At 53.5% G+C, this 142,352-nt stretch overlaps 1 protein-coding gene across 2 annotated transcripts; it reads right to left on the reverse strand.

Moving 5' to 3' along the window:
• Window positions 1–2,255: 2,255 nt before the first annotated feature.
• On the reverse strand, window positions 2,256–89,823 carry SHISAL1 (shisa like 1). 2 transcript variants are annotated; one of them, XM_016939362.4, is made up of 5 exons: window positions 89,571–89,823; window positions 59,505–59,603; window positions 55,374–55,587; window positions 44,090–44,407; window positions 2,256–8,307 (listed from the first exon to the last, which is right to left on the reverse strand). In XM_016939362.4, coding segments are annotated over exons 2-5 (600 nt in total). In that variant the 5' UTR covers window positions 59,572–59,603; window positions 89,571–89,823; the 3' UTR covers window positions 2,256–8,306. The 2 variants fall into 2 exon arrangements, with proteins under 2 accessions (XP_016794851.2, XP_024208672.1); XM_024352904.3 differs by lacking the exon at window positions 89,571–89,823 and adding an exon at window positions 70,842–70,921.
• Window positions 89,824–142,352: the final 52,529 nt, after the last annotated feature.

Consider the following 142,352-nt stretch of genomic DNA (forward strand, 5'->3'; position numbering starts at 1 on the left):
TGTCATGGTATCTCATTGTTTTAATTTGCATTTCTGATGGCATATGAGGTGGAGCATCTTTTCAGATGCTTATTTGCTGCCTGTGTATCTTCTTTGGTGAGGTGCCTCTTAAGGTCTTTGGCTTATTTTTTAATCATGTTGTTTGTTTTCTTTTCCTTTTTTTTGAGACAGAGTCTAGCTGTGTCACCCAGGCTGGAGTGCAATGGCGCATTCTCGGCCTACTACAACCTCTGTCTCCTGGGTTCAAGTGATTCTCCTGCCTCAGCATCCCAAGTAGCTGGGATTGCAGGCATGTGCCACCACACCTGGCTAATATATATATATATACATATATATATATGTATATATATACATATATATGTATATATATATACACATATATATATGTATATATATATATACATATATATATATATATATTTTTTTTCATATTTTTAGTAGAGATGGGGTTTCACCATGTTGGTCAGACTGGTCTCGAACTCCTGACCTCAGGTGATCCACGCGCCTCAGCCTCCCAAAGTACTGGGATAACAGGCGTGAGCTACCATGCCCAGCTTGTTTTCTTTTTTGAGACAGGGTCTCACTGTAGCTACCAGGCTGGTCTTAAACTTCTGGGATGAAGTGACCCTCCTGCCTCAGCCTCGCAAATGGCTGGAATGACAGGTGCAAGCCACTGTGCCTGGCTCTGTTTTCTTATGGTTGAGTTTTAAGAATTCTTTGTATATTTTGGCCAATGATCCTTTATCAGATGTGTCTTTTTGCAAATATTTTCTCCCGTTCTTTGGCTTGTCTCTTCATTCTCTTGGTAGTGTTTCACAGAACAGAAATGTTTAATTTTCATGAAGTCCAACTTATCAATTCTTTTTTTCATAGATCGTGTCTTTGGTATTGTATCTAAAAAGTCATTGCCAAACCAAGGTCATCTAGATTTTCTGCTATATTATCTTCTAGGAGTTCTGCAGTTTTTTTTTTTTTTTTCCACTTAGGTCTATGATCCATTTTGAGTTAATTTTGTGGAGTGTAAAGTCTCTGTCCAGATTTGTATTTTTCCACGTGAATGTCCAGTTGTTCCAGCACCATTTTTTGAAAAGACTATTTTTTCCTCCATTCTATTGCTTTTGCTCCTTTGTCAAAGATCAGGTCACTATTTTATGTGGGTCTGTTTCTGGGCTGTCTGTTCTGTTCGTTGGTCTGTCTGTTCCTTTGCCAATACCACGTTGTCTTATATAATCTGCTTTTAAACTCATTTACTGAGACCTTAATTTGGGTTATTATGTACTTTAAAAAAAATTTCTACAGTTTCTAATCGGCTCTTTAAAAAATTTCCTGTATCTTTTTTTTTTTTTTTTTATGGGTTTCAGATGTGATTTTATGTATTTGGAGCACAGTAAGTGTGGCTGTGTGAAGACACGTGTCTGACTGCTCCCGGGCTTGTAGCCTCTCTGCCTGTCTCCTAATCCTTGTGCCTCCCTTGCTTCTTCACATTGCTGCCTTGTGTACCTGGTGATCTCTGATTGTGTGCCAGGAAAGATACATTTGATACATTGTTGGCAGAAATATTCTGAAGCATCGGATGATGAGACCTCTCTGGAGGAAAATAGTATTTGCCACCATCCATTGTCTGGGGGTGCCAGCAGTCTGGTATCCCCACCATCAGATTTCAGGTGTTGGGGGGCCTCTGGGCCCCAGGTGAAGTGGGACTGGGTTGCAAGGCCTGGTGCGGCTTTTCTCCACGGTGCAGCCTGTCCCTTCTCCTGCATCCTCACTCCTCCTGCTGGCAGGTGGGGCCAGAATTGACTCTGTGTCCAGCGGGAAGGACACACGGTCCCAGCGTGAGGGATGGTAGCTTTTCAGGAGCACAGTGCTCATTAAAGGAGCTTACTCTGTCCCCTCACCAATGAGATGACAAAAAAGAGGCACCTGGCATGTCACACCAGGGGCCACGGATGGCATGCCATCTGCAGTGATGCCCGCCCCCCCACCCTCCATGAGCTTTCAGCTCTGTCTTGTTGGGTGCTAGTGCCAGATTCAGGGCTCTGTCACTCCTCTCTGACCTTGCCCCTGCCCCTTTGGAGGTGGCATCCACCTGCCATTGGCATTGAGTGTTCAGGATGGACTTGTGTGCCCAGCTCCCCCTAACACCACGTTGGCTGGGACCCCAGCCCCTGGTCCTCCACCCGCCCCAAAAGAGTGACAAATTATGCGGGCACAGGTTCCCTTGAGCTCATTTTGAAACACTGAAGCAAACGTCAATCTAGGGAACAGTTGACATGACACTCCTTTATTAAAACCTAGGGACATTGTTATAAAAACTACTGTATATAAAGACAAAAGCAGAGCAACAGCGGTCAGTGAAAAACACATGATTATTCTTACATTCTAGTATTATTATTAGGAATATTATTGGTTTTGGTTTTCCCGGTTATCAGCTCTCAGGGAGACCCCATGCCTGCTCACATGAAGTCAGAGTTTACGGGAGAGAAAATATTTCCATCCCCCTACCCCTGTGCTGCATGCCCTTGTCCAGCTGGCCCTGGGGACGACACATCAGCCTTTTGTAGGAGGTTTCCTGCCTTGTTAAGGTGACTGAGCCTCTCACCCTTGCAGCCCCCACCTTGTTACTGCACATTGTCCAGACACTGACCACTTGGTTATTTGACTGTGAGGTATGCCACTAGCTTTAAAACGGGAAATGGGAAAAATAGGAAGAAACTGCGTATGAGAAACTGACATGCAATTCCAAGAGGAGGCTCTCTCTTGGGCCACCAGCTTGGTTCCAGTTGTGGCCAGGGTGGCCATATCATCTATAGTTTTAGATCCTGTGCTCAGGGTTGGCGCTGACCAATGTGGGATCCTGCACATTTTGGAGGCTGGTTTAGGGTCATTCAACAGGGTACCTCATTGTACAAACCCAAGGGTCACCGTTCTCAGTGCAGTCTATGTAAACAGTATCCCTGGGAGCCCATTACCATTTATGGGACAGTGTCGTGAATGGTGCCTCCTGGAGGTGAACCCTGCAGCAGCCCTGGATTTCAGTCTGCCAAAGGCAAATCTGTCAGGGCTTTGATGTAAAGATAGGAGTTTTAGGTACAGAGTAACTAACAGTCAAATCTGCTCATTCATCAAGCATCTATCTAGCACCAGCTGTTGGCTTGGACTAGAAACTGGGGTGGTGGGGGGCAATGACACCTCCAAGGTCACTTTCACGGGTGGGACAGGTAAGTGTTCTGAATTCATTTTGTGAATCTGAGCATGTCTGTTAGGCACAACTAGCCGTTTCACAAGTGGTCCCAGCTATAGCAGGAATGGCTCCCAGATGGGCCCTGGGTACAGGGCCAGGCAAGCGGCAGGCACTCGGCAAGTATCTGAATAGGTGAGGGAAGCGCGTGTCATCGAATGAGTTTTCTAGGAGGCTCCTCACCTCTTCTAGCTTGCCTGACTGCTTAACTTTAACATTTGAGCTTTTCGGGCCACAGCCCCCAAAGTTGTTTGCGTGCATTTAAGCACCAGCGTGGGACGTGTTGGTGCTACAGCAAGGAACTAGGGCACTGTGCATGGCATCTGGCACATAGTAAGTGCGCAGGCTTGTCTTCCAGAGGGCACAGGGCATGGCCCCAGCCCAGTGATGTATTCCTGGGCTGCAAAGGGCAGTGATCAGGGCGTCATCCACTCATGGCCTCTCTGACTGTCCCAGTGCTGTGGGGGCCAAGCAGACACCCTCTGATGCTCACCACGTGAGCAGGATGATTAAGAATTCCTGCAGTTTGCTTCCATGATTCCAACCCTAGATTTTCACAGCAGACGAAAACAACCCACGTGGATGTCTCCCTGCAGTGATAGGTGGCCCTTCAACATTGATAAGACATGTTCCCAATAACTCCATCCAGGTCTGTTCTTCCTTCCTTCCTTCTTACCTACCTAGACAGAGTCTCACTCTGTTGCCCAGGCTGGAGTGCACTGGTGTGATCTCAGCTCACTGCAAGCTCTGCCTCCTGGGTTCATGTTATGTTAATTTCAAACATGGGAGAAATCTGTAAATTCACTTCTGAAGGCTTTTCCTGTTGATGGGGACCAGTTCAGCCAAGTTGAAAAATTAAAAAATTTTACAAGTCTGCACCCCCGGGGACCCCGTCTCCTTGAATGGCACAGTCTCTAACATACAGACATGGTGATTGTGAAAGCAGCCGAGCCAGCGGAGGGGCCTGCATGGGGATGGCAGCTGGAATACTGAGCCAACCTGGACAGCGGCCTGTAGGGGAGTCAGTGCCAGGCACAGCCACACCCACAGCCCTGGTCTGTTTGCCATGACCTGAAGAGAGCTTTTGGGTTGACGGTGAACTGGAAACCATCTCCTGGCCAAAGAAGCCTGTTAACCCCTATCCCTGTCATGTTTTCCCTGACATTCCCAAGTCCTTCTCTTCAGCTCTGGGCCAAAATTTGACTGAATCTTTCTGATGATGAGGGGAGATGCCACTCACCCTGGGAACACTGTCAGCTGCCTACTTGCTGCTTTCTAGAGCATTGGAGACAGCAAGAGGGACCAGATCTACCTGTGAAATCACCTGTGTGTGTGTGTGCACATGTGCATGCATGCACAGCTGGTTGTGTGTGCACACATGTATTCATGTGCATGTATGTACTTGTGTTTTTTCAATTAAGGCCTGTTGCACATCAGCAATGGTCATGGTCAGGTGGCTGGCCTGGCCGCTGGAGCAGCCAGGCGAGGCGGGTGAGCAGGCTGCTTCTCTAGGTGCAGGGCACGTTCAGAGGCTAACTTGAGGGCAGCGAGCCAGCAGGCATTACCAGCTATTGGTTCTGAATAGAGATTCTGAAACACACAACAATCACACTGTACACAGATGAGAGGGAAAGCATAAAACTGCTCATTAATGACACACAGTTCCCAGTGGGAAACAGTCCTTACAAACGCGGTAGTTCTGCAAACAGCCTCGAATGCAGATTCCTCTGTGGACATCTTGTCCTCTTCTCTCTCTCGTTTTTCTTTTTGTATTATTATTATTACAAATTACATGGTGATGGACAGAAGCTCACAGTAAAAAGTAAAAGTAGGCAGCTTAAAAAATCATGTTGAGTTGCTAAAAAACAGTAACTCTAGCTATGCTTGAACTCGTCACTACCCTGCATCCAGCTTGTTCTCAGGGACACTCTACTCATGGAGGGACCTGCCAGCCACAACCACAGCAGGATGGGGACAGTGTTTATCACAATGACCTGGGGACGCATGGCATTTTGAGGAGCCCTTGACACCATTGGGGGATTGAATACACACACACACCTGCTTTCCACACTGAGTGTTCACACCCACATGCACACTGTTCTCACCTGTCGGCTCCTCTGTGAGACAGCAAGTACCGTGGCTGCCTGGTACCCTACCTCACACACTTGACAGGTGAGAAGCAGAGGCTCTGAGAGGTTAAGTGGCTCGTGGGGGTGACCTGCAGGAAGGAGGATGCCGTGGCACTCTGCACCTGCCTTTGCCGCAGGCTGTCTGTACCAGGTGTGCTGGGTCTTGGTGATCTCTGCTGAGGCCTCCTGCTTGCCACAGAATGTTCCAGTCCTCAGCCCAGCTGCCCAAGAGGGACTTGGCAGAGCAGCAGGACCACAAACCCCATGGGTTTTTCAGTTATTCCTGAAAAGACCTCTTGGGGGGAGGGGGGCAGGCAGGAGGAATGTCCTCCTAGGTGGTTGTAAATCTCAAGGGATGCTGAGGTGAACCCCAGGGGATCTATTTGGCAGTGACCTTTGACCCCAGGTGTCCAGGAGAGGGAGGCAAGGCCACCAGTTCCTTTTTGGCAGAGGAAGCACCTACAGAGCATCGTCCAGGACAGCAGGACACGAGGGTTGCAAACTCCTTAAATACCCATCTGACTCCTTCCTCTTACTGATGGGGAAACTGAGGTAACAGACCTTGCCTGAGGTCACGCTGTTCTCAGTGGCAGAGCTGATGTCAGAATCTGGGTATTGGGCCCCCACCTCAAGGCTTCCTCTGCCTTCTGAGGCACTGCACATGGGACACAGCTGTGGCTTCCGCAGCTGGGCTAGTGGACAGGCTGTGCACCCCCTTACGGCAACATGGCCCTAGGACGGCTCACATCAGGGGAGAGGAAGCCATTCCTTTCTCTAAGCGAGACCCCAAGCAGAGGCTCTCCCACTTTGGCAAGCCATATGCCTGGACACTGGCAGCACTGCCTGGAGGAGACAGCTGGACCCAAAGACTGAAGCCAGGGGCCTGGGTCTTCCACAGCCGACCTGTGTGATCCTGGGCAAGCCACTTGACCCAGCTGAGTCTGTCTTCTTGTCCATAAAATGGGGAGAGCCCCTTCTTCATGGGGCTGTTGAGAGGATGGACAGCCAGGCAGAATGGAGGATGCTTTATGCCCTAGCAAGTTTGTGCTGCTTTTCCAAAGGCAGGACATTGTGTTTGCGCAGCTTGACTCACAGCAGAGCCCGGAGCTGGGCACTATCACCCTCATCTCCTTCTGCCTTCCCTCTGGGGCCCCAGCCACCTGGCTTTCTTGTGCTTCCTTGAAACCACCAAGCCTGTGGCTGCCGCAGGATCTTTGCACTAGCCGTTCCTTCTGCCTGGAATGCTCTTTTCCTATCTTTAACGCCCATTACTGGCTCCTGTGTGTCATTCAAATCTGGGCTTCAATCATCTGCTCAAGGCGGCCTTCCCAGACCACCCCAGGTCCACAAGGGTCTCACTCACGTGTCCCTCGAACTGAGTTCCCAGCAGAGCACTCACTGCCTTTGCCACCTTCCTTCTTCACTGTCTTCCTGCCCCAGCTAGAAAGCTAGCACAGTGAGCAGGGACCTGCCTTGCTCACTGTCGTGTCTGGTGAATGGATGGGTGGTCAGTGTGAGAACACTAGGTCTGATGAAATGAGGAAACTGGATCAGAGGACACACACATTTATCAAGCAGGGCCTCCCGAGCTAAGAGCTGGGGGAGATTTGGTATCACTAACACCCATGGAATGAGTGTGTCTACACTGGCAGCGTGGCCTTTGGAGATGTCTGTGATGATTTAGGTGATGCCATCTCATAGGTGCCCCAGGGCAGCGGGGCAGGAGTGGGGGTGATTAGCTCGGTGGGTGGATGTTACGGGCATGGAAGTCCTACTTGAAAGTGGATGGATTTCTAGAACCCTCCTGCCTGGGTTTCCATGGCCTTGTTACCCTTTCCAGCAAAGATCCACGTGTCTGTGTCTCCCACCAGATGGGAGGCTCCCCGGGGGCAGAGATGAGATCTAACTCATCTTTCGTTCCCATCACTGCCCAGCACGGGGCCTGGCACACAGCAGATGCTTAGCCAGAATGTGCTGAGTGGATCAGCGCTCCAGGCGGTGATGGTGGAGGCATCAAGGAGATGCTCCCAGCATTGTGTAGGGCGTACCCTGGCTGGCGAGCATGTCACGTCCAGGGAGTTGGAGCCTGGACTTTGGGTTCCGGCACCGCTTCCCCACTGTGAGCTTTCTCTGCAGGGGGTTAATCATACCTGCCTCCCAGGTGGTGAGAGAGAGAGTGCATGAAAACACTTAACTTGGCACCTGCCCTGTGGTCAGCCTGAGATGCATCCCTTAGTATTACTATTGTTACAGGAACGAATTCTGTAAGAAACAACCCTGACTGGCATTTTCAAATCCCCAGTGCTCCCCGAGACACAGAGGGGCCGTACCCTGTGCTTAGCAATAAGCTTGCGGCTCGGACATTGACACGGATGAGAACCCCCAGCCAGAGGGTGACTCATGCCCATCAGAGAACTTGAGGGGGGAAGCCCTAATAAAAAACCAACCAACCAAGCAAACAAAAAGAACACCCCAAATCACACACGCGCACACACACGCACATTCAATATTCTGACACAAATAGCCCCAAGGGGCCACTACTGGAGGGAGCAGGGGCAAGGGAAGCTTCGGTTTTCAACCACGGGTATAACTCACAGGCCTCAATCCTCCTGGCTGGAATTAGCCAGAGTTGCTTTGTCTTGGTCATCCTGAGTCCACAATGAGTCACCTCTCAGAAGCCACCAGCCCAAAATAGGACTATTGCTTGCGGACAGGTGGCTCAGAATCCCCTCCCCTGCAGCCCCAGCCCCTACCCCTGAGTTTGCTCCTAATCTTAGAAGTCCACGGAAGGGGGCTTTGGGCACAGGCAGCATTTCCTCCTCTGCCACCGCCGCTACCTCGGCTGTCCCTGGCATCTCTGTAGAAGTTGTTCTTCTCGGAGGCTGCACCGGGTGCTTCAGATCTCATCTCCCCCATCCTGAGGCACAGCAAAAGCGTTTTCTGGAGGAAATACAAGGAGAAAAAGTATCACATGGTGTCTCCTCCATGGGGACATTTCTCTCTGGCCTCAGTGCCGGAAGAAGCCAGGTTTTCTCTGAGCATGTGGGTTTTGTCTTCTGAACATTGCGAACCATGTGACTTTAAGACTGGAAGAAAGAAAAAAAATGTCTGCTATCATTATAGCTCCATATAGTACTAGAGCTCTGGCCCATGCAATAAGACAAGAAAAATAAGCATAGAATAAGACTGGAATAGAAGAACCAAAATTACAGTTAATTGTGGATAACTTACATAGAAAATTTAACAGAATCAACAGGTTAATTAGTAGAATGGAGAGTGCAGACATAGAGGTATAATAGTCAACCTATAAGACATCAGATCAATTTATAAAATGCAGCAGTGTGCATTGACCTCAGCAATTACTAGGGTAATTATATGTCATGGCTTGGGACAGTCTCAGTTAACACTTGTTCTGACATAATTTTTAATGTTGTTCCCCTTTTATCCTCAAAAGTATTCTGATTTGGCTGATAAATTATATGGTCACCATTGCTATAACAAACTAAATATTAAACACAGATACAGATACCATTCATATTGACAAAAACCATTATGTATTTTGGAATGGCACTAATATATGACCATGTCATACAAAGCTATAAAGAAGAGACCAAGGTGCTCCTGGAATAGGGAAAAGCCAGGAGACCAGTGGAACAAGATCTACAGTGTGGAAACAGATCTGCGGGGCACTTACTTATAGCTTTGATTGGCAGAGTCAAGTTGCAAACAAGACAATGAGGAAAAGAAATACAGACTCCATCTGTGGAAAGCAGCATGAACCCCACTGCCCTGTGTCTATTATAAGAGCAATTGCCCAGTCACAAATACTTACCTTCCCAGACTCCCTTGCAAGCAGGAGTGGTCACATGACCCAGTCTGGCTAATGCTGTGTAAGTGGGAGTCTATTGGGAAGGGGACATGAATCCAGGGGGAAATGAATTATCTTGCATGCATGAGAATGAAAGACGCTCACTAACACAGGTGGAGTAGAAAGCAGGCAGAAACTTGGTTCTGGTGGCAGCCCTGGACTGCCCCCTCCATACCATTGCAGTTGAATTTCTTTTACTTGCGTAAATTGCATCTGGTGAGTGTTCTTAACTGATAAACCATCTTCAACCAAATGGAGAAGTCAAGGGAGTGGCTCCGACCAAGCCAGCAAAGCCCACCTCCCCAGAGTGAGTGATACGCCAAGAGGCAGAACCTACTCTCCACCCTTTGCATTAGTGGGAATGTGTATAGGGGCTAAGGGTGAGAGATTCTGTGGGGCCATCTCCTCTGCTTCATAGAACAAAGCCAGGTCCAGGTACTCTCCATCACCCGCTTTGTTTTTCTCCATAGCACACACCTCTATCCAGCATACCACCTATTGTACTTACTTGAATAGTTTATTGTTTGTCTTCCCCAAATAGAAAGTTAGCTAAAAGAGGGTTAAGGTGATTGTGTGTTTTACACATCACTGCATTGCCAGGGCCTAGAACAGTAATTGGCATACTGTAGGGGCTTAATAAATATTTGTCAAATGAATGAATAAACCAAGAATTTAAAGCCCAATGAACCATCTTTCAAGAATAAAGTCAACAGAAAAACATGTTGAACATATTTTTGAATTAAAGTTCCCATGACCCCTTCTTAAAAAAATTATTAAGGATACCCTTAGGCAAATCAAGAATGATTCAGAAAGGTTTACTATAAAAGGATGGGCAGATGATTTTTTTAAAAGTTCTGTGGATGGATGGCAGTGGTGGCTGCTGTATTAGTCCATTTTCATGCTGCTAATAGACATACCCAAGACTGGGCAACTTACAAAAGAAGTTTAATTGGACTTACAGTTCCATATGTCTGGGGAGGCCTCACAATCATGGCAAAAGGCAAGGAGGAGCAAGTCACATCTTATGTGGATGGTGGCAGGCAAAGAGAGCGAGCGAGCTTGTGCAGGAAAATTCCCATTTGTAAAGCCGTCAGATTCGGTGAGATTCATTCACCATGAGAACAGCATGGGAAAGACCTGCCCCCATGATTCAATTACCTCCCACCAGGTTCCTCCCATGACACATGGAAATTGTGGGAGTTACAATTCAAGATGAGATTTGGGTGGGGACACAGCCAAACCATATCAGTTGCCCTACAGTGAGAAGGTACTTATTGCCCCTGAACCGTATACTTAAAAATGGTTAAAATGGTAAATGTTATGTTATGCGCACTTTACCACAATTCATAAAAAGGATGAGCAGAAGCATAACAAATGCAATGAAGAGAAATTATCAATGGAGCCCTGCCAAGAGTGCCAGCAAGGAGCGTAGAATCTGTGTAACTGTAGGACTATTGCAGCCAATCTAAAGATTATGACCATCACAGAGAAGAATGAAGCAAAACAGAGAACTGGCATAAATAATAAAAAGTTGGAGGGGTGGAGATGAGAAGCAGGGAGGTAATATAAGTAAACTATGACATATTCATGTATAGTTGGGGGTCTAAAGAATTGCTTAGAAGTTTAAAATTAGAGGCATCAAGGTAAACAAAAAATATAGTCAACTAAAATAACTTGATAGCAGGGAGACAAGACGAGGGGAAGTAGAAATATTCTAATTTTGATACTTTTCACAGTAGGGAGAAAATAAATGTTGTCTAGAGAAATAAAAGGATTAAAGATATCATGTCATATTATAATTATGAAGATAACCATGGGATCAAAAACACAGCTTTCCAAATTATCTAGAAGACATACACACAGAAAATAAAACAAAGACAACAGAGACCATATGGTAAAAATTGACAAACCCCCACAAAACTATAAAAGCAGAAAGCCTATCAAACAATGATGACAGAACTAAGACCAAATGCATCTGCCATATCAGTAAATGTTAATGAGCCATACACACTTGCTTAAAAAAAAAAAAAAAAAGACTGATCACAAACAAAGGCACTGAAGGTAGAATGATTCAGCAAGGTTTCATAGAAAAGGATGGGCAGGGCCGGGCGTGGTGGCTCACACCTGTAATCTCAGCACTTTGGGAGGCTGAGGCAGGTAGATCACGAGGTCAGGATTTCAAGACCAGCCTGACCAACATGATGAAATCCCGTCTCTACTAAAAATACAAAAAAATTATCCGGGCGTGGTGGTGGGTGCCTGCAGTCCCAGCTACTCAAGAGGCTGAGGCAAGAGAATCGCTTGAACCCCGGGAGGCAGAGGTTGCAGTGAGCCGAGATCACGCCACTGCATTCCAGCCTGGGTGACAGAGTGAGACTCCATCTTAAAAAAAAAAAAAAAAAAAGGGCAGATGATTTCTACAAAGTTCTACAGAGGGATGATGGTGATGGTTGCACTATAGTGAGAAGTACTTAATACCCCTGAACAGTATACTTTAAAAATGGTTAAAATGATAAATGTTATGTGCATTTTACCATAATTTTTAAAAAGGATGAACAGAAGCATAACAAACAAATGCAAATGAAGATAAATCAGGGGTCATAATCTTAATATCAGACAAAGCTGAAGTCAGGGCAAAAAATACTGAATGAGAAAAAAGAAGGGCACTGTGTGAGGGTGAAGGATGAGAGTCACCATGAAGATCTAACAGTAATGAATGTTCATATACCAAATAGCATAGCCTCAATATTCATAGAGCAAGACTGGAAATTTAGGGAGAAAAAGCAGAGTATGCTAGTATTAGTGCATTTTTTTTTTTTTTTTTTGAGACAGTCTCACTCTGTCGCCCAGGCTGGAGTGCAATGGTACGATCTCGGCTCACTGCAACCTCCATCTCTTGGGTTCAAGCGATTCTCCTGCCTCAGCCTCCTGAGTAGCTGGGATAACAGGTGCTCAACCACCATGTCTGGCTAATTTTTTTTTTTTTTTTTTTTGTATTTTTGGTAGAAATGAGATTTCACCATGTTGGCCAGTCTGGTCTCAAACTCCTGACCACATGTGATCTGCCCACCTAGGCCTCCCAAAGTCCTGGGATTACAGGCATGAGCCACCATGCCCGGCCTAGTGCATTTCAATTCACCTTTCTCAACCCATTCCATGTGCAGTTGGCAAAAACTAAAGTAAGGATATACGGAGCCAAATAATCTAACAACTATGTGTGTGTGTGTGTGTGTGTGTGTGTGTAAAACACAGTCTACTACCTTCATTCTATTCAAATGCTCTTGAAAGTGCATACACAAAAAGTGACTATCAGGCCACAAAGAAAGTAAATTCCAAAAAATAGAAATAAGACAACATTCTCTAATCACAATATACTAGAATTTGAAAATACTAATAATGAAACCACAGACCAAACCAAACTTTGCCACCAAGAGGTCTATAAACACTTAGATAACCTTGAGTTAGAGCAAAAAATAAAAACTGCAGAATATCTAGACAATAACAAAATATATATTTAAGGACCTGTGGGATGCAGCCGAGCCAATGCTAAGAGGAACATACTTAGCCTTAAAACACTGATCTTATTAATAAATGAGAAAGAATGAATTGCCCAACTCAAAAAGTTAGAAAAGAAAGACAAAATCAACCTAAGAAAGACATACAGTAGCAATAAATAAATGAAAACAGAAATGGAGTTAACAGCAAAAGAAAGGAACTCATAAATAACTCCATGTTCTTTTTTTAATGTTTAAATTATTATTTTTTTTTAGAGACAGGCTCTTGCTCTGTCACCCTAGCTGGAGTGCAATGGTGCAATCATAGTTCACTGCAACCTCAAACTCCTGGGCTAAAGTGATTCCCCTGCCCCAGCCTCCTGTGTAGCTAAGACTACAGGTGTGCACCACTACACCCAGCTAATTAAAAAAAATTTTTGCAGGGATGGGGTCTTGCTGTGTTGCCCAGGCTGATCTTGATCTCCTGGCCTCAAGCAATCCTCCTGCCTTGGCCTCCCAAAATGCTGGAATTACAGGCATTAGCCACCATAACTGGCCCCAACTACTTGTTCTTTGAAACACAATGAGACATGTTCACTGCTGAGGAATCTAATGAAGCAGGAGATATAATATGTAGAAGGTGGAGGTGACTGCTTGGAATGATTCTCTGCACTTTTGCTCTCCAGCTTCACTTCTCACCATCACTTAGCCCCTCCCAACAGGCTTTTCTTCCAACTTCTCTGCAGAATTTGCCCTTGTCAAGGTCACCAAAGACCTCTATGTTAATAAACCCAGTGGTCAATTCTCAGTCCCCCTTTCACTCATCCTCCCAGCAGCATTGACTTAAGTGATCACTCCACCTGCTTCCAGGACACTGCAGTCCTCTCTCCTGATCCTCCTCCTCCTCCCACTGCTCCTCTCCAGCCCTTTGCTGGTCTGCCCACATCTTCCTGACCTTCTCTTCTCCACTCTTTCTACTCACTCATGGATCTCATCTCCTTCCAAGGATTTAGACACCGTATGTGTGTGTATATATATATACGTATATATATACATATATATATATATACACATATATATATATATACATATATATATACATATATATATACATATATATATACGTATATATATATACATATATATATATATATATACATATATATATATATATATTTTGAGATGGAGTCGGAGTTTCACTCTGTCACCCAGGCTGGAGATATGTTGATGACTTTTGACCCTCAAACTCTCACCTAAACTCCATTCTGATGGCCAACGTGTCTACTCAATGTCACCAAATGGATATTTAATAGATACCTCAAACTTAATATACCCCAAACCAAAATCCCAACCTTCCTCCCCCACGTAGCTTTTCCCACAATTTTCCTGACCTCAGGAAATAAAACTCCATCCTGCCAGTTGCTCTCCTCAGAGGCCTGGAGTCATCTTTGACCCCTCTTCTTCCTTTCATACCCCATATCCAACCCAGGAGCAAATCCCGTTGGACCTTCCTTCAGAATCTCAATAAGCCCTACACTTCTCTGCTGCCTCCACTGCTCCTACTGTGGTCCAGGCTGGCAGGATTCTTGCAGTGGTGTCTGCGCTGGTCAGCCCCTTCCATCTGCTCTCAACACAGCAGCCAGAGGAGCCCTGAGAAAACCTAAGTCCAATTACATCACCCCTTTCCTCAAAACTCTCAGTGGCTCCCAGATTCACTCAGAGCAGAAGCTAAAGCCCTTCCCGCCCCATCACCTCCCTGTCCTATTCCTCACTCTTTTCATTTTCATTCTCTCCACTCCATTGGTAATGGTTTGTTTTGTATCAACCTGACTGGGCCACAGGGTGCCCTGATATTTGGTGAGACATTTTTCTGGGTGTGTCATGAAGGTGTTTCATGATGAGATGAACATGTGACCTAGCAGATGGAGGAAAACTGTGTCCTCCCCTGTGCAGGTGGCTTCATCCAACCCGCTGGAGGCCTAAACAGAACCAACAAGTAAGGGGGAATTCATGCTATCTCTGCCTGCCTTTAAGTGGGGACATCGTTCTTCTCCTGCCTTTAGACTCAGGCTGGGACTGGAATTCACACCATTGGCTCTCCTGGGTCTCAGGCCCTTGACTCATAGTGGAACTCACACCATCAGCTCTCCTGGGTCTCAGGACTGGAACTCACACCATCAGCTCTCCTGGGTCTCAGGCTCTGGACTCAAAGTGGAACTCACACCATCGGCTCTCCTGGGTCTCAGACCCTTGACTCACACTGGAACTCACACCATTGGCTCTCCTGGGTCTCCAGCTTGCTAACCCAGCCCTTTGGAATTCCTCAACCTGCATAGCTGCAGGAGCCAACTCCCTACAGTGTGTGCCTTCATGTGTGTCTATATGCGACTGGTTCTGTTTCTCTGGAACACATTGACTAAAATACACCATCCATAGCAGCATGTTCCTGTCTCTTCTCCCAGATAAACCCAAGGCTGAATCCCTGATCTCCTTTAAGTCACCTTTTTAGTGATCCCTTTGGCCACCTGTTTAAAATTACCCTCTATCTCAAACGCATTATCACCATCTGACAGTCCACATATTTAACATATACATTTTAAAAATTGTCTGCAGTCTCCATAAAAGCAGGCTTTTTGCTGCTTTTGGCCCATGACTGTATCCCCAGGGCCAATAACGATGCCTGGCACAGGGTCTACACTCAATTAAGATGAACTGAACAAACAGAAGAGCAAAGGCGACTGCCTGGCTCAACTCTACAGAAATCAGGAAGCCTCCAAGAAATGGATCAATTTCCAAGAAAAGAGAAATTACCCAAAGGATCTGGGAAGGTAGAATCTAAACAGACCAATTGCCAAGAAGAGAAAGAGAAACTGTCAAATAGCAAATCCAAAGTCTAAAATAAGAGAAATGCAAATTAAAGCCATAATGAGAGGATTTCAGAGCCCAGACAAAAGGGAGCATCTGCATTCCTTCACTTGCCACCCTGACACAGATCAAAAAGGCTGAGCGCCCGACGTGTGTGCTGGTTTGGGTTTCTGCTTCACTGCTAGTTGGGGAGATGCTGGGGTCATTTCTGTGGAAGGCAATTTGACACATGCCTATGGTACAGATGCCCACATCCTCTGACCCAGTGGTCTCACATAACGATTATCCTACAGACATGCTCACAAGGGCAACATAGGTATAAGCACATTAATCACAGAAAGGTGGTTAACAGCAGAAGATTCGGATCACTGAAGTGTCTATCAGCAGGATGCCAGGTCAAAAACAACAGCTCCCACACAATGGAGAGCCACACAGAGACCAATCAGGCTCAGACAGCTGTCCTCAGCCACCTCCCATACCCTGCTTTCCTTCCCTGGGCATTGGTCATCGAGATTCGAGATTCATGATTTGTGGCATTAATGCCACTTACACGCTGAGCCCTCTGCCCTGAACTTTAGTCTTGAATTCCCACCTTCCTCCCCTGGGCAATTTCTGTACTTTCCACTCCATTTTTCTGTAAACCTAAAACTGCTTTAAAACAATAAAATCTATTCATTACCTAGATAACAAAATTTGTAAGACAGTGAGATGTCACTTTAAAGCCATCAAATCAGCCAAACTTAGATCAGATGATTTGAAAGGTAAGTGAACACCTGCGAAAGGGACTGGCCACCGTGCTCAGCAGACGATCCAGCAACCTCTCTCTGCATGCACTTCCCGAAGAAACTCTGGAGCTGGTCTTCAGGGGCAACCCATCACCTTCCTAGGGAACTGCATTAGCGTGAGCTGCTTCTTTTTAAAAAACTTTTAAGGCCAGGCACGGTGGCTCACGCCTGTAATCCCAGCACTTTGGGAGGCCGAGGTGGGCGGATCACCAGGTCAGGAGTTCGAAACCAGCCTGACCAACATGGTGAAATCCCGTCTCTACTAAAAATACAAAAATAAGCTGGGCATGGTGGCGCACACCTGTAATCACGGCTACTCAGGCGGCTGAGGCAGGAGAATTGCTTGAACCCAGGAGGCAGAGGTTGCGGTGAGCTGAGATCATGCCATTGCACTCCAGCCTGGGCAACAAGAATGAAACTCTGTCTCTAAATAAATAAATACAAAAATTAGCCAGGTGTGGTGATGGGCACCTGTAGTCCCAGCTACTTGGGAGGCTGAGGCAGGAGAATCACTCGAATCCAGTGGGGTAGAGATTGCAGTCAGCCAAGATCGCACCACTGCACTCCAGCCTGGGTGGCAGAGCGAGACTCTGTCTCAAAAACAAACTTTTAAGTTCAGGGGTAAATGTGCAGGACGTGCAGGTTTGTGACACAGCTAAATGTGTGTCATGGGGGTTTGTTGTACAGGTTATTTCATCACCTAGACATGAAGCCTAGTACCCATTAGTTATATTTCCTGGTCCTCTCCCTCCTCCCACCTTCCACCCTCCAGTGGTCCCTAGTGTGTGTCGTTCCCCTCGATGTATCCATGTTTTCTCATCATTTAGCCCCCACTTATAAGTGAGAGCATGTGGTATTGGGTTTTCTGTTCCTGTGTTAGTTTGCTAAGGATAATGGCCTCCAGCTCTATCCATGTCCCTGCAAAGAACATGATCTTGTTCTTTTTTATGGCTGCATTGTAGTCCATGGTGTATACATAGGCTTCCATACGGTTCTCAGAAGTGAGGGTGCAAGAGCCCCTATGGCAAATGCAGAGATCTTGCACATATAATGTTGGGTCAAAGGTAAGAAATACTATACATGAAAAGTGAAAACACTTCCATGTTCCCAGCATTGTGCATAATTTGAGCATCACACTCAATTAAGATGTAAGAGTGGGGTGGATGGAGTAGGCGTGGAGGGTTGGGGGGTCAGGGGGCAGGTACAGTAAGGGGCCCATCACAGCCACTGATGTGGGAGCTATGGACCAGAAGGTGTGACCAGCTGAACATTCTGGACCCAAGGGTTGGAAACCAGAATGAAGCCTGGCTGACTCGACCATGAGGCTGAAAACCTGAGAACATCACACAAGGCTCGTGAAAAAGGGAAGTGCATCCTCACCCGCCCTGCTATGTTCTTAGGTGGAAATTTGCAACAGGGTGGCCACATGGTAGAAACGGCCAGAAGTGGGCCAGGTGCGGTGGCTCATGCCTGTAATCCCAGCACTTTGGGAGGCTGAGGCGGGCAGATCACGAGGTCAGGAGTTTGAGACCAGCTCAAACATGGTGAAACCCCGTCTACTAAAAATACAAAAAATTAGCAGGGCATGGTGGCACACACCTGTAATCTCAGCTACTCAGGAGGCTGAGGCAGGAGAATCACTTAAACCTGGGAGGCGGAGGTTGCAGTGAGCCGATATCGCGCCACTGCACTCCAGCTTGGGCAACAGTGCAAGACTCTGTCTAAAAATAGAATAGAATAGAATAGAATAAAATAAAATAAAAATTAAAAAAAAAAAAAAGAAAGAAACAGCCAAAGCCCAGGGGAGCTGGGAAACAGCAGGATGGGGGCTGCTTCCTGGGTGGAGCCCTCGGTTGCACAAATGGGTTCTGAGAAGCACTTCCTGCCCCTGGGCTTGTGCATGGCATGGCTGCATGTGGGGACGGGCAGACATTCTCACATGCCAAGGGGAGCTGAGAAGGAAAAGGACTTTGGGTTGCATTAATAGAAGTAAATGTGCCAAAATAGAGGAGATGACCCAAGGTTCTGCTGATCTTTGTGGTGGCTGGACCACAATGTCAGAATTTCAGCTTAGGGGGGCTTGCAATCGAGCGTCCAATTTTCCTAGAACTTATCTTTACCTTCTTCTTTTTCCCTGTGTGTTCACCTCTTAGCTCTTCAGGAGTGCAATTGTAACATTTACCTCCTCTCCACCAGGCGCTCCCTGCACTGCAAGCATATCTAACTACAGTTCGATTTGTTTAGAAATTCTCAGGACAAAATGTTGAGCCAAACCAGGCACCCTCTGGGATTCTCCCCCACCAGGAGATTACTTCAAGACAACGGTGAGTTTACAGCCTAGCTCTGTCCACCACGGCGTCCTCCAGACTACCCGACTCAGAAGACATACAAGCAAGTCAGGTGGACCCTGCACCTCCTCACTCCCTCCCCTGCATGCCTTTCACACCAAGTTCCCCTTTAAAGACCCCACTTTCCTCCCCGAAAGCTAAAGTGATTCCCTTAGGAGCCTGTACTGTTTCCTCTTAACCAAGCTGTGGAATAAAGTCACTTTCTTTCTACTAGACCTTGCTCTGTTCATTGGATTCTGCAAGAGGCTGGACTTGTGTTCTGTTACGGCCTGATTTGAGAGCCCATCTCCAATCTCCGTGCTGCACAGGAAGGGAAGAATGTGACATGGACTCATTCTCAGCCCAGGACCTGGTGACAATTCAGTCTCTGGCCTTGGAGACCCTGTCTGCAGGTGCGGACAGTGCCATTAGGCTGGTAAAGGTTGGGACAGAGGGAGCCCAGGGGCTGAGGGAAGAGGGACAGAAAGTCAGAGGAGGCTTGGAGAGGAGGTCCAGGTGATGGTCGAGGCCTTTGCTTGGTTTCCCCGGGAACGGTAAGCTCACTCCTTTACAAGCCATTCCCTTTTAAGCTGCTCAGTTCCCTGGAAAACTTAAAATGCAGAGCCAAACGCTTGCCTGTAGGCCACAGTCTGGCCTTCTTGGCCCGTGGTGGCCCTTCAGGGATAAGGGTGGCAGCAGCCATGCCCCTCCTCCTTTTTGCTGCTGCAGGCTGACATGGAAAAGAGGTTGTCCATTCTGGGGTGGGGGCAGCGTCACCCCTGACTTTGGCCGAGGCCTCCCCATGGTTGCCCCTGCATGGCAGTCTTTGCATTCCCCAGAGTGGTTTCCCTGGAGGGCAATGTGGCTTCGGTCACTCCCTGGGGATACATCTCTGTTTGGGGATGACAAGCACAAAATTCAGGCTGGTGGACCCGGGAGGGAAGGGGTGCCACTGGGGCATGCTGAGGGCCTCTATGGCATTGACGCAGCTCTATTTCTTGTGCCAGTGGTGAGAATGTGGTGTTTGCTTCATTACTTTATATATTATATATATATATATATATATATATACACTATATGGATTCTCTTGCAGAAAATGAAATATTTCAAAATCTATGACTTTTTTTGAAAAAACATTCTACTTATAGCTTCTTAGAGGGTAAAGTTTTGACGCCTTAGCTGGGCCTCAGGGCCTCTTACCAATAGAACTGTTACTTTCGGTTTTGTGGTCTCCACTCCAAAGTGCTCTCTTTCCAGAAAGCCCCAGTGTGCTCTTCACACTACTGGGAATACCCTCCCCTATCTCCACCTAGAAAACTCCTATACATCCTTCAAGACCTCACTCACTGGGCGCCCCTTCTGTGCAGCTTGTCTGACTCCCACAGGCCTTTGTAACACCCTGTACCACACAGCACTGCAGAGTCCCATGGTAGAGATGACCATGGCCTCAACGTCAGACAAGCCCGGGTTCAGGTCCCAGCTCTGCCCCTCAGAAGCTGTGTGACCCTGGGTGAGTCATTAACCTCTCTGGGCCTTATACCACTCTAGGCCATCCTCACTGCTGCCCAGTGGGGCTATCACTCCTGTGGACACAGCCCAGCTCATCAGCCCACAGTAGCCCCGGGAATGCTTCCTCATTGCACAGCCTTCTGGAAGGAATCTTTGGCAAATGTCAACTCTTGTTCTGCTCTCACGGCAAACACGCCTTGGTCACATATCTGTGAGTGCAGGAAACTGTTCCTGTGTGGCCACTGACTCCTGCCACGGAGAGCACTCGCCTGCCCTGATGCGGGGGTCATGTGTCCTCCTAGGCAGTCTGCAGGTCATCTTGCCCCTCATGGCCAGTTCTGTGGACCCCAGGCTCAGGCCCACCAGTGCTCCCCTCACTCAGTGGCAACTTGTGGCCCCTCACACTAGGCTTTCCATAAGCTGGAACTATAGCACCTTCGGCCAGGGCCTGGGCTGGGTGCTGGGGGCTCAGAACTGAGACAGGTGTGGGCACTGCCCTTGAGGGCTCGAAGCGGGTGGGGGAGCCACACCAGGACCCTGAAACAAGAGCAGCAGACCCACACTGTGTCAGCGGCGAGTGTCTGGCAGTCTTGGGGCCCTGGCCGGGGTGGGAATTGGGGGAAAAGTTCTTGGGAGCAGCCACAGAGCTGGGCCCTGGACAAGGCTTGTTGGCACGACAGGGAGGGCACTCCAGGCGGATGGAACAGCCTCAGCCAAGGCCATTCAGAGGATCACAAGGAGCATGGCTGTCATGGCACAAGATGCTCCTGGCAGGGGTGAGTCTGGAGAGGCGGCAGCCACAAGGCCTTCATCTGCCAGGAGAAGGTGTCTGCACCTGATCCCAAAGTTGTGGGGAGTCGACATGGAAGATCATGCCTAATTCTCATAGCAGCAAGATTAGGGCTGCAGGGTACTGATTATCTCTTCTGTGCCGGGCACTGTGCCAAGCACCTCCCATGCGTGTGGAGCCTCAGTTCTCTCAGCAGCCTCAGGGGTGGGGACCACTAGTCCCTGCAACTTACTGATGAGGAAAATGAGGCTCAGAGAGACAATGTCACTAGCCCAGAGCTGCATATCTAGCTAGCAGTGGAGCTTGGCCTGTGCTGCTGACCGCAGGGCCACACAGCCAGCCCCTCTCGTCTGGGGCAGTGGCCTGGGCAGGCTGGGGAGCAGCAGGCTGCCCTGCTGGCCCTAGTGGCCCTGGCGAGAGAGGAGCTGAGCCTGGAACCAGGAGCAGGGCCCACGGGGTGAGGAGGGTCTGCAGCTGGCAGGCCTGGTGGGCTGGTGCCTGCAACCTAAGCGGGAAGATAACAGAGCACCTGGTAATTTGAATAACAATGAAAGCTTCCAGAATGTGGAACATCTGTGACAATAACCCTTCCCGCAGACGAAAGCAGAGGAGTCATGAGGCACAACACGCCTCATTCCAGGTGAACTGGAGACAATGTGTTCCCCAGCAACAGCAACAGCTTCTGTTAGTTGGCGCTGACTGTATGCATGTGGTGTGGGGCTGGGAGCCTTCACGTATTTTTTTCTTTCCTTTTTTTTTTTTTTTGAGATGGAGTCTGCGTCGCCCAGGCAATGGCGCAATCTTGGCTCACGGCAACCTCCGCCACCCGGGTTCAAGCCATTCTCCTGCCTCAGCCTCCCGAGTAATTAGGATTACAGGCACCCACCCCCACGCCCAGTTAGTTTTTGTATTTTTAGTAGAGATGGGGTTTTGCCATGTTGGCTAGGCTGGTCTCGAACTCCTGACCTCAGGTGATCTGCCCATCTCGGCCTCCCAAAGTGCCGGGATTACAGGCGTGAGCCACTGCACCCGGCCGCCTTCACATATTTTTCTAAGGGATTCTCACAGGGACCTGAAAGGGGGAGATGCTATTAATCCTACTTTGTAAATGTGTCCCTGCAGACAGTACAGGGACATCAAGGAACCTATTTGGGGCAAGATGGCCATCCCAAGGAACACTGCCTCAACAAGGAGAAAGAGACTCTGCTGACGCGATGGAGTTGAGGGTTTTGGGAGAGAGAGATGAGCCTAGATTAACTGGCTGGGCCTGATGCCATCCCAGGGTCCTAAGTGAGGAAGGCAGCAGGCTCAGAGTCAGTGGAGGGGATGTGGCCACGGGAGCAGAGGTTGGAGAGATGTCCTTGCATCTGGAAGGGGCCACAAGCCGAGGAATGTGGGCACCTCTGGGAACTGGAGCAGACAAGGAAACAGACTCACCCCCGCGGCCTCCAGCAGGGCCCCGTGCTGCTGATGCCTTGACATGAGGTGTTCATGAGTCTCCTTTCCAACTGCTGTCCTCTGGATCTGTACAAGACTAAATCCGTGTTGCTTTAAGCTACTGCATTTGTGATAGTTTATTACAGCAGCTACGGGACACTCACACAATACCCAAGAGAGATGTGTGCATTCACTTCACCAAGAGACGTGGATGTGAAGGTTCATAGCAGCTTTACTGATGACGGCCGCAAGGTGGAAACAACCCAAGTTTCCTCAAAAGGTGATGGAGAAACACAGTGTGGTGCGTCCACACAATGCAATGGGCACAGATCCAGGCTGGGGCCAAGATGGGAACCTTCATCTTTTGCTTCCTGGCCAGAGTGCTCTGCCCCAGCACCTGCCTTGTCAAATCCCTGGTGGACCCGTGGGATTGCCCAGTTCTTGCACCTTCACTGGGAGGAAAGCAGAGTAGATGACTCCATTTTACAGTTGCGTAAAGTGAGGCTCAGGGCCATGCTGCCCAGGGAGGAGCTGAAGAGAGACCTGAGGCCTGCTGGGGACCAGATCTTCTCAATGGTGGTTCCTTTTGGCAGCCTCTCTCCAAGCCCAGTGCAGAGCCTGGCATATGGGAGAGCTTTATGGGAGAGTTTGCTGAATAAATGACAGAGAGCAGGTGTGGTGTGAGCTCTGGTGGCGGACATACCTTCCCATCCCCTGCAAACCTGTCCTCTTTGCAGGGTCCAATGTGCAGGGGTTTGGGGCACAGGTGGGGTGTCCTGACGGATGTAGTCACTCTCAGGGGATGTCAGTCCATGGGGCACCTCGGGCATGGCATGGGAGGGCCTCTCATGTGGCCCAAGATGTTTAACCAGAGTCCTACAGGCCCCAGCCTGAATTGGGCTCAGCAGTTCACAAGCTGTGTGACCTTGGGTGAGGTCCCCAACATACACAGAAGAGCCCCAGCAATTCACAAGCCGTGTGATCTTGGACGAGGTCCCCAACACACACACCACAGCCCCCAGCAATTCACAAGCCATGTGACCTTGGACGAGGTCCCCAACACACACACCAGAGGCCCCAGCAATTCACAAGCCATGTGACCTTCGGCGAGGTCCCCAACACATACACCAGAGGCCCCCAGCAATTCACAAGCCGTGTGACCTTGGGCGAGGTCCCCAACACATACACCAGAGCCCCCAGCAATTCACAAGCCGTGTGACCTGGGACAACGTCCCCAACACACACACCAGAGCCCCCAAAACACAACCAGAGACCTTAACACACACACCAGAGTGTTGACTTTTCCCTTCTGCTCTCAGTCCCCCCATCTGTAAAATGCAGCTGCTCACAGCCCCCTACTCTGATTCTACATTGAGGCCTGTGGTACACAGCCCTAAGATGGCCTCCAAAGAATCTACCTTCAGCTACTCACACCCTCCTCTTTGGTACCAAGGGAGACCAAAGGATGGGGACGGAGCCAAGTGGCTCGCTTGTAACAAATGGGTAGAAGTGACAGGGATGGGATGTCCCTTCCAAGGTTAGGCTCCAAAAAGACTGTGGGTTCCACTGGGCTCTGCACCTTGAACTCTCTCTCCCAGAGCCCTCTTTTTGGGCAGTCAGCTGTCATGCCACAAGCTACCCTGTGGAGGGGCCCACCTGGTGAGCAACTGACACCCCCAGCCAACACCTGAACCCGCTACCAGCCACCTGAGTGAGCTGAGAGGTGTATCCTCTCCAGCACAGCCTTGAGATAACCAGTCTCAGCCAATGCTTTGATTGCAGCCTCCTGAGAGACCCCCCAAGCCAGGAGACCCAGTGAAGCCACACCCTGACTCACACCTTTCTGACTCACAGAAAGGGTTAAATAAATGCTTGTTTTAAGCTGCTGACTTGTGGGGTAACTTGTTACACAGCACCAACTAGCTAATACAAGGCTTCACGGCAGAGCTAGAAATTCTGGGAGAGGGAGGATCTTGCAGATTGTGCATCTGGACATCCCTCTACTCTATCCTCAGGGAATGAGCCTCTGACCTCAGCTTGCACACCCCAGCGATGGGGAGCTCCCTGCTTACTAAGGCCAGCAAATCTGCTGTAGAGCCAGGCTGCCTGGGAAGGTCTTCCCTCTGCCTCCTGCTTCCTCTTCCTACTGGTGCCAGTATGCCTCTGGGGGTTCCCTGGCACCAGTCCCATCCTTCAGGGATGTGTGGGTTCCCCCAGAGTGAGCTGGTGTCTGGATCAGGCTTCTCTGCATCACAGCTTCATCCCCTTCTCTGCTTCAGGGGAGAGTTGCTGGGAGGCAAGTGAGGGCTCAGACCCAGCCTTGCCATTCAGTGTGCACCTGGCAGAGAGGACCCCAGGATGTACCAGTCTTCACTCAGCCTTAGCTCCAAGTCACCATCTCCACCCACCTCAGTTTACTCATCTGCTACATGTGAGGACATGAGACAGTACATGTAACAACGCTTGGCACACAGAAAGCACTCAAGAAATGTATATCCTATTGAGTCGGGAGAAAACATATTCAAAGCAGGGCTGCGGAGATGCTTAAGGGAATTTTTGTCTTCAGCAAAATATCTTGATGGGCCACCTAGATGGATGGGGATGGGGAGTGGACGAGGCAGTGGGGTGTGTTTGTGTGTGTTTGTTGGAGGGCTTGTTTGTTGGCGGGGGGGCTGTGTGTGTGTTGGGGGGTTCTGGTGTGTGTGGGGCTGTGTGTGTGTCTGTTGGGGGCTCTGGAGTATGTGTGTGTTGGAGGGCTCTGGTGTGTATGTGTGTGTTGGGGGCTTTGGGGTTGTGTGTGTGTGTGTGTGTGTGTGTGTGTGTGTTGGAGGCTCTGGTGTGTGTGTTGGGGGACCAGGGCACGTTGTAGGTGCTCTGGGAGAGCCTCTCCCTGGCTGTTTGACTTTGGACACATGCTGTGGCCTCTCTGAACCTGAGTTTCTGACAAAATGGCAAGAAAAATGCCACTGGCGAGGTGGTGCACGGGGGAAATGGCCGTGCTCTGCAAACTCCCTCATACCCCACTCAGCTCCACGCCCATCAGCTCCCCTGGTCTCCAGGAAAAACCAAAATAAAGATCCTGCTTGAGGGCGATGAGAATTATTTTGTGCTTTATAGGGCGCCACATAATCTAAATAATGAAACATGGAACCTTTCTTTGCTTCAGAAAGAAGCTGGCGGGCATCCCAGCTATGTAAAAGGCAGGCAGTGGGGTGGGGATGACAAAGCTATTTGGTGCCAGCTATGCCCAGCGGCTTCTGGCAGACAGGACGGTGCCTGGTATGTTGTTGGAGCCCACGGATTGTACCTGGGATGGGGACGTGGGCACGGCAGGCAGGGGACATCGCAGGAGCGACAGGCAGAGGGCAGGGCACGCAGCCCGCATCCGAGGCCAGGTCCCATGCCCCTCAGCTGTCCTGATCCTCTCACGGCTTCCAGACCCCATTTGCCCTGGAGTTCTTCCTGCCACAGGTGGGAGCGCCTCCTCCCCAGGCCCATTGCAGTGGTCTCTCGGGGCATCTCAAACTCAAAACACTCCATTGCTGCTGAGACCAAAGCCACAGCCGCCCCAAGGTGCCCATCTTGGAAAATCTCCCAGGCTACTCAGCCCAGGTTCCCAGACATCCTCCTTGGACCCCCACCTCCTTCTCAGCCCCCACCCCAGGCCCTGGCCAATCTCATGGACTCCACTCCCTGGTGCTGGCCCCTCCCCACCACCACCCTCAGCCAAGCCACAGACATGGCTGCAGCTCGTGGGAGAGCGGTAGCCTCTCTGGTGGACTCCCAGCTCCCTTCCCAAAGGCAAATGCGTCCTGTTACTCTCCTCGAGGGCACCCCTGTCCCTGGATCGAGAAGCCCACATCTCACCATGGCCCTGCACAGTCAGACCTACTTGCATCTCCCACCTGTCCCCTCCTGTACTTCCTTCCTCCCCAACACTCGTGCCACCTGACTGCTTTTCTGATGGATTGATGTGCAGCTGTCTCTGCCTCCGTGCCTCTGCACGTGCTATTTCCAGTGCCTGGACCACTCCCCACTTCCTCCCCTGGTCTCTTCCAACTCCGACAGACTCATTCTTTTCCATCCTACAGATCCCAGCTGCCCAGAGAGGCAGGGCCAGGCCATGGAAGGCGGTGGATGCCCAGCTGAGGGCCTGTCCTTATCCTGCAGGCCCTCTGGGAGTCTCCAAAGGGCTGGGAGCCTCTACAGAGACAGGGCCGGAGGCTGCCCTGGCTTTGGGAGTGGGGCCAACAGGGAGCTGTGTTGGGGGACCTTTGGGGGCTTCCATTATTCACACCCCGCTTGTAGCCTTCCTTCCTGTCGCTTTACCCTCCTGATGTTCGGTCACTTCTCAGGGAACTTAGGGCCTTTATACATCCCCATGGTAAAGGTTAATTTTTAATGCTGCTTTGGTAAATATTTGATGCCACTGCTTTAATGGGAGGAGGCACTAGACATTAAATGCCACAAAGTGCTCTGAGATGCTGTCCTTTTCATCGACAGCCTCTGTCCATAACTCCTCCTGCCTCCCGCTCTACGAAAATAAAGACTCTTTCTCCTTTGCCTCCTGCTATGAATTTTTCAAAGCGTTTTTCAAATCTCTTCTTGCCCCTGGTCAGCACCTCCATTAGCCAGATAGAAGGTCAAAGAGGTTTTAAGCTGAAAGATGGCTTAGAAGGCTCAGTCCCTTCCCTCATTTTACACAAGGGGAAAGTGAGGCTGAGGAGGGGACATGGCCTGCCTGAGGTTAAACAGCGAGGCTGTGGGTGAGGGAGTGGAACGAGGTGCCGGGACTCCCAGCCCAGGGCTCTGCTCTGCACCAGCACCCCCCAGAAGACTCAGTCCAGTGGAAACAGGCCACGGAGCTCTCTGACTGTGCTGCAAGTGGGCAGCAGGGAGAGGGTCTTTTAGAGGATGGGGAGAGGCCTCGGGAAGGAGCGTGACCTCAGCGACGTTTTGAGGAATGAGGAGGAGCTCGCCAAGGGGCTGGGGTGGGGAAACCTGTGAGGTGAATGGGTGTGGGTAAGCACCTGGGGGCAGGGATGGGGACTGATTCACTCTGTATCCCCAGTCCTGGCCTGGGGCCCAGCCTTGGCCCATGCTTTTTAATCCTTGTGTAATGAATATGTCCTTTGCCTCCAGGGCTGTGTGCACCGTGGCCTTGATCATCGGCTCTCGGTTCCATGGGCCCTGGCACCCTTGCATCTCCGTGCTTCCTTCATCCCGGGCTCCCACCTGACCAGCTTCCATGCATTCTGCACTCCTGGCCTGTCCCTGATGCTGGGGCTGCTTCCCCGACGTCCTTTCTACTGCCCGGGACAGTAAACATCCACAATACACACACGCACAGCATGCCACACAGACACCCACAATACACAAACACACATACCATGCCACACAGATCCACACAATATCACATACATATGCCATACAGACCCTCACAATATATACACACACACCACGCCACACAGACCCTCACAATATATACACACACGCCACACAGACACCCACAACACACATACACACACCCCATGCCACACACCATACTGCACAGACACCCACAATATACACATACACACACCATGTCACACAGATGCAGAGTACATATGCACACACACCATGCCACACAGACACCCACACAATACACACACACACCATGCCACAGACAGAAGACACACACACACCATGCCACACAGACGCCCACAACACGCACACACACACACTCCATGCCACACCATGCTGCAGACCCACACAATATACACACACACCATGCCACAGATACAACACTACACACACTACACCATGCCAGATACCACACCATACACACACACACGCCACACAGACCCACACAATATACACACACATGCCACAAACAACACACACAATGTCACATAGACCCACACAATATACACACACCAAGCCACACACTCACAACACATACACACACCCATGCCACACAGACATCACACAATGCACACACCATGCCACACAGACTCCTGCTCACTTGTTACCTGTCCTAGCCCCTCAGGACCCACCTCTGCCCTCTCTGCCTCTCCCCTGGTGCTGGCGTCCCATGGTGGTAACAATGCACGACCCTGTGCCCAGCTCCGCCCCTCCAGCACTGTCCTTCCTGGTCAGCAGCAACACCACGTGTCTCTTGGGTCAGACCTCTGAGTTGTCCTTGTCCTCAGTGTGCCCCTCCAACATCCAATTCCTTTGTGGGTCCTGCCTGCACTACCTCCAAAATACTGCCTTGTGTCCCCCCACTGCCTCGGGCACAGTGATAGCCTCCCCCTGGGCCTCCCTGCCTCCATTCCTGCTGGTTGGCTGCTGTCAGCTGCGTGGCAGTGGCCTCTCGCCAAAACCCCACCTGACGAAGTCTCCACACTTCGCTGGCTCCATATTTCCCTTAAACGAATGGAACCACTCTCTCCCATCTCGACAACCCTGCAGACTTGAGTCCCGAATCTCCCTCCCTCTTGGATGCCGTCAACATTGAGATGTCCCACAGATTGACTCACGGCTTTGGGGAGGAGGTAAGCGGCACTCCAGTAAGTGTACACATTGATCGGGGGACACATCTGGGCTCAAGGCCCTGTGGGGTGACAAGGACGTGTCCCTTAGAAACATAAGCGACAACAGTATTGGTCAGAGTCCAGGCAGGGACACAGCAGCCATGGCTGTCATGGAATAGGGCATTTATGATAGGGACTTGAGTTTCCACACTTGTGGGAGGAGCTGGGCAGTGAAGGTCCAGAGGGGGACCTTGGAGGCTTACAGAAGGGACACTCAGCAGTGCCGGGCAGGGAGGCATCAGAGCCAGCTGGCATGGAGGCTGAAGCCAGGCCCATCCTGCCTCTGTGAGACCACAGGGAGGGTCACAGGGGTCTGCCAGCCTAGGGTGGATGGTCGGAAAGAAGAGCCGGACACAGACGGAAAACCCAAGGACGCTGGGGGCCCTGGTGCACCCCTGCAGCTGTGCTTCCCTGGCTCTGCCCAGTGAGACCACCAGCACCACTGACGGCTGCTTCCACCTCCCAAGTCTCAGACAGCTCAAGCCAGCTCACCGGGAAGCAGATCCTGGGATACGACGAGCCCAGAGCAGCCAGGCTGGCAACAGAACCACCAAGCACAGTATCTCCTTCTTGTCGGGCTAGAGAAGCTGTGAGGAAGCCCTGAGCAACCTCGAACAAGGGGTAGGTGAAGGAGGCACGCTTGGCAGGGACCTCTTTCCCCACTCAGAGTGGATAGAGACAAGAAAAGAGGATAGATTTTGGGGGTTCTTCCTATGAGCGGGGTACTGAACTAGGCCCTCCCCACATCCCCTTTGATTTCATCCCCATGATCCCCTTGCCAGGTGGAGCTCATTTACTCCCTGTGCCTATATCCACATGACAGCCCAGAGAGGTGATGCACCTTGCCCAAGGACACACAGCTGGGCAGCACAGAGTCCGGTCCAAGCCCAGCCCAGGCAGCTCCAGAGCCCATTGTTCCTGCCTGCCCCCACCTGCAGCACCCAGCTATTCCTGAAGCCATAGGCCCCAGCACACAGGGTGTGACAGGCTCAGTCCCAGAGCTCACAGCTGAAGCAATCAGTTTACAAGACCCCTTCTCCCCCAGCACCCTCTGGGGCACCTTAGAAGCTACAGGAAGTCCAAGCTGGAGGGTGCTTAGGAGGAGCAGGGAGTGAGCACCCTCCAGCCCATGGGTGAGACTCAGTTTCCATCATTCTGATGGGAGCCAAAATGCCCATGTTGGGAGACATTTGCCAACAAGCATCTATTCTTGGAAGGAAATATTTTAGCAGTTAAGACCAGGGTTTTAATAGCAGGGGAAATAAAGTAGAATCCGTGGTCCTCCCTGACCCATGTCGGTGGAGATAAATTCCTTCTCCACTCGCTCTGCCCTGCAAAGCCTAATCTGGGAGCCGGGCCTATTAAGGGCCCCTGAACTAAATTGGTTTTTTGGGAACATTACTGCCACCGGCCCAACCACACTTCTCTCTGTAGGGTGATCTCGCTTCTTCCATATTACTCTTGCTGCAGCTCGGAGGGTGATTATGTGGAATTCCTGTCAAATCAACCTAAAGGAGCATCCTCTGAGTTGGAGGCATATTCACAAGCCCCCAGATTCGCCTGGGCCTTTGTGGAAGTGTCCTTTTGTTAATTACTCACGCAAGCTGGCATCTTTGTTTGCACAGTAGTTGCTGCGTTAGGGCATTTTAATTAAGATTCCAAACTAAAGATTCCAAACTGGCTGGGTGGAGCCGTGCGGGTCTCTCCCGGGGCAGGATTATAGGAGCCACCTCTGAGGAGGGGGCTTCTATAAGATGCCTGCTGCAGGTAGCACGTCCCCAGAAACAGGTGTGTCATGTTGCCAAGCTCCTAATTGGAGCAGTTGCCTTTCTCCCAACAGCTGCACCCTGGGCCCAGAGACACAAAATCTCCATCTGAACTCCAGATAGCTGTGCTAGGTCTAGTTCATTCCAGAAGTGCGTCTTCAAAATGACTTCCAAAAACCTTCCCTAAGGAATATTCACCCTTTGGCGGAAGACATTGATTTTTCCAAGCAAAGCCAGGGCAGGGTCAGAATGGATTTTCTACACATCACTGGACAGAGTTCCTTAAGAGCAGGGGCCCGGCCTTTTTCATCTTTCTGTTCCCAGCACTTAACACGGGGCATGGCCTGCAGCCAGCCCTCAATAAATGCTTGCTGAATAAATGAGTAAATTAATCTTGTCTGGGCTGCATCCATGCAACAAACACGGATTGTTCCAGAGACAGAAAGGGACAGGGCTGGAGGCTTTGAAAGAGGATGCCCAAGACGTTTCCTTGGGGGGACTAAATACCCAGATGTGTGGCACAGACCAGTCTTTCTGCCTCCTCATCTGCCCTGCTTTCTTTGCCTGGGGAAGGGCCAGGAGCTGCAAAGGGCCGATGAATTGGCCTCCCAGGACCACCTTGCCCCTTGTCCTGGCTACCATTGCCCTGCGTGCCTGTCTGTGGGTGTCCCTGGAAACACTAGGTTACTGTTTCATGTGCACATAAGAAACACATTGGCTGTAATCCCAGAACTTTGGGAGGCCGAGGCAGGCGGATTGCCTGGGCTTAGGAGTTCAAGACCAGCCTGGGCAACGTGGCAAAACTCTGTCTCTACTAAAAATACAGAAAGTTAGCTGGGCATAGTGGCACATGCCTGTAGTCCCAGCTACTCAGGAGGCTAATCAGGAGAATCGCTTGAACCCTGGAGGCGGAGGTTGCAGTGAGCTGAGATCGCACCACTGCACTCCAGCCTGGGCAACAGAGCAAGACTCTGTCTCCAAAAAAAAAAACAAAACAAAAAAACACATTGGCTTCCCACAGTAAAGTTCACAGACCAATGGAGCAAGTGAGATTATGTGAGGAGGTAAATATACTAGCATTTGAACCATTATGCACAGGGGCAAGCTGGTAAACATTTAACAACCTGTTCCCCAGGGGGAGAAAACCCTGATTTGTAGCACGTGCTGTCAATTTCCTGAGCGTAAATACTGGTGCTGTCACTGAATCAAAGACAGGAAGAGATACAAGTAGCCACCGATAGATTTCCACCATACAGACACAACAGATGCAAATACCGTCACCAGCACAGATGATGGTAAATGTAGCAAAAGAACTAAGAAGTGATACTTTTGAGGATGTATTATCTCTGTGTTTAATACAATGTATTTAATTGCATGTTTATATAATTTGCAATAGTGGCTGTGTTTAACAACAGGCTCCCAAAATTCCTACACCCTAAACTCTCTTGAGCCAGTGTGATACAGCCCCATCTCATAATGGATATGTTTACTTGTTCGTTTTAATGCAAATTAGGAAAAATACAACTCTTAAACCAGCTATGGTATTGCTTAGAGCAAATCTGAGTTTTCTACAAACATGACTTGATTTCAAGTCAATTAAAAATGTATTAAGTAAACAGAATGAAGGGTGTACACAGACAACACCAAGGAACTGAAACGTGGGGGATAAATGTTGCTTTATGAAAGTGGCTTCAAACCTCAACTGTCTTGGGGGTGCAGTAAAACAAATGGGCAACTCACAAGAGAGGAAATACAATTAACAAATGAAAGGACAGGTGTTTTATCTCAAGAACCATCAAAGAAATGCAAACAGGCTGGGCGCGGTGGCTCACGCCTGTAGTTCTAGCACTTTGGGAGGCTGAGGCAGGTGGATCGCTTGAGGTCAGGAGTTCGAGACCAGCCTGGCTGACATAGTGAACCTCCCGCACCCACCCCCCCGCCCGCCGTCTCCACTAAAAACACAAAAATTAGCCGGACGTGGTGGTGGGTGTCTGTAATCCCAGCTACTCGGGAAGCCAAGGCAGGAGAATCACTTGAACCTGGGAGGCAGAGGGAGGCTGCAGTGAGCCAAGATCACGCCACTGCACTCCAGCCTGGGCGACAGAATGAGACTCCATCTCAAGAAATGCAAACTGTATAGAAATGGGGGCACCCCATGCTGGAGAGGGTGCCCCAAATCCAGTGCCCTCAAAAGCTGCCTCAGTGCACCAGCCCTTTGGGAATGAGGCTGGCGCTGGAATCGAGACCCATAAAACTGTCCACCCCCTGGACTCAGGAATCTCCCTGCCTGGCATCTATCTGGAGGAAATCATTCCAGAAAGGGAAAGGCCACAGATTCACAAAGGTGTCTGCTGTTTTCTGGAGTATGTCTCCTTCTCCTGCCCCCAGGAGAGCTGGGATCGGTGTTATTTGTCATCGTATTAATTTAAAAAAATTATAAGTTGTATAAACGCCCCGCTGCAGGGAACTGACTGCATGAATCCCACACATGGAATCTGGACAACTGGGTGGCCGCTGAAATGGTATTTAGAAAGGTCGGGTAAAATCGCAGGGTCATCGCTGATTCAATAGAAGAATAAAATCAGAAGGCACATCATCATTAGAGATACGCAAAAGCAGGTGTGCATTAGAAGGGAGAAAAATGCAAAGCAGTCGTATCTGTGTGTGAGCGGGATCCCGAGCGGCTTTTCTTTTCCTATTTTTTACTCCTCAAATAATAGTCGCAATAATAATCACAGTTAGCATTTCCTGAGGCATCTGCCATGGGCCGGGCTCTGTTCCAGTCCTAACAATCGTCCCACAACCTAAGGCCACTTGTGGCCATTGTACTGACGGGAACACTGAGGCTCAGGGGAGCTACTGGCTTACCTGCAGTTGCCCACTGGCCCGTAGACAGGATCTGAACTCAGCTCTGATTCGAAGACTATGCAGCTCACCCCTCTGCGGGTTTGCTAGAGTACAGCTAGGTTTTCAAAGTAAACTTGTATTAAAACTAAGCGTGGGTGTTGCGTTTTTACCTTCTGTTCCGCCGGGCCCTCCTCTGGTGGGGAGTGGTTTGCAGAGGAAGGTGGGGAGCTGCCAGGTGGAAGAGATGAGTACACCTGCCGCCTCCGGAAAGATTCCCAGGGCTGGGAAAGACCTTCACAAATGGTGCAGGGGAAAAGACAAACCCCGAAAGCAAACAAAACCAACCACGCACCCCAACCGAGCACACACCAAGCTGGCACCATCACCTCATTTAAACCCCTGCCTGGCAGCCCGCGAAGGGGCCGACGGCGGATCAGAAGCGAGGCTGAGTTTCGGGAGGCTCCTGGGCCCAGACCGGAGAGGACTTGTTTCACTAACATCTGTGGGCCAGATCTCAGGGGCTTTGGGGGACCCCTGAGGTCCTGCCTGGGGGATGGGTGAGGCCTACCTTGCACAGAGAACCCACAACCATAAGGCAGCTATGCAGCCGGCATGGGGTGGCATTATCTCAGGGTTAGCTCTTACAGGGAGCGAAGTAAAGGCGGAGACGTTGCTCTTCCCAGTACAAGGATGTGGGCTTTGGAGTCCACCAGACCTGGGTTCCAATTCTGACTCAGCTGCCGTGCAGTTCCCAGCAATCTCTCTCCGAGCCTTGGTGTCTCCTTCATAAAATGAGGCTCGGGATGGCCAAGCTGCAGTGCAGCTGGGGAGGCTCAATGGCACAATTTGTTGCAGCTGCTTAGCTCAGCAAGTCCTCAATAAATGGGAGCTACTGTTACAGTAATAATGCAGCTCATTGATTGGACACTGTCTAGGTGCCTTCTGTGCACAAGGCACGGGGCAGGAAGATTCATTCATGCAACATGGATGTATTGAGCACCTACTATGTGTCAGGCCCTGTTCTATGTGCTGGGGTCACAGCTGAGCACAAGAAACACCAATCCCAACTCTCCCGCGTTTTCCATCCAGCGGAGGAGACAGGCACAAAGCCACAAAGCAAACGTGATTTCAGGCGGCGGTGCACATGATGAGGCAGCTGAAGGAGGACAAAGGGACAGAGTGACGGGGGGAGGTGGCTGCTTCTATTTTGTAAATGTTGGCCAGGGAAGGCCCCTCTGATCGGGTGACTCTGAACAGGGGCTGTGGAAGGGAGGAGTGAGCCCTGCTGGGATCCAGGAGGAGAGAGGTCTGGGCGGAGGGAGCAGCAGCGGGGCTGGTGTGGCTGCAGCAAGCGGCAGTGTGGGGAGATGAGGACAGAGGGACAGTGGGGTGCGGCGGAGTCAGATCACATTGTTGGCCAAGGAAAGCATTTTGATTCCTAAGTGTGAAGGAGGCCATCGGCGGGTCTTGACTTAATGTTTTTAAAAGATCACGCTGCTGCTGTCGGGGACAAAGGCTGGTGTCAGGGAGACATGCGGAGGCGGCTGCCTCCATCCTGGCCAGAGAAGATGGACAAGGAGGGCTGATCTCAGTGGAGGGGTGGGTATGGGGTGGATTCTGGCTTCATTTTCAAGGTATTGCTGATGGAACACGTGAAGCAGGAAAGAAAGGGAGGAGCCAAGGAGATGGTGGGAGGCAGCGGGGACGTGGATGTGCCGGTCCCCCACGTCTATGGGACATCCAAGAGCTGCCCTTGAGGACTAGGCTCTGCAATGACCAGCAGATCTGGATTCAGGGGAGAGAGACCAGGGAGAAAGAACAGGAGGTGGACAGGATTGGAGCTGTGGATCCGGGTGGGGTCCCCAGGGGGTGGGTGGAAATGAGAGAGAAGTGAAAGGGAGGCGCGCTTGTGTCTAAGATCAGGGAGATGATGAACGAGCTGCAAAGAGGAACAAGAAGGGCAGCGATGAAGGGCCAGGAGCCAGGACCCTGCGGTGCAGAGAACCCAGGGCTCCCCAGTTCCCCTCAGCCCCTCCCTCCTCCGAGGCTCTGCCTAAGCTGCTCTCTCTGCCGGGATGCCCTTTCCCCACGTTGGCGAACTCCTATTCATTCACTGAAACCCTTTCTTTGTGTTAGCTGCTCCTCCCCTGGCTGACCAGTGCTTAGTCTGGTGGACCGTGAATGCTGGGACAGCTGAGCACTGTCTTGGACAGAGCCGTGAACAGTGGGGAAGGCTCACGGACGCAATGCCGGGAGAGGGATCCAAGCATTTGCAGAGCAGCTGCTCCGTGCCAGGGCCTTTCCGCGTTTCCTCTCATTTAAGCAGACAGCACCTGAGAGGCCAGTTCTGTCACCCACTGTCCTGGTGAGGAGGGGTAAGCTGCCTGCTGGAGGCCCTCCAGGTACCTCAAAACAGGGGACCTGGGATTTGAACCCAGTTTTGTTTGCCTCCAAGAGCCTTTGCTCCTAACTCAACTACTCTGCCTCCAAACAAAACAAAACAAAACAAAACAAAACAAAACCAAACAGCCTCATGGCAGGTGGGGCTATTCAAACTGAGGCCAGCTTCCTGGACAGTGAGTGAGTGCTGGATCGCTGGGCCGCACCTCCTAGGCAGGGATGTGGAGGGGATCCCTACAGCAGGTTCCAGGCAGTGCTGGAGAGCTGGAAACCCTCTCTCCCTGGAGGCCGAAGGACCCTGGGCGTGAGACAGACGCGTGCTCACAGAGGCTAAAAGAGAACCATTTCAGGCTAGAAAATTAGGAACCCCCACGGCCTGAGGCGGAAGTGGGTCACTGAGTTATGGGCCACCGCCTGCTCCTTGGACAATTAGCACAGCCATTGCAGGGTGGTTGTGAACACTTTTCCATCACACGAGAGGCTCGACGGGACATAATGTTGAATTAAAAACCCAAGACACACCATTTCACGTGCAGGATGACAACACTGCCCTGATGACCGGCCAGGCTGGAGGGACGCGGAGCCCTGCGGGTGATGGTGAGGTCACTTGGTTCCCACACTGGCAGTGTCCTTGTGATGGTTAATACTGAGTGTCAACTTGGTTGAAGGATGCAAAGTATTGATCCTGGGTGTGTCTGTGAAGGTGTTGCCAAATGGGGTTCACATTTGAGTCAGTGGGCTGGGGAAGGCAGACCCACCTTCATCTGGGTGGGCACCATCTAATCAGCTGCCAGCATGGCCTGAATATAAAGCAGGCAGAAAAATGTGAAAAGGTGAGACTGGCCTAGCCTCCCAGCCTCCATCTTTCTCCTGTGCTGGATGCTTCCTGCCCTTGAACATCAGACTCCAACCAAGTTCTTCAGCTTTAGGACTCAGACTGGCTTCCTTGCTCCTCAGCCTGCAGACAGCCTATTGTGGGACTTTGTGATCGTGTGAGTTACTACTACTTAATAAACTCCCCTTTATATAGCTCCTATTAGTTCTGTCCCTCTAGGGAACCCTGACTAATACAGTCCTCCAGCAAGCAGGGGCACCTTTATGGTGGAAAATGAAGCAGAAAAACAGAGGAAACTGTGACTGTCCCTTGGGGGAGTGCTGAGGAGAAGGAGGTAGGTATTAAGGCAGGGAAAAAGAATAGCAACATCACCACAGCCCCCAGGGGCGGCCTGTGTGCTGGCTCAGGGCGAACGGGCCTCTCCACGCATCTTAATGCCCCCCTGAACCTTTGGGGGTACAGAGAGGGGTTAAGGAGTTGTGTTCCCCAGGAGAAGGGGTGAGGAGAAACTCTGCAGCTGTCACAGGGGTCCCGATGCACCTCAGGGGCCTCCGTGGGTCGTGGTGATGTGGATCCTAGCTGGGCCACAGTCAGCCACATCCAGGACGTGGCAGGAGGAGCAGCATAGGCCTCGGCTTAAGGAGGGTTCCTAGAGGCTGGGACTGTAGCCTGCACTCTGGGGAGTCTGCACAGTTGGGCACCAGGGCGTGGGTAGGAGGAGGAGATTCCCTGCAGTCCCACTGTGTACCCTCGGGACCTCTCATCACCATCATTGTCCAGGGCAGGCTCTCATCACCATCACTGTCCAGGGCAGGCACTGAGACTAGGGAGGGCCAGTAACTTGTCCGAGGACACACAGCAGGTGGAGTCACTGGTTCTGAGCCTTTCTGTCACCACCTGCCTGCCGCCCATGGTACCCACCACCGTGGAGTGACACTGATGAATGGACAGCCTCCGGGGTTTTAGCCAAGCTGTCCAAACAAACAGAAAGCAGCCCAGAGAGCCAGCAAAGGAGGGAACGCGCGCCTTCTTGAGCCCCAGCTGGGAAAAGACAGGAACTGGAGGGGACAGCCCAGTTTCCTGGTCCAGCTGGAACCCCCAAGGAGCTGCAACTCCATCCCCACTCAGGACATCAACTGTCTTCTGAATTCCAATCACAGAAGCCTCCTTGGTATTTGATGTTACGCCAGGGAAAGAAGATATTTGGTCATCTCCCTTTTCAGTCTCCTCATTTTCTGGAATTTCTTGCTGTTGGCTGGCACCCTCCCTGCAGAAACCACACACCAAGGACTCTGGCCACAGAGCCAGGAAGAACACGATGCTTGGGTTTCAGCAGAAGGTTCTGGGGTTCAGTGAACTCTGGGACCTCACAGGGGAGGACGAATGAGTTTTGCAAAGAGCTTGAGGGGTTCTAGGCGCAGGGAGAGTAAGGTGAGAAACGGTGGTACTGGGGCTTTGCTGGTAGGCAGAGGCCAATGGACGGAGAGGAACTCTGGACATCCCCCCGCCCCTGCTGGGCTCCTGTTTCTCCAGGTGGCCTGAAGTCCCCAGGGCCCAGGGTGACGGAGCCAGCACTGTAGAGGTGCCCAGGCTCTAATGGCTGCTCTGCCCTGTCCCTGCATGCCCCACAGGCAGCATCAGCATCTCCCAGGAACTTGCTATAAATGCAGAATCCTAGGCCTACCCCATCATTAGGCATCAGAATTTGCAAACCCAACAAGACCCAGGGGATTTGGATACCCCTTAAGATCTGAGATGTACACATGATCGATTCCCCTGAGCCAAGTTGGGAATTTTTCCCTGAACTCTGACAGCCTGCGAGGGCTTGGGGGCTGGGAGGGCTTGGGCTAGGCAGCCTTCTCTCTTCCAGCCACTCCCCATCCCCCATCCCCACCCAGGCCCCTAGACCTCAGGGCAGGTTTTGAAGGATGAATAGGAGTTCCCCAGGGAGATGTGGGGCAGAGCACATTGGGAAGAGAACTGAGTCAAAAGCAAGGAGGTGTGAATCTGCAAGGGATTTGAGGGGTCAAGGCTGGGTTGGAAGGCATGGGCAGTGAGGTGGGGGGAGGCTCTGAGATAGGTGAGGCCCAGGTGGCAGTCGGCTCAGGATCTGACATAGGCTGGGAAGACCCTGGCTCAAAACCATGGATCTACTGTGTGGCCTTGGGCAAGTCACTGACCCTCCCTGGGCCCAAGTTCACTCATCCGCACAAGGTGATGAGGTGTCCTGCTGAGCCCAGTCCCCAGCGTGGGAGTTACAAGAGTCCATGGAAATACCAAGGGGGGCAGTGTCTAAAGTCAAGCACTAACCGTGGTTCCCAGCACTCTCTGCTGGGCCCTGCAGGTCTTACAGGGTGTTGAACAGCAGCCTGAGGCTTCAGGAGGGGGCCGCTCAGGTAGGGAGGCAGAGTCAGGCCACCAAGGGCTAGGGAGCGGGCTAGGAGGCAGCCGAGGCCCTCTCTCAGAGATGGGAATGTGGATGCATGGGGGAGGGAGGGAGGTGGGGACAATGGGGAGTGGAGCTGGGTGTCCCAGGAGGATGTCAGCCCCTCATCAGGTCCTCACAACTGCACTGAGAGGCCAGGCTTGCCCAGTTTACAGATAGGGACACTGAGGCTCAGGCAGGGGAGGCTCGGGGCAGGCAGGTTGTGCGGCACTGGCGGGGCCAGGTGGGTGTGTCTGACTGGGAGCCACTGCCTGTGCCCCGGATTTGAGACAGCAACAATAATGACCATCACAACCATGACAGCGGCACCTCCCAGGACCCAGGCCACAGCCGCAGTGATGATGACAGCACAGCATGTGGCAGGAACTTGGCAACATCCTCGGGCCTGGCTTAACCCTGGGGGCACAGCAGCTTCCCTCGGTGCCCCCTCCACTGCTTGCTCCTTTAGCCTGAGGTGGGCCCTGGCTGTACAGAGGTGAGACCTGGGCTGTCAGGGTGAGGGGACCAGGGCCCGCCACCTGAGGGGAGAGAAGGCTCAGCCCAGACCCTGTCCCAGACCCCCAGTGCTGATGCTCCTGCTGCATCCCTTACACGGGATTTGCTGAGCAGCTACTATGTGCTGGGGCCCTGAGTCGGGCTGAGGTTCTGGTCGGGGGAGCTGCACACCACTGCACAACTGACAAGGGTGGGGAGTCCAGCAGGAGGACGGAGGTCCAGATAGTGAGGTCAGGTCGGGGATTGGTGGGAGGGCCTGGCCGGGCTGAATACTGGTGGGAGTGTGTATGTGTGAGTGTGTATGTGTGTGTGTTTGTGTCTGTGTGTGTAGGGGGTAGTGCTGCCTCCTGCCGTGCTGTGAACTGAGTGTGCAACTGTGCAAGGAGGGCCAAGGTGCTTAGAGAGGCTCTCTACGCCTGGGAGGAAAACCCAGGACCTCCACAGTGCGAAGGAGACACTGTTAGGTGACGAAGGCACCTTGTCGCAGGTGCGGTGTCCCTGGGGTGCCTGCTGGGTCACACTGGGCTCTGGGCCCTCAGGGGTTGTCCTGACTACTTTCAGGAGGAAATGACGGGTGGAGTCTTGGGGTCACCAGAGAAGACACAGTCCAGAGAATCTGAGCAAGAAACTTCGCAGTCTGAGTTCAGTAGCTACTAAGCGGAGGGAAAGCCCCGCTTCTCCGTGAAATTAAATGAAGGCAGCTGAGCATTGTGACCATTGCACCACTCCTGACGCCCCTGCTGGCTCCTAACTCAGTTATAAATCCCACGGGCGGGGGACGGCACAACGCCCCACCTGCCTGGCCACGCGATTCGGCAGCACTTGGATTTTGCCCAGCCAGCTGGCAGGAAAATCACATTTCTTATGATTGATGGAGTGCGTGTCTGTGGGGACCAAGAGGCGGGGGCTGTGTGGGGCTGAGCCACTGCCGCCAGGGCCTTCAATACTGCTGTTCAGCGGTGGCCTGGGGGCTGCCTCGGGGCCCTCACCCACCAAACCCAAGGGGTTTCTGAGAGGGGAGGCTGTGCCGGCCTCCGCTGGGGAGCCGAAGGCCTTGAGGCTGGGCCCAGCAGTCGCCCAGCTTACTCCTCTGCCCCAGCTCTGGGATCTGCTCCCCGCCCACCGTGGGCCCTCCCGCTGCAGCAGCCAGGGTGGGAGCCAGGGGCAGGGAACTCCTGGGCACTGAGGCAGTCCTGGCCCCCAGCACAGCTGCCCCTTGCCTCCACCTCCCCTGGCATCACCTGACTGCCCTGTCCTGGCAGTGCCTTGGCCTCCTGTCTCTGTCCCCCCTGCGGTGGTCCTTGACCCACTGCTTGGGTCCCACTAAGCCTCCCCAGAAGTGGCTGAGCCTCATTAGGAGACTCCAGGAGCTCAGGGGATGAGGGTGTGTCTGCAGCTGTCTTCCTCCTGCTGCCCCTGCACGGGGAGCCCTGAGGAGCTGGAGAAGCTGGATTCATTCGCAGGAGAAAGAGCTGGGGTGGGCAGGGGAGAAAGACAGAGAAGCCACAGAGGCTGGGCTCCTAGGAGACTTCTGGAGGTGAAAGCAGAAGTGAGGAGAGATTTTGAAGAGCAGCGGCACTCAGCAGGAGGCTCCTGAGAGGGCTGTGAGGGGAACAGAAGCCTTTCCAGGGGCTGATGAGTGTTCAAGAACCTCCCTGGTCCACACTCCTTGCCTGGACATTCTCCAGTGTGCCTGAGGAGGGCCGCAGAGGGCATTTGTAATGGCTGTTTGGGTGCCAAGTGGTGTTTCATAGACTGGGACACCACATGGAGGCTGGGCCACCAGGGGCCAGGGACCTAGTCGGGTTACAGTCAGAGCTATAATGCTGGAGATGTCCTGGGTCACACAGCTGGGAGGACCTTGGAGTGGCAGGAAAGGAGGCTCCTCCCTGATCTCCAGATCAAATCCCCTCTCACGCTGGTTCCTCAACTGGCAAAACGGAAGCCCAAAAAGGAAGCTCCTCACCCAGAGTCACGCTGCGTGTCAAAGAGCACAGCGGGAGTGGGACGGTGCCCGTGAATCCAGCCAGGGACTGGCTATTCCCTTATCCTGCACCACACCCTTGTGGGTTCTGACAACCTTTTTTCATGCTCACATGGTGATGGGAACACCTTCCTGAGCCTGCACTCAGGGCAGTCAGGAAAGATGAGGAGCCTCTGAGCTCCAAAAGGAAAAGTGTCCCACCTGGACCTGGAGCTCAGCCGCCCACTCAGGCTCCGTGCACAATCCCTGCAGGCTTGGCAAGCTCTCTGCATCCTGATGGCATAGCACAGTGCCTGGCACACAGCAGGCGCACAATGTGTGCTTGTTGGGGAAAAGCAATATGGAACAGGGGTAGGGTGGGAACTGCTGCTGAGACAGGCAAAAACGTTCTGGGCAGGATGAGATCGGGGAGCTGTTAGCAGCAAGCACAGTGACGTAGGAAATGGAAGACCTTGAGGCTGGGGCAGGAAAACAGCCCCCAGGTGCTGAGTGCAGGGTGCTCACGACATCCTCCATCCCCTTGGCAAGTGTTCGGCGAGGTGTGAGCTATTTATTCCAAATGTATGTGCATGCAAAAGGTGCGGGAGTGGGGGAGGACCACCGTTTTAAACGGAAGATTCTCAGCTATCAAAAAGCTTGGCTCTTATAGACGTTTTCCAGTGCCTCCTGAGCTGTAGTGCCTATGAGCATCACCCTCAGAGATGCCTGGTCAGTAGGCTCTGGGTCTTTAGTTTGACAAACCCTCTAGGTGTGTCTGTTGCAAGGGATCCACATTTCAGAACACCCCACTATTGGGTCCTGCCAACAGACATTTTATTGTCTGTAGATCTCTGGAGTCCCCACTGCTCAAGGGTGGAGGCTGGCTTCTTCTCTACCCATCACCTCCACATCCCCCAGAGCCTGGCACAAACCCCTGCCCAAGGACCCACTCTGCCAGCATTTGTCAAACCGAGCCACACAGGGCTGTGTCTTTGTCTCCTGTGTGATGGATGGTGTCATTATTCAATCGATAAGCACAAGCTGATTTATGCATATCTTATTAATTATTTAATAATAATTGAAAAGGTCACTACCTGCTAGCTATGTGAACGATCACTAACTCGCGTCATTGCTGCCTCCAAAGAGGAGGCAGCAAGGATTAACTGAGGACCTACTATGTGCCAGGTAGGTGCACAGTTAATCCTTGGGAGGGGGCAGTCTTACCCACTCCTCCTTCACGAGGATCGGAAGGTTAAGAGGGGTGAAATCTCATGCCCGAAGTCAAGGAGCAGGTAAATGGCAGAGCCGGGACTCAGACCCAGGTTTGGTTACCTGCAAAGCTCCTGCACATGAACCCAGGGGTCACTGTGCGGCAAACTCCTGCCCCCCTCCAGCAGGGGGGCTCTGGAATGGATCTTGCAGCCTGGGCTTCGTATCATGATGTCCCTGGATGACGTGCCCTGAGCCCTGTGTGCCCATGGCTGCAGCTCAGCCCCCACAGAGCATCTGAACCTCTCACTCTAGCCCTTGACCTGGGAATCGACCCTCAGTCTGGCTCCTGTCCTTGGTGCTAGCCAGCCTCCCAGGGAGTTCCTGCTCCAAACGCACAGACCCTGCCTCTCCCCTTCCAACTCTAGATGCTGCACTACCCAGGGCCGCCTGGGATTAGGTCAGGCCCATCCCCACCATACTGGAACTGGGCGGAAATGGGAATTGCAGTAGACAAGCTCAGATCTGAACATAACCCTGGGGCAGCCACCCCACAAGGCCAACCCTTGAGATGCCACCTCTCTGGCTTCCTTCCTCCCTCCCTCCCTCCCTTCCTTCCTTCCTTCACAGCCTGCCTGAGTCAGAACTACTACCCCTCATGCCATACAAGGCATGTACATATAAGGAACTAAGTAACATTTGTATTTTCTAACCTCATGCTGAAAAATCTGGCTGGACAGACTGATTTGCTTCCTTTGGCCAGATTTACAACTCAAAAAGCCATCCGGTTTTCCCTTTTGCCTTGGCAGCTAGGAAACCCAAAACTCCACTAAATGTTTAGTGGTTACCTCTCTCACACTGGGATCTAAGCGCAATGAGCTTGCAAGCTTTGCTTCTAAGCTCTGTTTCCACCTCTCATTTTGACTTTCCTGTCCAGGCATGTGTTGTAGGCTACCTATGACAGTTTGAAATTTTTCCTGGCAAACAACAAGATAAGCAAACAATCAGGTGACCAATGAGCCAAACACTATGGCGAGAATGATGGCGTATTCTCCAAGCTCTCCAAAGACAATGACCCAAATCATTCTGGGTCTCAATTGTAGCCACTCACCAGGCAGACGAACTCTGGAAGGTCATCAGCGGTGGGCTGTGAGCATCTCCCCGCAGTGTGTGCACGGCCTGTGGGGCTTGTGGCAGCGGGCCTGGGGGAGGCTGCGGCTGTGGGGTCCGCTGACCCGGCCGAGGGGCCCGAGCGGGGTTCCCCCACCGCCGGGGGTCCTGTTTCATCCATCGTCCTTGGATGCCCCACCGTGCCAGGTAGACCTTGCAGATGTCGTAGTTCATTGCCGAGTAATACAAAAGGTCCAGAACCAGCAGCATCAACACGAAAAATCCATAGATCCACACTCCCAACAAGGCGGTGTAATTGCTGCGAACAAACAGAGAGGGAGTGAGCAAGGAGAGGGGAGCAGCCCAGCTCAGGCCGGCTTCATCAGTGGGGCTGATTAGAGAATGTGTCCTGGGGCTATGTTGGGGTCCCCGGGAGGAGGGTACTGAGCCCCTCTGGAGGGCGGGGCCTTGGCTCCCTCTCCTCTGCCTGCCTGTTCGCCTCCTTCCCTGGAATCCACTGCCCGGGCCTGGTCCCCACCTGGGCATCCTCCAGGACCCTGAGTCCTTGGGCTGGGATCCCTGAGGGTCCCAAAGAGTCAGACACTTTGGGGGGAATTCTGAGCTGGCATCTGGGGCTCCCAGGACATGGCAGCCTCTTCCTTTACCTGGTGCTGTTTTGGTCTGCCCTCTCCCTCCTTCCTGCAGGTGCCCCTGCTCACCACCCCCTGCCCCACCTTTGCCTACATTGTTCCTGGCACCCGGGATGCTCTCACTGCCTCACCCCTGCTGTGAGGACGGAGGTCCTCCCCACCCTGCTGGACCAAGAGCGGAGGCATCAGGTTCTGCCCTCTAGACCCTCTCTCAGCCTCCCCCAGGGGTCCCCTTCACTCAACACGACCAGGCTGTGCATGGCTGGGGCTATCTGGGCCCCATGACCTCACTTCTGTTATTCATTTGCCCAACATTTCCCCACCGAGGGCTGCTCTGCCTTCCTCAGGCAGAGGTGGCCAAAGTTGCGGGAGGGTTTGGAAGCCCGCTGTGAAGCCTGGCTCTCCCGGTGTCAGCCGACTCCACTGCAGACGGGGTCTGCGCTCCAGCACCCGGCCTTTGCACAGGCCGTGCCTTCTTTCCCTGCCCCCTTCCTCCCCTGCCTACCTCCCACCGGCCCTTTGTCGAAGATCACTTCCTCCAGGAAGTCTTCCGGACACCCTGACCCTCCTACGCAGCTGGGTCAAGCCTGTCTTCTGGCCCACAGCCCTGAGTTTCCCTCAATCCCAGCCCCTGTCACCCAGAGCCACGTCTGTCTCCCACACCCTTCCCCAGGGCCAGGGTCCAAGTCTCCCCGACCTGTGCCCAGGGTGGACGGTGTCCAGGGCTTGCCACTGCAGCTGGAGCTGCTGAGCCCTAACAGTGCGTGCCAGGGGCTGTGGCTGCCTGAAGCCACCCATCTATTAATCACTCCGGCGCCGCCTCCGTCTGCTCCCTGCTGCAGGCATGTGTTTGGGTGGGTGTGCGCTTCTGGTGTCGAGGAGGCGTGAATGGAGCCAGTGTCCGGCCTGTACACGCCACCGCTGCACATCCCCAGGGAGAGACTCACCTCGCTCTCGCCCAGACGGAGGTCTCGTGGGCAGCAGATCCTTTAAGACTCTGTTTGAGGCTGGGGGAAGGGGCCAGCCCGGAACCCGGAGACCTGGTTCTAATTCTTCCTCTGCCTGGTTTGCTGTGTGGCCTGGGAAAACCCTTGCCTGTCTCTGGGCCTGGAGGAGATGAGCATGAGGCCTCTCCCAGTCTCGACTTCCAGGCTCCAGATCTTCCCAGGCTTAGGTCAGCCCTGGCGCCAGCAGTGGCCTCTGTAGGAAGATGGGGGCTGCTTCCCTTGGACTCCTCTGGCCCTGACCAGGGCTGAGCCCAGGGCCGGGGAAGCTCGCTTTCGCTCTCTGCCTAGAATGCCTTCCCTCCTCTCACTTGGCCAAGTTCTTGGCCTGAAGATGCTGCTCGGGTGCCTGGGAGCCCCTGGCTGGGAGGTCTCTGCATGTCCTGAGCACATCCCATGAGCAGCTGTAGGCCAGTGCATAGGCTTTGTAGCTGTAATCACACAGCTCCCGGTCACTGTGCGTCCTTGCTGCCTCCTTGCCCCCACCTCCCAGCCCCCACCACCATGAAGCCTGCATCAGACTGATGGGCTCGCTCATGCTAAGGTGTAAATGACTGACAGCCAGGCCCCAGCGGCCTTATGTTAAAAAGAGACTGTTAAAGAGAGGCTAGCTTTTCCTGGAGGCATCTGGATATGGAATTCCTTCCAGGAATTCCAGGAAAAAGAGGCCTGCAGCCCCATCCAGTATGCTGGGGCAGGTGTCCCCAGGGTAGATGTCCATGTAGACCGAGGAGTCAGGCCTGGCTCCAGTTCCCAGGCCCTCCTGCTTTCCCCAGCACCCTCCCTGCTGCAGCCCCCACGGAATTGCTCTAAGTGCCAGGTTTTTCTTCAGTGGTTCCCATGGCAGCAGCCACGGGGGCTGAGGGAGGAGACGGGGAAAGGGGAGGCAGGGCAGCTGTGTGCAGATGCTGTCCGCAGAAGGGGTCCAGGATGCCAGCTGGGGGTGTGGCTGGGCCACAGGCTGGGCCTCGAACCACTGGGCCAAGAAATAATAGTACCAGAAGTGGCAGTGGACGCTCGTTCCCCTACCTGCTTCCCACGTTAGCCCATTTAATGCTCACGCAACCACGGGAGGAAAGAGCTTTTTCATCATTGTCATCCCTGCTTTACGGATGGAAAACTGAGGCTCGGTGGAATTAAGAGACTTGCCTAAGAGCTCACAGCCATTAAGGGGCAGAAGCAGAATTTGAACTCAGCAGCTGAGCTCTAGAGTTGCGCTCCTCACCCACTATAGCACACTGCCTTGGCTGCGGCCACCCGGGTTCTCAGGTAGAAAAGCTGCTCCAGGGGCCAGGCGCGGTGGCTCATGCCTGTAATCCCAGCACTTTGGGAGGCTGAGGCGGGTGGATCACGAGGTCAGGAGATCGAGACCATCCTGGCTAACACGGTGAAACCCCGTCTCTACTAAAAATTAAAAAAAAAAAAAGTTGCTGGGTGTGGTGGCGGGCGCCTGTAATCCCAGCTACTCAGGAGGCTGAGGCAGGAGAATGGCGTGAATGCGGGAGGCGGAGCTTGCAGTAAGCTGAGATTGCGCCACTGCACCCCAGCCTGGGTGACAGAGCGAGACTCCGTCTCAAAAAAAGAAAAACAAAAAAGAAAAGAAATGCTGCTCCAGCCCAACATCTCTCTTGCCTGGAGGCCTTTGTCCATGCTGCACCTCTCTCCAGAACCCCTGCCTACCTCCTGCACACCCAGCTGGCCCTGGCACTGTGTCTTAGCCCAGATATCGCCTCCTCCAGGAAGCCTTCCTTGATGCCCTGTGTCAGTCCAACCCCTATACCCTGCATTCTCAAAGCCACTGGATTTCCCAGAACACACTGTTGTCTTTGTTGTTTTGTAGGACTGTCTGCCCCTGGAGATTGGGAGGGCCCTGAAGGCGGGGTTGGGGTTCAAATTGTCTTTATGAGCCCAGCACTCAGCCTTAGGCTGTAAATACTGACACCAACACATACTGACAGCTGAGAATGGGCTGGTGACAGTGGCTGCTTTGATACTAACTTCCCTGGAGTTTATAGGCTGCATGTCTTGTGTGCCAACAGCTAATAGAAACACTGGCAATTGTTATGCGCCAGTGCCCTGTGCTTCTGAATCCGTGCAATGGCACCATGAGGGAGGAGCTAGTGTTCCCATGTCACACATGAGGAAATGAGACCCAGAGAGGCAAAGTCACTTGCCAAAGGCCACACAGCTGGTGAGTGGCAGCGCTGGGAGCTGGACCCAGGTCCCTCTCTGACTTCAAGTGAGCTGATCTTGGGGGAATTCCATGGTTTAATCTAGGATAGATGTCCAAAGAGGGGTCCCCTGTACCTGCATGGTGTGCCTGCTTGTCCCGGCCCACCCTCTACCAGGAACTGAGGGCGAGTCCCTGTCCTCCCTCCTTGGGGCACCGTGCAGATCAGTGTGTCATTGTAAACGTGTGTGTGTGTGTGTGTGTGTGTGTGTGTGTGTGTGTGTGTACTGCCGGGCTCCTGGCCTCTGCAGCCAGCTTGCTGCAATTGACACATGACATGACCCCCGGCCCTCCCAGCTCATCCTCCCTGTCAGGGAAGGGAGGCGCCTGCCTGCGGGGGGTGTTGCCTTTGCTGATTCGCCCTTCCTTGTGAGGTGACCACCCTGGAGGTGGCAGGCGGGGACGCCCAGGCCATGGGCACTATGCTGAAACCACTCCCCTGGCCTGCCACGGCTGGCCCTCCCTATGGTCAGCCAGCTGGGAAGATTCAGGTCTTTAAAAAACTTTTGTAAATGTAATGAAAAATATGTGACCTGGAAATTAATTCCATCCAGATGCAGGGGTCTTTGTTGTGTGGGTGTGTGTTTTGTAAATGGCAGAAGATAAAAAACCAAAGGCTGTTTTATGGAGCAAGATGTGAAGGCAGCCAAAGCCGCAGATCGCAATTTTTTCAGTGTATTTTGGGATATTTACTGATTCAAATTCTTTTGGTGTTTCCCAAGCAGTAAACAAAACCTCTGATGGAGGAATCTCACTGAACGTCTTCCCGGGGCACAGGAGCAGATCCGTCAGCAGGAAGAGCAGCTGCAGCCAGTGTGGGGATGGAAGTCCCCATCACCACCCCACCAGGCAGTCACATTTGAGGGTGGAGGAGGAGAGTTCCTGAGGCCAGCAAGCCAGAACGAAACATCAGCTCAGCTGGAAGATGGCCGATGGCCCCTCTGCCAACCTCGTCTAAAAAATGGGAGTATGGCCTGCTGGGTGCAGTGGCTCACACCTGTAATCCCAGCACTCTGGGAGGCCGAAGTGGGTGGATCACCTGAGGTCAGGAGTTTGAGACCAGCCTGACTAATACGGAGAAACCCCGTCTCTACTAAAAACACAAAATTAGCTGGGCGTGGTGGCAGGCACCTGTAATCCCAGCTACTTGAGAGGCTGAGGCAGGGGAATTGCTTTAACCCGGGAGGCGGAGGTTGTGGTGAGCTGTGATTGTGCCATTGTACTCCAGCCTGGGCAACAAGAGGGAAACTCAGTCTCAAAAAAACAAAACAAAACAAAACAAAAAACGGGAGTATGGAGCCCATTGGCAGGAGTGGCCTCGGGTCCATGAGACAAGGTGGATGACTCTGGCAACTAAGGTGTGGGCTCAAGAAGTCAAGGCTGTGTGAATCCAAATCCCAGCTTGGCAAAATTCTCTCTGTGATTTTGGGAAACTGAGCTTCAGTTTCCTTGTCTGTGAAATGGGGATACTTACACCTACTTCATGGTGTAAGTGTGAGGCTGTGAGATAACACGAGGGCCTGGAGAGAGACAGAGCCCTCGAATGCTGGCTCGTGTGATTAAGGCACAGAGAGAGTGCTTAATAGGTCTAGACCCAGAGGCAAAGTGCCTTGCCCAAGGTCACACAGCAGGATTGAGGTTGTCTAGGGCAGTGGCAGTGTGTGGGCTTTGGGCCTGGATATACCTGGTGAAGCAGAGTCTATTACTATCAAAATACCACTGCGCCTGGCTGAGGGTGTTCCCAATAGGGTCAATCCCTCCGTCTCTCCTCACCCCACTGGTAACAGGCTTGGACAAGTGACGTGCTTCGGCCAATAAAACATGAGCAAAAATGCTGTGGCCACTTCTGAGCAGAAGCTTAGAGACACGACGTGTGTGGCTTCACCACTGCCTTCTCCTTCTACAGCAGGGCCATCCTACCCGGGATGGGGGCTGCTTCTACGGCCTCGTCACAGAATGCTTTACACATAGAACCAAAGAGCCCAAGAAGGACCCAGAGTATGAGCCAAAAGGAAGCCTTCGCTTCTCAAGCTCCTGGGACCTCTGAGGGTGCTCCTCCCCTTGGCATAACTAAGCCCAGGATGACCGATACGGCTGACTCAAACCCTGCTGTGTCCCCTGTGTGCTGTGTGGCTGCAGGCAGGGCTTCACCCTCTCTGAGCCTCAGCCCTAGTGAACGGGGCTAGTGGAAGGTCCTTCATAGATAACAGATGGAGGGTGTCAGCATGAGTCAGGCCCCTTGTGTTGCAGGAAGTCCTCATAAGTGTTCATTCACTTCCTTCCCCTGGGGAAGGGCAAAGCTTTGGGGGTCAGAGGTTTCACGCGTGGCCAAGGGAGGGACCACAGTCCATGCCTGCACATGCTAGGCCTTTGGGTGCACTGTTCTGTCCTCCTAGAGTCCCTCCCCACCTCCCACCCCCTGCAGCCCATCTGCCTGGTGAAGGAACGCCCATGCATTGTGGGAGATGCCACTCCCAGCCACCTCCTCCAGAGAGACTTTCCCTGTCCCCAGAGAGAACTGACCACATCCCCTGCACGCCCTGGCCCGCCGCGACCCCCACACGGAGGCTTCCACAGATTGCCCAGGGACCTGAGTCTGAGTCGCCATTGCTGGTGTCTGGCAGTGCCCTGGCACGGGAAGGAGGGCAGTACACTTCTCACCACGTCAGGGCCCCTGCCCCACCCCTCTCTCCGCAGTCTCTCTATGGCCCACGTGGCTGGAAGCGGGCATCTCGCCGTGGTGGTGGGCTTGGCGAGGCTGCTTCCTCTCACTCTGCCTTCCTGCCAGGCAGCCAGAACCAAAACAAACCATTCTGTTCCTCCAGAAAAATACAAATAAATAAGTCATCAGAAGCGCTCTCCTTTTCCCTGTCACCAGCCCCGCCTCCTGGCTGTTTCACCAGCAGGGAGGGCTGTGGCGGGGCGGGGGTCGGGGGAAGGGCGATGGGGGAGGACCAGGAGCTCTTGCATCTGCATAAAGCCCCTTCCGGGAGTCACATTGGCCTAGTCCATCTAGACGGGCTGCTGGTGAGTGCTAACCTGTCTAGGATACTGGAACATCCAGCCTCTTAGCTGGGGTCTGGTGCGGTCCCCAGTGGCACACAAGTCCTGGCCTTCTAGATGCACCAAGGGGTGGCAGAACCAGGGTTCCAGAGCCCCTCAGTTCTTGACACCAGTTGTTATCACCCATGTGGTCTGGGACAGGTGACTTCCCCAGCCTGGGGCCCAGCCCCTCCTTCCTCCCATGGTGAGGATTAATGGGCACCATAGGTGTCTTGCCCAGAGGAGCCTGTGATATCGTGTGGCCAGGGCCCCAAATACAGACAGGCACAGAGGTGGACTCTACCTGGGTCCCCGTGCACACAGAGGCCCTCTCCAACCCATCCAATGACCCAGGACTTCAGCCCTGCATCCTGCTCCCCAAGGCTCATCCTCAAGTCATCGTCTGCCGCTGGTCCAGCCCCACCTGGACACCAGGCCCTACGTCGGCTCCCTGGGCTTGGGTCCTCTCCCCAAGGTCCTTGAAACTGGGCAGCTGGGAAGAGGCTTCCATGGCCCCTGACCCGAATTCTTGATCTCCCCTCAGTGGGGTCCAGGTCTGGCCTAGGCCACCCTCATGGCTCCTGCTCCTGCAGACACTCTAGGTCCTCTGGGGTCTTATCCCATGCATGGCCTATGCAGCATCAAGCCATTTAAAGCCCTCCACGGACACTTGATGGCCTCAGAAGAAAGTCTATCCACCCTATCCCCTGGGCTAGACAGGACCCCCGGACCCCCTGCCTCCACCAGCTGTTTATTCCCCGGTTCCCCTTGCTCTTCCACTGGGCTGCAGAGAATTCTGCCCAAAAGTGCTCTTTCCTCTGGGCTGTGGGGCTCCCACCTTCTTAAACGCTGTCAGATCTCGAGAATCAAGCACCACGCCTCCCTCCGCAGGAGCACCTATGACAGGAGAAGCCTGGGGGAGGAGAAGGAGCTGCGTCCTCCTCTGTGTGGGCTCCATACTCACAGCTATGGAGAGGGAAGGTGGTGAGAAGATCGCTGGAGAATGACAAGGGATGGGATCTCCCCAGGGCAGCAGCTTAACTGGAGATGATTCTGTGCCCCCGCATTTGGCACTGTTAGGAGCCATTGCTGGTTGTCACCGGGGTGGTGGGGAGGAGGTGCACCGGGTCAGTGGAGGCCATCGGGATGCGACTAAACATCCCACAATGCACAGAGTGGGCCCCACCATGGAGGGTGACCTGGTCCCAAATGTCAGTGGTGCTGGGGTGGGATCCCCGCTCAGGGGGCCTCTCCTCAGTAGGATGTGCCTCTGTTGGTAGAAGCTCCAGAATGACTAAAGTGATTCCAGCCCATCTGGGTTGGCTGCTGGCTCCACCACTAACCGTTGCCTTCATCAGGCAAGTGACTCAACTGCTGTGTGCCTCCCCTTCCTCATCTGTAAAATGGGCTGAGGATGGGCTGCCAGGTAGCTGCAGTGGCATGATGAGGTTGAGGGCAGAGACTCAGCTATATTATGTGCTCCATAAACACTTTCTAGGGCTAACGATTAAAAATGTAAGTTAAAATTCTGATCCTCGATACTCCCATTCTCCTCAGGGGAAGGCCTTTACTTTGCAGCCCAACTCTTCATCAGCAGCCGCCAGGACCCCCTGTGCTGCTGGAGTGGAGTGTTCCGTGTGAAATCCTGTGCAAATATGCAGATTATAGAAACTTGTGGGCTTCAAAATGAGGATCCTAGACACCAGTCACCAGACCTTGGAGAAGTCTGGTTGTTTTGCCAAGCCTTGTCTGGCGTTCAGCCAGAACTTGCAGCATGACAGGGTCCTCACCCAAGTCCTGGCACTACCCTCGTCTCTCAGGGAATTCGTTCCTTGTCTTATACAAGGCTTGGGTCAAATCCCAGATCTGATTGCAGCCCTGATATGATGGACAGGGCTTGCTGAGTGACTTCACACACAGAATTATTCTAAGGGCTGAGCAGATGGCGAGAGATTCAAGGGAAGCACCCGTGCATTTGAGGAAGGAAGGATGGGGAGCTGGCCTAGGTGGGAGGTGGGGAGACTTGGAACAGGCGGCTTCCCCCTGAGTGAATGCAGCATGGTGGCAAAGCCCTTCAGCCCCAACATCAGACAGAGATCGAGGCTCACACTTGCAACCCACCACCTCCCTTCAACAAACGCCCTTTTCAAAAAGATTTTTCCTTATCATGAAAAAATACATCTGCCCCAAAACTCAGCCTCATGCTTATTGGGAAAATAATTTGAAGGATCACATTAAAATTAGAAGGAGATAAGAAGCCTGACAATTCTAAAGATTGTTTTAGAGGGACTAGCCAACACAATCAGACAAGAAAAAGAAGTGAGGCACGAAAAACAGCAAGGTAGGGTGATAAAATTATCATTGTTTACAAGTGGAATAATTGGAAACCTAAGAGAATCAACTGAAAAAAGAATAAGAAATTTCAGTAAGGTGGCTGAATGCAAAATTCCTATCTCAAAATCATTGCTTTTATCAAAATTCCTATCTCAAAATCATTGCTTTTAACAATACTCAGAGGATATAGTGGAAGGAAAGACCCAACAGCAACATAAAAAGAAATAACTCGAAATAAATGCAAAATATATGTCTAATATCTATATGAAGAAAACTCTAAAATGCTATGAAAGAAAATCTGAACAAATGGAATGACATTTGTATGGAAATGTTTGACATCATAAAAAGTCAATCCTTGGGTTAACCTATGAATTCAATACAATCTCAGTAAAAAATACTAACTGGATTTTTTTGAGGGGAGGTAGGGGTACTACATAGCTAATTCTAAAGTTTGTATGACAAAAGAGCCAGGAGAAGCCCACTAAGATATTAAAACATATTAAAAGTCACAGTGATTAATGCAGTGAGGCACTAGTGTATAGCCAGAGCAAGTGAAGCCAACTGCGTATCACACTCTACCTCAATACTCAGATTTAGTACATTAAGATATTTGGTAAGTTTGCATTTCATCTCGGGGGAAAAGAGATGGCCAATTTAATAAATGGTGTTGGAATAACCAGCTACCCATTTTGAAAAAAGAATAATAAAGTTTAATGCCAACTTTAAAACTTTCATCAAAGTAAATTCCAGAGAGCTCAACTACTTAAAGACAAAATATTAAAACGTAAAATAATTAGGAGAAAACATGGTATTTTTAATGACCTCAGAGCAGGAAATGCCTTTCTTAGTATGATGCAAAAGCCAGAAACCATAAAAGAAAAAAAAAATGATAAAATGTGATTACATAACAAAAATTAAGCATGAGGAAAAAGCAGTATAAAGTCAAAGTCACAGAGGAAACATTTGTATGGAAACATTCAACAAGGAGAAGATGGGAAGATGTTTGCAACTCATCATATTTCCTTCATATATGAAAAGCACCCATAAGTAAATAAGAAAAAAACAAAAACTTCAATAGAAAAATGACAGAAGACATAAACAGCTAGCTCACGGTAAAAGAAATACAAATGTCTCTCAGGCATGTGAAAAGACGGCCAGCTTCACTCATAATAGAGAAATGCATGCTGTTTTGAAACTCCATGACTCTACTTAGCGTGTTCTCATTGCTTTTCTAACAGCAAACTCTCTCTTTCTCCACACCTGCGGTACCCTCCATCAGGCCCCTGATTCCAATGTATTTTAATCACCTTAAGGAAAAGAACTGCATGGGATTAATCTCTGGGTCAATGGTGTCAATCAGTATTTGTTAAATGAATGAAGAATGAATGAAGGAACCCGGTGGATTACAGGCCCAGGCGCCTTCTACGCCTGAAAGCTTTCCACATCCTTAACCTCACTTAGCTTCTATGGTAACCCTGCAAAGTGAGTATTCTGTGTCCCTTCCTCCCTCCCTCTTTTCTTTTCTTTTTTGAGACGGAGTTTCACTCTTGTCACCCAGGCTGGAGTGCAATGGCGCCATCTCTGCTCACTGCAACCTCTGCCTCCTGGGTTCAAGTGATTCTCCTGTCTCAGCCTCCTGAGTAGCTGGGATTACAGGCACCTGCCACCACATCCTGCTAATTTTTGTATTTTTAGTAGAGATGGGGTTTCACCATGTTGGCTAGGCTGGTCATGAACTCCTGACCTCAGGTGATCCACCCACCTCATTCTCCCAAAGTGCTAGGATTACAGGTGTGAGCTACCACGCCTGGCCTCTGTGTCCATTTCTCAGATGAGAAAGCTGAAACTTAGAAGGCACAATGGGCCGAAAACCCTGGTCATCCAAAGACTCTCCCAGACTCCTTCCAGGCCCACCCAACCTTATAGCGGTTACCCAACCGCCTCCCTAGGGGACGCGATTTTGGGAGGCAGGCCCCTTGCCTGGGGCCTGAGGCAGTGGGGTTGCACCCCCAGAGTGGCACTCACTTGTGCATGTAACCCTCGGAGCTGGCCGTGAGGTTCGCCTGCATCACCGCCTGGAACTCCGTCTCGTTGCAGCAGTATTTGAAGACCGTGTTGTTATGGTGACAACAGAGGATGAAGGTCTTGTTGTCCGAGAGCCGGGGGCAGTGGAAGCCGAAGTGGTAGCGGCCTTTGTGGTCTGTGTACGGTTCACAGACCCGGAAATGTGCAGACAAGACTGGAAGACAGAGTCACCAGGCTCAGAGGGGTCCCTCACCAGTCCACGGGTGCCAAGAGGCAGGGGGGCTGGCCGGCCTCTTCTCAGGCCCTGCCTGCTTCTTCCCTCCCCTGGATGCCTTTGTGGTCCACTGTGAGCCTCACCTCTGGGTTCCCATTACCCCGAGCCTCCCAGCCCTGGTTACATTCTCTGTGTCACCCAGACTGGCTGGTCCTGGAGGGCAGGGCTGGCTCTCCTGCTTCGGTGAACATGCTTGACATGCAGCAGTCACTCAATTAGGAAATCAGCCTTAACTGAGCACCTACTGTATGCTTCACTGACCCATCTCATTTAACTCACACAGCCAAGCAAGTCTGAGATCCCACTTTACAGATGTAGAAACTGAGGCTCAGAGACCTAAGGTGACTTGCCCGAGCTGATAAGTGTTGGAGGGACAGGAATGGAACTCAGGCCTGGATTCAAAGTTTGGGGCCCTCTCCAGTCTTGTATCACTAGCTCTTTGTTCCCAGGTGGGCCGTGGTGGACCTGCTGCTCAGCCCAGGCTGGCCCGGGTGGTGGCTGGCATAGGTGCAAGGACCTCTTGGGTACCTCTTGTGTCAAAAACAGCAGACCCTTCGTTCCTTGGTTTCTACTAAACTAGTACCCTAGGCCCCAAGGTCCCCAAGGGCCTGCCTCAGTCACCCCCACCTCACGGTGGTGGCTCTGCCTTGGCCTGGAACCCTCCCACCACTCTGCTCAGGGGCGGAGGCCCCTATTCAGCCACCAATGCTACTGCAAACCCAGGATGGTATTTACGAGTCGTGCCGATGGTGATAAACAGGACTGAAAGTCTGAACAAATAAAACAATGGAAAAAACCTAAAGCCCGCTCTCTCAGGCTTAATTAGTATCTTCATAAAAGAGATCGCTGTATCTAATTTGTATCACTGAAAAGGGGCTTCGCTGGCTGAATACATTCCTTTAACCACAAAGGCAGTGGCTTTGCAGGAGTTCCTCCAGCTCGTTGAAAGCTCTGTGTCTGCTGAGAGGTTATTAGACTGCAGCCCACACAGCTCCCCACCTACCCACCCGGGGCTGCTGCAGGGGAGTCCCAGCTGGGCTGGGCTGGAAGATGGGCAGGCGGCCTTCATGTGCTGGGGTGCTGAGGCTGCCTCCGGCGGGGGGCATGAAATTCCACACCCCTTCCCCCACAGACAGCACCCTCTTCTGTGGGGATGGGCATGACCACTGCGAGAGAAAGGTCTCAGCTTTTGGGGAACCAGGGGAGCTCTCCAGGCCCCCTTCTCTTCCTCAACCTTAAGAAAGAAGAATACCCCCTCTGGGGATGTAGAGGTTATTAGGGAGCCCCAAGTAGACAGCTGTCTCACCCCATCTCATTTATTCCCATCGTACAGGGGAGAAAACTGTGGCTCAGAGCAGCAGTTCCCAAAGTGTGGCCCCTGATCGGCCTCGAGGGCATCCCCGGAGGGCTTGTCAGAAATGCAGATTCTCAGGCCACTGGGCTTCTGAATCAGAAGCTCTGGGGTAGGCCCCGCCGTCTGTCCTGGCAAGCCCTCCAGGGGATGCTGATGGGCTTGGGTTTGGGACCCACTGGCCTAGCGGCAAGGGGCAGAGGCAGCTGGCCAGTTCCGGCCACTGTCTGGGTCACTGCCCAGGTCAGCGAGGAGGCCCTGCTCACGCTCAGTGTGTGGGCAGCTGGGGAGGAACCAGGCACACTCACACTGCTGGGCAGAAAGTCTAGCTTAGGCCCTGGGACCAGCCCGTGAGGCTACCACAGGACTCAGGGAGGGAAGGGACGGAGCGGTAGGGCAGCATGGGGAGGCAGCCTTTGAGCTGGGCCTCAAGGGACTGGGAGGAGCCTGATATGCAGAGATGGGGGGCCGGGGAGGGCAGGCCCGGCGAGGTTAGGGGATGTGGAAGGGTCCTGCCCATTACCAGCACCCAGCTCACCAGGCCACCACTGGGCGGTCAGCGCCATGGGCTTTGGCCATTTGGTAACGATGAGGCCTCCCCGGCTGCCTTCCCGGAGCCAACAGAGCCCTGAGCTGGGAGCCGGGACAACCGGTTGGGAGTCCTGGCATGAGGCTGCCTAGGCCATCGTGACCTCTCTGGCCTCCTCCCCTCACTGATGAAAGACTCATGGTCTCCAAGGCGGGTTGGGGGCTCCCAGGAGCGTTTTGTAAACAGCAAGTCGCAGCCCCCACCTAGAGAAAGAGGCTGTGTGTGCACTAGGGGCCCTACGAGCACTAGGGGCTGTAAAGGGCAGTAAAGGGCAGCATCTGTGGGCTTCTGCTCTGGGGCATGGCGTGACTCCAGGCCGAGGGACACTCTGTTAGGAGGCCCCAGCAGAGCAGGGACGCAAAGGAAAGAGCCGCATTTCGGGCCCCGAAGCCTCAACCATGAACGCACCCCTGTGTGCACAGCTCCACGTAACTCCTGCATCTGGATGGCCCTGATTCACTGGCTGGCCCCTCCCCTGAAGGGGTGACCTCGGGCAGGCCGCTTTCCTTCTGAGTGTCTCACCCTCCTCATTTGTAAAATGGGCTGAGTGGGTCCATCCTCCAGGGATGGTGAGGACCAGGTGAGCCAAAGCATGGGAAGCATCTAGGGTGGGGAGAGCAGCTGGGTAGCCCCCAGACCCCTGGCGTGGGCGTGGCTTTGGCTTTGCTGTCCGGGGAGCCCTGCCAAGCACCCCCAGACATCCTCATAGCCTCCCTCTGAGCTGCCCCCAGCAAAGGGGCAGGGGCTGAAAACCACCAGGCCGGTGTCGGTGACCCTGTTAGAGCATGCGGGCATGAGGAGGTACAGAGAGACACAGAGACAGAGACAGAGAGATGGAGACAGAGACAGAAAGACAGAGTCAGAGAAAGACAGAGACAGAGACAGAAACACAAAGAGACAGAAAAAGACAGAGGCAGACAGAGACAGAGACACAGAGAGACAGACAGAGACAGAGAGACAGAGACAGACACAGAGACACAGAAAGACAGAGACAGAGAGACAGAGACAGAGACAGAAACAGACAGACACAGAGACACAGAGAGACAGACAGAGACAGACACAGAGACATAGACAGAGACAAAGACAGAGAGACAGAGAGACAGAAACAGAGAGACAGAGACAGACACAGAGACACAGAGAGACAGACAGAGACAGCCACAGAGAGACAGACAGAGAGACAGAGACAGAGAGAGACAGAGACAGAGAGAGACAGAGATACAGAGACAGACACAGACACACAGAGAGAGACAGAGACAGACAGAAAGACAGAGAGACAGAGACCCAGAGACACAGAAAGACAGAGGGAGAGGAAGCCAGAGAGCCAGAGGGGGCTCCTTGCTGGGAGCAGGCCCTGGCTGGGGAGCAAGGCTGCCCTTGAACTTAGGCTCTCACCTCTAGCTGGGAGGAGCAGAGGACTTAGTTTGTGCTCATCCTTGTAACTGGGAGAGCAGGAGCCCACCTGCAACCTCAACTGGGATCCCAGGGACAGCCCAGGAGGCTGGTCGGGCTAGAATCCGCTAACTGCCTTGTCTCAGGCAAGTCAGGTCCCTCTCCAAGCCTCAGTTTCCTCATCTATAAAATGGGATGACTAGGACACTGCCTAACCTTGTCTCGCAGGGGCGAAGGAGAGAATGTGAGTCAGGGCTTCTCCCGAGGGTCCTGGCAGCCAGCTGAGCTCCCATGGGAAGTCCCAGGGCTGCGGTGCACAGTAGAGATAGAGACAGAGAGACAGAGACAGACAGAGACCAACCACACAGCAACCAACATCAGCTGCTCACCAGAGGGGTGCCAGTAAGGTGGAGGACAAAAGGCAAGCCTCTGTGTGCCCCCAGAACCCCAGATGGGCCAGCACGAATCTCAGGAAGAGCCCACACCCCCACGTGCCGCCCCCGCCCCCAGCATCCACGGAGGTTTTACCTGCAGAAAACAGCAATGAGAAGAGGACGGCGAGCACGTTCAAGGACTGCTGGCCACAACTGGTCATCGTCTGGCTTGCATTGATCCGTCCAGAGCTGCCTGTTCAATGAGAGCCACGAGAGGCTGGGTGTGGGCTGTCTCGCCTGACACTGGCTTTCCTGCCCACAGCGGGGGACGGGCAGGCGGGCAGCGGGCAGGAGAGCGAGTTTGTCGGGAGCAGGGGCCGGGTGCGGACGATGGAGATGCCGCCATCCAATTTCCTTTCTGGAATGAATGACCTTCCCCCACAAGCCAACTGTCACCTCCTTTTCTTTTCATGGCAAAATGAGACTTAATCAAAGGAGGACGGATGGCTCAGGTGGTGGAAATGACCGGCCGGCAGAGGCTGGTGGCCAAGCACCAGAGCTGCAGGAGGATGCCCGGGCTGGCCCGGCCACCTCGAGGAGCTTACAGGACCCAGGTCCCCTGCTGTGTCGCTAAGGTGTAGGGTTTCATGGTGACTTCCGTGAACCCCTCCACAAGTATGCACGGAGCCAGGCAGCTTCCCAGGCACGAGGCACACAGCAGTGCATGAAATAGAAGCAGTTCCTCCCTGGAGCCCCTGTGTTCTACTCAGGAAGGCTGACAACACGCAAACAAATGAATGTTTAAAATGCTCCGAGCTTCTGAGTACATATCCCAAGGCGCAGAAAACAGGGACTCGAACAGATACGTACACACACCCATGTTCCCAGCAGCATCCTTCACCTTAGTCAAAAGGTAGAGGCAACCCATATGCCCATCGAGGGATGGATGGATCAACAAAAGGTGGCCCGTCACACAATGCACATTACTCTCCCAAAACAGGAGGGAAACTATGATACATGCTACAGCAGGGGGATCCCAGAGGGAATTATGCCTATGAACTATGCAAGCCACAGAACACAGACTGCGAGATTCCACCTACATGGGGTCCCTAGAGGAGTCCCATTCACAGGAGATTTGTCATCGGGTCAAAAGCAGAATGGAAGGTGCCAGGGGCTTGGGGGAGGGGGATGGGGAGTGAATGTTTCATGGGTGCAGAGTTGCAGTTTGGGAAGATGAAAAAGTTCTGGAGGTGCATGGTGCGGAGGGTCGCACAACACTGAATTTACTCAATGCCACTGACTGTCCACTTAAAAAGGGTTAAAGTACAGTGGCCCACACCACCCAGGCGTTGTAATCCCAGCACTTTGGGAGGCCGAGGTGGGCGGATCACCTGAGGTCAGGAGTTCGAGACCAGCCTGACCAACCTGGACAAACGCTGTCTCTACTAAAAATACAAAATTAGCCGGGCATGGTGGTGCATGTCTGTAGTCCCAGCTACTTGGGAGGCCAAGGCAGGAGAACAGCTTGAACCTGGGAGGTGGAGGCTGCAGTGAGCTGAGATCACGCCATTGCACTCCAGCCTGGGCGACAGAGCGAGACTCCGTCTCAAAAAAAAAAAAAAAAAAAGGAGCGGGGAGGAGTTAAAGTAGTAAGTTCTCTGTAATGTATATTTTGCCACAATAAAAAAAAATTTTTTTAATGTTACGAGGGAAAATAAAACAAGGCGTGTCTGGGGAGTGGTGCAGAGAATGGTGATGGGGGAGCTGCTTTAGAAGGGTGGTAAGGAGGGCCTCTCTGAGAAGGTGACATTTGAGCAGACCCTTGAGTGAAGCGGGAGAGGCCATGTGGCTGTCTGGAAGAAGAGTGCTGCAGACGGAGGGATAGCAGGGGCAAAGGCCCTGGGGTGGGTGTGGTGAGGAGGCAGCAGGGGCAAAGGCCCTGGGGTGGGTGCAGTGAGGAGGCAGCAGGGGCAAAGGCCCTGGGGTTGGGGTATCAGGAGGGCCACTAGAGACAGGGCTTTGGGCCCTGAGGGGACAGGATTACTTAGACTATGATCACCCTGTCTCCCATAGGAGTTGGAAACGGAGGCTAGGACAGGCCATCTAAGTGCTCTGTGTAACAGCGTCGTCCTCCCAGAGCCCCTGTTGCCTGCGTGTATCTGGTGGGAGCAGTAGAGATGAGAGATGGGAGTTGATTTGCTGAGCATCTACTATGTGCCCGGCTCTGGGCCAGAAGAGGTACCGTACCCCATCCTCTCCCTGGTGGCACCCTGTTATGGTATGTGAATTGTGTTCCCCCCAAATTCACATGTTGAAGTCCTAACTCCCAGGACTCAGAAGGTTGACGCTGTTTGGAAATAGGGTCATCACAGAGGTCATTAGTTAAGATGAGGTCATCAGGGTGAAGTAGGGTGGCTCCCTAATCCAAGAAGACTGGTGTTTTTTATAAAAAGGGACAATTTGGACACAGAAACACCTGTGCAGGGAAGACACTATGGGAAGATGGAGGCAGAGGTTGGGGTGATGCACATATAAGCCAAGGAATGCCAAAGATTGCCAGCGAACCCCCAGGAACAGATTCGCCCCTACAGCCTCATAAGGACCCAACCCTGCTGACACCCTGACTTGGACTTCCAGCCTCCAGGCTGAGAGAGTAAATTCCTCTTGTTGAAACCTCCTGGTTTGAGGAGCTTTGCTAGGCAGCCCGAGCAAACAGGTACAGCCCCTCACGTGGAGCCTGGTCCGTGGAAGGGCTGGGTTGGGTCCACACGAGGAACCTCACCTGCATACTTGGGGGCAGGGTCTGATGTGAGGATGGTGGGGCCTGGAGAGCCCCGAATCCCACCCGGGTGGGAGACCCTGAGGACCTCCTGGCCTGGCTGAACCACCCTCCCATCCCCCAGCCCCACCTCCACCATCTGCAGAGCAGACTCCCTGCCTGCTCCATCCTGTCCATGCCAGGTGAGGCCCTCCGCCCCCCAGGAGGACGGTTTCAGAGTTGAACATGCAGTGCAGGGATCTGCTGCCAGACCACACGTTTCTGAAAGAAGAGATGGTGGAAGACGATGCGCAGTCCAAAGAAACAAGCCCCTCTGCTTGCCCAGACTGTCCTGGCACCTGCTCTGGGCCCTGGCAGCCACCCAGCAGCTGCCTTGCCCTCCAGAGCTCACAGCCTGGTCAGGGAGAGCAGAGGGGACACCAACCTGGGTCCCAGGGCAGTTCTGAATGCTGCTTTACTGGGGGCAGAGTTAGGGCTCTGGGCAGGCAGAAAGGAAAGCCACTCGGGCCACCCAGAGGTTGGAGACTTCGGAGCGAGGAGATGGGGCAAAACTCAAGGCCAAACGCACAGCGCTCATGGCCTGGCCCTGGCCTGGGCCCTGCTTCTGCAGCCTTGGTCTCCTCCCCTGTAGCATGGGCATCGTGGCGGGAGCTGGAACGTCAGGTGCTGACCTTGTGAAGTCTGGTTTGCCAGAACAAGGGAAGGGACTATCAGGATTGTAAAATGCCACTGAAACGCAGGCCCCTAACACTAAGCTTACTATCTCTTCCTCTGGGGAGGGGCTGCCCCCATCCACCCGCAGGCCTCTCTGCTCCCACCACTGCCCTGCTCGTCCCTGGGAGCTGTAAGCTGCTTAATTGCTCTGAGCCTGGGCCTCCTCCCGGCCTCCTTCTGGCCCTCCTGGGAGGATGAGCCGAGGTCAAGCATCTGGGAGTGCTCAGGAATGGATTTCTCCGGGGGAGTCCTATGGATCAGCCCTGGAAAATGCTCTGTGGGAGTGGAGAGTGACGAGACCTCTGAGATGCCTCCCCCGTGCTCCATTCTACAGATGGGGAAGCTGAGGCCCAATAAGAGTTGAAACAGGTCCCCAGACTCCAGCTCCTCTGGCCCCCGTAGGGTGGGGCTGCCCCACTTCTGTGGCTGGGGCTCAGGTCCAAGACCTGGTAGGTTTGTTGAGTGAATGAGGAGGATCTGCCTTAGCCACAGGCCTGGCCCCTGCTCCTGCTGCTCCAACTCCCTACAAAGCCCTGAGTGTACTGGCTGATGTTGCGGGGCTGATGTTCACCCCTGGGGGGTACTCTTCCTTCACCCCTAGGAGTCCAAATCCTGCATCACTTTAGAAGCTGCTTCAGTACTACCTCCTCCAGGAAGCCTGCCATGATTTTATCAGCTGGAAAAAGTTTGCCCCTCCACTGAGGCCTATAGTATTCTATCTCTTCTTTCATTCATGTGTTAATTCATTTATTCATTCACTTATTCTCTCAACATCCACTTGCTGACCTGCACTCGGGGCCAGGCCCTGGGCTGGGCTCTAGGAACACAGAAGAGGTGAGTCCCTGCCCTCAGGGAGCACAGGCAAGGGTGCCCAGCAGCCTCCCGTTATGCGATTCTTCCCAGGACCTCTTCTACTAGGCCATGAGGGTCCTGGCCAGGGCTGGCCCTCAGCCCCCGATCTGCCGAGCAGACCCCACCTCTGCCTTCGCAGACCCAGGGTCCAGAGCTGGAGAGGCCTTTATGCCTCTGGGGGACAGTTCCAGAGATGAACGCACACTGCAGAGATTTGTTGTGAGACAACGTGGTTCTAGGAAAGGACAGTGTGCAGCCTGAAGGCGGGGGCTGGGGCTTAGGAGTTCCACGGACTGGGTGGGAATCCCAGCCCTGCGGGACACCAGCCTTGGGCCCTGAGGCACACCCCGTGGTCATGAGGATTTGCACACTGCAGGTGTCCCTGCCACAGCACGCTGTGGTTGCACTGGTCCCACGTCCAGCCTGGGCTTTCCTTGGGGGTCTGTTTGGCATCCATGGCCTGGCTGTGCCCCCAACCCCCCGAGTCTGGCCTGAGATAGGTCAATGTGCGATCAAAGCCGCAGCCCTGTATGCTGGACAAAAGCCCCAGGGGCGTGTGGGGAACTCTGGATGAAGGGGTCTGGGGGATTCTGCATGAGGAGGTAGGGGCTGCCCTTACTCCCCAGGCCCCCAAGGCAGCTCAGGGCCAGAGCTGAAAGCTGAATCCTCAGTAGAAAGAATAACCCGCCGTGCGTCACGAGAAGTTACCTAAGTAAAAATTCCATTTCTAATGATCTGAGACAGCAAAGCTTAGAAGCCAACCTCCCCATTCCAAGCTAGGTCAGAAAGCTACTTTGGAAACCTCCCCAGGCCTTGGGGACCAGCCAGCTGCTGTGATCCCAGTCAGGCTTCCATGAGGCGGCCAGCCTCAGGGCCATGAGTTCAATAGCACTGATGTTCACAAGGCCAAAGTCATCACCTTGGGTCCCTCCGCGGGGTGTGCAGAGGGGGGACTGAGCTCAGGGAGCTCTGACGACGATGGCGTGTGTGGAGGAGACCTGGGCTTGGGGAGCTGTGATGATGATGGCGTGTGCGGACGGGAACTGAGCTCGGGGAGCTGTGATGACGATGGCGTGTGCGGAGGGGACCTGGGCTTGTGGACCTGTGATGATGATGGCGTGTGTGGAGGGGACCTGGGCTCGGGGAGCTGTGATGACGATGGCGTGTGTGGAGGGGACCTGAGCTCGGGGAGCTGTGATGATGATGGCGTGTGCGGAGGGGACCTGGGCTCGGGGAGCTGTGATGACGATGGCGTGTGCGGAGGGGACCTGGGATCTGGGAGCTCTGATAATGATGGCGTGTGTGGAGGGGACCTGGGATCTGGGAGCTCTGATAATGATGGCGTGTTACACCACTGGGCAACATCCCCTGAGGGGCCCCACAAATGAGGTCTGTGGGACACCACTCCGGCAGCCCAAGAACAGGCCTGGAAGGGCATCCGCCGTCCTCCATCCTCCTGTGGGCCTTGTGCTGCCTGCCACCTGGGGCTGCTGACCCAGGCTGGCTCACCCTGCCACCTGGGGCTGCTGACCGAGGCTGGCTCACCCTGCCACCTGGGGCTGCTGACCGAGGTTGGCTCACCCTGCCACCTGGGGCTGCTGACCCAGGCTGGCTCACACTCGCAGAGTTCTTGGTGCAGCAGGCTGAACCCTGGTATTCACTGCACTGTCTCAGGTGACCCCCATGTCAGCCTAAGGAGGTGGATCACCAAGCTCCCATCTCAGAAGGGGGAAGCTGAGACTCAGAGAGGTGAAGTGACTTGCCCAAGGTCACACAGCCACTCAGCAGCAAAGCTCACTCTACCTCCTGGCACTGAAAAAGCTTCTGAGGCCTCCTGAGGACCCCAGAAAGCACATTTACCATAGACAGATTAAATTTATCCTCCCGGGTTCTATTTCTCTGAAAATTGGTAAACTTCCTAAGATGGTAGTCCGTGGCCAACAACAAAACTCAAACAACTGGAAGAACATTCTGGCTGAGTGGGACGTTCCTGAACGCTCGTTGTTTGACCATGGCCAGAATCACGAGTCAGGCATGCATCTCTGCGGGCCACCCCTCCGGTCAGCCTGGGATTGCTGCTCCGAGATTTGAAGGTTATTTTTAAACACCAAACTTGGCGAGGCTGGGGAAGGAGAGGAAGGAGGGCACGTGAAGAGAAACAGAGCTGGGAAGATGAATTAAACCCCACCAGGAACAGCAACGGATCTGTTTTTGTGTCAGCCAGGTTCGGCAGGGCAGGATGCAGGATGGCCTGCGGGGAAGGGCTGAGGCCTCAGGCTCCCACAGGCCTGGATGCTGGCCTGATGCCTGGAGACCCCCTACAGCACTGGGGGCTTCCAGCCAGCCCCTCCTCAGCCCACCACGCCCCACTTCTGGGCACGACCAAGCACGACACCTCCAGTCCACTGCGGGACTGGGTCTAGGGCAGCAGGGCTTGGGGGTCGAGCCCTCTGCCTGGGACCAAGTCCTGGCTCCACCTTCTGTAACCACATCTCATGTGACCTGGGGTGACATCTGACCCTCAGTGTCCTCAGCCCTAGAATGGGGACGAACATCGGCATCTAATTCACCAACTAAAGGAAGTGAGGCATGGAAGCCTTGGACAGGCCTGGCCACGTGCTTCTTGCTGCTGCTGTCTCTGACTCTGCATCTTCCATCAACCCAAGCCCTAGGCGGCCCCCAGAGCCAGCTTTCCCAAGTACCCACCTAATCACCTACCTGCCCCCTTGGGTTCAAGGCTGCGCTCGCCCCTGAGGCCCCCTGTGGCCTGGCACTGTGGCCATCTTGCCCTCCCTGTTCCTGGAGCTTCAGCCCTCTGGGTCTGTGGTGCCTCTGGGCCTTTACTCATGCTGTTACCCTGTGCTAGGACCACCCTTCCCCTCTCCAAAGCCGTAGCCTGGAGGCTCATCCTGGGTGGCCACCTCTCAGGGCAGTTCTCCCCCCGTGATTCTCTCACACCCCAGGCGAGCTTCTGACACTCTGACTTCCCCCGTCCCCAGGGTTATCTAGGGCTGTCTGGAGGCCATGCTAGGGCAGGGGCTGGGTGGGGTTCATCTGGGGCCAGCATGGGCAGGAGCACTCTGTGCAGCGTGCCTGGTTTGTGTCCTAACTTGAGAGTGAGCTGGGAGAACAGAGCATGGGCTGCCGAGGATGGCAGAACCACGACCTCTGCCCCAGGGTTGGCCCTCCTTAGACAAGGGCCACGCTCGGGCCTGAACCCCACAGGATGGAGAACAAAGAACAAGTGGCCTGTTCCCCAAACACATCCCACCTACTCTACTGTCATGGGGGGCGGGAGGCTGACCTTGGGGTGAGGATGAGTCTTGCCCAGCATTCTGGGTGTGAAGCGGCTGGTGGCGGAGCTCAGGAGTCTGGGCCTTTGCCCAGCTGGTCCTGCCCGTGGGCATCCCTTTCCCCACCGTGTATGTCCAAATTGAACCTGCCCATGGGGGCTGGCTCAAGTGCCACCTCATCCACAAGCAGCCCCAGTTATCAGCCCTCCTGACCCCACTGTTCAGGGAGCGGTTTCTCTCCTGGTCGCCACTCAGGGATCACCTAACGAGTCTCTACTGTGGACCAGCAGTGCTGGGCATGGGGGATTCCCGCTGCCATGAGCCTTACAGCCTGGGGGGAGGCGGTCACAGACAGTAGATTACGTAATGATGAGTAATTCTATGTGGGCACGATGATTAGCAGTGGTAGCATTAGCACGGATTAGTAATTCAACAGGGCAGGGCTCTCTGGGGCCTCACCAACAGTCCTGCGGGTAGGCAGCAGCCCAGCAGAAGGGCAGGAAGTACAGACGAGGAGACAGGGGCTAGCAGCTGCAGATCACCCGAGCCCAGGGCAGAGCACGATGCCCGATGCTCCCCATTCCTCACCCGTTCCCTTCCCACCCAGCCCTATGCTGCACCCTCAGTCTCTCTGTTACACAGATGGAGAATGTGGGGCTCAGAGAGGGGACTCAAATCCCGGGGTCTGCTCCTGTGCCCCGTCTCCACGACTCATAAGAGTGTTTACCCCTGCAGGCAGCACTTGTGTGCATGCCTGTCTCCACACAGCACGCACATGTACACACGTGTACACATATGTATCATCAGGGATGTTTAACCTCCACAAGTTTCCCAGTCTCCAGGGCCTTTCCTCGGCAGTGCAGACCTAATCCTGAGTTTGTGAACTTTTGTTTTCAGGACATCCACTTAGAGGTTATGAAATCTCACTCTGAAACGTGAAGTCCAGGAATAAACACTTCTCGAGGCTCCATGCCTGCATATGAAGTGAGATCAAAGCATGTCTTTGTGACCCCTTCATGCTTGCAGGAGGAAGCGGCAGGAGAGAACTAGGACATCTTTCCTCGCTGTGCTGGCCAGGACCAAGGCAGCCAGAGTGTATGGCTGGAGAAGGACAGATAGGCAGCCCGTTCACCTGCAGCTGGGGTGCCGGGCTCCACGGCTGACAGTGAGTGAGAAGGGCCAGCACCTCACACCCTAGTAACGGCCAATGTGACCTGAGCCCTGCTGACCTGATGCCTAGCCCTGCAGCGGTCACAGCCCCGAACCCAGCCCTGCTGAGACCATTTCATTTTTGCTCATCTCTATGGGCAGCAGAGGCCTGACACGTAGTAGGCACTTTATAAACATGTGTTAATTGGTTGAATGAACATAAGCAATGATCACCTCCATTGCTGAGATAAACAAACCACAGCTCAGAGAAACTAAGTGATTGCCCAGAGCTGGAGGGTGGCAGGTTTGCAATCTGAACCCAGGTTTGCTCAACTCCAGACAGGGTGCTGGGGACGACCACATAGGCTTTGCAGCGAGTCTCCTAGGCCTTGGATCGGAGCTTTATCACTAATTAGCTGGGTGATCTAAGGCAAGTTACTTCACTGGCTTCAGCTTCCTCATCTGTGAAAGGGGAGCCGTGCCCCACACCTTGCAGGTATACCAAACATAGAAAGGACCAGAAGCTAGCAGGGCACCCAGAACATTAGCAGCTGATCCATAAACCGTTCTTATCCGATGTTGCCTACTCTACTGTTCCCAAAGCTGATGGTTTAGGTACCAGAGAGGGTCCTGTGTGCCCCTTGGCAAATGAAATTGTGTTTGAACTCCATGTCTACGTCTGATTTCCCCAGTTCATCTTTCCATGCTTTGCTTGTTCCTTTAGTTGGCACTGATTTCCCTCTGCCTTACCTGTTGGTTTACTGCTTCCCTGCCTAGTACAAGCTCTCAAGGGTGGGAAATTTTGTGCCTCTGCATCGCCCCACCATGCTTTGCACACAGTAGGTGCTGAATAAATGTCTGCTGGCCATAGAGTAGGAACTCCATTAGCACTCGTTGGCCTGGTTTGTTTTATTGCAAAGAGCAAACTTCCAGATGGGAACAGCAGAGATCCAGGCAGGAGATCTCCTTCAACTGAGACATGGCCTCAACTTTTACAGCCACCACCAGGAGTGACCTTGGGCCATCAGCCCTGGGTGGAAGTCCCTTACTTTAGCCTAGAAACCCAACTCCAGGGCTCTGGTGGGACAGGTCCCCCTAAGTCCAGGGGAGCTGAGGTGGGCCGGCTCACACCCCCTGGGCCCCCACTGTCTCCCTACCAGGCGGGCATACCACTTGCTCCATGGGGCTGCTCTCAGGGTCAGGGCCACGAGGAGAAGCACACTGCCACGAAGGGTGCTGGCCTGGGTGCTGGAATTGGGAAGGCACGCAGGTGACCTCCAACCTGGAAACCTCTCCTATCTCCCCAGATCCCTCCCTCAGTGGATAACCATTCCAGTGTATCCCTAATAAGGCTCTTGTCCCTCACTGACACCTTTCCCTGCTGAATCCACCATGCCCCAGCCAGCTGGGCTCTGAGTCCAAGTTACAAACTCAGCTGTTTCAATGGTTCCCCCTTTTGAGCCCCCGGCCTGGGCCAGTTCTGCACCCATCAAAGTTCTCTGCATGTGCTACTGTCTCGAATGTTGGAAGTAGGCACCACTGTGATCCCATTTTACAGATGAGGAAGCTGAGGCCTGGGGAAAGGGGGACTTGAGCGAGAACACACAGCTGAAAGGGGCTTAGCTGGAAACCCCAACCCTGCTGAAGGCCCTAGATGCCCCACTGTCCTCCAGGGGGCCACACTGGATCACAGGGCGAGGGGCTCAGGCCAGACTCAGTTTCCTCTCCTATTAAAGGGAGAGCTTGGCCGAGACAATCATGGGCCTTCTGCAGCTCAACAACCCTTTGTTTCTCTCTGTCCTCCTGAGTTATTTGGTTGCACCATGGAGATAAAACAACCCCTGGAAATCCCAGAGGCATTTTTTTCCCACTGGAGAAACACAAAAATATCACATGAAGAATGAATCACTTAAAGTGTCAGGGCAGGAAGAGGAAAGACAGGCATGGCGCTCGCCTCGGGGTGGGGGTGGCTCTGGGTTTCTCTTCAGCTCCCTCAGCCTCCCTGGTCCCCAGAACCCCTTCCTCACTGGAGTAAAGAGAAGCCAAAGCCCTAAGCCTCAGGTTCCCAATCTGTAAATGGGGACAACAAACCTGCCTTGAAGGGGTATTCGGAGGGGCCAATGCATTCATTTGTTCATTCATTCATTCATTCATTCATTCATCTATTCACTTATTTCGTACCAGTGTGATGCTGGACTGGGACTGCAGACTCTAAATGGGTTGAACACACCCACCTCACCCTGTGAAGCCAACCAAATGCCCTCCAGGCCATGACTAGGGCATCCTGAGAGCACTCCCTAGGCCTTCTGCAGCTCTCAAGCCATGCCGGACCCTCCCCCGAGCCTTTGGCCTTCTCTCCAACCCCTCTCTATGCAAGGCTCTTGACACAAGGACACTGAGGCACAGAGACGGTCAGCAACTTGCTCAAGGTCACACAGCAGGTACGTAGTAGCACCAGCATCTGTGCACCCCCACAGGGCTCCCACCCCTCTAGATCAGAGCCTGCTCCCCATCTTGCCCCACTGGCATAGCCGTCACCCCGGCCCCTCCCATTCTTCTGTGACTAGGAGTCACTTAGCAGCCTTGCCTGGCTTCTCCCTTAGACCCAGTGCTTAGCCAGGGCAGGGACCCCAGGCTCAGCGTGAAGGAACAGAGGTGCCCCTGCACAGTGAGGACCTGGAAACCTCCACAGGCTGCTCCTTACCTGCCGAGCCCTGTGACTGAGGGACCAGAAGCCCCCTCCGCTGGCTGCGGTCTCCCTGCAGCTGCTGGCCTCTTCCCCGGCTCCTGGTTGCCACCAACCTTAAACCCCAATAAAAGGAGAGCAACTTGGTCGAGCCTTGTATAGGCAAAAGAGTGTTTTCCAGCGCAGGCTGGCCTCTGTGTGCTGACAAGAATTCAGTGTGCTCCTCAGGGCGGGGAGTGGGGCTAGGGCGCTGAGTCAGCCCTGCAGGAGTCCAGCTCCCGCCTGGGCCTAGGGCCGCCACCTCCCAGGCCCAGGATGGCAGCGGCTGCTCCCGCAGTCCCCACGCACTCCAGCCTCTGGTCTTACAGCCTTGTGCATCCTCAGAGCACCAGCAAGAGCCCCATTTTACAGGTGAGCAAACTAGAGACACTCCCCGTGAGATCCCACAGCTAGAAGCAGCAGGGGCTTAGACCCAGGGCACCGGGCTCCAGGTCTGCACCTTGGCAGATGCTTGGCACAATACACGTGGGTTCCCTCCCGTGGCCCTCAGTCTCTGTTGGGCAATGGAGGTCAGTGACACCACTGCACAAGCCCCTCTGGCCAGCCTGGTCCGGGGAGGGGTGTGGGTAAAACAAACTGTCCCCACACCAGCCCGGTGAGGAAGGGTAGCTGGGACCCGAGAGCCCACAGAGGGTGTGTGGCACCTGCCTGACTCCAAGCTGGGCTGATCTTCCTGCTGTTGCCCCCCTACCCCTGGCCTGTCCCCACCCAGCAGCAGAGGGTCCTCCCTGCCAGTAGGAATGGGGTGGGGATGGGGCAGGAACACGGCGGGGGATGCCCACACCTGCCACTGTTCGAAACACATCAGTGGCTTCCATGACTGTCTGGACACAGCCCAGGGGCCTGGCTAGCCTCTGCAGCCACACTTCCTGGCTGCCAGGCACCCCCCCCAGCCCATGGCTGTCTCCCACCCCTGGGCCTTCGTGCATCGTGGTACCTCGGCGGCGCCCTTGGCTGGCTTCTGGGTGGCATTTAAACGCAGCCATAAAGGAGGCCAGCCCTCCTCTGCCTCCCACCCATCCCTGGAAGCCTGCCCATCCTGAGCCAGGCCAGAAATAAACCTCCTTTTTCCATTCCTTTCGGTGGACAGAGAGTGAGTTCAGACTGGTCTGGGTGCCCCTCATCTAGCCACGGTCCCAACAATGGCAGCCCAGAGCGATGGGTGCCACGATGGGAAACCAGGGGGCTATGGGCGCCCAGAGTGCCTGATGCAGCCTGACGGGGTAGGGGCCAGGAGTGGGGGTGGTATTTATTTAATCTTCATGATTAGGAGGGGCTGTGATTATCCCCAATTTACAGATGCGGAAACTGAGGTACAGAGTTTCAGTAACTTGTCCTGGGTCGCCTGGCTGGGGACTCAGACCAGGGGGTCTGGTGTGGACACCTGAAGGATGAGTCGGGCGGTGGGGCGGGGGTGGGGGTGGGGGAGTGTTCCTGGCAGAGGGAACAAGGCACACAAAGTTCCTCCTGCCTCTTGTCTGGGGCTCAGCATAGCAGCAGAGAAACAAAAGGGCTCTGAGCTTGGGGTTTGAACATGGGTTCAAGTCCCTTGCCGCTTCTCAGCTGTGTGATCCTGGGCACGTTTCTCTGTCTCTCTGAGCCTGGACTGCCCTGTGGATTTTGTTATAGTTCAAAGCAGACCTCCTGTGCACCAGATCTGGAACACCTATGACATAGCAAAGTATGGGTCCGCCAATGACATTTACTCCTTGCGATGCACCCTACGAGGCAGGAATTTTAAAAGTTCACCTTTGACAGAGGTTGGAAGCACAACAAAGACCAACCTGCCCGGCAGACCGAGGTGAGGGCCGCCTGGAGGGAAGGTGACCCCACCTCAGGGAGGCCACTGTGACCACATCCTCTTGCACAGTGGGTCTTTGCCTCAGCAACTGTGGGGGAGGAAAAGCACCAACATCTCCTCTCGGCCGAGGGGACCAGGCTCTAGAAAGCTCACAGCGGCGCTATGGAAAAACCTGGAGACAGCCCTGGAGACGGCCCAGTGGATGAATAGGAAAATGCATGGTGTTATGGCCAAACACCGGAACACTCTTCAGCTACCCAAATGCACTGCAGCCGCACAGAACATCACGGGGCATCTCAGCGCTATGAGGCTAGAGAGAAAGTAAAGTCTCCAAAGATGAAGTTCAGCATAGTACGCTTTCTAGAAGGCTAAAAAGAACTGTAAATAAAATGTTCTTTTTGAGAGTGCATCTGCGTATAGCGAGGCATACAGGGGGACGTGGGGTGAAGTGGGCCCTGCTAGGGAGCGCACAGGCTGACGCTCCTGCTCTCAGGCTGAGGGATGGGTCAAGGATGTTTCTTATATTATTAACAAACAAACAAGTAAATAAAGAAGTCTTGGCAAGGACTGCCGAGGGCGAATACCAGGAAGCAGGGAGAGACATGGGCCTGACTCCATGACCTGGAGTCCAGAAAATAGAATAGAAAATCAAGGTTCAAAATATATGTAAAGAAAAATAATGATTACAGTACCCCCCAGCCCCCATCCATTGCACACAGGCCCACCCCTCTGGGCAGCTGAGACCCACACAGGGGCCTGGGTGGGGACTGCAGAAGCTGCTTTGGCCTGGCTGGGGGTCCCTGAGAAAGGAGCGTTTTTTTCCGGTTCACAGTCCCAGGCTGCTGGGTGTGGTGCTGGAACTGTCCAATTCCAGTAGGGAATCGGCATGAATTCCCAGCCTCCTCCTACTGAGCCCGCAGACACCTCGTCCCTTTGAGACCCTCCCAGTTATAAACTCTCTGTGCCTCAGTTTCCCCATCTATAAACTGAGGACACCAGGCCATATAACATCCTCCTATATTTCCATGTTTGGAACTGAGCTGGTGGCCCCACATCACCTGGGCCACAGAATCCCAATGCTGCTTCTTACGCTGTTGTTACCTGCCTGGCGGGTCACCTGCCTCGAGGAGGCTTGGTTTCTTCCTTTGTGGATGGTGCCATGCCTCCATCCTGGCCCCTCCAGGTCAAGGAGAGGATGACTGAGATGAAGAACACGCAGGGCCCTGCCTGAGCCACTGCTGGGGAGTTGCTGCCTCCTTCATAGGCTCACAGGCAGCAGTTCCCCGGCCTCAGGTGATTCCGCAATGGCAGGATGGGTCTCCATCCTGGCCCTCAAAGGATTCACAGTCCGGGGCAGGGAGGGGAGAGGCATTGCACAGTGTAAACCGCCCATATCGATGTGGAGCAGGGCAATGATAACCCCCCAGGGGCCAAGTGCTCTCTGCAGTGCCCGTGACAGACCTGGTCTCCCACACATCATGCTCCTGCAACAGGACATGTCATTCTGTGACTTGCCCAAGGTTACAAACAGCAGGCCCCCATGTGGAATCCAGATTTGGAGCAGACCAAGCCAGGGAACCCAGTTGGGACGTGGTGCACCCTGGGGAGAGGGACCTGGGTCAAGGATGCAGGATGTGGTGGGAATCGGCCACAGCTTACTAGCTTGGGACCTCGGACAAGTGAGTGACCGCTCTGAGCCTCAGTTTCCCCAGCTATCTAATGGGAATGGTACCCAGGGTAGGCCAGGATGAACAGAGAGATCCCCGGAAGTGGCTGCACCAGGGCTGCACAGACCTGTTGGATCAGAACCAGGGTGGGGGGTGGGGGGGCAAAGGATCTGCATCTCTCCCAGCTTTCCAGGGTGTTCTGATGCCCACTCAAGGAAGAGCTGCTGGGCCAGCTTTGCAAGCCACCCAGTCTTTGTCCACTCTGCAGTTATAGACAAAAAAGAGCTGTAGAGAATCCTACATGAATGAGTGATGGTGTGTTCCAATAAAACTTTATTCACACAAACAGGCAGCCCCAGTTTGCAAACTTCTGGGTGAGATCATTGCTACCCCAAGCACAGCCCACAAACCAGCAACCCTGGCATCTCCCGGGAGCTGTTGGAAATGTAGGCTCTCGCGCCACCCTTCCGGCTGAATCAGGCTCCGTGCTAACCCATTCCCCAGCACCTGCAAGTCCGAGAAGACCTGGGCTGGAGCATGTAGCAGGTTCACTGGGCAGCTACCTGGCCCTGCCACTTCCTTCTGAAGCAGATTATGGGGCGGGCAGGAGGGGGAGCTGGGGGTTGCTGCCTAGAGAGTTATAACAAACCAAAGCACCAACGCAGCTAATTGGCAGCAGCTGCTGTTTCAACCAGAGACTTGTCAGCTGTGATTAAGCGAAGTTGCCTTTAGGCCAATCAACTTCAAAATTATGCAAATAGAGCTGCAGTGGAGACCACAGGGATGGTGCTGAGCCAGCTCCCCAACCCCTGACCTGGCACGCTTAACCCCCCATCGTCGGCTGGAGGGCCCCTGTCCATCCTCACCACTCCCTGGACCAGTTCCACTTCTGGGGGTTAATGAGCCTCCCACCCACACTCTGTGTAATTGGCATGGAAGCTGCTGGGCGGGTGCGATCCAGCTCCGAGAGCCGGGCCAGGATGGAAGGACGTGCCTCTCGAATGGATCAGCTGCTGCACCGACAAGCAGGGCCCGGTCAGCCACACCGGCCCGCAGCAAGCCAGGCCTGTCCTTACTCGGGGCGGTCCGCGCCCAGGAGGACTCCCTGGCGGCAATGGCTGGACAGCGAGGGAAACAGGTGCTTTCAAAGGTGGTAGGAAGTGGCTCTCGGCTGCCTTCTTGAGCCCTTGCAAACCCTTGCTGGCCCCATCAGCTTTCCTAGGCCCAGACGTGAACAGACAACAGCCTCCTCCCACCTCATCTGCCTCCATGCCTGTGGCCCCTGACACCCCAAACCTGCTGTGCCGCCAGGTGGACTTCTCAGCTGCCCTGGCACTGTGGTCTCTGGTCTCAGGTTTGCTGCCTTGCTCTGTGGGCTGTTCCCATGGGGGCCGAACCCCCAGGAAGAATAAACCACTGGATGGTGCATTGCTGGGGAAGGCAAGGAGGGCAGACCCCCTGACACCAGACTTAGAACCCAGAACTGTGTCCGCTTCAGACACAGACTCCCCAAGTCCTCTCCGTCCTCCCCCGCAGCGTAGCAAGCACCAGGCTCCACTTTCTGTTGAATCCTTCTCTGCTTAGTCGTCCCCAAACTAGAGATCTGTTCTGATACTGAGTTTGCACTTTGGAAGCAACAGGATGGCTAGTGAACATGTCTGCCCTGTCTGCTGAGCACGGGGCCCTCTGACCTTCCCGAGCTGGGCTCTGCCACTGCAGCCTCCTGACACCAAGGGGCCTGAGAGGGAGCAGGGACCAAGAGGCAGAGAGAAGCCCCTCCAGGGGAAGGCCCCACATTCAGGCTGGCTGCCCCCCGACCCAGTCCAGCCCGTCCAGGAGCCCACCGTGGGGGCGCGGAAGTCCAGGGCAGACAAGCCTCTATCCCGAGAGTCCTCTCTGCAGGCCCGATGCCATGCACCAGGCTTCAAGAGAAGGCCTCCTGCTTTCCAAAAAGGAACATCCCTTATAACGGGGAGAAAACTGCTAAACTGCGTAGCATCGGTCGACATCTGGGTAAATGGTATTATGGAAGTCTAATTAGTGTGCTGTTGCTTTGGGGGAGTGTCGGCTCACAAATTTCTGGGGAATGGAGAGGTAACATCAAAAAGTATTTATGAAAGTGCTTTGTCAGCAGGAAAGCAATCGGGACTGGGATGGCAAGTGCAGAATGCCAGGGGGAAGCGGGTGCTGGGCCCAGGCCTGGCGGAGGGTGGCCACAGCCATAGCTAGAGAGAGAACAGAACGTGCAGGCTGGCCTGGGGGAGGGAAGCCAGCTGGCCCTGTGATCCTGGACATGTGACTTAGCCTCTCTGGACCCTTACCTCTGAAGTAGGCTGCTAACCCCAGTTTTACTTCGGTGGTGTGAGGATTAAATGAGATGATGTATGTGAAACTCAGAGCCCATGCCAGGTGGTTAGGAGGGGTCAGTCACCAGGGCTGCCTTTTTCCCTCCCATCCTCTCCGGAGGCTCGGGGCCTGCTCAGTGCTGTCACACAGGTTCTTTTAGGTGAGTAGCACAGTGACCCTGAGAAGTGAGTAAGGGCTGTTCATGACCCTCGGGTGAGGACACAGAGACCCAGAGAGGCTGTCACTCCCAGAGGGTCACACAGCTCATATGTGGCAGACTTGGGACTGGCACCCAGATCTCTGACTTCCCAGCACGGGGCTCCCTCCAGGATGCGGCGCTGGCCACACCTGGCACCACCCACAAGTCCCCAGTGTGGCTAAGGATGGAGGCTCAGACACTTGGGGCTCAAAGGGTCCCGTTGTACCATGGCTTCGCCTCTCATTGTCAGCCAGGGAACCTGCCCAGGACAGTAGCCCGTGAAGACTCCAGGCCACGGAGGCAGAACCAAAGTAAGAGTGGAACTGTATAAGCCCTGGCCTCGCACGCGGTGGAGACAGGAGGAAAAGGCCATTCCTTGAGCACCTCCGATGTGTTCAGCACTATCCTGGGTGTTTCACAAGTATCATCCCCTCCAATGTTCCCAAAAGGAGGGGCTACTGCCCAAGTCTGCAGATGAGAACACAGCCTCGGAGAGATTGTGTTGCCTGCCGAAGATCACACAGCTGCTGAGCTTCTGGGACTTGGACCCGAGCCGGTTGGGTTTCCAAGTCAAAGTTCTTTCTAGGACTCAGGCTCTTGGCCTTGGCCCTTGGGGATGAAGGGGAAAGAGGAGGGAGCTGCCACTCCCTGAAATGAAACCACTTCCCCATTACTGGGAACAGCTCCCTCTCCCAGTGACAGGGGAAAAACACAAGAGACCATTCTGGGATCCACTGGTCCCATTTCCCACCAGTGCCAGATGTCCCCACACTCACGATGTCCCGGCAGACCCCGCCCCTGGGTGAAATCCTCCAGCCGCAGAAACTCCCCACACCACAGCGGAGAGGGAACTGCTTCCTTCGGGGACAATTCAGACCATGTGGAAGGAAGGCTCTGGCTTTCGGCTCTCCTGCCCTTCCCACCACTCCGGTCTGGCCTCACACTAAACATGCTTATTTTAAAACAATCAGCATTTGGCTCAAGTCGTGAAAGATTAAATGTAGGAGTTGTGTTAGGAGGAGTGGGATGCACTGTGCCGGGGAAAGAAAGGGGTCGTCAGTGTGGGAGGCCCCTAAATGTCTCAGACCTAGCTCCTGGCCCCAGGGATGGGCGGCGGGGTGGGTGGAAATCAGGTCTCGAGGGTGATGGATCTGATTCCAATCCCACCTCCATCTCTAACAGACCATGTGACTGTGAATGGGTCACTTCATTTAAAGCCTCAGTTTCCTTCCTTCCTTCCCCCGTCCCTTTCTTCCTTCCATCATTCAGGCAAGAAACTTTTACTGAGCACCTACTATGTGCCAGCCCTGATTCTATGGCCTGAACCCTGGGGGTATAGGAGTGAACTAGGCAGAGACACCTTAACCTTGGCATGGAGAGGCCTTGTCTGGCAGTGTGGGAGAGAGGGACAGAAGGACCTCCCTCAGGGTGCCTGTTGGAACACAAACGTCCGATCTTAGCCATGTCCATGTCTGAGTTCCTATACACTGTTGGTTCCTGGAACCAACAGGGATGCTGCCCCTCTGAGACCCCCTATTGCCAGCCCAGAACTGGGCATGGAGGAGAAGGCAGCAGGCATTGGGGATAAGTGGGCCAGGCGGTGGATCAGGGGGCAGGGAGGAGGTGCGAGGCCCTGGCCAGGGCCTTGGACAGTCCGCAAATAAACTCCAGCTCATCCCTCTGCCCAAGTGAGCTGAGAGGGAGAGAAAATAGCTTTCACACTATATTTTCTAATTTTTTTCCACTCCACTGCTTCTAAATCGATCCAGAACAGATTGTCCAATTGTTTGAATTTCAGGAGAGATGTCTCCTGATCTTTTCCTAGTCCTGCCTAAGATTCTGCCAGGCTGCCGCCCTCCCCCTGTGACCCCCTCTTTGGCCCAGCTCCAGCTGATGTCCAGGCTGTCCGGGGCTTGACCCCTGGCCTGTGGACCTGCAGGTGATGGAGGAAGGGCTGCACTCCCAGGTGGTGCTCATGCCCAGGGAGGCCCTGGCAGCAGCTCGTCCCTAGAGGGGAAGGCTTTGCTTTTGCAGGAAGAGCTGAACTAGCCAGCACTGTGGGGCAGTGGAGTCTCACCAGAGGCCAGCCACAACCCACCATCTTCTTCCATATGGAAAGTGCTTTGGGTTTTGGGCTGAGTCAAGACACAAGCAACTGGGAAGGGGCATCATCATCCCCATTATTCACAGCAGCAGGGACAAACAGGTGTCATCTCGGGCACTGACATGCCTGGGGCTGCCTGGGGGACTGCAGGCCTCCAGGGTCCTGCCACGATGGTGGATTAGCAATGTCTAATGGTAGCAATGTCTGCCCCGGGCACAGCAGTGAGAGTGGCAGTGCTCCAGCCACACAGTTGCCATCCAGGTCCACAGGGTAATGTCCAAACCCAGTAACTCTCCAGCAATCCAGTAACTAACCCACCTGCGACGAGAGTCCTCCAGCCTTGGCTTCTGCTTAGCCTCAGCTTCTGCTCAGCTTTCCACAAGTGCCACGGAACAGCCATACGGAGCTCCCAGAAGTCTCCCTGACCCATTTCCCAGGCTCTAGATGCATGGTTCCCTCTGCCTCAAATATCCCCGCTCCCCTTGCTTGTCAACCTGGTCATCTCAGACTCCACCTCCTTGGATGCTGCCTCCTCTGGGAAGGTCCCCTTGATGCTCAGCCCCTTTCCTACTGGCAGAATTGCTCCCCATCCTCTGTCATCACCTACACCTGTGCATTATCTTACACAGGGCTAGAGTCTGGAGCCAGAACAGGTGACTGTGTTCACGAGTCCCTGCAGACTGTGAGCCTGTGAGGACGGGCCCTGGGTACTATCTCAGGAGTGAATAAACCCATGACATGCACCGGACAAGTGGCCGGCCCATGCCTGCCTGGCACCCACCCCCTTCTGAGGAAGCAGCAGGCAGCAGAAACCAGCCCCTGGTTGTTAAGATGCAGGGAAGCGGGACCAACCCCAGTGCAGCTCCTCTGTGGCTCCTGCAGGCCCCACACCTTCCCCAGGTGTCTCTCCTCCCCAAAGAGGAGTCAAAGAACAACCAAGGAGTGGAGAGGGCCGGCCCTTCGGAGCACTCTGCATGGTCCCTCCTGGGTTCAGACTCCTGCAGGAGGGCCTGCTGTGAACACATTTTACAGAGAAGGAAACCGAGGCAGACAGGAGGCAGGAGGCTGGGCAAAACCACATGGTGGTGAAGGGTGGACACAGGAGTGTGGTGACCCTGAGGCCCCACACCAGCACCCCTCCTGACCACAAAGTGTATTCAGCCTCCCCAGCAGAAAGAACAGAAGCCACCAGGTCCAAATCCTGGCTTTGCAACATACTGGCTGCGTGCCCTTGGGGAAGTCCCTTTGCCTCTCTGAGCTCCTAGTGAGAATGGCAACCTGTCTCTTCTCACAGAAAGTTATGAGAATTAAACAAGGTGATGTTGGCAAAGTGCCCAGGATAGGGCTATGGTGAGCAGGTGAGGGTCTCCCCATCAGGTTGGGGCTCCAAGGGCCTTGGGCAGAGCACTCCCATCCCTGGGCCTGGTTCTGCCCATGAGTTGGAGGTGCTGCCTCACTGCCCCAGGTGCCCCCTCTACCCCTTCCCTGACCGTGTGCCTCAGGTCTCCTCAGGAGGGGACCAGAGAGTGCCCAGGCTGATGTTTCATGAGCTCCGCCAACTCCAAATCCACCTCTGCTCCCTGTCACCCACTGCATGGAGCCCAAACACCTCCCTTGACTTTCAGTTTGACTTTACAGGTTGCAAACCACCTTCAAATGTGTTATCTTTGCAAGCCGGTCCTCTCCCCACATTATGGAGGGGGAAACAGAGGTTCAGAGTGGCATGGGAACTTGCCTATGCTGAAGCTGAGGAGTCACAGCCTGAACTCAGCTCTGTCCAGCTCCAGAACCAAACTGTGAGGGAACCAAGGAGCCTGGGCCCCCAGACTCGGGCCACCATCCCTAGTCAACAAAGATTCATGCAGCAAAGAGAGAGATCATGTCCAGCTACACAACGCATCCCACCTTGTCGCTCTCGTCCTCAAAGGGAAGCTTCTGCCCCCAAACTTCAGCCTCTTCCTTGGCTGCCCTGATCTTAATTTCATTCATTCACTAATTCATTCATTTGTCCATCCACCCATCCATCTGTCCGTCCACCCATCCATCCATCCATCCACCCACCAACCTCACCCACCCATTCATCCATCCATCCACCCATTCATCCATCCATGCATCCATCCACCATCCATCCATCCATCCATCCATCCATCCATCCATCTATCCATCCACCCACCTCACCCACCCATCCACCCATCCATCCATCCATCCATCCATCCACCCATCCACCCACCTCACCCACCCGTTCATCCATCCATCCATCCAACCATTCATCCATCCATCCATCCATTCATCCATCCATGCATCCATCCACCATCCATCTGTCCACCCATTCATCCACCCATTTATCCATCCATCCATCCATTCATCCATCCACCATCCATCCATCCATCCATCCACCCACCTCACCCACCCATTCATCCATCCATCCATCCACCCATTCATCCATCTATCCACCCATTCATCCATCCATGCATCCATCCATTCATCCATCCATGCATCCATCCACCATCCATCCATCCATCCATCCACCCATTCATCCATCCATCCATTCATCCATCCATGCATCCATCCATCCACCATCCAACCATCCATTCACCCACCTCACCCACCCATTCATCCATCCATCCATCCATCCACCACCCATCCATCCACCCACCTCACCCACCCATTCATCCATCTGTCCACCCATTCATCCATCCATGCATCCATCCACCCACTCACCATCCATCCATCCATCCATCCATCCATCCATCCATCCATCCATCATCCCTTCATTCTCAGCAACCTGTCCAAAGCATGCCAAACCTGGACTTGATACTATCAAGCTAAACTAGGAACAAGGTGGCCTCCACCCTTCCAGGATAGAGAGAGGCTCTCTGACCCTTCACTGCTTCTGTGCCTCCTTGGTGTTTCTGCTTTTAAATGTAGCAGTGGTGATAATAATACCAGTTATATTTACTGAGCACTTACTATATGCCCGTCTGCACCAAACACATTCCTTGGAGCAACTCGTTTAATTCCTGAAGAGGTGGATATCATCCCAATTTTTAGATGAGGAAACAGGCTCAGAGAGGTGCTGTAATTTGTCCAAGGCCACACAGCCAGGAGGAGTGGAGACTGGGATTTGAACTCTTACTGTCTCTCTAGAGCTTAGGGGTAAAACATAACGGTTAGCGAGGTAACTGACCCAGCTGTCCCAAATGTTACAATCCCCGCCTCAAATCCTCACAAGCCACTCAGGTTATTATCATCATTATTAGCCCTATGTTGAAAATGAGGATGCTGAGGCTCGGAGGGAAATATGCAGCCCCCATTGGTCACTAGTAAGAGATGGGGCTAGATCAGAACCCAGGCTCCAAAGCTGGCTCCCCTCTGCCTGGTCTGCAGTTGCCACGGTGCTGGGTAAGAAACACTGCCACTGGTCTAAGTGCTCACCTGATTCATTTCCTCATTCATTTGACAACCACAGGCATGGCGGTCCCTACTCTAGGGGTCTGGGGATGAGCAGATTTGGTTCCTGCCTGGCTGCTTCACGGAAGGGCTGCAACAATGTCAACACAGTAACACAAAGTTGTTAACAGTATCAAAGTGAGAATACAGAGGCGGACAAGGTATTGAATGCACACTGTGCTAACTAAACCCTTTGTATGAATTTATTTTATCTGGTCTCACAATAACCCATTTTGCAGGTAAGGAAACTGAGGCTCCAGGGGTTATATAACTTGCCCAAGGTCACAAAGTGAGGAGCAAGCAGCGGAGACTTGTCTGTGTGGAATCCCAGCATAGCCTCGGGAATTCCAGGCTGCTCTTGGGGAAGGAGGCAGCCTGCCTGAGATCAGCACCCGGAGCCTCCCTCTGGCCCGTTGTCCTGACGATAGGGCTCATCTCAGCTGCATGGCTCATTCTCCAAAGGCCTTTCTGTCCTAGGGCTTCAGATTCCAGGCAGCTGCACCCAGCTGATGCTACACTGCCACACTCCAGCCCAGCTCCCAGAAGCTTGAACAATTTAAATAGCAAAGGCCCTGCTGGAGGGCTGGGTGCAGTGGCTCATGCCTGTAATTCCAGCACTTTGGGAGGCCAAGGTGGGTGGATCGTCTGAGGTCAGGAGTTCGAGATGAGCCTGGCCAACGTGGTGAAACCCTGTCTCTACTAAAAATACAAAAATTAGCTGGGCATGGTGGTGTGTGCCTGTAATCCCAGCTACTAGGGAGGCTGAGGCAAGAGAATCGCTTGAACCCAGGAGGTGGAGGTTGCAGTGAGCTGAGATTGAGCAACTGCACTTCAGCCTGGGTGACAGAGAGAGACTCCGTCTCAAAAGAAAAAAAAAAAAAAGACCCTGCTGGACTCTCACTGAGCTGAAGGCTGAACCTGGACCTTCTGGGACTTGGGATGATGCCAGGCTTCCTGCAAATGGGCAGAGAGAGGCTCCATCAGCACATTTTCTGGACGCAGAGACCGAGGCTCAGAGCTGGCAGCCCCAGCATGGGCATCACCGGGACCCAGGTCCTGAAGCCCAGCCCCTCTTGCAGCCAGGGAGTTCGGCTCCCATGGAGGGAGAAAGGGGCCTTTCTAGACTTTGGAATTCATGTCTGTAGTTCTTTAAGTTTTAGAATTTCTATAGAATAACTTATTCTATTTGCTCTCAACCCGCACAGAGCCCATGAGATCCAGGGCCTTGGGTTTCAGAGTCCCACCTGGCTGCGACTCTGGCCACCTTGCTTCCCGTCTCTGGGCTCAGCTCTCTCCTTTAGGGAAACCTGGCCTGCCTTGGGCTACCCAAGGGCAGTGGAAAATAATGGATATGAAAGGGCTTTGTAAAAAGCCACATGTCCAGCCAGGTTGTCACAAAGGAACCTTCATAACGAGAAGCCACATCCGTGTGAGACCCACACCAAGAATTTCCTCAGGCTGCTCCTCTTCCCGAAATGCCCCTCTGCCTCCTACTTGGCACGCTCCTACACACCTTTCAAGACCCAAGCCGAAAGTCACTTCTACCAGGAAGCCCTCCCTGACCCCTCTCAGGGGCTTTTCTTTAGTTCTCCTTCCCCTCCCCCAACAAATACACTGCAAAACTCACCAGGGAAGGACCCTGTTTCAAATCGCCCCTCCTCGCCCCCTGGGCCTGGCACCCTGTCCAGAACTTGGTAGACGCTCCAGAAATGTGGAATGAATGAACACTAAATGCATTTCTTTTGGTCTGTAAATCCAGCTGCACACGTACAATTCTCCCGACAAAGGAAAGGAACCCAAAGTGAAAGCAAATCACCATCGTTTCCGTGACAAGCTCCGGGAGCCTCAGAGGAAATTCTCGCGCTGGATTATGGAAGGAATTTGCCTTTATTTTTAATTTGTGCCAATATCTAAGAAAACGGCACTTTATTTTGAGCCCATCAGGCGACAACGAGGAGCTTCGGAATCTGGCACGGGAGACAAACTTTCCCAGTCCAATTTCCCAATGCAAATCTCTCCTCCGCGGCAGAGCCGGCCATCCCCTCCCTCTGCTGGGCATCTCTCTGAGGCTTGCCAGGGAGGAATAATCAGATTATGTAGCTGGGTTTTCAAAGATCACGGTTTGTCTCATTTTCCAGGGAAGTGTGAACAAAAAAAATTTTTTTTTCCCTCCCAGGGCTCTGTTAAGAGCTTCCAGAACTTAATTCAGTGTTAAATGGGTGTAATTTGGGAAACTCATGCATTATTTCTTAATTTCTGGAGGGAGCCGTTTGCACACATCTGTTGGGGTAGGTGTGCGTGCAGGCAGATGGGTGGTGACTGGAGTATGTGCCCCAGATGGGAGGGGAAGGAGAGCAGGCTGGGGGATATGGGCTGTTGATGTAAACGCCCCATTCAGGTTGATGTCGAAAAATATAGGACTGGAGGCATTTACATTTCATCTCAGCTTCTGCTTCTGTGGATGGCTAGGCAGGGAGCGATTCTGAAGCCCTTTCCTAAAAGGAGTGCCTCGGTGGGCTTCAGTGTAAATTTCATCATCTAGGAAATGTTTGTACTCCTCCCCACACCCCCGACTCCCCAAAGCTCCTCAAGGCCTCTGGACAATGTCCACCATGTCTGCAACATAGGCTTGAACATCCTTGGCCCTCAAGAATCCCCAGTTCACTGTGTGACCTTGAACACGGTCCCAGCCCTCTCTGGGCCTCAGTGTCCCCATCTGAATATGGGGAAGCAGATCGGTTTCAGCCCCCTCCACCAGCAGCTCCTGGGGCCTCTCCCCATCAGAGCACAGCACACGAGGCTCAGGCCTGCTGCTGGCACTGTCTTTGTCTGCCACCCTGCCCACCCCCTTGAGGGCTGTGGAGAGTGGGGTGCGCGCGCGCGCACACACACACACACACACACACGTGCGCGTACACCAGAGACCCTGCCTGGGCCTGGTCTGGCGCTTTCAGAGGCACTGTGTCCTGAGAGGCTGAACGAGAAAACCTGGGCTTGTGGGAAGTGGGGACGGCCAGTGACTGGGGAAGTCAGGATGAACATTTCTGACCTGGCCACAGCTAAGAGGAAAAGGAGGACGGGGCTCATCATAACTGGGGTGGGGGGACAGAAGGCACATCAGTAGGGCCAGCGGGACATCCACGGCCCCAGCTAGAGAATGATTTATTCATAGAGTCAATCGTTAAACAGGTTGGCTGGAAGCTGCCCGGGGGTGGGTCTCAGTGACCTTGGAGTCTCCTCCACCTCCCTAGGGGGTTCATGCTTAGGGGTCAAGGAATGTGTACCCTGGAGGAAGGCAGGAAGGAGGGAAGGGGTGCAAAAAGGGAGGGAGGAAGAGATGGGGCCACCCCCCTGCCAGGCCCTGTGCAGAGTGAGACCAGCGCCTATGGAATGGGTGTCCCCTGGTGTCCCCAGGAGGGCATAACCAGGGTGGGCAGGGCCTCGGGTCACCCTCCTCACTCATCCTGGCTCAGATGTCCAGAACGCTGCCTGTTTAGTGTTTAGGAAACAAGGCCCCACTATTCTTAGGGGTTGACAATTGTTTCAGTAACTTCTGAAAGAGCAGCTGGGCTGGGAAAAGCCTCTCTTGGGGGCGCTGGGGAAGGGGCTCTCAGTTCGCTCTAAGATCCTGTGAATCTGTTGTACAAGTCAACTGGGGAGAAGCTAAAGCAGCCGAGACTGGGTTAATAGAGGCAAAGCATCCCTAAGAAGGGAGGGGATAGCTTTCATCTAAGCATAAGGCAGGCCAGGCTCTGGGTCAGTAATATTGGAAAGTAAACAGGATAATGACTAGAGAGTGAGACTGCGGGGCCCCTGTCCCCTCATGCTTCCTGGTGCTGTGTCCCAGGAGCTCTATATCGCCACCCCTCACTAGGTGGTATAGTGTAGTGGTTGGGAGCCTGGTCCTGGTGGGGTTATGTATTATTAGCCTCTTTGGGCCAGTTTTCTCATCTATACAACAGAATCCACAGTTGCCACTGACAAGATTGGCATGAGGATTAAGTGGGAAGCTGGGTTCCGAGTGCGCTCAGCATGGTACCTGGCTCGGGGCAGGCCTTCGGGCTGTCACTGCCAAGTGCAACCCTAGTGCTGTGGGGGGTGCAATTGTGAGCCTGTTCGGTGAAGTCCTGTACTGTGGACACAGACAGCTGAAGTGGCCAGACCTGCTGTCTACATGCCACTGCCCCCCCAACCCGCCCCAGAAGCCAAGGGCCTGGGCATGAGGCAACCCTCTTGCAGTGTGGCCTTTGGGGTGGGGCTGGAGAGGGCTTGGCCAATTGTCCTAGGGAACTGGAAATCAGATTCACCTTCTTGGCCCAAACTGCCTCTCCCTCTGCCCACCTCAACCATGCGCAGCCCACCCAGAAGCTGTCTAAGCTCCAAACCTGGCCACCCTCCCCTCCTCCCTGCCCCACCCTGCTATTCAAACCCTCACTCAAGCTGGGGGTAGTGTTGTCTCCTGCCCTGGTCCTGCTCCATCCCCCAGCCCTCCAGGTCTGCAGCCACCTCCCAGCCCCGCACGTCCAGAAGGCTTCAGCTGCCCTGCTGTGTCTGCATCTCTGCCCACAGAGGGTCCCTGCCCAGAACATCTCCCCCTTCCTCTAGCTGATTCACGCCTGTCATTCTGGACCAAGCTCCCCTGGCCCCAACCTCTCCCAGGCTCCAAAGGACAGGTGCCTACCGCACGTGCACTTCCCCACCCCCAGGAGCTCCTCACTGCCTCGTGACCTGACCTAGGGATGCCTCCAGCTCTGCTGGCTTGTCCAGGGTCACTTCCTCCTCTGCTTCCTTGAGAGTGCCAAGGGTGAGCCGAGGCCCTTCAGCACAGGCATGGGGGCTCGGGGAGTTGGCTGAAGAAGGGGAGTGAAGGGATGGATGGATGGATGGATGGATGACTGGTAACTGGGAGTGGCTCTCAGCTGGTCTCACTCTGGGCAGGTCCCACTCGCTTTCTTTGTCACTCACTGACTGACAGGTCTGAGTGAGCAGCACTGGCCCTGCCCCCTACCCCTCTCATCCGGTCCACCTGCCCTGATAAGCTCCAGGCTGGGTGGCTCAGGAGAGCGAGAATGGGACACACACACACACACACACACACGTGGCTCTAAGCCAAACTGCTCCCCTCACCCCTCTTCATCAGTCCATACCTCCCAGATGCCTGAGACAGTGCCAGGAACGCAGCGTGAAGATGACATTAAAGAAAGAAACTGTCAGAAACCCTTGCCTGGGGTTTTCAGCTTCAGCCACAAGAGGGGCCGGGGCTGCCTGGTTGCAGAACTTCCTGGTCATCTCTTGCCAGAACAGGCACAGCAGACAGCCTCTCTGGGGAGACGGGGTGCTTGCAGAGAGGTGTCCCGCACTGAGCAGTCACAGATTCAGGGGATGGGGAGCGACCCCCCAATTCTAGGCAACCGTGACCAGCATGGAGATTGTACTGGTTGACGCCAGGACCTGAAGGTTATTTGAATTCTGCTTTTGAATGACATTTCTCACCGAAGCTGAAGCCTACCAGTAGGTGAAAAGTCCCAATGGTTACCCCTGGACCATCTGATTTCCAGCAAGGTTTGGACAATCAGAACCAGGCGAGGAAACAAAGGGTGATGGAGGGAGGGACTTCTCATCAGTCTGGGTCTGAACAGAGCTGAACTTGATGGTATTTCAGGCACAGCCAGCCAGCAGCGAGATTCACAGGACATTACTGACAGAAAACACCTTAGACAATGCCCAGAGCAGGGCCCTCATTTTATAGTCTAGTAAACTGAGGTCCAGAGACATGTGGACAGCTGCCTGGGGTCACACAGCCACCAATGCTCAGTGGGAACCGACAGGGGTTTCTCAGAGTGAGCTCACAGCAGCCTTTGGTGGTGGGCATGGCTGCCATTCTATCTTCCAGATGAGGAAACGGGCTGGGAAGCCTCAGGAGCCTTGGTCAAGGTCACACAGCCGTGGAGAGGGGGCTGGAGGCCACCCCCAGAGAGTCCCTGTGTGGGGCACTTCGTGTTCTTCCCATCCTAGGCTGGGATGCCTTTAAGTGACAGGTGCAATCACTTAAAACAGGCTCAGGAGGCCCAGAGAGGTAGGGGAGACACAAAGAGGCATCCCCAGAGGTGCTCTCCCGCAGATTACATAACTCCCCTTCCCTGTCGGATGGCCCCAGGGGTGAGGCTGGGGCAGCTAGCAAGAGTGGGGGAGACCCTAGAGGGGCATGGACCCGGCCTTGTTTGCCCACATCCTCTTGACTCTTTCCAAAGAGGTAACAGTTGCAGGCGCCAGGACGCGCTGGCTTTTTCCCCGTTTTTTTTCCTCTGGCTGAGTAACAAATACTAATACTAATAATGATAATAATAATTAGAATAAATATAACCTCGAGACGCTTGGGGTCTCGTTGCCATGGCAACCACGGGCACTAATGAGCTTCTGAGGCTGCCGCCGGGCCACCCCAGCCCCGGGCGCGGGATCAATGTTGATTCGGGCCCCGGAGGCGACAGCGGTTCCGCAGGGGCCGCGCGGCGGACCAGGACCCAGGGGCACGCACTTGGGAGGGGTCCTTCTCCCCGTCCCCTGCGCTGCCCAGCTGGGACCCCCAGGCCCCTCGGGGTCCGCAGCGTGGCCCTCAGTCCCCGTGCAGCCTGCACGGGGCTCCCAGCTCACTGAGCTCCCCGACTCTGTTCTTGGAAGCCAGTCCCCACCTCGGAAGCGGATTCCGGTCCCGGCCGCCGCGTCCCGGCGCGGTGCGCCCCGAACTGCTCTCTTCGGAACCCAGCCCCTTCCTCTCCAAGGTTCAGCGACCCCGACCTTGGTGAGCGCCGGCGCGGACCCCAGTGCCGAACACCGGCCGTCCCGCACGGTTCCTGCCCCCGGACCCTTCCCCGGTCGTCCCCAGCCCCTTTCTAAAGAGCCCCGGACCCCCGTCATATGCCCCTTACCCGCCTCTCCCAAAGCGCCCACCCTTCACCCCTTCTCCGGAGCCCCGCGCCGCAGACCCCGCCCCCCACTCGCCCAGACCCTCCTCCGCCAGGAGCTCCGCCCCGGCCCCTTTCCCCGCCGCTCTCGGACCCCGGCCCAGGCGCGCCCCTCCCCCGCGCGGCCCCCGCCCTGCCCGCCCCGGGGCTCAGCTCACCTCGTGCCCGCCGCCCGCTCGTTCCTCGCTTCGTAGCCGGGAGCCGGCGCCCGCGGGAGCCGCCTGCTGGGGTGCGGGGGCTGCCCACGCCCCCGCGATGCCCCTGCCGCCGCCGCAACAGTTGTCCGGGTTCTGGGGGCTGCGGGGACGCGGGGACTCCGGGCTCCCTGATCGGCGCTCGGAAGGCGCCCGCTCCTAGGCGCGCCGGGCGCGGCGCGGAGCTGGGGCCGGGGCCGGGGCCGGGGCTGGGGCTGGGGCTGGGGCCGGGGCTGCAGCTCCGGCTCGGCGTCCGGCTCGGGGTCCGGCTGGGGGTCCGGCGGCCGGCCGCATGCCCCGTCGCCGCCCGCGGCTACTCGGCGGCCCGCGCCGCCCGGCCGCCCGCCGGCCCCGAGCCCCGCGCCGCGCCCGCCGCCGCCGCCGCCGCCGCCGCCGCGCTCATGCTCGCCGGGCCCCGCGCTCGCCGCCGCCGCCGCTGCCCACTTCACTCTTTGGCGCTCGCTCCGCGCCGCGCCCTCTGCTGCCCCCTCGCCCGGGCTCGCCGAGCTCCCGCCGCCCTGCCCGCCGCGTCCTGCGCTCTCCTCTCCCTCCCTTCCTCTCTCTCTCTCCCTCTCTCTCTCTTGCGTCCTCCTCTCATTTTTTTTTTCTTTCGCGGTCTCTTTTCTCCCCCTCTGGCTCTTTCTCTCTCCCCTCCTGCTGTTTGCGGTGGCTTCTCACTTTCTCTCTTTCTACTTCCTTTCCGTCCGTTCTTTCACGCCTTCCTCCTCATTTTCCTTCCTTCTACTTTTCCCTTCCCTCTTTCCGCTTTCCTGCCCCGTTTCCTTCCTCCCTCCCTTCCTCCTTCCTTCCTCTGCGTTCTTCCTCTCTCCTTTGTTCCTTCCTCCTCCTTCCCTCCTTCCTTCCCACTCCCTTTTCCTCTCCTCTTCCCACCCCAGTCTCCTACTCCCCAGTCCTCCCATCCCCATCGAACATACACCTGCTTTGTCTGGGAGCCACGTTATTCCTGCCAGCCAGACCCTGGCCAGGAGGATCAGGGTCACGGTCAGCTTGGGCCAAGAACCCTTCACATAAGACAAGCTCCTCTGCCAGGGTTTCCTGTGGGAAAGGCCCCACTTCCCGACCCTCCTGGGCCACTGCATGGGGTCCCCTCTTCGGCTTCTTCTCCCCTCTCCACCCGGCAGCCCCCCAGCTCCAGTCTGCCCCCCATTTCACCCCTCACCTGCGGGACAAGGCTGCGCTTGCCCTTCTGTGGCCTCGAAGCCAGTGAGCCCCCGTTTCCCCACCTTCCTCTGTCCCTGGCCGGGAGACCTCTGGTGTAAAGAGATCTCGTGGGGAGAAGGTTGCAGCCTCCTCGAGGGCCCCAAGAGAGAATGGAGATGAGGATCTTTTATCGATTCCTCATTTTAGGAGGGAGAAGGGAGCCCCTGGAGGACTGGCCCCAAGATCCTCCCACCTGGGTCTCCTGAGATGGTGGCCCTCGTTTCATTTCTCTAAGCATTGATGGAACCGCACCAGAAACTGGGCTGAGCCCTTTATACTTGATGTATTCTTTATGCTTTATTTGTTCCTCACCACAGTGCTGGGCAGCGTCCTCCCCACTTCACAGCAGAGGTGCTGGGACTCAGAGAGGTTAGGACATCTGCTCTGAGCCACACAGCCAGCTAGGGGCAGAATCGGGGCTCAAGCCCAGGTCTGCCTGACGTCCAGGCCCAGTCCTCCAGCCTTGGCCCCTCACAGGTACCTTAGTAAACATCAAGAGAAGGCACCGAGGGCAAGTGCTGCACCCTCTCCTTACTGAGGAGGAACCAAGACAGCGGGAGGTGCCTGGCAACAGCTTGTGCGTGACCCGCTGATGGGGCTGGGAATCCAGATGGCATTTCCGATGCCACATCCTGGGCCCCTTTCAAAGATAAGAGGGAGGCTCAGCCTCATGCCCGAGGCACCCAGCTGGACAGTGGGAATGGTGCTGGGGCACCCACCCTAGGAAGCCTGCACTGTTGGAGTGCCTCAGTTTCCCCACCTGTCTCACAGGTGTCCATCCCTTCCTGTCTTCAGTGGACCTGGCTTGAGCAGCTGCCCAAGCAGGACACAATCTCCCTCCAAGGGAGCCGATGTGGGCCTTGCTCATGGGAGGGGCAGAGGGACCCCATGAATGCCCCAGCAGGGCGAGGTCAGGGTCACAGTGAGGGTTCAGGGAGGCAGTGCCTGCTCAGCCACAGGGGCAGGCAGTGTTGCCCAGTGGGAAGGCTCATGGGATTTGTAGCAAGGTGGCACTTTGTCCCTAATTGGCCAGGTGGCCTTGGGCACGGCACAGAAGCTCCCTGAACGTCAGTTCTCTTTCCTAAAGAGGTCACAGCACTGCCTCCCGCATAGAGTGTCTCGAGGACTAAATGAGACTGGGCCCATGAGATACTTCTCCTGGTGCCTGGCAAATATCCCAAGAGGGGGACGGAGGAAACTGAGGCCAAGAGAGGCCATGGAACAGGTAGAAGTGCCCGGTGCTGGTGGTGGCGGGGCTGGAAGGTGCCTGCCAGACTGTCCCGTCTGATTTTGGCTGTTATGCTGGAGAGGTGCCTGTCATCTGTGCCCTAGCAGGGACCGTGTCTCAGGCTCTCAGTGCCAGGGACACTCAGCGTTGAGGGATGCGGGCTGAGCAAGGGGAGGAAGTGTGGGGGTGTCACAGCAGGCTGCCTGTGTTGCTGGGATGGGGTGTGTTGTGTGTGTGGTGTCTGTGTGTGTGGTGTATAGTGTGTGTATGTGTGTGTTGTGTGTTGTGTTTGTTGTATGAGTGGTGTGTGTGTGTTGTATGTGTGATTTGTATGTGGTGTTTGGTGTGTGCGTGTGCTATGTGTGTTCTGTGTATGCATATTAAATGTGTGGGGTGTATGGTACATGTGTGAATATGTATGTGTGTATGACAGAATCTGAATGAGTGGTGTGTGTTTTGTGTGTGTGGTATGTGTGTGAATATGAGAGTGTGTGAGTGCTGTGTTTTTTGTGAGTGTGGTGTGTGTGAATATGAGAGTGTGTGAGTGGTGTGTGTGTCTTGTGTGTGTCATATGTCTGTGTGGTACTGTATATGAGGGGTGTGATGTGTGTTTATGGTGTGTCTGTGTGTTATATATAGTGTGTGGTGGTGTGTGTGGTATGTGTGAGATGTGTATGTTTGTGAGTATACATAGGACTGTTGAAAGTGTGTGCTGTGTATGTGTTGTATGTGTTGTGTGTGTATGTGTGTATGAGTGTGTGTTGTGTGTTGTATGTTATGTGTGTTGTGTGTCATGTGTGGTATATGAGTATAAATGTGTGTGTTGTATGTGTGCATTGTGTGTATGTGGTATGGTTGGTGTGTGGTCTGCGGTGTGTATGGTGTGTTTGTGAATGTGTATGTATGCGTGTGTGTATGAAAGTGTGAGCAGGGTGTGTTGTGTGTATATATGAAGATATGAGTGTGATATGTATATGTGAGTGATGTGTGTCAAAGTGTGTCTCAGGCTGTGTGTGTGAGTGTGAGTGATGTGTGTGAGGGTTTGAGTGGTGTGTGGTGGTTTGTGGGGTGTGTGATGTGTGTGTGTATGTGAGTGTGTGAAGGTGTGAGTGAATGGTGTGTGGTGGTGTTTGGGGGGTGCATGAGGGTGTGAGTGGCGTGTGTGTGTGAGGGTGTGAGTGCTGTGTATGGGGCCTGTGGTGTGTTTGTATGTGAGGGTGTAAGCCGTGTGGGGATGTGGGGTGTGTGTGAGGGTGTGAGTGGTGTATGTGTGTGAAGGTGTGAGTGCTGTTTGTGTGCTGTATGTGGGGTCTGTGGTGTGTTTGTATGTGAGGGTATAAGTAGTGTGGGGATGTGGCGTGTGTGTGTATATGAGTGGGTTTGTGTGAGGGTGTGAGTGGTGTGGGGGGTGCCAGTGTGTATGTATGTGTGTGAGGTGCGAGTGAATAGTGTGTGTGGTGTGTGGTGTCTACGTGTGTGTAAGGATGTGAATGGTGTGTGTGGTTTTGTGTGTGTGGTGGGGGTGTGTGAGTGTATGTGAGTGTGCGTGAGGGTGTGAGTGGTGTGGGTTGTGTGTGTGTGAGATGTGAGTGGTGGTGTGTGAGGGTGTGAGTGAATGGTGTGTGTGTGAGGTGTGAGTGGATGGTGTGAATGAGTGGGGTGTGTGCTGTGTGTGCTGGGGTGTGCGGTGGCTGTTGGCATGCGGGGGTGGTGGAATGAGGCATCTCCCTTTTCGGGGTGTGCATGTCTGGAATCTCTATATGGTGAGTGTGTCGGTGCATGTTTCCACGTGTATGTGTGGTGGTGTGTGTGTGTGTGCATGCATGTGTGATGTGTGTCTGTGTATGTGTGGTGTGTATGTGTGGTAAGTGTGGTGTATGTGTGGTTTGTGTCTGTATGTATGTGTGGTGTATCTGTGTATGGTATGTGTGGTGTGTGTTTCTGTGTGTATGCGTGGTGTGTGGTGTGTGTGTATGTATGGTGTGTGTGTGGTGTGTGTCTGTGTCTGTGTGTATGTGCGGTGTGTGTATCTGTGTATGTGTGGTGTGTGTTTCTGTGTGTCTGGTGTGTGTGTAGTGTTTGTGTGTGGTGTGTGTATGTGTGCTGTGTGTGTCTGTGTATGTGTGATGTGTGTGTGTCTGTGTGGTGTGTGTCTTTGTATCTGTGTGTGTGTGTGTATGTATGGTGTGTGTGTGGTGTGTGTGTATGTGTGCTGTGTGTGTCTGTGTCTGTGTATGTGTGATGTGTGTGTCTGTGTGGTGTGTGTCTTTGTATCTGTGTGTATGTGTGTGTGTGGTGTGTGTGTATGTGTGGTGTGTGTCTGTGTATCTGTGTGTATGTGCGGTGTGTGTATCTGTGTATGTGTAGTGTGTGTTTCTGTGTGTCTGGTGTGTGTGTAGTATTTGTGTGTGGTGTGTGTATGTGTGCTGTGTGTGTCTGTGTGTGTATGTGTGATGTGTGTGTGTCTGTGTGGTGTGTGTCTTTGTATCTGTGTGTGTGTGTGATGTGTGTGTGTCTGTGTGGTGTGTGTCTTTGTATCTGTGTGTGTGTGTGTGATGTGTGTGTGTCTGTGTGGTGTGTGTCTTTGTATCTGTGTGTGTGTGTGTCTGTGTGTGTGTGGTGTGTGTGGTGTGTGTCTTTGTATCTGTGTGTGTGTGTGTGTGTCTGTGTGGTGTGTGTCTTTGTATCTGTGTGTGTGTATGTGTGTGTGTGTGTGGTGTGTGTGGTGTGTGTCTTTGTATCTGTGTGTGTGTGTGTGTATGTGTGCTGTGTGTGTCTGTGTGTGTCTGTGTGGTGTGTGTCTTTGTATCTGTGTGTGTGTGTGTGTGTGTGTGTGTGTGTGTGGTGTGTTCAGGGCATGTGGAAAGCGTCATCATTTAGTGGAGCCCCTCCCCCTCATCCTCCCTCCCTCCCGCCCTTCACCTGCCACTGGGTGGGGCTCTGTAGTGCTGGACACCCACAGACCAGAAGAGGTCCCTGCCCCAAAGAAGCTCACTGTCGGGTTGGTGACGGCCCAAATGTTAAGGCTCTGTCACTCCATCTCCTACAGGATGAAACTCCATCCCCTCTTTCTGTGCCTGTGGCCCAGCCCACCTGCCCAGCCTCCTCTGCAGTGAGGTGCCGGAGCTCCAGCCATGTCAAACCTGCAAGGCACGGTGGCTGTCCTGGGCGGTCACTCCATGGCCTCCTCATAACCCCATGACAGGCCCACTATGTGCTGGGCTGGGCTGCCCTCCGCAGTGCTCCCAGGGCCCTGCACCTTCACCTTCTGTCTCTAGCATGGGCTCGCCTACCTTGGACAAAACTACTTTGCCTCCCTGAGCCTCAGTTTCCCCATTTGCATAATGGGAATGACCTCAAAGGGTCAATGTGAGGATTAGATGAGAGACAAGATCATAACAGGCAATGGTCCTGTTGATTAACCCAAAATAAATGAATGCTTGGCGCTTCGTGGGTACTTGGTCTCATCAACGTCCCTTCTGCTTTTCCAGGAGGCCGAGGGGTCGGCAGGAAAAAGGGTGGACTTTGGAACTGAATGGATTTGGGTCTGGATCTCTGTTTGGCCACTCACCAGCTGTATGGCCTTGGCCAAGGCCGTTCACTTCTCTGTGCACTCGTGTCCTGTGCTGCCCCAACCAGATGACCACCCACTTTACAGTTCCAGAGTCTGAAATCAAATGGGTATCCCTGGGCCAAAATCCAGGGGTGCGTGGGGCCGCACTTCCTGGAGGCTCCAGGGGAGGAGCCTCCTGTCCCCTTCCAGCCTCTAGTGGTACCCTCAGCTTGCGGCGGCATCACCCGGCCTTGGAGGGCAGCATCTTCAGATCTCCCTGCACTCCTCTTCCCACAGCCTCGGGGCGGATGCTCCCTCTGCCTCCCTCTTATAAGGATGCCTGTGATTGCATTAGGGCCCACCCTGATCATCCCAAATAATACCCCCATCTCAAAATCCTCCACTCAACCCCATCTGCAAAGTCCTTTTTTCCCTGCTTGCCGTATAAGGTAGCACTGGCAGGTTCCAGGGATTAGGATGCGGATATCTTTGGGGGCAGGGGAGCAGTCTTAAGCCTTCCGCCCTCCAGGCATCTGCCGAGGCAGGTGAGGGCGTAGGCTCGGGGGCTATTGTGTGAGTCCAGTGAGACGGAGCATGTAAGCATGTAAGCTGTCATCCACGAACCATTCAACAAATACTGCTGCGTCTCTGCTCCCGGCTGCGCTGGAGGAGGCATATGCAGGTGACTATGCAGACCACCCTGGGAGACATTCCCCTGCCCCACTTCTGAGCACCTACTGCGTGCCAGGCCAAGCCCGACACCCCACATCTGTCGTGGCTTCATCCTCCATCCCTATTTACTATTTCTCTGACTTCGGGAGGCCTGCTCCCCCGCAAACGCGACTGCTCACAGGGCGGCCTGGCGATGACTCATGCTCTCTCCCTTGGTGGAGAGCAGCCTTTTCAAAGGGCTGGCTGGGGAGGGAGCTAAATTTAAAGCCAGGCTTCCCGAGAAGATCACCTGCCACATCAAAATTGCAGCCATTTAATCGGGAGTCGGGGACAGGAGGCATCGCACCCTCTTTCCTTTCTGAGAGGGTGGTGCTTGGAGGCCAAGACCCTGGGGCGGGCAGGGTGGGGGGCTCCGGTTTGGTGCGACCAGCTGGTCCCAGGTCTCGACACGTTCCCTCACCTTCCCCCACTTCCTTGCGGAGCAGCCCCCCACCCTCCCAAGGACCACCCCCAGCCCCTTCCTCCTCCAAGGGGTCCAATCCCCCAGCCCCCATTTCCTAAATTCAAAATCGAGGGCTCAGAGAGATTTCGATGCACCCTGCCCCTTCAAAGTCCTCCGGCAAGGGTGTGGCCAAGCTGGGCAGTGCCCTGGACTGGGTGGCTGCTCTGCTCCTTGGGTAGGGTGGACAGGGCGGGGGCAAGTTGTCGCCTCTTTGAGCTTCTGTTTCCTTATTTATCAATCAATTCCAGGCAGGAGGAAGCACTTTGGTGGGCCCTGGAGGGCATTGTGTTCACTCCACCTGTCTACCTGGGAAGAGGCGGAGGCCGTGAGGTGGGGAGACTCGGCCCAGGATCCTGGGAGGGAAAGAGGAGCCAGCCAGCAGCCAGGCCTCTGCCTCCCAGCCCTGGCCTCCTCTGAGGTGTGAGGCTGGCTTGGTCACTGACGCCCTTGTGCCTTTGCCAGTGGGTGAGGCTGGCTGGCTGCCTGTCCCTGCTCTCCCAACTGACCACAGGAGCCTCGTGTCACAGCAAAGCCATGGCTTCCCTGTGGCTACAGGGATGGGTCACAGGGAGGAAGGGCTGCCCACTGGTTAGGGGCGCTGGCTGTGGGGTCAGAGCTGAATCTGCATCTTGGCTGCTGCTGTATTGTGAGTCTTGACTGCTTGGGGCTGGGTACGTAGTAGTTGCTCTGTGTGCAGGCATCATCGCCATGGCTGACTGAGGTCCCACAGATTTGGAAGGTGTGGTGAGCTGGGTGCCGGGGTCCGGGAAGCTCGCAGGCCAGATGCACTGCACAGATGCCAGCAGTGGGGTTTGCCAAAGGCCATCATCTCATCCCTGGGGGTTCCACAGTCTCCCAGCTCCTCCTCTCTGGCCTGCCCTCCTCCCTCTTGGTCACAAGTGTAAACGCGGGTTTCTCTTCCAGGCCTGGCAGGAGGCAAGAGGCGGCTTCTGTCTGCAAACAAAGTGCATGCAGCAGGCCCGGCTCTAAGCCACACCATGACCCCCCTCCCCAGTGTTTCCCTGTAACTACACTGCACTGTGAAAGGAACTTTGCAGGTGTCACAAAGGTGACTGATCAGCAAACCTTAAGAGGAGATGATCTGGCTCAGCTGACCTTGTCACATGAGTCCTTTAAAAGCAGAGCATTTTCTCTGACTGGTGACAGCAGCCGGGGCCCAAGAGACCCCGGGTGAGAGGGGTGGGCATGAGGCAGTGCGGTGCAGGGGTCTCAGGGCCCCCAACCAACACCAGCAAGGACACAGGACCTCAGTCCTACAGCCACAAGGAGCTGGATTCTGCTGACACCCCCAGATAAGCCCAGGAGCCTCCAGGCGAGGGCCCGGCCCTGCTGATACCTTGAGGTCAGCCTTGAGAGACCCTAAGCAGATAACCCACTGAGCCCACGCAGACTTCTGGCCTCCAGGACTGTGAAACAGCAGGTGGGTGGCGATTTAAGAGGCCAAGTTTGTGGCAGTTTGTTACGTTTTGCAGCAATAGAAAAACCCACGTCCTCAGCAACCACTCATGCTACTGCCTTTTTAAAGGGGTGCAGAGCCTTACAGCCCATCCTCCACTGTCCCTCGAGGGGACAGCCCCTGACCTCGCCACTCCTCTGCTTACAGACCCTCCATGGGTACCTTCAGGATGAAGTCTGAGCTCCCGATGGTTGGGCATTCAACGTGGGAAAGAAAAGACATCGTCACCATCAGTTTGGAGAAGATCGGCTGCAGGGGCCCTGCTATGTGCTGGGGGCAGCTGAGTCTCACAAGGGACTGAGCTCCCAGGGAAATGCCTGGACTCCAGAGGCTGCTGTGCAGACCTGTCTGCCCCCCACCAAGTCCTAGGGCTCAGGGCCCATGGAGATGCCCCTGGGTCAGGGACCACCGAGCAGCCCAGGCACACTGGGAGGACATCGGCTATGAGGTGACACGGAGCCAGGAGGCTTGGGGGACTGGGGAGCACCAACTTCACTTCCCAAAGCTGAAACACAAGAGACCCCAGGGATGCAGGCTGTTCCTGGCCTCAGTTTCCTCATCTGTAGGCGATCACTGATGATAAGCCCCGCTCGGGTAGCACCGGGCTCTGTTCTCAGCGTGTGATGCGCGTTACGTCCTAAGGTGGGGTAGGTGCTATTTGTCAGTGCTGTCAATAGTCAATATCACAGTTTCCCAGGCAAGGAGCTGAGGAGACAGGTGTGGCTGGAACAGTGGCTCTCAGGCAGGGGGAGGGGCCGGTGAATGAGGGCCCTGGCTCTGGCTTTGTGGCTGTGTCCCGGGCTTGCCTCCTGGCACCCCACGTAGCAGCTGGGGACCTGGACCAGATGGACTGGCTACCTCCTGCCGCCCCATGTCCTCCTCTGTAAATCGGGGACAGTGATGACTGGCCTCAGCCCAAGGCTGGCTCACAGGAGGCAGAGGTTCTGTCCAGGGGAAGTGAGAGGTCCCCACCATAGCTCAGATGCTCAACCCCTCCCCACAGCTCTGTGGCATCAGGTTCATCTGGGGAAATGGCGGAATCCGCTCCTGTTTCCCGGCGCTGTGCGTCTAACCCGGGCTTGGCATCTCTGCAGCTGGCGGCTGTCACAGCTCACTGCATCCTACCGCCAGGCATCTGAAACCCAGCCCGGGACGGCGAGAATTTAGATGGTGCCAATTGGCAGGTGGAGCTGAGCACCCAGCAATGAGCCTCACTTGCACAGAGCCCCGCCTACCCTGCAGCGGGCCCCAGAGTAATGCAGTAATAATAATAACAAACACGATGACAGGCAGGATCTTTGGTGTGTGCGGGAGTCCCTGAAGTTCACTGAGCGCCCTCCACACCTGCTCATGCCTTGCATCCATGCAGGGAGTAGGGGCAGGTGCTACCCTCTTCTCAGAGAGGTTGTGCCATGGGCCAGAGGTCACACAGCTCGTGAGAGGCAAAGCTGGGCAGAAATCTGAGGACCCTGATGCAGATGCTCGTGCTACTGCTGGGGAAGCTCCTTCTCAGAGCTTCTGTCTTGGGGCACTAGGGTGAGGGCTCTGCTCTGTAGACCAGTCATTTTATATCCCCAAGGCGGAGCCAGGCAGCCCAGGCCAGAACAGGAGCCTCAACTTCGTGGCTGTGTGCCCTGCACGAGTCACATGGCCCCTCTGAGATTAAGATCTACCTTTTTTCTCTGACCAGGTCACCAGCTCCTTGAGTACAGGGAGTGTGCCTTCTCTCCCCATTCTTCCTGGGCTAGGCACAGAGTCTTGGCAGAACACTCTGTTTAACTGAAGCCGAATGAAGGCCCCCACTTACCGGGGGCTCTGTGCCTCACAGTGTCACTCAGGTGGTTTACCTGAATCTTCACAACCATCCTAGGAGTCACTTCTATGCATTCCCTATTAACAGATTAAAAAATCAAACAGGCCCAGAGAGGTTAGGGGACTTGCCCAGGGGCACACAGCTGGCAGTGCACAGCTGAGATTTGAACTTGGATCTGTCCCTCCCTAGCCCCCGCCCTAAGCCTCTACTCCTGACCTCAGTGCAACAAAGAACAGAGTAGAGAGCTCTGGAGTGGGAGCTTATCCTGGGTCTGCCTCTCTAGGCCTTGGTTTCCCCACCTGCTCCATGCTCATTGCTGGTCGGGCCCCTCCAGCTCACAGTGGGAGGCTCTGGTAGGCTCTGTACAGCACTGGCTTCTGGCTGGTTTAGCCCAGGCGCCGAGAGGCAGGTTATCTGGGATTAAACAGCTCAGGCCCCCGTGGCCCAGGCTGGAATTCCAGGCCTCTTTGATTGTGCTGAGCAGCCTCTCCCAATCTTGTAAATTGTTTGGCTTGGCCTCACGGAGCAACCTTTGTTATTGCAAAATCTCATGTTTCCATAAAGCCCAGGGAAAGAAGAGGCTTTGGCGGCAGGTTCCAGCAACTGTCTGAATTCTGTTCTTGTGAGGCTCCCAGCTGTGGGGAAGCCAGCCCGGGGCTGAGCGGCAGGGTGGAGGCCGTGGCCCTGGCCAGGTGGCCCAAGCCTGTGTGGGCACCTGCCAGCCGCAGCCTGGTCACCAGTCAACATCTGAGATGAACCAGAACTGCCACAGAGATGCCCAAGGGCCAGACGGGGTTAAGACTGGGATGAGGAAGCCGGGGGAGGTGTTCCCATGGTCACAGGCCTGGGACACTCCACAGACCCTGTCCAAGGGCTCTCAGGCAGATCAGGACCAGCCAAGCCCTGGTTCCTTTGGAAGAGGAGAAAGGAAGGGAAACTCCAGCTTCCAGAGCTTGGATTCATAAACCTCCTGCCAGGCCTGGGCCTTTACAAACATTTCCTCATGAGCACCACCAGCCCACCATGAGCAAGGAACTATTATTTTTGCACTGTTACAGCTGAGGATAGGAAGGATCAGAGAGGTTAAGTACCCTGTCCAGGGTCACACAGCTGGTCAGTAGAAGATGTTGTCTGCGCTGAGTTGGATTTCCAAACCCTTCAGAATCATTTATGCTAACATTGCTTTCTCAGTTGGAGAAAGCCAGGTTTCATCTTGGTGTCCAGGAGCTGCTTCGGCCTCAGTCTCTCCACCCTGGATCCAGGCCCCATGAGGGACCAGGCCCTCTGCGGTCGGGTTTGCTGACATCCTGCTCTAGGTCCCCCAGAATGCCACGCCGGGTACTGGAGCCCAGGCCAAGAGAGAGGATGGGCTGCCTTCTGCCCCAGGGCACCATGGGAATATCTGGGAGCACTGCTTGCAAAGATGGAACCCCAGAACCCTGGCTTGCTAGAGCGACCTTCTAGGACCAGCAGCATGAGCCTCAGTTACTGATGAGAAAATGGAGGTTCCGAGGGTCCGGTGAGTTGCTCAAGGCCCCTGCGCAGTGAGCCTCCTTGCCACCTTCATGTTTCATTTCAATGTGACAGTTAACAGATTTGCAGTCAGACTCTTGGGTCTGCCTCCTGTCTGTGCCCCCTTGGACAAAACACTTTCCTTTTGTAAGCCTCAATTTCCTCATCTTTGAAACGGGGCCCACAGTTCCTCCCTTTTAGGGACCTGGGATGGTTGGTCAGTGGAGGCCATATAACTAACTGATTTACCACAAAGCCTGGCACACAGTAGGGCCTCTGCTTTGCAGTCCTCACCGCCTGCCCCCACTAGCAGTCAGTACCTATAGTTTGATATTTCACTGAGATACAGCAGTCACTGCTGCTGTATCTTAAGCACCTGCTGTGTGCAAGGTGCTCGGCTAGGCACTTGGTATCATCATCCGTGACAGTAACCACAACCGCTGTTTTGAGCCGCTCGTTGGGCGCAATTCTGTGCACTTCAGAAACATCTCAATGGCTGTAATGTGGGTGCTGTCATCACCACACCCATCTCGCAAACGAAGAAACCGAGGCTGGAAAGTGACTTGCCCAAGGCAAAAGGCTAGCACCTTTGGTCAGTAGAGCTGAGGTCCTGTCCTTCTGAGCCAGCTCGGGGACCCTGGGGCAGAGCCTGGCCTGCCAGGAGAGGAGGGAGGGAGCAGTGAGGAAGGTTGGCGAGGGGGTTGGGTGCAGATGGGCAAAAATGGGAACCTGCAGGCTGCCAGGTGCCTCCCAGGGTGGAGTCAATAGGGCTGAGGACCCACAAACTGTCTTGGCCAAGGCCCCGCCCTGGACTCTGGAGTATGGCGGTCAGCGCAGGATGGGTCTGTGCCACAGACATAGGGACCGGTCTGCATGGGACTCTGACCTTGACAACGGGGGCTCACAGTCCCTAGGTGAGCTGGTTTCACTGGGCAGAGTCCCTCGGTCCTCTAGCTCTAGATACTCAGCCATTCCTCCTAGTACTCCCCTCTCAGTACTCAGTGGTGCCATCTTGTCCAAGACTCACTGTCTCCTGCCTGGACTTAGGCAGTAGCCAACAATCTCTCTGACTCCATTCTCTGGCCCACTGAGCCATCCTTCACATGGAGCCAAAGGATCTGTATCCAACAGCATCGCTCTCCCGCTCAAGACCCTCCTGTGGCTCCCTATTTACTTTCAGGCTAAAGTCTGGATTCCACCTGCCATCTTGCCCCTTCTCCTGCCAAAGGCCACCCTAGGCTTGCGTAGCCTCTCAACTTTTCTGAAGGTACCTTTATACTCTCTGTTTTCTTTTCCTGGACTTCTCTCTTGCTCCTTTTTATCTCTGAGGACCCAGAACATTTGTCTCCTCTTCCTGGAAGCCTTCTCTGAGCCCCAGTCTGGGTCCCTGCTTCCTTTGTGCTTCCTGCCCATCACAGCCCTGGTCCCAATGAAGTGACACGGTCTATCTGTGCCTCTGTCACTGCCAGGAGCTCCCAGAGAGTCAGGTTTGGTTCTGCCTTGGCTCAGTGTCTCCAGTGTGACCCACGACAGGGTCCAGCCCAGAGGGGGTCTCCACGCCTGAAGTCGCATATGTGGTTCCAATAGGCCTGGCTTGGAGAGCCAGCCCGGGAGGCAGGCAGCGGCTGGTGCCTCTTGAGCTCCCCCGGGACACCTGGAGCAGTCTGGCCACGTCTGCAACTTGGCACTGATGTTTGATTAATAAGCATATTTGGTACTTGCCTTGTACCTTTCATCTCCAACCCTCTGAATGCGTCCCCAACTTTAATTAATTCTCCCCACACCCCAATGAAGCTGCTCTTCCCACAGCAGATAATGATGTGCGAAGTCCTTTCAGTGAAGGTGTTGTGATTAATTCCACTGTGTAATTAGGATCGTCTCTTCCCGCCTCCCAGGCCCCTTCCAGTTCTCCCCCTCCCTCCCCCAGGCCAACAGGTGGACTCGAGGACTTCAGCATGGAGCACTGGTTTATTACTGTTACCAAGCCACACATGAGCTTGCTGCCTCAACAGCTTGGCTTGTCCTTGGAAAATATAATGGGATAATTTTTGCAGAAATGACAGAGGCAGCAGAAGAGCAGTGAGTGGAGCGCAGCCACACTGGAACCTGGTTTCTGCAAGCTTGGGGAGTGAACTGAGGTTGGGAAGGGCCCTGGGAAATCACAACTTTAGAAAGCTCTCCCTCCTTCAGGAAGCCTCCTTTGATTAGTCTGCTCAGATTGGCCTCTCACTTTTCTGTTTCCCTCTGGCCTTTAGAGCAGAGGCCCCTGTTTTAATAGGTGATTGCTTGGTGTTGGCCTGGCCTTCCCAAAGACACTGAGAGTCCCCGCATCAGATTCAAGTTTCCATGTCTTTGCATCCTGGGGGGTGAGCGGAGGACTTTGCATCCAGTAGATGGGTATGTGTGGATGGGTAGATGGATGCGGCATGAGTGAACAGATGGTAGATGGGGGGATGGATGGATAGATGGGTAGGGAATAGGTGAATGGATAGATGGGTGAATGGGTGGATAAATGGATGGATGGATGGATGGGTAGGTAATTGGTGGATGGATGGATGGGTGAGTGGGTGGGTGAGTGAATGGGTGGGATGGCTAGATGGATAGACAATGGGTAGATGGGCAGATGGGTAGAGGGTTGGGCAAGTGAATGGGTGGGCCGGTGGTTGAGTGAGTAGATGATGGGCGGTTGGATGATGGGTGAACAAGTTTATGGCAGGATGACTATACAAATGAGTGGTTGGGTAGATGGAGGGCTACGTGGACAACTGAAGGACGGGCTGGGTTGATAGGTAGATGGGTAAGGTGGTGAGTGTGAGATGGATGGGCGAGGGGTGCATGGCTCGGGGGGTTACTGGGTGAATGATGGGTGGTGGGTCTTCAATAGACAATAACAATAATGGCAGTAATAATTTACCTCCAGCTAATATTTATTGAGGTACCAGGCACTGTTCCAAGCATTTTACATGATGAATTAGCCCATTTAATACTTGTAACTCTTCCAGGGGAGAATGCATGGTAGATTGAGAGGGGGCAGCTTGGGTGTCTGTGTTGTGGACAGGCAGGCAGTCAGGCAGACGGCTGGATGTGCATTTTGTGATGGGGGCAGATGCTTGATGAAACAGATAGGGAGCTGGGCAGCCTGGGAGGGGAGGTGTGCGGGAAACAGGATGATGAGAGGTCCTGAGGGGCAGGTGAGAGGCTGACATAAGAGCTGAGTATGTTTTATTTGCCCCCACCTCAGGGAGGGACATTTCCATCCACTGGACACCCACACCAGGAAGCTGGTGTCCCCTCTGATGGCCATCTCTGCCTAGGTCCCTCATCCTACCACCTCTTAGGGCTGCAGCCGTCTAATACCATCCATTCCAGATCCCACTGACTCCTGCTGAATTTTGCCTCATAGGCCCCCTTAGCAGCCCCGGCCCACTCCCCTGTCCCCTACACATGGAAGCCAGAGGGATCTGGCCAAAATGCAATCTTTTTTTCTTTCTTCTTTTTTTTTTTTGAGATGGAGTCTCGTTCTGTCACTCAGGCTGGAGTACAGAGCTCACTGCAACCTCCGTCTCCCGGGTTCAAGCGATTCTCCTGCCTCAGCCTTCCAAGTAGCTAGGACTACAGGCACACGCCACCACAGCCGGCTAATTTTTGTATTTTTAGTAGAGACAGGGTTTCACCATATTGGCCAGGATGGTCTCAATCTCCTGACCTCGTGATCCGCCCGCCTCAGCCTCCCAAAGTGCCAGAATTACAGGCGTGAGCCACCGTGGCCGGCCCCAGAATGCAACCTTAATCCTGCCACCTCCCTGCCCAAGCTCTTCTGTGGCTCCCAACCCCCATGGACAGCCAGCCCTGGTCTGCCATGTGTTACATGACCAGCAGCTGCAGACACACCTGAGGCCCTGGTTTCCCCCCAACAACAGGTTCCTTCAGGCTTCCAGGTCATGACTACAAGGTGCCTCTTCCCAAATGCCAGCCCCCGTCTCAGCCCATTCAACTCGGGTCGAGGGAAACCTCACCTCCTCTGCAGCCCCCGCCACAGCCACCATCCCAGAATCTGCGCAGAGGTCTCCAGCCTGAGGTCTGGAGCCACTGCCGTGTGCAAACCTTGGCTTCTCCAGCCCAGCCTCCTCATCTGTAAAATGAGGGTGAGACTTGTTCTCATCCCCCCTGGTTGTCTTGTCGTGAGGACTCAATGAGGTGTGAAAAGTGCTGAGGACACAGCTGACAGAGAGTGCTTCACAAATGCCTGGCTGTGATTGTTATTAATAAAGCGCCTGCTTCCCCACCAGGCAGTGCATTTCTCAAAGATAAGACTGGGGCTTCTTCATGGATGAATCATTTCTTTCAACAGATATTTATGGAGGCCCTTCCTCCGTGCAGGGCAGTGTCCTGGGTGCCAGGGACACGCTAGTGCACAGAGGTCCCCCAGGCTCAGCCTAGGCCCCAGGTGACATAGGAGAGTGGTGACCGAATGGTGGCATCACGTATATGCCTAAATGACAGCAAACGAGATAAGCCAAAGGACCCTGGGGGCTGAGGTCCCACCAGCTGCCTGCTGGCCTGTTCCCTGGACCACGCAGGGTCCTTGCCTTTCGGAGCAGGGCAGACTGGCTGCCCAGGTCCTCCATCTGCATAGCTGAGTCTAAGCCACTTCTCTCTCAGGGACAGGAGGGTGACCTTGCATCTCCCGGAGCCTGGGCCCTGAGGAGCTAAGAATAGTGAAGGGACCCCACCCCCCGCAGTGTGGCCAGCTGCTGCTGGCATCTGTGGGGACATGGCTGAGCCTGGGCAGCTGTTGGGGAGGGCAGGGGAGCCAGAGGTGGGGAGAGTTTCCATCTCCAAATGTGCTGAGCCAGCACTCTAGGCTGCCGTCCTTGCGGTCTCACCTGGAGTAGGGGAAGGCGTGGAACTCTGGCTCTGCCACTTACTAGCAAGTGACTTTGAACAAGCTGCTTGTCCTTGCATCTCTGTTTCCCAGAGAGGAAAGTGTCAGGGCCCTTGCTTCAGGATGCGGGCTGCCTCCTGGCCCCCACTCTAATCCTGACCCCCACCAGGGGACTCGAGGATGGCAGCCCTTGCCCCAGGCCCCTGTCTTCATCTTCAGCTTTGCCAAGCGCATGCTCTACCCCTGGCACCCCGTTTCCATATGAGGAGGCAGCAGTGGCTGAGAGCTCACAGCACTGCTCTGGAGTCTGCCAGCCCGAGGACAAATGCCACTGGGCACTCCCAGCCTATGACCTCAGTCAAGTCCTTTGCCTCCTAGCCTGCTTCCCCCTGTGTAAAATGGGGACAATGGCCCATCCTTGGGGCATGGCGCTGTGGGGTGAGCTATGCATGTCAATGGCACGTAATGAGAGCTTCTGAAGCACACAGTAGGCATTTGGTGTTGCTGTTATGCTTCCCCACGGGTTGGACTGCTGTGGTGACTTGTATAATAGATTACCTCTGCAGAGCCAAGCTGGGGAGGAGAGAAAATGGCCAAGTTTTCTGCATCTCTGAGAGTCAAGGCTGGGACCAGCAGGGAAAGCTTTGGGGTGGATTGGAAGGGCCCCAACTCTCAGAGCTGGGAGAAACAGTCTAAATTGGCTGTCCATTCAGGTAGGGAGCTCCCCATTACTAGGGGCAATCAAATATAATCTGGTCCTCTGCTTTCCAGTGATTCACATATACGTGGGTCAGTATTTTCCCTGAGATTTCATGATGCAGTTGTTTATCTAGATCCTCGTCAGTAGAAACACTCTATATAAACTTTAGGTGAAAATCAGGTCTGACCCTGCCAGGCTCCTGCCACGGACCCTTCTGTGCTCCCATTGCCCCAGTAGGCAAGGGAGGGGAGGAGGGGAAACCCAACAATGATGTCCCCACGCACGCCACGACCCCGGCCACCAGACCTGGAGTGGGAGGAAGGACAAAAGGCCAACACCAGCAGGTGGATGAACATGGACAGGTGGATTCAATCTGGGCTGAGGGCTCATCCCCAGGGGCCTGGAGAAGATGAGGTGAGAGGCAGCGATGGGAACAAATCAAAGCGATTCATGTGCCGCCCAGAGCTCCTGTCACGCAGTGAACTCGGCACAATCCTTGGGGTGTTCTTTGATGCCTGTTTCATAGAGGAGGAGTCAGAGGCTCAGATAAGTTCAGAGATCCTCCCACGGTCAACTCCCAGCTGTGGAGTGGGAATCTGAGCCCAGCTGCAAATGCTACTGCCCATTGCTCCCTGGGTGGCGTCTGTGAGGCGTCATTGCCTCGCTCCCTGGCCAGCACAGACCAGTTATGCAGCTGAATCCCGGGCTGCTGCTGGCCTCTGGCACAGGTGGCCCCTGCTGCACTGGGCAGGCCTGTTGGGTTCTGAGCTCTGCAGCCCGGGGTGGGCCTGCTGCCCTGGAGTGGATGCCTTCCCCGGGTTGCTGTCCAGCTCATCACCCCCCTGCCCCATGGCTGCACAGAGTCCTGAGCGGTCGGCAAATCACAGTGACTGTTTTCTCCCCCCATGGACCAACTGGAGGGGAGCGCTCAGGTGTCTGCTGTCCAGGTGTCTGTTGGCTGGCGCCCCTGACCTGCGGACTCCAGAGCAGGTTTCCAGCGGTCAGGGTGGCCTCTCTCAGGCTCCATTCGCTGGACCCCTATCCTATGACATCCTCCTGAAACCCAGCAGCCTCGGGGGAATCGAAGCACAGTCAGTGTAATGAGGGCGAGTCCCTGCATTTGGGTCTTAGCTTCAAACCCTCCCACAGTGACCAGGAGTAAGGGTTCTTCCACTCAGCAAGAACACAGAGGGTGAAGGCTGCATTCCAGGAGTTGCTCTAGGCCACTCACTTGGAGAGGCGGAGGCAGAGAGAGAGGCTGGGAGGTATTTTTCTGGGTTACGTTTGTAACTTGACCCTTCCTCCTCACTTGTTCATCTATGGGCTGCCAAGTCCCCAGTCTCCCTCTTGAGCATGAAACCCATGTCACCAACGGTCCAGCCCCTGAGGCTGCAGGCAGGTCTGAGCTGGAACTCTGCACCCTATGCCCAGATCTCCACCCTCACCCTCCAGTCAGATGCTTCCCCTTGGCTGGCACCAGGCTCTGTGGTTCCACCTTGTGAATTCGTCCACTTCCGTCCACTACCACACTGTTGGCACCACAGTCGCTGTCTAGGCATCATCCTGCTGTCTGCTCCCAGGCCCCCGTCTGAGTACCATCAGCCTGGCTCTGCCCAGCAGCCCAGCCAGCTGCCCGGAACGTCCTGCAGTGGGATGATCTGACCAAGGTACCAGGACACCAGCATCAGCGAGATATCACTAGTCAGAGTCCCCAGAAAGGCAAAGGAAGGGGGTCCCCCTTTCCCAATCCTGACTCCTCACTCACATCAGAGACCAGAGAGGGAGGATTGTGGGGACACTCTTTCAGGAAGAGAGTGGGCGCAGTCCCACCCTGAGTCTCCAAAGGGGAGGAGACTGCTGCCAGCTTCTCTTCTGCCTGGTGGGACCAGTGAGAGAGGCTCGGTGTTGACTGGAACCAGGGGCTGCAGGCTCAGGGGAAACCCAGGAGAGAGGGCTGGGTTGGGCACGGCTATTATTCCCAGAGTTGGCCTGGCCGAGGTGCCTACGTCAGTCTGTGGTTCAGACATGGGGCTCAGGGCTGGGGGAGTCCTGCCAAAAGACCCTGACAATAAGTCTTCAAGGTGTGAAGACCTTGAAGAAGAGACTCAGGGACTAGGCGTGGGAGGGCAGCAGCCTGGGGCCAGCCATCTGCTTTGGGAAACTCCGCCCAGTGGCTGCATCTTGCCGTCTGATCAGAGGACGAGATGGGCAGGCAGGTGGGGTGGGATTTGTGTTAGAGGCTTGGGAGGCTGTGGTTCAACTGATTTGCCTGTGGCCTCAGGGGGTGTGAGCCCCATCCCCATTTATGCGGGGGGCTGCCAGGTCCTGAGACCCCCTTCCAGTTCCTCCCAGGTGATGGGGTTGCTTCTGAGGAACAAGTGGCCTTTGTCCAGGAGTCACGGGGGGTGGGGACACCCCAAGTTCACAGACACCCCTCCCCCACACTAGAAAGTATGAATGGAGACAAATTTCATCAGCCTGGTGTTCACATGCATGGCACAGCTCCCCCCAGCCCACCTGCCCAGGGGCCCCAAAGGTCTCAGCCTCGCACGAGATTCCCCGACTTTCCAAACTTGTCAGCTTTCCAGGTTTGTCTTCCTGGATGTGTTTCTGCCCAGAGGTTTCTGCTGTGCCTGAGAGGTGGCCCAGGGTCATGTGACGGGGGTAGAAACTAGCCCAGCAGGCCTGGGTTTGCCTGCCACTGTGCTTCTCGCTTGCTGTGTGACCTGAGGTAAGTTACCAGAGCTCTCTGAGTATGTTTTCCTAGTCCAGCTTTGGACAGATGCCCTGTGCGGGGGTGAGTGGTCAGAAAATGCTGTTTCCCCTGTCTCCCTTCCACTTTTGAATGTTTCCTCTTCTCAGCTGACATTTAAAACAATTCCCACAGGCCGGACGTCGTGGCGCACGCTTCTAATCCCAGCACTTTGGGAGGCCGAGGTGGGCTGATCACTTGACGTCGGGAGTTCGAGACCAGCCCGGCCAACATGGTGAAACCCCATCTCTACTAAAAATACAAAAATTAGCCAGGCATGGTGGCGGGCGCCTGTAATCCCAGCTACTCAGGAGGCTGAGACAGGAGAATCACTTGAACCCGGGAGGCAGAGGTTGCAGTGAGCCGAGATTATACCATTGCACTCCAGCCTGGGTGACAAGAGCGAGACTCTATCTCAAAAACAAAGCAAAACAAAACACCAGTTCCCACAAATGCCTGAACCTCCCCCTGAAACAATGACTCATCTTGGGGCGGGGGGTGCCATAAAGTATGTGATCAATTTAACCCTGTCTCAGCCACAGTGTCGTCACCCCAGCCCCCGTCACCTCACTGATATTAAGTAGGCAATGAACACGGCAGGTGGAAGCAGTCCCTGCCTGATGGGGGAACCAGATGGCGAAACCGATGGCAGGGCTGCAGTGGGAACCTGGCTTTGCCTGCATCACAGGGGAAGAATCTGAAGAATTGGCTGAGGGCCATTGAGAGCCTGCGGCTGACGGAGACTCGGGGAATTTAATGATGGGTTAGTTGCCTGCATACAGGAACCTGCTGACATGGCATTTTGTGGGCAATTCTGGGAATTTTGGTGACAAGTGTTCCTGACCCCTCAACCTCACCCTCGCCCCCACTGTGGTTCTCAGTTTCTGATTGGGTAAGGACAAACCTCAGTGGAAACTCAGTCCCAGCTGGAAGGGGCCCCAGAGGCTCTCTGGTCAGGGAGGCTCCCTTTGTGTGAGTGTGTGCATTCACGTGTGTGCGCCTCTTGGCAGAGAGGATTCTAGGTTCTTTCAAAGCTCAGAGAGGTTTGTGATTCCCAGAGACCAAGAACTGCAGGTCTTGTTCATTTTACAAGCAGGAAAAGCCCCGGACAGCCTGGCTTGACTTACAATGTGGCCAATTTGCTTGCAGTTGAACCATTCCCATAGTTTCCTTCAGGAAGCAGGTCTGGCGGGCTGGGGGTGGTGGTGAGGGAGGTGTCAGGGACATCTGTCACTGGTGCCCCTCCTCCTGGGGTTTTCAGGAGTAGGCCCAGGGCTGGTACCCCCTCACGATGGCCCCACACCCAGTCACAGCCAGTGGAGACCACAGTAGAGGGGAGGGGACTCCTCTGGGCTTGGTCCTCATTGGTCACTACCTGTGGCCCAGGTGCCCTGGGTACTTGAGCCTCAGGAGAGGACCGCTTTGGCCACCACGTCCACTGCACTGACACAGCTCCCCTCACTGTCCTCACCCCCCTCCTCAGTTTCCTCTTGATGGTCAGCTGGCCCGCCCCCTCCTTTCTTGCAGAAGAGGAAACACAACACAGCCCTGTGACTCTTCAGGGCTCCCAGTTTTCTCTGTATCCGCCAGACTGGTGGGGCTTGCTGCTGGGCCCATTGGGGTGAGATGTGTGGGCCCCACAGCCTTCTTCCTGCCTGCCCCGGGCTCTGAGGCTCAGGGACCTGGAGACCCCTCTTTTCTATCCGCCTCTAGCAGGATGAGGTGAGCATGGAGGTTTCTAGACTGGGCCTCCTGGCAGTGTCTCTTCCCAGCCCCAGGGTGCTATTGAAGGGATGCAAGGCAAGGAGAAGGATTCGAGCCAGGAGCCCCGAGGAAGGAGCTGCTCGAGGGACCTATTGCTTGCAGGTAAATTCCTGGTTTTGGAGAACCCAGGTGGCCCCCAATCGCCCCCACTTTCTGCACCTTCCGACAGGTGGCAGGCGGCAGGTGCTCTGTGCATATATGTCCCTTTTTGAGAATTCGCTCTGAGTCAAGGTGGCTCATCCCAAGGCTCCTTAGACCTCAGGGAGCACCTGCGATTTTATAGCAAGTGCCCGTGCACTCTCCCGCTTAGACCCCACGACAGCCTGGCCGGGTGGCGATTTCAACTGACATTTTGTATAAGCCTTCAGGGGTCTGAGTGACTTGGCTGAGAACACCCAGTGGGTCAGCAACAGAGCTGGTGAGAGCACTCACTTTCCAAGCCTTATTCCAGCACTGTCTTCCCAGCCCTGGGGAAGCTTTCAGGTCATCTGGTAATGGCAGAAGCACACAGCCAAGATGTGTGTGGAGAAGCTGTGGGTAAAACCCCTCTCCCCCTCTCTGTTCTCAGCAAGCAGCACAAGGGACCCCTCTGAAGGTGGGGAGACCACGACCCTGCTCACTGTTCAGCCCCTCTGCAGTCCCTACCTCACCAGAGCAAAGTCACTCACCACCCTCTTTCTGGAACACACTTGCCCTAAGATACCCGCTGGGCTAATGGGCTTGCTTCTGTCACATTTTTTGTTTTTTTGAGACGGAGTCTCACTCTGTCACCCAGGCTGGAGTGCAATGGCACGATCTCAGCTCACTGCAACCTCCACCTCCTGGTTCAAGTGATTCTCCTGCCTCAGCCTCCTGAGTAGCTGGGATTACAGGCGCCCGCCACCACACCCTGTTAATTTTTGCATTTTTAGCAGAGACGGGGTTTCACCATGTTGGCCAGGCTGGTCTCAAACTCCTGACTTCAGGTGATCTGCCTGCCTCGGCCTCCCAAAGTGTTGGGATTACAGGCGTGAGCCACTGCAGCTGGCCATGTCACATGTTTTCTAAAGCACCGACTTTTCTGTAAGGCCTTGGCCATCTCACTGTTCAAGATCTCTACCTGCCCTCCCCACTTTCTCCCTATCCTGATTCCCCTTTCCCTGTTCTTTGCGGTTATGTTTCCTGCCACGGCTCCTCAACTCCCGAACATCTGTGCAATTTACTATCAACCACGCTGTCACCAATGCCCCTTTGATCTGGAGCTTCAGCCACACGAGGGCTAGGTCTGCATCTGCCTTACCCTCTGCTACGTCCCAGGGCCTGGCACCTCTAGGACCTCAGTACTAATCTGCTGAATGAATGAATGAATGAATGGGCTCTTGGGGCAGCATCTTTGGGATCAGCAGCTGCCCAGGACCCTGGGAACACTGGGCAGACCCCGGGCGGGGAGTTGGGTTCTGTTCCCAATGAGCAAGTGGCCCATATCTTTGTTTCATCCATCAGAAACCAAGCCTGTGCCAAGCGCGGTGACAGGTCTACATGGGCCCATTAAAGCCTAAGGAAGAAGGAAGTACTTTGTGGCAATTCAGCCGAAGCAAGGAGAGAATTCAGAAAGATTGTGATTCCCCTTTGCAGTTTTTGCGAATTTCGTTTCTTTTGGTAGTGAGCTTATGGTCTTTATTTCATTATTTCTGGGGATTTTCTTCATGGCTGTACTCGTGGATTTGTGTGTGTGTGTGTGTGCGTGTGTGTGTGTGTGTGTGAGAGAGAGAGAGAGAGAGAGACGGAGTCTTGCTTTGTCACCCAGGCTGGAGTGCAGTGGCATGATCTCGGCTCACTGCAACCTCCGCCTCCCGGGTTCAAGTGATTCTCCTGCCTCAGCCTCCCGAGTAGCTGGGATTACAGGCACGTGCCACCACGCCTGGCTAATTTTTTTGTATTTTTAGTAGAGACAGGGTTTCACTATGTTGGCCAGGCTGGTCTCGAACTCCTGACCTCATAATCCACCTGCCTTGGCCTCCCAAAGTGCTGGGATTACAGGTGTGAGCCACCGCGCCTGGCCTGTCCCTGTGGGTTTTATGATAGCATTACAGAGAGTGATTTCAATAATGAAGATCCTGCCTGTTTGTTCTTGCTAGCTTGGGAGCCAGGCTCATTGCATAGGGAGGACCAGCCCGGGGGCCTGGATGTGATCTAGGACTGGAATTTGGACATGGAGGCTTCTCCTGGCACCAGATGGGGAAGTGAAGGGAAAAAAGCTGGGCCAGAGACCAAGTTCTGTGTCAGGGGGTGCATAGGGTGACCCATTGGCTTCTAAACTCCTTTCCCGAGTTCTCCACCCACCTCTTCCCACCCCAAGGGACACTGGCCTCCTTGCTGCTCTGGGGCCACGTCAAACACACTCCTGCTTCGGGGTCTTTGCCCTGGCCGCTCTCACTCCCAGAGAGTTCTGCTGTCCCCAGAGATGCCCGTGGCTGCCTCGCCTTCCTCCATGCCTCTGCTGACAGGTCGTTTTCCAAGCACCCTCACCTCCTGATGCTTCCCACTCCCCTTCTCAGCTCTTCCCCTGAGGCATTCATTGCCATCTGTTAGATTATACACGTGCTTGCTTATGTGCAAGGAGTGAATGGATTCTGTTCTTTAGAAGATGGGGAGGGAGGCTCGAATCTGCAGGCCAAGGAATGCAGAGGGGCAAGGACATCCTAGGTTTCTGATTTGAGGATCTAGCTGGGGGTGGAGCCATTTGCTTCAATGGGGCACTGAGGCGACACTTCCCTGAGAAGCTTCTGGTCTCCCCACTTGCATTGCTGCCCACAGTGGCCCCCATTGTCCCCTCTGTAGCAGCTAACCCATTGCCAGTACCAAGCAGTGCTTGGCCGGGCCCCACTGATTCTGTGGCTGGCTCAGCTCACTTGCAGCCCCCTAGATACTGCCCTGAACTTACTATTAGGGGCTGAACTGTGCCCCCACCCTTCATATGTTGATGTTCTAAACCCCCACCCCTCAGAATGTGACTTTATTTGGAAATAGGATTGTTGCAGCAATAATTAGTTAAGATAAGGTCGTACTAGAGTGTGCTCTAATTCAGTATGACTGTGTCCTTATAAAAAAGGGAAATTTGACTCCAGGCGCAATGGATCATGCCTGTAATTTCGGCATTTGGTGAGGCCAAGGCAGGAGGATAACTTGAGTCCAGGAGTTTGAGACCAGCCTGGGTAAAATAGTGAGACCCTCATCTCTACAAAAGTAAAAGTAAAAATATTAGCTGGGCGTGGTGGTGCATGCCTGTAGTTCCAGCTACTGGGGAGGCTGAGGTGGGAGGATCATTTGAGCCCAGGAGGTTGAGGCTGCAGTGAACCTTGATCCAGCCACTGCACTCCACTCCAGCTTGGGCAACAGAGCAAGACCCTGTCTCAAAAAAAAAAAAAAAAAAGAGTGGGGCAGGCGGACCCTGAAGACAGGAAAAACACCACATGAAGAAGGGGAGGCAGAGATTGGGATGATGCATCTACAAGCCACAGAATGCCAAAGATTGCCAGCCAAACCCCAGAAACCAGGAGAGAGGCCTGGAACAGACCTTTCCCTTGGAGTCCTCAGAAAAACTAACCTGCTGACACCTTAATCTTGGACTTCCAGCCTCTAGAACTGTGAAGGAATACATTTACATTGTTTTGTTTGTTTGTTTTTTGTTTTTGAGATGGAGTCTCACTCCATCACCCAGGCTGGAGTGCAGTGGCGTGATCTCAGCTCACTGCAACCTCCACCTCTGGGGTTCAAGTGATTCTCCTGCCTCAGCCTCCAAAGTAGCTGGGATTACAGTCGTGCACCACCACACCTGGCTACTTTTTTGTATTTTTAGTAGAGGCAGGGTTTCACCATGTTGGCCAGGCTGGTCTCGAACTCCTGACCTCAGGTGATCCACCTGCCTCGGCCTCCAAAAGTGCTGGGATTATAGGCATGAGCCACTGCACCCAGCCCATTTCCATTACTTGAGCCACTCAGTCTGCGAAACTTTGTTAGGACAGCCCTAATGTCATTGCCAAACACAAACTGGCCAGTCCCCAGCCCTCACCCTGTGCCCTCCGCTGTTCTGACCTGTCTCATTTGCCAGTGGAACCTTCATTCCTCAAATAAGGAGTCGCTTCTCTGAGTCTCCAGTTGATCACTTGAAAAATTAGGATAATAGTACCCACCTCCTATGGCTGTCACGCTCCTTCAATAAAATATGACAGAAAATGCACCTGGTTTGTAGCGATGCTCAGTAATTGCTGGCGGCAGTAATGTGATAGTTATTTTTATTGTTGTTATTATGAATCGTGTTATTTTAATTAGCTGTCAGTTTCCAGGTCTGAGCTGGCCACCCTGGAGATAAAAGAGCCTCGTGGTTAGGGGCTCTGCTCACCACCATGTGCAGGGGAGGAGACCACCTTGAGGATAAGGGAAAGACCTGCATGCATTGTGCAGACATTCATTCATTCACCACTTGTTGCTGCCTCTGTGCCCACACAATGCCATCTCTGCCCCAAGGATGCAGCTACATTAAAAGCAATTGCAATGCTGCATGATCAGGGCTCTGAACTCGGGGACTTCGGGGGTCCACAGGGCACCTGGCCCAGCCTGGAATAAGGTGGCATGTGCAGGAAGGCTTCTTGGAGCAGGTGGCTTTTGAAATAAACATAAAAGGAAGAGAATCCAAGCTTCTGGGCTCCCAGCTTATTTGCTGTGTGACCTCGGGCCAGCCCCTTGCCTTCTCTGAGCCTCCTTAAATGAAAAACCAGGAGCAAGAGTTTACAGGCCACCAAGGCCTGCCCCCAGGAGAGACTCAGAGTTGTCACATCAGTTGAGCCTCAGGGTCCCCAGACTGTGCTGTCAAAGCCAGCTGAAGTAAAGATACTGGTTCCCCTGCAAGGGAGTCAGGCGGGTCATGCTTACATTCCAGCCAGCTCCCAAAGCTACATGCGTGAGGATAAGAAAAGAAACTCCAACAAACATCTGAAACATTTCATGGCTCCCTGCCCCGCTGTTCCAGTTGGAGAGAAAACAGAACGCTGAGCCAGTCTCGCTGACGACCCACACCCTGCCGCGGCCGAGCCTGGACCATCCAATGGCATCCTGGTTCTTTTCATTCAATTTAGTCTCTGCGGTTGGCCACCTGCCTGTCCTTTTGAGCACTGAACTCGAGGGATAAATGGGGAAGCTGGAGCTGGGCAGATGTCACCGTTTCTGGGAGTTGCCGCTCGCTCACCACCTGGGATTTTGTTTTCCCCGTTGGAAGACAGAATATCCCAGCAACGTGCAATCCTTCTTTGCTGGCAGGTTTAAGGCCTCTTGTAAAGAAGAGCCAAAGAAGGAGAGAGAAACACACTTTTGCCGTGTGCCTGTTCTGAGCCAGGCTCTGTGCGGCGCCTGATATCCTTTCAATCCTCTGTACCTATTTTACGAATAAGAAACGAAGAGGCAGGGAGCTGAGAGAGCCCCCTCGGGAGGTGAAATTATCACTTGGAATGTCAAGCTTGCTCTAAACCAGGACATGGACTGAGATTTCAGGGCTGAGCAGTTTCGGGGGGATGGTTAAGCTGGTGGAGGGCTAAGGGGTGTGTGTTAAAGAGAACAATTGCACCTGACCCGTGTTTAAAAATGGCAAAGCAGACTTTACCAAAGATGATTGTAACAGCGAACAGAGTTTGAACTCAACCTTGAAGACAGGAAGAACAGCTGGAAATTTATGGCCAAGGAGCAGAGTGAGGGGCAGTGGATGGAAAATTACTCAGAAGGACTAGATTTGACATCAAGGGTAGAGGACTTCCTGCTACCCGGGCCCGGTGGGATTCTTGCTAAAGGGACAAGGACTTAACGATCAAGAGTGGGAGAGAGGAACTTGATCTGAGATCAAGGGTGGGGGATTCTCTCTCTGAACTGACTTAGCGGGATTCTTTGCCAGCCAAGGTCAAGGCCTGTGCCAGAAGAGGGCTCAGAGACACCTGGCTAAAGTTTGGTCAAGGACGGCGCTCTGTCACGTGGAGGGGGAGACACTCAGGAGCAGGAGGTTGCACATCACAGTGTGAATGTCCAAGTCTCCCCAGGGACGTGGCAGGGCTTCGAGGTATCCTAGGAGGTGGTGAGGGGCCGGGACAAATGCCCAGAGCCAGGGGGAGGTGGCGGGGGCACACTGAGGATCCAGCAGGTACTGGACCCAGAGGTCTGGGGACCCCAGTGTGTGTGACAGACCTGAGGTTCTCAGTCGAAGTTTGGGGTCAGCAGGGGAGGAAAGAGATGCTGAATTAGGTTGGCAGGGTGAGGGCGGCAAAGGGCTCAGTGCTGGGTGTTGCTGAGGCAGTGGCTCAGGCCCCCTTGGTGTCCAGAAGGCATCCTCTGGGTGTCCATCAGGGACAGTACCAGTCCTCCGCTGTAACTGTGTGCACCTTAATGGGAGCCATCTCCCCAGTTTCTTGCTAACAGAACACAGATTTGGTTAGGCGGCAATGTGCCTAGGCCCAGAGGGACCCCAGGATGAGCACCCTGGATGAGGGGTAGACCACACATGTGGGGACATGCATGCTACCTGGGCCCCCACCCACGGTCCAGCAGACCTTGGTGAGGTTGGTGCTTGGGACTCCTCAGCTGCAGAGCTGAGTCCCAGTTCAGCCACTTCCTGGTGGGGTGAACTCAGCCCTTGCTCAACTCAGCTTCCTAATCCTGAAAACGGGTAATGAGGACACTTACTCCCCAGAGAGAGTCATGAGGATTTCATGGGCCCAAGCCCGGCCCATGGGGTTAGCGATGATGATGATGGTGAGGAGTTAGGACCCCCACCACTATCCCATAGGATTGGCCATGGCATGCTGCAGGGCTAGCTGGAGAGGAGCCATCCTCCCCATGGGGCTGCATGGGCGTGTGTGCAAAGGGCCAGGGGCAGGCTGGCTAAGGCAACCTTCAAAGCTATCCGCTGGCCGGGCACAGTGGCTCACACCTGTAATCACAGAATTTTTGGAGGACAAGGAGGGCGGATCACAAGGTCAAGAGATCGAGACTATCCTGGCCAACATGGTGAAACCCCGTCTCTATTAAAAATACAAAAATTAGCTGGGCATGGTGGTGTAAGCCTGTAGTCCCAGCTACTTGGAAAGCTGAGGCAGGAGAATCTCTTGAATCCAGGAGGTTGCAGTGAGCCGAGATTGTGCCACTGCACTCCAGCCTGGCGACAGAAGGAGACTCCGTTGCAAAAAAAAAAAAAAAAAAAAGCTACCCTGCTTTGCAAAAGCTTTCTCACCTTGGCTCCTGCCAATCCCCTCACTGCCTGCAGGACACAGGCTTCCCCCAAGCCTATTCTCATTCCACAGATGAAGAAACCAAGAAAGCGAGGCTCAGAGAGGCAAAGCAGCCCACTTAAGTCTGGCAGCCGGTGAGGAGTACAATGGAGATGCAAGTGTGGGCTTTGCCCTGCCCCACCCGGGGCTGCGGCAGGGTGGGCTGGGAAGGGATTTCCGAGACTGGGAACGGCGTAGGCAAAGGCTCAGAGGCAGGAAGGGGCCTGGAAACCCAGGGCACGCGAATGTTGGGCAGCATGATGCCGAGCTGGGAAAGGCGTCTCTGGGGAGAGCAGGTCATGCCCAGCCTGTGGCCCAGGGTTTCTGGAAATGGAGCTTCACACACTAGGCCCACCGCAGCCAGTGTAATTTGGAGAGAAAATTCCAACCGGATGAAGACAAATGTTCTTTGCTACTGCAGCTCCCTGCCCTGCGGGCCATCTCAGGCTGTTACAGCTGGCGGCCGGCTGGAGACCGCGAGCGGCAAGGAATTCGGAGCCAGGGCCAGGGCAGTGCTTCATTCCAGTGGAAACGTGTGCTGGCTGCGGATTTCTGGGTGGTGTGGTATGGGCTGGAGCCGGCTGGCATGGATGGAGGCACGCAAGGACGTGTGGGGGCCAGATCTGTCCCCCCAGGAATCCCACCAGCTTCCGTCATGACTCAGTTCTGGGACAGCCGAGGGCTTAGGAATTGGCTTTGGCTTTGCAGAGCAGATGTGGAAAGGTCAGCTCCACACTGGCCCAGTGTGGAGGCTGGCAGGGCCCAAACCAGAAAGGAAAAGTGGCCTGGCTCTGGCCTCGGTGATCTTGGTGTTCGGGTGTGTGCCGGCGAGCCTGCCTTCTCATCGGGGGGTGTGTGTGCCCCCAGGGCAAGAACTGTGCCAAAATGTGTCATTGTCGAATTCATCCAACAACTTCCGAACAGCAGTTGTGTGCCAAGCCCAAGCGGGCACTGCAGGTGCCAAGGTAAATAGGTCTCAAGTTCCGTCTCCTCCCAGCTCCTTCCAGCACTGGGCTCCCGGCTGGCACCGTCAGGCTCTGGAATGAACCAGGCCTGGGTTCAATTCTGCCTCAGCCCTGACTGTGAGAGCCTGGACAAGTCACTGTCTCCCCCAGACCTGGCTTCCCCTGAGAAGGGCAGGGCTAAGGGTGCTGTCGCAGCGGTTACTGGGGTAGTGATCATGGAGTCTCGAATAACTCAGGCTCTTTAAATCCTAGAACTCTGATGAATCACCCATGCTATGGGCTCGGTTATGGCCCCCAAAATTCATGTGTTGAAATCCTAACTCCCATACCTCCACATGTGGCTGTACCTGGAGACAGGGCCTTTAAAGAGGTGACTAAGTTAGAATGCAGTCACTGGGGTGGGCCCTAATCCAGTAGGACTGGTTTCCTTATAAGAAGAGGAGACTGGGACACAGACACCCACAGAGGGACAATCAGGTGGCCAAAGACACTGGGAGAAGGTGGCATCTACGCACCAAGGAAGAGAGGCCTAAGGAGGAACCAGCCAGCTGGGACCTTGGCCTCCTGAGTGGTGAGAAGATGGCTCTCTGTTGTTGAAGCTGCCCCGTCCGTCGGTGCTGCCTTGGTATATGGCAAGTCGAGCAAAACACAAGCCGCACTGCAGACCCTCTCAGGCTGGAGTCCCCCTGCAGGGTACCCGCCGTGGGCCCCTGGCTGGCACTTTTACTGGGGTTCAGTTCTAGAGGAGGCAGGGCTCCCAGCCCCAAGCCTGTCAAAGACGATTCTCTACCCAGAGGATCCCAAATGTTTCTCTCAAAGGAATGCCTTCCACCATCCCTGACGGAGCACAGCCAGGGGTTGGTTACAGCCAGGGGTTAGTTATAGCCAGGGGTTAGTTATAGCCAGGGGTTAGTTACAGCCAGGGGTTAGTTACAGCCAGGGCCTGGCTTCTGCCTCCAGGGAGTGTTCTTAGGGACGCTCTAGTTCCAAAGATACTTTCGGCCGTACCATCCTGGTTGAAAAACCATGTAGAGGAACAAGCAGTTGAGTGAGCCCTGGCGGGTCCATTCAATGGAGTCCAAAGTAGCTTACACCCAGCTGGTCTGAAAGTTACACCCAGGGAAATGCAGAAGGTGACCGATGCCTATTGAATGACCCTCCAAGCAGCGCCTGGCTCCAAGAAATGCTTTCTGTAAGTTATCTTGTTTATTTTTCTTCCTAAGGAAGCTAGATATTTTTGTCCCTATTTTCCACACAAGACTAAAGAACATCTCAAAGGCAGGGATTTGGTCTCCCTCACTTCCCTTCCCAGCACCCAGGACCCAGCACAAGGCTCCATCCAGTTGACCATAGCAGCAAACATGGGCACCCACTGGCTGTGTGCTGGCCACACCCTGAGCCCTTGACATGGGCTGGCTTATACCATGCTCAATGCCCATGGCAAACACTGCGTCAGACCCATTTCACAGATAAAGAATCTGAAGCCCAGAGGGGCTGTGACTTGTCCAAGGTAAACGCCTAGAACGTGGGGGTGCCAGGAGTCACCCCTGGCACTGCTGGGCTCCTAGCCCAAGTGTGCAGACGCTGGCTATCCTGCCTCTCAGCCCACGGTAGTTGAAGGACTGAATGAGCGAGTGGCCCTACAGTAACAGGGTCTGGCTGCGGGATCTGCAGTAAGTCCCCTAGACCTGCTAAGCCCCAGTGTCCTCATCTGTAAAATGGGCTTCCCCCGCTCCCCACCAGGAGCTGCCTTGTGTTGCTGAGAGAGATGTGACCTGATTCCAGAGACTCGGCTTCGTTGTGTGGACTGCCGGCTTTGTGGGGGCAGGGAGGGCGGGGACCATGGGGCCATCTGCAGCCCCTGGTGCCTGACTACGAGTGTCTGATGAAGGACCTCACCCTAGGACTTGGGGCCCTCAGGGCACGGTGACTCACCCCGGCTCCTTCCTTCCTCCATGGCCCTGTGTCACTGGCTTAGGAGCCCCCAGCTCAGCAGCCTGCGTGAGCAAGCCCCAAGTGCTCTCAGACCAGCCCAGGCTCACACCCAGGACATGAGGCCACGATGACCACCTGGCACATCCCTCTGCTCGCCACAGCCCCAGCCCTGATGGCTCCCAGCCCTCTGGAAGGGCCAGCCCGGCTGGATCAGGAACGCCAGTCCGGAGGGTAATGAGGGTTCCCTGTGGAATGAGAGAGACTCCACATGGTTGGCGGCGGCGCCTGGACGGTAGCCAGCACTTTTCCAGGGCATTCCGGGAATCCCGCTCTGGCCCCTTGTCTGACGCACTTTGAGTCAGCACTTGAGCCAGACGGCCGCTCTGGGCTGGCCAAGAGACAGGCCACGCATCCCCACAGGAGCGCTAGTTGTGTGAGGGACCCCAGAGTCCCCTGACTTAAACGGGCCTGGCTCACTGCCCCCGTTTCACAGATGAGAACACCGAGGTCCAGAGGCAGGGCAACCTGTCCACCCTGGATACTCCCTGTCAATCATCAGAGTGGCTCCCTTCAGCCTCTGCTCACCCCATCCTCCATCCTGCCGCATTTATAATTGCAGTGGTGGGATCATCCTGACCCCACCTCCCCCTGGGGGGGCTCGCCCTGACCTGAGGAAGGAGGGGCTGGGCCTCAGGCACAGGGAAGAGGCCCTGGGACTGCCACATCCCAGGTCACACACCCCCATCCCCGGGGGACAGAGGCTTCATCTGGTTATTTATGGAACTGCCACTCTGTGCCAGAGCCTGCCCAGGACACGGTTTCTGCCTTTGAAGACATGCGTGGAAGGAGTGACCTCCAGGCCAGAGCGATAAATGCCGAAATGAGGGGAGCACAGTGGGAGGATGGAGCACAGGGATGGAGGCGCTGGGGACAGCCTCCTGAGTCAGCCAGAGAAGCCAGCCCAGGGCCCATGGCTGCTGGGGTTCAAGCAGAAGTCCCTCTAGGCAGCGGCCCCTATGGTTGTCAGTGGGGCCTTGGCTGGGGTGCGAATGGGGGTAGGACTGAGCCATCCCCCACAAGCCAAGCCAGGAGGTCACCCTGGAGGAAGGGGCCTGACTGTAATTGGTACAAGGGTGCAACATGAGCTGGTAGCTGCTTAAGGAGAAGGATGAGGGGTGCCAGCCAGCCAACCAAGAGCTTAACAAGTGTCCCCTGGGGACATCTTGGGGTTTATGCTAAGGTCTGGGAACAAACTCTGGGCTACTCTAGGAGCTGTGGGACAAAAGGACTTGCTCTTTCAGCCAAATTGGACCCAGAAGAAAGGGTGGATCCTGGAAGCTGGAGCAGGGGGCGGCATTGCCAATCAGGAACCCATGGGGAGGGTCTCCAGGACCACCCAAGAGGCCCAGCCTCAGCTCACAGCCGTGTCTGTCCAGGGAGACCCGGCGCCCCCGCTCCCCTGCCGAAAAAAACCTTCCTTGCTTCCCTGGGCAGGCCCAGCCCTAGAGGGGCAAGAGCAACACCCAGCAAGAGGGAGGGGACAGAGGAGAAACTGACCGCACCCCTCCCCGATCCCTGGACTATGCGGAGCTGAGCTGAGCTGAGCTGGCGGAGGAGGAAACTAAATTCTAAGAGTCTCAAATTTAATACAAGAGCCGCCTGGACTTTGCATTACCCAAAGCCCCTGGAAAAACGACGTGAAATAGCTGCAGTTCCTTGCAAGGGGGGAGAGTGAGTCTGCCAGACAGGAGTGAAGGGGGGAATTGAGAAAGAATGAATAAAGTGCTGTATGGATGTTAAACTTGTTGAATTGTCACAGGCGCCCTTTGAGTGGAGCCTGTTACCATGCTTGCTTTCCGGAGGGAGCCACTGAGGCACAGAGAGGCTAAAGGATGCCCCAGGGTCACACAGCCAGCACACAGCAGAGCAGGAATCGGATGGGGCAGGCTGGCCCCAGCGGGTACCCTTCCTGGCCTGTGGTGCTGCTTCCCAGCAGACACACTTGCGTGTCTGTTGATTCATCCCCTCCCCGTCTCCATGATGCTAATGCCAGCCGCATGGATGGAGGGCCTGCTAGGAGCCCCGCGCCCCGCAGCACTTGGCAAGCATCACATGTCATCCGGTGGAACTCCCATTTGCAGGTAGAGACAACTTTGATCTCAAAGGAATTCATCTCAAACAGTGAAACCAGAATCCCAAGAAAGATGTGGGAGGGATTTTCCGAGAAAACCTCCCCACGTTCCGAAGACACAGACCTGTCACACAGAGCCAAGGAAAAATCATGGAGCTGGGAGCGGGAGGCCTGGGTATGAGTAATAACAGTCTAACCAAGTATCCCCATTTTTCTAAGAAAAATATAATGAGTTATTATTTTTTATTATCTTTCTCTTTTCTCTGATTCCCCTTATTCCCTACTTCCTACTTAGCCCTTTAGAAATGCAATTATAACCTTTTGCCTCCCCTGCACCTGAGGCTTGCTACAGGCCAAGTCCATCTAGCTATGTGCTTAGACACTCCAGAGTGGAACTCTCACCCACCAGGAGGTTGCCTCGGGAGATAACAGTCCATCGACGATCCAAAGGATGTCCGCGACGAAACTCTCTCCCACCTGGAGAGTTTTCAGCTGCTTTACAAACTAGTCCTGCCCATGAAGGTGCCAGCAGTCACCAGTTTTACCACTGCCTGGTAGATAAAGTACCAAGTTAGTGCACAGACCCCCCCAAACCTGCTCGCTTCCTCCCTGTGTGCCGTTCATGTTAGGCCCCCTTCAAAAAGCACTTGCCTTCTGCTCCAAAAGTCAAGCCTTAAGGCAGGAAGCCTGTACTTCTTCCCCTAAGCTAGCTCGGGAATAAAAAGTGACTTTCTTTATATTGGACCTCACTCTTGTTAATTGAACTCTGCAAGGGGCAAGCAATGGAACCTGTGTTTTGGTTATGACGGCGACAGCTGTTGTGTGCCAGGTGCACACTCTGTGAGCCACCCATGGTTTTCAGTGTTTTACGCACATTGTCTCGTTGAATCTTCCCACAACCCCAGGATGGAAAGACAGCAAACAGACCCAACTTACAGACAAGGCCACCGAGCCCTGAGGGGTCAAGCGTCCTACCTGAGGTCACAGAAAGTGAAAGCCAGCCAGAGGACAGAGCACACCCTCCCACATCCCCTTGGCTGCCCTGGTGGGGCCACAGATGCTTCCCCTGAAGGCATCTGTGACTCAGCTCCCCATTGTGAAGCGGCTGTGGGCTGCATCCTGGGTTTCAAGGTCTCTCTGGTCTCTGGCATCCTGGGACCCCACCCTCCAGCTTCTCCATCCTATTTCTCCTCCAGCTTCTGCTCACCTGCTTTGGCCCCCACTGTGCAGTGCAGCCTTGTCACAAAGTGCTGGACACCCTCTTGGGGTAGAATTGGCGGATTTTCATGGCACTTTGGCTGGTACTAGCATGTGCCCCCCTAATACCAGCAAGCAGCAAAGATAGTGAGCCCATAGCCACTTGTGACAGCTGTTCCCTTCCCGCTTCCCCTACCTCCCCCAACCATATCTTCCTTAAATAAACAATAATTTCCATAGACTAAAAAAGGCCACAGCCCTCCCTCCTTCTCTCCTTGGCCTGTGCTGTCCCCTCCCACACTGACCCTGGGCCTGCCCGTGTGACCGGCTTCGGTGTGATGCAGACAGAGGCTTGGAAAGCCCCAGTGTGTTAGGGTTTGTCCACTCAGTACACTGGGAACATTGAGGCCACCAAGTCAGTGAGCCTGAGGCAGTCTGCTGCACAGGCCACAAGGGGAAACTGAGGGGCCCCAGGCTACCATCTGCCAGGCACCAGACAAACAAGTGAGCCCACCTGAGATCATGTCATCACCAACCAACCTTCCAGCTGACCACAGAGCATGATATTACCCTGCAGAAAAGAGTTCAGCCCAGCCATCCCCCAAAACGGCTCAGGCAGCCCACAGAGTCATGAGCTCAAGAAATCACTGATTTTAAGCCGCAGAGATTTGGGCTGGTTTCTTACATGGCAAAAACTAACTGACATAGCCACTAACATTTGATTTGAGGATTGGGTATTGGGTATAAGTGTTCAAGACTTCTGTGCATTGGAAGAATTGCTTTCAATGCAGACTGGCCTGGAAATTATTCTTTACACCAAAAGCTTAAGTTTCTAAAACCTGCTCAGAGCTCTAGCACGGACCTCAAAGGGTGGCTGATGGAGCAGCAGAGGTGTCCTGATGCAGAGACACAGGGTCATTCCCAAGGACTTAGGTCTGGGGACAGGTGTTTTACAGGCTCCTTTAGGGGTGGCAAGTCTCCCGGGAACATGATTAGTGAAGACACATTAACAGCGAAACTGACAGTGAACCTCAACATTCTCTGGTAGGAAAAGCCAGGATCCTGGCAGAGGAAGCAACGATTCGAGCAGGGAACTGTGCAGGACAGAGAACAATGCGGCCCCAATTTTGATCCAGGGGTAATTAGCTTAGCTAAGGAGTTCCCCAGTCCCTAAGTGGAGAGGGGATCCAGAACCCCACGATTTATTTTTATATCTTAGTGTATGTATCTATGCATCACATATGATAAGACAGAATATTTATACAGATATTTTAGTTAATGGCCTAATAAAACATACACATAATTATTATTCCAGAGCAAGGATCTGCAAAACACATTTTTCTCCTTTTTTTTTTTTTTTTTTTGAGATGGAGTTTTGCTCTTTTAGCCTAGGCTGGAGTGCAATGGTGTGATCTCGGCTCACTGCAACCTCCTCCTCCCGAGTTCAAGCCATTCTCTTGCTTCAGCCTCCCAAGTAGATGGAATTACAAGTGCCCACCACCACACCCAGCTAATTTTTGTGTACTTTTAGTAGTGACAGGGTTTCACCGTGTTGGCCAGGCTGGTCTCAAACTCCTGACCTCAGGTGATCCACCCGCCTCGGCCTCCCAAAGTGCTGGGATTACAGGTGTGAGCCACCGCGCCCAGCTGCAAAACACTTTTAATTTTCTTCATAAAGTCCTGACAGTCCCCAAACACTGTGACAGACAGATACCTGCTCTGGGGACCAGTTACATCTTCCTGAAGGTGTGGAGTCCCTTCGCTGGACGAGGTTGCTGGGTTTCATCTGACTGTCCAGGCAATGCAGTGAGGCAGGTGGGAGCCCATTTTACAGATGGGGAAACCAAAGCCTAGAAAGTTGAGATGGGCTGTTCAATGTCCTCCACCTGGTACACGGCAGGCCTGGGAGTCCAACCGAGCCAGCCCCTCTGACTGCACACCCAGCAGACCTTTCCCAGCATCATAGGCACTAGAACCAATGCCATCTCCCTTCTTCCTGCTGATGGAGGGACAGACCCTTGCTCTGCTGGCCCCACAGCCAACCCTCGGGTCTTCCTTGGAGCTATTCCCTGCAAGTGAGCACCTAGATGAAGGCCCTGGTCAACTGCAGGGGAATGGGGGGGAACTCCTCCAGGGTGGGATCCACATTCAGCCTGGCTTCCAGGGGTGTCAATGAGAACCCAACCTCCAAATGTTCCTTGGCTAATGGTAGGAAGATAACTGGGTGTCAGCCGGGGGCCCTCTTGGGAGAGGCGAGGTTTAAGCGTGTCTTTATTTCCAAGGTTGCATCTGCCCAGAGCAGGAGATTGGGTTTGTTTGTACTGCAGCGGGTCTTTTCATCCGGTGGGTACATTTGGCAGCGGCTTCCAATCTGATTAATTCTTCCATGCCTTGGAGGGGCCCGGAGGCTAGGCAGCAGCCGGGGCTCTTTCATTTGTCTGGGAGGAAAACACATGACTGCTTAGCTAGGGCAGGTAGCGGTGACGAATTTGTCCTCCCCAGGTGGGGGCTTGGGGCCAGAGACGGAGAAAGCAGTCTTCTTCAGTGCTTCCCTGCACAAAGCTGGTGGCAGGCAACACCCGGGCAAAGTTGGGACGCTCACATCCGGCAGAGGCAGCGGGCCAGCACTCTGTAGGGCATTGGCACCTTGCCGCCAGCCCCCGCCTGGCATGTATGCCCACAGTGGTCTCCCTGCTCTGCCGGCCTCGACCCTCCTGCCTCCAGGCCTTTGCCCTTGCTGGTTCCCCTGCCTGGAGCGCTGCACCTGCAGCCTTTTGATGTTATTTCCAAAGGCGGTTACAAAAGTAGGCTGCCAAGAGCACCTCCTGCAGGGGACGACCTGCACGGCACCTTCTCTGGAGACTGCCAGCCCCTGCCTGGTGTAGCTGCCTGCAATCCCGCCCTGGCCACTTTACCTGCTCTACTATTATTTCTTCTCTCTGCACTTACTGTCACCCCTTATGTGGTTGTTGATTGCCTGTCCTTCCCTCCCCAGGATGTTAACCACAGGGACAGAGACTTTTGCCTATTTTGTCGGTACCTGACGAACCCTTCACAGGGGGATAACTGTGCTCCGCAATTATCAGCTAAATGCTTGAGTACAAGGAGACGACTTTGAGCCTCATCACCATCTTTTCAGGTGGGGCAGACAGGCCAGGATTAATATCCCATTTTGCCAGCAGGAGAAACTGAGGCTCAACAAAAGATTTGCCTGATGTCACCGAAAAGGTGACAGGCAGAGTCAGGCAGGAGCCCAGGTCCAAGCCAGCCAGCACCAGGGACCCTCACACAGGGAATGTGGTGGGGAGCAGCTCTCTGCAAAGCTTGCCGTCCCTCAGGATGGGGGGTACAATGTGGTCATCACCAATAACATGCCGTTGCAAACTGAGGAGTGGGTACGTGAAGGGTGACTCACAGGTGACCTCGCCTGGCCCTGGCACAGGCCACATTTGGGCTGAGACAAAAGGGTGGGCAGGAACCCTCAACTGGCTTCGGGGAGAGAGTGGGGGAACATTCTCAGGCTGGGGGCAGTTTGTGCAAAAGCCCTGAGGCAGGACCTCAGCATGCATTTGAGGCAGTGACAGATGCTCAGGGGGGCCCATATCAAGAGCGGAAGAGCTGCTGGCCCATCATGGGCTGGGCCGGAGCCTGCAGGGCCTTGTGGGCTATGCTGAGATGTTCGATCTTTACCCGAGGGAAAGGAGGCCCTTGAAGGTTTTATGTGGGGTGATGTCACGAGGTCTGAGGACCCAGACTTAGATGTTGGGGACTCTCTCTGGCCACCAGCCCCGGTCTCCTGGCAGCCCAGGCCCCATCGGGTGTGGAAGCACTTCGGGCATTTCTGCAACATCCAAACCAGATGTCACAGGCTGCCTTAATGACCTGTTGATCCTCCGAATGCTGAGAATCAATTTCCTGCTGCTCTGTTGCCAGGATCTGGCTGAAGATGCCCCTTGCGAGGGCAGCGGCACACACGGGCCTCAAGGGTGGCCTCCGGGGAAGTGGTGGGGTCGGAGACACAGCTCAGATTCTTGGGGCACAACAGCGGATTGGGGGACCAGTGTAGGACCCCGTGCAGAAGGCACAACATTTTTCTAGTAGGTTTCGATGTGGCAGCACATTTCTGTCACCTCCATCACAAATATTCACAAAGCTCCTGCACCGGGTGGACTACTGTCCCTCAAGCCCGTGTCTGCCTAGAACCCCAGCATGCGATCTCATCTGGAAATAGCATCTTTGCAGGTGTAATTCATTAAGATCAGGTCATGCTGGATTAAGTGGGCCTTAAGTCCAGTAACGTCATCTTCTTTTTTTTTTCTTTTTTGAGACGGAGTCTCACTCTGTCACCCAGGCTGGAGTGAAGTGGCACAATCTTGGCTCACTGCAACCTCCACCTCCAGGGTTCAAGCAATTCTCCTGCCTCAGCCTCCCGAGTAGCTGGGATTACAGGTGCATGCCACCACACCCAGCTAACTTTTGTACTTTTAGTAGAGATGGGGTTTCACCATGTTGGTCAGGCTGGTCTTGAACTCACAACCTCAGGTCTCAGGTGATCCGCCTGCCTCAGCCTCCCAAAGTGCTGGGATTACAGATATGAGCCACTGTGCCCAGCCCCAGTAATGTGATCTTCTAAGAAGCCCTGGAAAGGCACATCAATGCGCCCAGAGCCGGGAAGAAGGACAGGCGGCAAGGGAGGCAGGACAGGAGTGAAGCCACTGCAAGCCACATGCCCGGGGATGCCGCAGCCACCAGGAGCTGCAAGAAGCAAGACAGCATCCTGCCCAAGAGTCTTCAGAGGGAGCACGGCCCTGTCGCCACCTTGGTTTTGGACTTCTGGCCTCCAGACTGGGAGAGAATAAAAGTCTACTGTTTTTTAAGGCCCCATTGTGTGGTCTTTTATTATGGCAACTCCAGGAAACCTGCTACAGCCCCCAGCTCTGGCTCTGGCCGTGGGAGATTCCTTGAATTACTATGACAAAGAGCCCTCTGAGTGGAACTGGTTGCTTTGGGGGCCACCAGACACCTGCGCCCTGTCCTGTCCTGGTGAGTTCACCATTGTTTGACTCTTCTACTAAGGAAGTGCCCGGGCCAGGAGGCTGAGGTCATTGGCTCCAACTGGGTCAGCCAATCAGAGGCTCCCCTGGGACTTTGCTCCAGCTGGCTCAGCCAATCAGAGGCTCCGCTGGGACTTTGCATCTAGAGCTTGTGAGGCAAAGAAGCTGGTGCCATCAGGGAGTGATCATGGTAGAGACTGTGCCTCCAGTGTGGCAGTGCCAGCAACCACAGCAAGGGCTGCCTGGCCACTCTATTCCCACAGCTGGACCTGCTTCTGTCCTGGGACACCAGGCTGCCCTCGGCTCCTGTCCCCTTTCCTGGCTAGGATTTGGGCTCCTGTAGATTCTGAGAACCCTCAGATAGGCTTTCTATGAGATTTCTGCTGTTTGCCACTGAACCTCCTGATGACCACCTGCTCATGCAGGCTCTACCTACTCACAGAGGGTGGGAACAGAGGCTGTGCTGTGACCTATTGGAGTCTCACAGTAGCCTCAAGGGAATGGGTCATTACTCATTCGTAGAGGGGAGGGGACTGAGCCTCAGAGAAGTACAGGGACCTGCCCAGGGTCACACAGCACCTTCCCAGGGAGCAGGTTTGCATCCCAGCTGCTGCTGGCTGGGACGGTGAGTCAGATCTCCAATGACGGCTGGCAAATTCTCCCATTGCCCTGTGTCTCTTCCAGCCCCTCTCTTTTCTACAAGGTTTGTGACATTTCTCCAGTCATAATCACCTCCAGAGAAGAGCAGCTCTTAGCCTGACCCTATGTTGGCTGTGGTGCTTGGAGCTGGGGGGATGAGGAGGGGTGAGGCAGACTGTTCCCAAGATACTCACGAGCCTGCACAGGGAAGAGAGACCGAAACAACGACAGCCCATCCAATGTGAAATGGAGACAGGAAGTCATTCTAGAGAAAGAGTGTTTTCTTCTTTGGGAGGTGTTGGGGAAGCTGACAAAGGCTTTCTGGAGGAGACAGCCTCAAAGTTTTGAGGGATGAATAAGAGTCTGTTGGGTGGCCAAGGTCCATGGGAGGCAGTGGGTATTGGTTAGGATCTTGGCCAAGAGCCAGAAGCTTCTGGGCCTTCAGGAAAGAACCAGAATCCAGGGTCCAAGACCCTAGCCCAGTTACCCTCAGCCCACATGACCGTGCATATCAGCTCCTCTGGCCTCACCTCCCAGATCTCCCTGCCCTCCCAAACCCCTCCAGGGCGCTCTGAGGAAATCTGTCTGATACCAATGAAGAGGGAACACCTGAGACAGGAGTTGCTCTTCTTTTTTTTTTTTTTTTTTTTTTTTTTTGAGACAGGGTCTCGCTCTGTAGCTCAGGCTGGAGTGCAGTAGCACAATCTTGGCTCACTGCAACCTCTGTCTCCTGGGTTCAAGCGATTCTCATACCTCAGCCTCCCGAGTAGCTGGGACTACAGGTGCGTGCTGCCATGCCTGGCTAATTTTTGTATTTTTAGTAAAGACGGGATTTCGCCATGTTGGCCAGGCTGGTCTTGAACTCTTGACCTCGAGTGATCTACCCACCTTGGCCTCCCAAAGTGCTGGGATCACAAGCGTGAGCCACTGCACCCAGCCCAGAGACAGGAGTTTCTGTGTCCCTTGGCCTCTGCCCTGCAGGGGAGTTCTGTGCTACTTCACAGACAAAACAAAGCCAGTTGGCAGTGTCAATGGCTTGGCTGGCCAGCTCTTCTACAGGTGATGTGGTGAGAGGAGCCCTGTGCAGCCCAGAGTGGGCTGGCCTGGTTGGGTAAGGTGTAGCAAGCCCTGCAGGAGAGCCCCCCCCCTCTTTCTTTGTTGTTGCTGATCTAAATTCTGCATCCAAAGGAGACGCCAATGGAAGGGCCAAGTCATCTCAAGTGGTGTTTATCTTTTAGCTTCCTCCAGGCTGCTATACATGCTTTACACACACACTTCCCACAGCCCTCCCACTGCCAGGGAGAGGCCTCCCTTTGGCACCCACCCCATCTAACCTGAGAAAGGGGAGATGGTGGTGAGAATGTGGTCTGCCTAGGGCCCAGTGAGGACTGGGGACAGCCAGGAGCCCAGGGAATAGCCTGGGAATAGCCTTGGGACTCATCCAGTGACCCAGGTAGAGCCGGGCCCAGGTATGCCAGCTGCCAAGGGGGACAGATGTGCTGGGACCTGGGACCTGTCCAGCTTCACTGTTCTACTCAAGCCCTGGCTGGGAACAGAGCTTGAAGTCCCAGTTGCCTTTGGACCCAGGAGACCCTGGTTTCATCAAGGATCATTGTTCAACAAATTCACATTCTTTCATCCATTCATTCCCTCAGTGACTCATGACCATCTCAGTGCTGGACAACACCAGGACTAGCAGATAAAGCCCCCTCCTTTAGGAGCTCCTAGCTGGTGGGAGAAAAAGACAAGAACATATAGAGTGACTACAGAGAGTGATCAGGGCTGTAATGGGGACCCACAGGGCAGAGGTTGGGGACCCAGAGGAGAGGCCCGCCTAAGCCTGGGGATTGGTGAGCATGTGCCCAGTATCTCAGAGAGACAATCCATCTACATTCATTATTGGTTCCTCCTCTCCCATCTAATTAATCGCTGTGACTGTATCTCTCTCAACCCACCTATTGCTACCATCTCCACTGTATCTGCCAAGTTGAGGCCAGCATTGCCTCCTACCTGCCCTCTATCCTGATCTCCAAGAAAGGAGAAAAGTGATATAAAATACAGGCAATATCAGTTCAAAAACACAGGAGAGCTATGAAGGCAGCCTGGACTTGAGGGCCAAGATCCCAGAGAGAAGGAAAACTCATTAAGGTGAGGCTGATATTCTACCCTTCTATTCCCATCAACACATCTGCCAGTTTGTAGGTAGCTGTTCCAAGAGGCTGAGAAGCCAAGAAAAAGCCAAGCAGAAAGTGACAGCTAATCAGAACTCCTGGAAGTCGCAAGGGACCAGGAAGATAAATCTTGGAGTTGAGGGCTATCAGAGCATCCAAGACTTGAAGATGTAAGTTCCAGGAGAAGAGAAGCACAAAGAAGTGACCCCAATACTCTCTCCATCTCCCCTTTGAAAAATGTGCCAATTCCTAAGCAAAATAAACCTAGCAGAAAGTGGCTGTTTAGACTGAAAATCTAAGAACTTTTAGCAGATTTATGGTCAAGGAGGAAAAATTGGAGTTCAGGGATCACCAAGGAGGAGGGACACAAGAAAACACCTGAGACACCACAGTCTCAGATGGACTCTGAAGGTGTCAATACCCTACAAGTAAGAGTAAATCACAGAAAGCAGGCCTTAGAAGTCTAAAACCCAGCTTAGAGTCAGCTCAGGCCCTGATTAGATTGAAATTATCTCCTCATAATCTAAATGCATTTAGAAGTTAAACTAAACCCTCTCAAGGGGATTATATTATATGAAGATGATATAGGCTTTTAGACGATGTTCAATATGTATTTAAAAATTACCAGGCATACCAGCAACAGGAACAAGAGAAAAAAAAAAACAGACATAATAAATGACCCATTGGTGATCTAAATATTGCAGTTATCAGACACAGACATCAACATTATTGTGATGAATATGTTTAAGGAAATAAATAAGAAGATGAAGAATTTCAGCTAAGAGCTGGAATGGGCAAAAAAGAAGCAAATAGAAAATCTAGATGTGAAAATGCAATAACTGACAAGAATTCAATAAATGGGGTAAAGAGCAAAGTAGACTAGACTGAATGAGAATTAACTAACTGGAAGATCAACGAGTAGAAAATATTTATATTTACGCATAGCATAAAGACATCAAAAAAGGAAAAATACAGAAAAGATAATTTTAAAAAAATACTTATGGGAATCAGTTAAAGATCCAACATACATATAACTGGTGTCCCAGAAAGGGGAGGAGCAAGTGAATTAGGCAGAAACAATATTTGAAAAGATCATTTCCAAGAATTTTTCAAACCTGATGAGATCTCAAGTCAAAATTCAAGAAGCATAACACACTCCCAAGCCACACTGAGGCATACCATAGCATAACTGCTGAGAACGAAAGACAAAGAGAAAGGCTTATGAGCGAGCAGCCAGAAAAACAACACATTACCATCAATGAAACAACAATAAGACTGGTAGCTGACTTCTCAAAAAAAGAATGAAAGCGAGAAGTCTGTAGAATGGCACCTTTAAAGTGCTAATTAGCTTGATTTTATCATTCCCTTTGTCTGTGTGTGTGTGTGTGTGTATATCTCTCTCTCTATATATATAATATAAACACATACATACAGACATCACACTGCACCCCACAAATGTATACAATTAACATTTGTAAGAAAATAAGACAACTCTCAACCTAGAATTATAAACCTTATGAAAAATACTTCAAAAATAAAAGTGAAATAAAAATATTTTTGGACAAATAAAAACTCAAGGAATTTATTCCTAATAAACCTTCAACAAAGGAAATACTATAAAAGAAGTTATTCAGGCAGGAAGAAACTGGTTTCAGACAGAAACATAGGCACATGGGGGTTACCATATGAAGAGCCAGAGAAAGGGTAAACGTGAATCTGTGGGTACAACAGAACAACAAGAAAAATGTATGGAAGAGGGAAATCAAATTAAAATGTTCACAGACCCTTGCATTTTTGCATTTACTGTGAAGTGTAAAGTGGTCATTTCAATTAGACTATAATATATCAAAGATGCATGTTGGAATCTATACAGTAATTGCTAAAAAATAACTAAAAATGTATAACTAACAAGTTAATCGGGGGAGAAGTGAAATAATAAAAATATTTGATCATTCTAAAATAAGTAAAATAAGAGGGTGAAGAAAGATAGAACAGGTGGGACAAATAGAAAAGAAATACTTTTATTAAAGACAAAATTATCTCATAGTTCTAATTGATTTAATTAGCTTTTTAAATCTCCACTATATGCTGCTTCAAAGAGACAGCTTAAATAAAAGGACTGGAGAGGTTGAAAGTTAAAAGATAAAGATCACGCAAACTCTAACCAAAAAACAGGAGGTTTAGCTATAGTAATAGCAGGCAAAGTAGATTTTAAGGCAAAAATCATACCTAGAGAGAAAGAGGAACATTTTATAATGAAAAATTGTCAATTGCCAAGAAGATAAAACAATTTTAAATTTCTATAGACCTAATAACATAATCTCAAAATAAACAAAGCAAAACATGGACAGAACTAAAAGGAGAAATAGGCAAAGCAGCAATCACAGTGGGAGATTAATGCATTTGTCTCAGTAACTGATAAAATGAGCAGACAGAAACTGTCTGGACATAGAAAACTCAGACATGATTAAGAAACCTGACCTAACTAGCATATATAGAACATGGTAAAACAACAACAGTGGGATTCATATTCTTATCAAGTGTGTATGGAACACTTACCATGATGGATTATATGCTGACCCATAAAGCAAGTCTCGCCAAATTTCAAATGATTAAAATCATACATTCTTTAACCACAGTGAAATTAAACTGAAAATAACAAAATGGCAACTAGACTATCGCCACTATTTATAAAGTAATATACTTCTAAATAAACAATGACAAAAAAATTACAGTGAAAATTAGAAAATAATTGTGAGCTAAACAGTAATAAAAATGAATTATCAAAATGTGTGCAAGTTAGCTAAAACAGTGCATAGAAGAAGACTTATAGTCTCAAAACATTTTAGGGGGGAAAAGGCTGAAAATAAGTTATCTAAATATCCATTTCAAGAGGCAAAAAGAAACCCCCCAAAACCCCCAAAACAGCAGCAGCAACAACAAGAATAAAGTAAACCCAAAGAAAGTAGAATAAATAAAAGAGAGATCTGAAAATAAAATAGAAAATGAATATATGATAGTGAAAAATCAACAAGGTTTAAGGTTTATTTTTCAAATGCATAATAAAATTGATAAATCCCTAGCATGACTGATCAAGAAAATAGAAAGCAATATCAAGAATAAAAAGGGGACATCGCTACAGACCTTACCATCATTAAGAAAGGATATTATGAACACCTCTTTATTGCAATAAATTTCAAAATTAGTTGAAACGAACAAACTCTTAGAAAAACAAAACTGACCAAGAAAAAAGTTAAAAGTTTGAATAGTCCTCAAAGCATTTGCTTTATAATTTAAAACCTTTTCACAAGGAGATCTCCAGGCCCAGATGGCCTCACAAGTGAATTCTCCCAAACATTTAAGAAATAAATAGCACCAATTGGATACAAATTATGCACTTAACAAAAAAAGTGGGAATATTTTTCTACTTGTTTTAGAGGCAAAGCATAGCCCTCATACTTAAAGCTGATAAGAACATTACAAGAAGGGGGCCAGACTGTATTCTCCAAAGGCAGACACACCCGTAGGTTTATCCCATCCCGCATGCTCCTCTTGCAATGGGATTGACAGTCTTCACTCATTCTGAGTTTGGGAGGAGTCTTGTGACTTCCCTACCAATGAAGAGCTGTAGAAATGATGTTATGTGATTTCCCAGGCTAGGTCTAAAAAAGATAAAAGAACATATACCTCTCCCTGTTTCTCTCTCCCCTTCCCTCCCTCCCTCCTTCTCTTCCTCCCTTCTTCCCTCTCTCTCTCCCTCCTCCCTCTCTCTATCTTCCCCTACCTCTCCCTCTCTCTCTCTTCCCCTCCCTCTCCCTCTCTTCCCCTCCCTCTCCTCTCTCCTTTCAATCTTTCTCTCCTTCTCCCTTTCTCTACCTCCTTCTCTCTGTCTCTCTCCCTCTCCTTCTTAGGGCACTTGCTTTTGGAATCCAGCAGCCATGTTGTGAGGAAGCCCAAGCAACCTGGGGAGCTTGCATGTGGTGTTCATCTGAAAGCCCTGGTTAGGGGACCCAGTCAACAGTCAGCATCACCTCCAGGCATCAAAGTGAATGAGACTTCATGCCATTCCTGCTCTCATGCCTCAAGTCTTCCAGCTGAGGCCCCAGAAAGTATAGAGCAGAGGCAAACTGTCCCTGCTCTGTCCTGTCTCAATCCCAATGACAGATCCATTGGAGATAAGACTATTGTTGCTTTAAACCCATATATTTTGTTGCAATTTTTATGCAGTTATTGCTGCATAAAATACTAATACAAAAAAAGTAAAGATGTAAAACTCCTCAAAAATATTTGCAAACAGAAGCTAGCTACATATACAAAGAACAATACATTATAATCAAATTGGATTTGCTCTGGGAATGCCAGATTGATTTGACATTTGACAGTCAATCAATCAATGTAATTCACCACATTAGAAGAATAAGGTACACAATGATATGTTTATCTCTTTCGATATAGAAATAGCACTTGATAAAATTCAACACAGATTCATAATTTTTAAAAAATGTTTAGCATTCTAGGAATAGAAGAAACTTCCCTAATATGATAAAAGATATTTACAATACCCACAGCAAATATAATACTTAATGATGAAAGATTGAAAATATTGCCCCTGAGATCAGGAACAAGTCAGGCACACCCACTACATCTATTCAACATTAAGGTTGTAGCCAGTATAATAAGGCAAGAAAATAAGAAGGGATAAGGATTTGGAAAAAAGGAAGCTGTCAGCATGTATACACGTCATTATTATGATTATGATAGATAATCCAAAAAAATTTATAGATAATCTATTAGAACTAAGACATTTGGCAAGGTTACTAGATACAAGGTCCATGTGCCCAAGTCAATGGTACTTCTATATATCGTACATACATAACCAGGAAATGAAAATTTTTAAATAGTGTACAATTACATCGAAACACAAGGCACCAGGGAATCCCTCTAACAAAAGATGTGCAAGACCTCCACACAGAAAAATTAGAATATTGTTGAGAAGAATCAAATAAGATCTTTTAAACAACACAGGGATCGGTCAGTTCATGGATAAGAAGGCTCAGTACTGTGAAGATTTTAATTATATCTCTATTGATCTGTACATTAATGCTTTCCCAACCCAAATTCCAGCAGGCTTTTGTGCGCATGTGTGTAAATTGATAAGCTGATCCTAAAATTCATAAGGAAATTAAAAGGACCTATAATATCCAAAGCTGTCTCAAAAAGAGAACAAAATTGGAACTCACAGTCTTGGATTTGAGACTTGCTGTCAAATCAAACCTGAATGTTTGTTTGAGCGTGAGGTGCACACGTAGGGAGGTGTGTGGGGGCATGAAAGGCGGCGACCTCCTGGAAAAGGGGAATCTGTGAGACCTCCCAAAGAAACGGGCTCAGAAAACGGTGTGTGTGGGGGCAGAAGCTGGTGGGATGGCCAGAGCACCTGCTGTCAGCACACTGTGTAGGCACTCTCTCTTTGAATCCTCAGCACCGCTCTGCAAAGCTTGTTACCATCCCATTTTGCAGATAAGTAAAACTGAGGCTCAGAGAGAGGAAGCCACTTGCCCAAAGTCACATACAGCCACGATTCAAACATAGCTCCAACCCCATGACCTGTGCTGTGCATCTGATAACACAGACTGGCCTGGGCCAGAGAAGAGACCCAGGGGTGAGCAGGAGAGAGGCCATGAAGGTGAGTCTGCATCCCCGCAAAGCCGAACACTCCCGCAGCTGCAGGCAGGCGTCTCTGGGGCAAGGCTGATGCTGCCTTCTTCCTCGCTGGGGCTTCTGTCCCTGCAGCTGAATCATGCACAGCCCAGATGTCTTCTGCTTACAGAAATTTTCATTTCCTAGTTATGTATGTATGATATATAGAAGTACCATACAAGAAGCGCTGTTTCTAGGGTGGTCTGGGAGGGAGGGGGCCACGGGCCGGCCTGAGAGGCAGTAATGGGGCAGCAGCTGTCTTGGTGCTGGTGACTAGATCAGCTCCATTCAGATTCTTAAGTGAAAGCTCAGCCAAGATTTGGACACACAAAATAAAAATTATTCTCAGCAAGTAGGGTGCATACTTTATACTTCCAGTGAATTTGAATCATGCCACAAGAAGCTGATCCAAATGTTGGCTCCAAACAATTTCTTTTTCATGCTCCAGGGTCACACGGGGCCCTGGGAGGGATACGACCAGACAGCCCTGGAATAAGGAGTGGTTGTCGATCTGGGAACCCCAGATCCCCAGAACCCCCGCAGCAGCGGGAAGTTCGAGTCAGCAATGCGAGAGCTGGGTCTCCCCCAGGCTGCATCTGGCCCCCATGTGCCCCTGGGCAAGGCAGGTCTCAGTATCCTTTCCTGTGAAATGGGAATGTCACCCACCTCACTGCACTACTAGGAAGAGTCCCTGAGATCCAGAAGGGTAAAAGCTGCTTCTGGGGTGGGCACAGAGTGGCTGTGCAGAAAATGCCAGCTCTTAGCCCTTGCGGGCTGTGGAGCTGAAGAGTACTGTGAATAGAAAGCCCTTCCCCAAGCTGTACAGCAAGGGGTTGGTGGCAGAGCCAAGGGTGGGGTCCTGAGCCCTCCAGCCCCCAGATCCATTTGCTGATGGACTCCTGGAGAACAGGGAGCCTCCAAACTCGATAAATCCTCCGGGAACAAAGGGAGCCCAAACAGCGCACAGACTGTTTGGAAAGCGCAGTCCTGCTGGAGCCGCTGGGCTCTTTGTGGAAACAGCTGCCCTGGCAACAGGAGCTGAGGAGGAGGGAAGCTCGACTCTGCAGGGAAAGGAGTTCAAATCAGGAGCTCCCATTATCTGGGTGTCCCCAAACACTGGGAACCAGAGCCATCCCTGGGAGGGGCACTGGCTCCCCAATGTCAGAAGGCCCCTCTCAGACAGAAAGGCCATATGGCTTTACAGTTACGAGTGAGTGCAGACTTGCTCTGGTCTTCCCATCTAGGGAGCCGTGTGGCCTTGGGCCAGTGCCTCAACCTCTCTGGGTCTCAGCGTCCTCAGTGGTAAAATGGTATCAGTATGGTGTGTCCTGTATGAATGGTTGAGCAGGCTCCATGAGTTAAGATGTGTGCATTGCTTACCCGAAGCCTGGCACCTGCATATACCACAAATGTGCTGGTTGCTATTATTATTGTGGAATCCTGGCAAGAAGCAGTGTGGGGAGGAAGGGGAAGGGGAGGGGGAGGGCAAGGACTAGAAAGAGGTGAGGCTCTGGGGTGGAGGAGTCCAGTGGCAGGGTGGTCTCCAGCATGTCACTTCCTCTCACCCTCCTTAGACAGGGTGAACGGGGGCCCAGGGTGACCCTGGTAGGGAAGAAGGAGCCACAGGCCTGACTGGTACTACAAGGCATGTGGGGCTCAGATCCATCCATTTGGCCAGGCAGGGAGTGATGCTGGTGTTGGGGCAGGGCAGAGACAAAGCCCGAGAGGGGCCATTGTCGAATGTAACATCCTACAGCAGGAGGTCAAAGCAGCTTGACCACAAGAAGGACTGTGAAGAATGGTGGTGAGCACCCCATCAACGAACGAAGGGAAGCCCCAGGGCTGGATGTAGGGGAGCGGCTCCCGGGCCACGTGCTTCCCACCTCCTGGATGAGCACACAGACATCTGTACCTCAGCTACTCTACCTATAAATAGGATGATGACAGCAGCCCCCAACCTGCAGCTTGGCCTTGAGGACTGAGTGCGTTCCCACTGGCAGAGCGTGGGCAGAGCGCTGGCATGCTGGGACGCCAGCTAGGATATCTGTCACACGCTTGGAGGGCCAGAAGGACAGTGGCTGAGACCCCGTGCTGTGCCCAGCTCCCTCTCCCTCACTGAACACAGCCAGGAGGCAGGGGGTGGGGTGCGGACGCTCAGCTCAGCCGCATTAGTCTTTTTCCCGGATCTCGATGATCATTCCTAGACCGCAGGGCGGCTTTATGGAGTGGAAAAAATCCATTAAGGTTTTAAAGCAAAGCTCAAGACATAATCACCTCATTGTCAGGGTCTTCCCACTCTTTCTCTCAGGGTCGCCTCCCCCACCCGTCCTGGCCTGGCACAGTGGGGGCTGCGCCTCTCCAGCAGCTAAGTGAGCAAAGCCCCAGGTCAGCCACAGATGGCCGTGGCCACACTCCCGACAGCTCGGTGAGGTGACTTCGGGCATGCCCTCTCTGGAGCTTGCTGTCACACAGGGACCAGGCCCCTCCTGCTCCTCCACCCCCTGCCACAGTAACCTTTAAAAGTACAGCTCAGACATTGTCCTTCTTCTGCATAAAATCTCCAGTGGCTCTTGGCCATCGTCTGGCTGTCTGCCCCGACTCCCAGACTGAGAGCCCGGACCCTGGTCAGGCAGCCTCGGGCTGGGAATCCCAGCTCGGCCTTGTCCCCACAGGTCACCTAACCTCTGAACCCGTGTCCTCATCTGCAAAATGGTGTTGAGGTCATAGCAGCCCGGAGGGGCTGAGACATACCTGAAATGACCCCAGTGAAGAGTTCTGTGCCCGGTTGAATGCCCATGGTTATTACCACAGCCCCTTCTCCCCACCCCTTCCTTCACTTTCTTACTGGTCACACCTGCAAATTCCCTGTCCCTTCCTTGTCATGTCTCTGTACCTTTGCAGATACTGTTCCCCTATTCCTGCCCTGACTGACTTACAAGGTTCAGTTCAGGGTGCCCTCTTCCAGGAAGCCCTCCCTGATTGCCCAGATGAGCCCCGGCCCTCCCCATCACAGTTTGGAGCATACAGGGTTGGCACTGGACATTGATTTTCCTGCCTCCCTGCAGACGAGCCTTCCAGGGCAGAGTGCATGTCTGGGTCCCCAGCAGCTGACATAGGACCTGGCACTGTCATTGAGGGCTGGTTGATCAGGACTGGCATCTAGAAGCTTCTAACATAGCTGTAAGCACATTTGAACCTTTTTGGTCCCCAGGGTCTGCCCGTGGTCTGGCATTTAAGGCCCTCTGCAGGTGAGCTCTTCCAGGCCCTCTGCTCCTCTCCCCAACTCTGCTTTGATTTCATTTGGGCTCATCCACCTCCTTCCTGCCTTGGGCCTCTGCTCAGCTTGGTCCTTCCTCCTGGACACCTTCTCCCCTATCCCTTTCCTTTCACCCACAGACATTCTACCCAGGCTAAGGACCCTTTCGGACTGCACCTCCACACAGCCTCCTGGTTCCCGTGGCTTATGCTGAGTTGTCCTCCCTCCCCTTTGCCCTTGGCCCCAAATTCATGCTTTGGCTTTGGGCAGGTGCCCTTTGCTCTCAGAGAGTAGCTGATGGGCACACAGTTCTGGAGGGAGGGAGGGAGAGAGGGG

The sequence above is a fragment of the Pan troglodytes genome, chromosome 23 (genome assembly GCF_028858775.2).
Source record: "Pan troglodytes isolate AG18354 chromosome 23, NHGRI_mPanTro3-v2.0_pri, whole genome shotgun sequence".
Classification (NCBI taxonomy): Eukaryota; Metazoa; Chordata; class Mammalia; order Primates; family Hominidae; genus Pan; species Pan troglodytes.

Bases quoted from the DNA above. Each gene is read 5' to 3' on its own strand.
- SHISAL1 (XM_016939362.4), bottom strand. From the start codon at position 59,571: ATGACCAGTTGTGGCCAGCAGTCCTTGAACGTGCTCGCCGTCCTCTTC. The intron at 55,588-59,504 runs GTAAAACCTCCG...TCTGTCTTCCAG, and splicing joins CTCATTGCTGTTTTCTGCAG to TCTTGTCTGCACATTTCCGG. The intron at 44,408-55,373 runs GTGAGTGCCACT...GTTTGTTCGCAG, and splicing joins TCCGAGGGTTACATGCACAA to CAATTACACCGCCTTGTTGG.